A 140000-nucleotide genomic window follows, 5' to 3' on the forward strand; every position below is an offset into this window, starting at 1 on the left:
TATGTGTGTGGGGGTTGGAGATATAGTACAGCAGACAGGGCACCTACCTTGCAAGTGGAAATCCAGGGTTGATATCGCATATGGTCCCCCAGCACCGCTAGGAGTGATTCCTGAGCACAGAGCCAGGAATAGTCCCTGAACATCTCCCTATGTGTCCCCAAAACAGACAACAACAAAAGATGTATGCACACCTATGTCCATACAGTAGGATAAAAGCCAATCCACAAGAACCAGACAACAAAAACTCAGGACAGTCATGGCTGCAGTGCTCAAATGTCCCGCTAGAGGCCGCTAAAACACTGGCCTCCGCTGCTCTTTTGTCTGCTGTTCTGAAGCAGTTCCATGTCTTTCCGAGTGGGGTCGCCAGTCTCCCGAAGAAGGACCGAGCCGCCTGGATGTTGGCCAGGTGAATTCAGCATCTTAGAACTCTGATTCATTCGGATCTTCCTAAGGCAGATAGTGGATTCTGGGGTCTCAAGCTGAATGAATGAATGAATGAATGAATGAATGAATGAATGAATGAATGAATGAATGAATGAATGAATGAATGAATGAATGAATGAATGCATGCATGCATGAGTGGATGGATGGATGGATGGATGGATGGATGGATGGATGGACAGACGGACTGACAGACGGACGAACGAATGAATGAAGAGCACCATAGCTATGTTTCCGCTCAGCCTCCTGCAGTGTTTTCAAGCTTGGGTTCTGCTAAGTTGCCTCTTAAATGAGTTGTGAAAGGGGCACCTGTGGAAGGCTTTAAGGAGGGAGGCCTAGATTTTTGCAATCCTAAGAACTTTATATTTTTCTTTCGGTTTTTGGGCCATATCCAGTGGTGCTCAGGAGTTACTCCTGGCTCTGTGCTCAGAAATCACTCCTGGAGGGGCCAGAGTGGTGGCGGAAGCAGAAGGGTGTTGACCTTGCACACGCTAACCTAGGATGGACCCTGGTATTTGATTCCTCCAAGCCAGGGGCGATTTCTTTTTTTTCTTTTCTCTTTTGGCTTTTGGTTTCTGGGTCACACCTGGCAGCACTAGAGCTACTCTTGGCTCTATGCTGAGGAATCGCTTCAGGCAGGTTCCAGGGACCATATGGGATGCCCGGATTTGAACCATCATCCTGCATGCAAGACAAATGCCCTACCACTGTGCTATCTCTCCAGCCCCCAGGAGTGATTTCTGAGCACATAGCCAGGAGTAACCCCTGAGAATCACTAGGTGTGGTCCAAAAACAAAAACAAAACAAAACAAAAAAAAGGAAAAAAAATACTCCTGGAGGGCCAGAGAATAGCACAGCTGGAGGGCGCTTGCCTTGCACAAGGCCAACCCAGGACAGATGGTGGTTCAATTCCCAGCATCCCATATGATCTCCGAGTCTGCCAGGAGCGATTTCTGAGTACAGAGTCAGGAGTAACCCCTGAATACCACTGGGTATGACCCAGAAAAAAACAAACAAACAAACAGGGACCAGAGTGGTGGCGCAAGTGGTAAGGTGTCTGCCTTGCCTGCGCTAGCCTCGGACGGACCGTGGTTTGATCTCCCAGAGCCCCACATGGTCCCCCAAGCCAGGGGCTATTTCTGAGCACATAGCTAGGAGTAACCTCTGAGCATCACTGGGTTTGGCCCAAAAACCAAAGGAAGAAAAAGAAAAAAAAAACAAAAACAAGCAAACAACAACAAAAGAAATCACTCCTGGCATCCTTGGAGACTTGGGGGCAGAGACAGGAGTAACCCCTGAGCACCAAGAGATATGGCCCAAAAACCAAAAAAAAAAAAAAAAATCATTCAAACAAAAAAGAGTTAATAGGGGCCCGGAGATATAGCATGGAGGTAAGGCGTTTGCCTTTCATGCAGGAGGTCATCGGTTCGAATCCCGGTGTCCCATATGGTCCCCCGTGTCTGCCAGGAGCGATTTCTGAGCCTGGAGCCAGGAATAACCCCTGAGCACTACCGGGTGTGACCCAAAAACCACAAAAAAAAAAAAAAAAGAGTTAATAGGTAAACATGTATATGCATATTCATTGCTTAATTTACTCTTCTTTTTTCCAGAAGATAAATTCCAAGAGCACAAAGATTTTCATTTTGCTTTGTTTTGTTTTTGTTTGGGGTCACACCTGGCTGTGCTCGGGGCTTAGTCCTGACTCGGTGCTCAGGGATCACTCCAGGAAACCTGGACCATTATATGGAGTGGTAGGAATTGAACCCTACTTGGCCACATGCAAGGCTGGCATACTATATGTACCTGTTATACTATCTCTCTGGCCCATAGAACAAGGAATTTTCCTTAAATTGTGAGCTCCTGCAGCACAGTTCCCAGCACTCCTAGAAGTTCTATATGTGGATGATATAGCTCAAGGGTAGAACCTTGTATTTGTGAGGCTTAAGGTTCAACCTCCCAGTACTGCATACACATAGTTTTGTTTAATAAAAATACATATTCACAGGGCCGGCGAGGTGGCACTAGAGGTAAGGTGTCTGCCTGCCTTGCAAGCGCTAGGCAAGGAAGGACCGCGGTTCGATCCCCCGGCGTCCCATATGGTCCCCCCAAGTCAGGGGCAATTCTTTTTTTTTTTTTTTTTTTTGGTTTTTGGGCCACACACGGCGGTGCTCAGGGGTTACTCCTGGCTGTCTGCTCAGAAATAGCTCCTGGCAGGCACGGGGGACCATATGGGACACCGGGATTCGAACCAACCACCTTTGGTCCTGGATCGGCTGCTTGCAAGGCAAACACCGCTGTGCTATCTCTCCGGGCCCGTCAGGGGCAATTCTGAGTGCTTAGCCAGGAGTAACCCCTGAGCATCAAATGGGTGTGGCCCAAAAAAAATAAAAATAAAAATACATATTCGGGGCCGGCGAGGTGGCACTAGAGGTAAGGTGTCTGCCTTGCATGCGTTAACCTAGGACGAACCGCAGTTCGATTCCCCCAACGTCCCATATGGTCCCCCCAAGCCAGGGACAATTTCTGAGCGCTTAGCCAGGAGTAAGCCAGGAGTAACCCCTGAGCATCAAATGGATGTGGCCCGAAAAAACAATAAATAAATAAAATAAAAATACATGTTGGATATGGAAGATAATTCAGAGAGTTGGAGTACATGTTTTGTTTAATTCGGATACGGCACAGTCCCCTGAGCTTTTCCAAGGAGAGAAAGTGAGATTTGGGTGTTGATGACCTCTCTGTGTACTACAAATGCTCTCCCCCCTATATATATGTGTATATATATATATATATATATATGTGTGTGTGTATATATATATACATACCATACATATATATGTATGTATATATATATATATTTGTTTGCTTTGTTTTGTTTTGGGGGGGTCACACCAAAAACTCCGGAGCTCCGGGGTTACTCCTGGCTCTCAGAAACCACCCTTGAGGGGCTGGAGAGATAGCATGGAGGTAAAGCGTTTGCCTTTCATGCAGAAGGTTGGTGGTTCGAATCCCGGCATCCCATATGGTCCCCTGAGCCTGCCAGGAGCGATTTCTGAGCATAGAACCAGGAGTAACTCCTGAGCACTGCTGGGTGTGACACAAAAAAAAAAAAAAAAAAAAAAAAAAGAAAGAAATCGCCCTTGGCAGGCTCGGGGGACCATATGGGATGCCAGGATTCGAATCACCCTCCATTCTGGATTGGCTGTGTGCAAGGCAAACACCCTACCGCTGTGCTATCTCTCCGGCCCAAAATTCTATAATTTTTTGTTGAGAAACCAGTGGAACCATTTTCTGGTTAAGATGATAGCAGTAGCCTGGAGTAGATCTGGAGGAATGGACAGATAGGGTAGAGATGTCACAGGTCACAGAAAACTGCAACAGTGATGATAACACCATTTTATTTTATTTTATTTTTTTATGTTTGTTTTGTTTTTGTTTTTGTTTTTGTTTTTGGCGGGAGGGAGTCATACTCAATAGTGCTCAGAGCTTACTCCTGGCTGGCTCAGGGACTACTTGTGGTGCTGGAGCTCGAACTCGAGTTGGCCATGTGCAGAACAAACACCCTACTTGCAATACTATCACTCTGGCTCATGTAACACTCATTTTAAAGCTGAGGACGCCAAGGGCCAGGGTTCGTGAAGCAAGTGTCCAGTCAGCAGGAGTATGGACCCTGAACCTCTAGGCCACCTTCCCTTGGCCCCCATCTGCCCTCTTCCTCCCCCACTACTCCTTGCACAAGGCCCTGATGCAACCCTATACTTGCCTGGGCGCCCCTCTGGGGGGAAGTGCTGGGGGAAAGATGTTGCAAGAGTTAGGGCAGGAAGCACCAGCCAGGGCGGGTTGGGAAGATAAGGACATCCCGCCCCTCGCAAGCCTCCAGGCCTTCTGGTTTCCTCTCTTTCCTTCCCTTCCCTTTCCCGGAAAGCAGCCGGGACCAGCCTGGCTATGAATGACTCACCTCCTTTCCTTCTGCCAGCCATGCTGGAATCCCAGCCCCACCTGTCACTGAAGACCCAGCATGGGTGCTGGGGCAGCCCTCTCCAGCCAGTAGTTCCTGGAGCTCTAAGTTGTCAGGAAAAAAAAAAAAAAAAAGGCTGTGCTGTTCTCAGGAGAGTAAAACGAGGAGGCCCCCAGGGGCACCCTTCTAGTGAAATGACTCTGAGATCCTGGGTGAGTCAGCCTTGCAGGTGTAAGGGTGGAGTTCTGTGGGAAACACCCTTGAACTCCACCAAGGGGATGGTACACACAGGTCTTGGCGTTCCCTCAACCTCTGGAACAGATGCCGATATTTCCACAGTTTGCTTGGACTCTATCGGTTCATGATTTCTGCCAGGTGTGTGACCTGTCCTCTCAGAACCAGGTCACAGGCCTCAGATGTGGCTCAAAGGTAGACCGCATGCCTTGCATGCATGAGAGCTGGGTTTGCTCCCCAAACAAATGAAACAGGTCACAAAGGACCTGGCCCAGGGCCTCTGAAAGGTTCAGGAAGCCAGAGTTATTTCTATTTTTTTTTAAATGAAGAAATACTGGGCTATGAACTAGGGAGAGAATACAGCAGCTAGGACACTTGCTTTGCATGCTGCCAACCAGGATTCAATTCCTGGCGCACTGTATGGTCTCCTGAGCTGTGACGTGAGTGAATCCTGAATGCAGAACTAGGAGTAAACCCTGAACACAGCTGGGTATGCCTTGCCACCCCAAAAAGGAAAAACAGAAATACTGGGTCAGAGAGATAGGACAGGATGTTAAAGGTGCTTGCCTGACTAAATTATGTAAATGATTATAAGATGAAAAGGCTAAGTTGGATGACTTGTGTAAACATAAGAAGTCTGGTTGGGAACTGCCTGATTTCTAGAGTTTTCGGTCAATATTCCAGAGTGGGACTAAAGGGAGAGTGCAGTGGCTAAGGCCCCTGCCTTGCAAGTCACTGACCCTATGGCAAGGGATGGTCCCCCGAGTACTGCGGGATCTAGTCTAAACCCAATACCCCCCAAAAAATTCCAACGTGGCCAGGAAAGAAGGGGTTGGTACCATCTTGATCATCTCCAGGGCTCCCTTTTCTCATCTGGAAAGTCATAATAACAATGGTCTGTGCCCTGATAATTAACTGCCTAACTGAAGGCTCTGAACATTTGGCAAGGGTCTACCGTGAGTTGGTCACAGTGCTAAATTTATGAGCATTGGTCTAAAATATCCCTGAGAGTGAGACTCTGAGGCCCATTTTTCAGATGGGAAAGTAGTCTCAGCTGATAGTATGAGCTACAGGATTCTGTCAGAGGCAGTGTTCTGCCAGCTTGACTGTTAAAATGCTGGCTTACTAATAATAAAATGAAGAAACCATCAGTGCCCCGAAGAACCCAGTCCTGTGAGAGGATGAACTGAACTAATGTTTAGGGGTTTTGGGTGGGCGTGTTCAAGTGTTTCACCACTGGTGCTGGGAATTACTTCCCTGTGCTCTTGACTGTGCCTGAAAACCATATGGGGACCATGTGGTGCCAGGGATCCAAATGTGATCCCAATGGCAAAGCATGTGCTCCAGGACTTTATCTCCCAGCCCCTGAATTAATTCTAAAAAGGAATTTAAGGGACTGGAGCGATGGCGAAAGCAGCATCCCATATGGTCCTCCAAGCCAGGAGCAATTTCTGAGTGCATAGCCAGGAGTAACCCCTGAGCGTCACCAGGTGTGGCCCAAAAACCAAAAAACAAGCAAACAAATAAACAAACAAATAAAAAGGAACTTAATGGGCCTTGCACACGACCAACCTGTCCCTGGCATCCCATAAGGTCCGGAGACACTGCCAGGAATGATTCGTGCATCCAGCGTCAAGAGTAACCCTTGTGCATCGCTGGGCCAAAAGTAAAAAGAACTTAATATAATGCCTAGCACATCATAAGCACTCTACTTATTAAATTAAAAAATTGTGACCAAAAAAAGATAAAAAGGGACTGGAGAGATAGTATGGAGGTAGAGTGTTTGCCTTGCATGCAGAAGGATGGTGGTTCGAATCCCAGCATCCCACAGGGTCCCCTCCGTGCCTACCAGGAGCGATTTCTGAGGGTAGAATCAGGAGTAACCCCTGAGCACTGCCGGGTGTGACCCCCCCCCAAATTAAAAATAAATAAATTAATTAAAAATGTGGGGCAGGAACATATAGTGCAGTGGGTCACGCAAGTAATCAACTATTGGGTTCTATCCCCAGCACCCCATAAGGTCCTGAGAGTCAGCCAGGAGTCATTCCTCAGGTCCCTAAGGGGAGTGCCCTCTTCTCCCAAATAAATAAGTCTCTGGGCCCTAGGATCCATGAATTCCCCAGGGTCCAGCGCCCAAGAATCTTCCTCTGCAGGCCTCTGCCCCAGCTCTCCCAAGAGCTGCGGAGGAGGGGTTCAGGCGATAATGATTTCCCAAGCAGCTGCAGAAATGCACGCACACACACACACACACACACACACACACACGCATGCAATACACAAGCAAACTCACAAACACACACACACACACGCATGCAATACACAAGCAAACTCACAAACACACACACACACACGCATGCAATACACAAGCAAACTCACAGACACACACACACACACACACACACACACACACACACACATCGAGACACACGCACAGCCCCGGCCCGGTGCACAATCCCTGCCTCCCCGCGGGCGGCCCGGGTCCCCCTCCTCCCCCTGCGGGGCCCGGAGCCTCTTATGCAAGCCGCGGGCGCCCGCCGGTTGGTTCCCAGGCCGGGCTGCAGCTGCGGAGGGGCAGGGCGGGGGCGGCCTGTTTGTCTAGCGCGGCCGTGCCAAAGGCGGCGGGCCCCAGACAGCCAGGCGCCTTCGTACACCTGGGGATGCTCAGGTTAAATAGCTCCGCATTCCTCGGGCCCAGCTGATGGAAACGCTCCCAGGCCGCCGCCGAGCCGGCCTCCAGATGGGCTGGGCTCGGGCCAAAGGGGAAAGAGAAAGAGGGAAATGTGCGAGGCACAGCGGGCCGGGCTGGAGGGGGAGGTCACCCCTTTCCTCCCCTGGCCCAAGGCCTTGCGGGTGGGAGACCCGGGGGGAGGGAAGCCAGGCCTCCTGCCCCCCGTGGGTGGGCTCGCCAGTGGGGCTGGGGGGTCCGTACGTGGGAGGCCGTCAGCGCCCACGTGTGTTCTGGAGATAGCTGAAGGGCACCGGGACTAAGGATCCTTTCTAACTCTCAGGCCCTTAGGTGCTTGCTGAGCAGGGTCATTCTTCCTGCCAGCCTTCTGCAGCGGCGGGGTGGGGAGACATACTTTGGGTAAAGTTTGTAAAATATTAGGGAGAGAGTACCCGATTCCTTCAGGTTTAATAGTCGACAATCTTCAACTCAACGCGGTAGGTCCCTCTGACTCTCAGCTTCTTCAGTTGCAAAGCCAGGGGTCAAACTCCTACCTTTGCCCCCCCCCCCCCCATCTCCCACCCGAGGATCTATGAAATCCTTTATGTTAGTAAGATTGATGGATGCTAACTGCTATTTATTTCATTGCATTGATTGACAAAGTGCATTCATGAAAGATCTTTATCCTCACTGAGCCTTTTCTAGGATTTATTTTTTCCTTGTATTAGACTTGAGCGCTCACTTGTTGATGCCTGAGATTGCTGATGCTTGGAACGGATTGCCTAAAGGGTTAGTATTAAGCATTGTATAAGGGTTTGTTTGGACATAGCTGCCCCTTTTCCACCCAGACCACCAAGAAATGCTCACAGATCTCCGGGTACAATCAATCACCCTTGGAACAAACCCAACGTGGTTCTGCGGCTCCCAGGTACACGAACTCATCCAGCCAGCCAGACCCATGCAGAGATGCTGCCCCCCAAACAGAACACACAAGCCCAAACAGCTGGAGACTGTACATTTACCTCCTGAACACTTTTGCCCTAAGACATACACCCCCATGCGATGTCATCCATCCCCCCAGGCTTGTACACGAATAGATGACCCACCCAGCCCCACTGGGGAGTGGGGTGGGGGTGGGGGTGGGGGGGACAACCAGTTCATTCATGTCACACACGCAGGCCCAGACACTCATCTGCACTCCCCCGGTGAGTACAAACTCACATGCATGTCCAGACACATAGGGCCTTGCCAGTGACACCTTTTTCCTGCTCAAGAGCTAGGGACGGTTTCGCCCACTGCTCCCGAGCCCACACAGGAGCCCTGGGGGAGAGAGGCTGGTATGAGCGAGCTGCTGGCACTGCCAGCCCAGGATGAGGGGGCTGAATCCGGACCCAGAGCAGGTGGCCCAGCAGCTGTGCCCAGGCTGGCCCTGCCAACACGCTCACCCACTTGGACAAGATGGGAACCTTGGGGCAGCCTGCTGGCATCCAAGGTTAAGTGGCCCAGTAGGCACTTCCCTCCTACTGGGAAATGAATGGGGCCACGTTGGTGCAGCCCCAAGATCCCATCTTTAAGTGCCTCTTCTGGAAATTTCACTCAATACACTCGCTGCTGGTTTTACACCCTCTATCTGTAGGGGGGCCACAGCAGGACAATCGGCATTTTAATAACTTCCTCAGCCAACCCGGTTGGCTCAAAGACCACCCTGAGAAACTGAAGATGTCCCGAGAATTAATTTTATGGCACAGGGAAGCAGGGGAATGGCCAGGGGTGGGTTTAAGGAATTTAAGGGTCAGAGCTATAGCACATCAGGGAGGGTGTTTGCTTTGCACGTGACCCATCGGAATTCAATCCCAGCCATCTATCTCATAGGGTTCCCCAAGCCTGCCAGGAGCAATTTCTGAGCTCAGAACCTGGAGCAAATTCCCTGAGCGCCCAGGGTGTGACCCAAAAACGTTTTTTGAAAAGACACCGGAAACACCCGTTTATATCAGGTAAAAGCAACAAAGCAGATGTGGCCCTCTGGCCCCTCCTCCCAGCAGCTGTTCAAAGGTCAAGGGTCACCCCCCAGAGCCCAGACCCTTCCCGTTCGGTCCCCTCAAGCCCAATAAAGCCACCGCAACTTTTACTACTGTTCTAAAATATTTGTTTAATAACAACAACAAAAAATACACTCCACCGAACTATTGTAAAACAATATTCTCAGTTTGGTGATCATTGTAATATACAATACAAAGCAATTAATTTCCTCAGAAATCTGAGAAGCAAACCCAACGTGACCATTTTTTAAAATATCTGTTTTTCAAAAAATAGAAACACACGGAGAACGGGAAGGAGGGGTTCCGCCTGCCTACACACACACCCCTTTTCCCTCGAGTCTCAGGTAACCGGAGCTTCGGCTGGAAGGCAGGGCCACCTGCCCTAAACATTGAGTCCCCAGGCCTTGGGGGCTGGATCCTGCAGGCGCCCGGTGGTGGTGGTGTTGGGGGGCCTCCATCTGGCTTGCTCCTCTCGGGTCCAGCGAGGTGTGCTCAGGAGGACCGGCCATCCATCACCCATTCCTCTCGTCCGCGGAGGGCTTGGGGGTCCCGCAGCCTGCGTGCAGCGGCGCTTCAGCGACACAAGATGCGGTCGTCCGTGGGAACACACGCCGCCTGCGGAAAGCAGAGGGAGGAGAGGTGAGAAGGGAACGGGAAGGTGGCGATGGGACAAGCTGCAACATGCAAAGTGAGGGTCCCGTCCAGCCTAGCCCAGCCCCGCTCTGCAGGCAGGCGACTCCGAGGAGAGGAGGCCGGACGTTCCGAGACGTGCACGGTTCAGACTTGCACGCATGCATGGTCCTGGCATGCACGCGTCCATGCATGCACGGTCCAGGAGGGTTCCCTCCGTCATCGGGCCTCACTCACCTCGGCGGCCAGGGCGCTGATCTCGCCGTTGAGGGTGCTGAGCGGCGTCCGGGCGGGGAGACCCCGGCTCCCGGGGCTCCCGGCCTGCGCCTCGGACCGCAACTCGGACTCCAGGTCCCAGATGTAGTCGATGACGTGCTGCAGGATCTCCACGCGGCTCACCTTGCGGTTCTGGGGCAAGGTGGGCACCAGCTCCTTGAGGCGCGAGTAGCAGCCGTTCATGTCGTACAGCAGGACGTTCACCGGCGGGTCGTCGAGCAGGGCGGCGGGCAGGCGCGCCCCGGACCCGGAGCCGGAGCCGGAGCCGACGCCGCTGCAACGGGAGATGGCCACGCTCTGCTCCGACAGGCAGCGCACCACCTCGCCCGTGCCGCCCGCCGTCTTGCCTGCCTTGAGCGCGCAGCTGGGGCCCGCGGCGGACGCGGCGCTGCCACTGGCCACCTTCATGCTTGGGGCGTCGGGAGAAGCGAATGACAGGCGAGGAAAGACCTTCGGACGCGGTGGTAGAAATAAACCCGGAGACCCGCGGTTGTACTTTTATAAGATGCCGTGGACTCGGAGGGGCGGGCCCAGGAGTTCGAAAGCAGCCAATGAGAGGCGTGGGGCGTGACCAATGCAGCCAATGGGAGGTGTGGAGGCGTGGCCCTGTTGATCTAGGCCACGCCCCCAGTTCCACAAATGCACCCTTGCGGGCCCGGAAAGAAGTCTCGACTCTCCCTCCGGAGCTGGCGGGAGAAAGTGGAAAGGGGGTGAAAGCCAGAGGGAGGGAAGGACTCCCGTGGAGGCGAGTTTTGTCGGGGTTCCACGGGAAGGGGAGCAAGCCAGAAGGCTAAGCTAAGGCTGGTAGCGGAAAGATTTCACGAAGTCATTTTGCTAACTTTGCTGAACCTCTTTCTGTCCGTTTTCCTCTTCTTGACAGATGGGAGAAACTGAGGCCGGATGGATGGAGCAGCGGCTGGCTGGCTGGCGCTGGGTCATCCAGGTAGTCCAACCACCAGAGCTTGACTTTCTTCTGGGCCCCGTATTTGGAGATGACCTGTGGGAACTTGATGATGGGTCGAGATGTAAAGAGGACTTTCCTTTTGATTTTTATTTATTTATTTATTTATTTTTGGTTTGGGGGTCACACCCATCTGTGTTTAGGGGTTCCTCCTGGCTCTACACTCAGAAATCGCTCCTGGCAGGCTCTGGGGGGGAACCCTATGGGATGCCATATGGGATTCGAACCACCGTCCTTCTGCATGCAAGACAAACGCCCTACCTCCATGCTATCTCTCCGGCCCTAATTTTATTTTGATTTTTTAAACACTGCACCGCTAGGCTAACTTCTCTTTCCCAATTCCGGAGACAATAGTGTTGATTGGAGTTCCTGGAACCAAGGGGGAGCTCAGCCAAACTCCTCAAGGGGGTGAAAACAGTAATAAATTGGGATTTCTTCTGCTCTATAGGGAATCGAACCTTTGATTAAGGCGCCTTGGAGCGAGAGGCTCAATCTCCCGACTGGGCTGATTTTGCCATTCTCTGCCACCTTCCTAACCCCATCTGCATCAAGTCGAGATTTTCGCATTTTTCTCCCATTTTTGGCCTTTCCTTCCCACCCACCCCCCACTCCCCCCACTCACACACACAGGCCCTTGCGCCTGGGATCAGGGTCTCCCTCCCACGGCGCTGCAGCTGCGGGGCTCCCGCCTCCCCCTCCTTCCCGGGCGGGCCGCGTCCGCGTCTCAACAAGCGGCTCAGACCGTTAGACGCCAGGCCCGTGACGTCACCCATTCATAAAAACCGGGGCTGGCTGTCAGGCTGGCGCCGCGCGGGCGGTCGCCATGGACACGGCCGACCCGGCTGGCGCGCCGCCCCGCCGCCCCCCGCCCGCCGGTCACCTGCGGGAGGCCTGGGAAGGCGCCCCTCCCGCCCTCCAGGTCGCCTTACCTCCCTGCCCCGCACCTGGAAATCGCTCTCCACCCCCCAGGCCCCACAACTTGGGGGCCCCATCCCGCGCCCCCCAGCGCCCCTCCCTCTCCCACCTGGGGACCCAGGCCCAGAGTTTCCATGCTGGGCGAATTTCATGAATTCAGACTATCTCTGAGCCTGATAGGTCTTGCCTATAAATATAATCAAAATATCTCTCCTCTCTCTCTTTTTTTTTAATGTGCGAGGATTTATTTTCCGAATCCCGACTATCCCTGAGCCTGATAGGTCTTGTCTATAAATATAATAAATATATGTGTTTTTTTTTTTATGTGCGAGGATTTATTTTGCTTCTTCGTGTCAGGCTCTGAAAAGTTCGTCTTGACCGACTTCCTAAATGCTCCAAGTGTATGTGGTTTCCTTTAAGCAAAGGAGAAAACAGGCTCAAAAATCCATGTAAGAGTCCTCGCTGTACTAATGGCTGTATTATTCGAACAAGGGCACTTATCAGTAGGCTTTTTCTTGCCTGTCAGGACTGGGGTTGTTTTAACTCCAGAACCCTAGACGAGCCACAAGCCAGAGGCTGGGGGCATTGCCCTAAAAACTGTTCCAAAGGACTGGAGTTCAGGGATTAAGGGGCTTGCCTTATTTAAGGCCAGCTCTCAATTTTGGCCCTGGGACCACATAAGTTCCCCTCAGTATAGAGCCAGGAATAAGGCCTGAGCACCACTGGGTGTATTCCAAAAATCAAAAAGGAAAAAAAAAAAAAAAAAAAAAAAAAACAAGGCCTCACAGCATTAACAGGGCCAAACTCTGGGTTCACACAGAAAAAAGGTGGTATTATGCATTCTTCTTCCCCAATAATTCATTCCCTGATGGCTACAGATTTTCCTTTCCCACAGAAATGTGGAGGAAGGGACAGAATTCCTGGCTGTACATTAGGAAGAGAGGAAAAAAACCTACCAGTGAAACCAGCTACAAAGGAAAGCCATCTATTAATAAACTGGACTCTGCCTATTGACACCCCCATTTCCCAATTTCCCTTTAGCAGTGTTCTAATGACTGGAGAGAATATTAAGTTGGATAAAAGAATTACTAAAGAATTTGAAAGATAGTAACATTAGACTATTAATAACTTTAGACTATTAATTCATTAATAAATTTCATTAATTGATTTGACAATTTTATTTGCTGCAATCAGTCCTAGACACACACACACACACACACACACACACATACACACACACATACACACACAAAGGCACAGGCACATGAGGATATTGGCTCAAGGCCAAAGAGCGGGTAAGGTACTTACTTGCCTGGCATATGATCGAGTTTTGGTCCCCAGATCCCAATTTCCCCAAGAGCCTGTGAGGATTAATCCCTTAGTGCAGAGCCAAGAGTAAACCCAGAGCACCTTGGGGTGTGGTGCAAAAACCAAACCAAAAGAAAACAAAACAAAAAGATGGCTCAGAGACATTCATTGAGGTGTTCATACACAAGAAGGGAAGTTAATTATCTAAGTATCTATCAACAGTGGCATTATATAAACTATAAATGAGACAGCACCTATAAATGGATGCACAGCAGGGAGAATTGCTTGAGAGATACTCAAATCCTATTAGTGGAGAAAGCAAAAGTTAGATTGGAAATCTCGGTAGGACCTTTCCCAGGTAAAAAAGCAAACCTGGGCAAACTGCTTTGCTTTGAATGTAGCTGTGACTGTGACTGTAATGACAGTGTTTGGAATCACGGCACCAAATATTGTCTCTGGCACTGCCATGTGTGTCCCCAGTACAGCAGCAAATGTAGCAACCCCCTGCTCTTCCCAATGTTTTGTGGGGTTGTTTTTTTTTTTGGGGGGGGGGTCACACCTGGCAGTGCTCAGGGGCTACTCCTGGATCTGCGCTCAGAAATCGCCCCTGGCAGGTATGGGGGACCATATGGGATGCCAGGATTCGAACCACTGTCCTTCTGTATGGAAGGCAAACTCCCTACCTCCATGCTATCTCTTCAGCCCCCTTTGTGGAGTTTTTATTGTTGGATTTGAGAAGGGGAGTTTTCAGGCAAACCTGGCAATGCTTAGAGGACCATACGGGATGCTGGGCATTGAACCTGGGTTAGCCACATGCAAGGCAAATATCCTACCCACTGTACTATTATTCTGGCCTCCTCCCCATTTTTTTTTCTTTTTTTTTTTTGTGGTTTTTGGGTCACACCCGGCAGTGCTCAGGGGTTATTCCTGCCTCCAGGCTCAGAAATTGCTCCTGGCAGGCACGGAGACCATACGGGATTCAAACCCATGACCTCCTGCATGAAATGCAAACGCCTTACTTCCATGCTATCTCTCCGGCCCCCATTTTTTTTCCAGACATAATAGTGAATGACTTCTTACATCAAGTGTCAGAGCAGGAACAACTAATCTCTGGTGAAAGAATCAGAATGGTGGGGTCTAGGGCAATAGTATAGCAGTAGGGCACTTACCTTGCACATGACCAACATGGGTTCAGTTTTCTTTCTTTTCTTTCTTTCTTTCTTTCTTTCTTTCTTTCTTTCTTTCTTTCTTTCTTTCTTTCTTTCTTTCTTTCTTTCTTTCTTTCTTTCTTTCTTTCTTTCTTTCTTTCTTCTTTCTTTCTTTCTTTCTTTCTTTCTTTCTTTCTTTCTTTCTTTCTTTCTTTCTTTCTTTCTTTCTTTCTTTCTTTCTTTCTTTCTTTTCTTTCCTCCTTTCTTTCTTCTTTTCTTTTCTTTCTTTCTTTCTTTCTTTCTTTCTTCTTTCTTTCTTTCTCTCTCCCGCCCTCCCTCCCTCTCTTTCTTCCTCCTTCCTTCCTTCCTCCCTCCCTTCCTTCCTTTTTCTTTCTTTCTTTCTTTCTTTCTTTCTTTCTTTTATTTCTTTCTTTCTTTTCTTTCTCTTCTTTCTTTCTGTCTTTCTTTCTTCTTTCTTTTCTTTTTTTCTCTTTCTCTTTTTCTTTCTTTCTTTCTTTCTCCCTCCTCCTTCCTTCTTTCTTTCTTTCTTCCTTCTTTCTTCTTTTCTTTTTTCTTTTTCTCTTTTTCTTTCTTTCTCTTCTTTCTTTTCTTTTTCTCTCTCTTTTTCTTTTTTTTTTCTTTCTCTCTCTTTCTTTCTTTCTTTCTTTCTTTCTTTCTTTTTCTTTCTTTCTCTCTCTCTTTCTTTTCTTTCTTTCTTTCTTTTCTTCTTTTTCTTTCTTTCTCTTTCTTTCTTTTTCTTTCTTTCTTTCTTTCTTTTTCTTTCTTTCTTTCTTTCTTCTTCTTTCTTTTTCTTTCTTTTCTCTCTCTCCCTCCCTCCCTCCCTCTCTTCCTTCCTTCCTTCCTTCCTTCCTTCCTTCCTTCCTTCCTTCCTTCCTTCCTTCCTTCCTTCCTTCCTTCCTTTCTTCCTTCCTTCCTTCCTTTCTTTCTTTTTAGTTTTTGGGCCCCCCAGCAGCGCTCAGGGGTTACTCCTGGCTGTCTGCTCAGAAATAGCTCCTGGCAGGCACGGGGGACCATATGGGACACCAGGATTCGAACCAACCACCTTAGATCCTGGATTGGCTGCTTGCAAGGCAAACACCACTGTTCTAGCTCTCTGACCCCTGGTTTCAGTTTTCAATCTCTGGTGTCTTGTATTCTTGTGAACCATAGCCAGAGGTGCTCAGGGCTTAACTGAGCCCCAAAGCCCAATAGGATTAATCCCTGAGTACAGAACTCCTTGACTTATAAATAATATGGATATCCCTTTCTCTGATTTTGCATAACTATTGTATGACATTAAAATTAGACATGGGGTCAGAGTGATAACGCAGCCGGAGGGCATTTGTTGTGCACACAGCTGACCCAGGAGGAACCTGGTTCAATCCCCGGAGTCCCAAGCCAGGAGCGATTTCTGAGTACATAGCCAGGAGTAACCCCTGAGTGTCACCAAAAACCAAAAAATAAATAAATAAAATAAAATTAGACATCATCTGGTTTCTCGTGAAACTCAGATTTCATCAGACTTACAAGCAGTGATTTCTCTCTATGTGAATTTAATTCTATGTAGTTTTTGTTTGTTACCCAGAGTGGATCTCTGTTCCTGGAGGAACTACAATATTAAGTCAATGCAGGCAGTAACTGACCAAGCTTCTTTTTGTCTGTTTGTTTGTTTTGTTTTGTTTTGTTTTTTTGTGGGGTTTTTGGGTCACACCCAGTAGTGCTCAGGGGTTATTCCTGGCTCCAGGCTCAGAAATTGCTCCTGGCAAGCACAGGGGACCATATGGGATGCCGGGATTCGAACTGATGACCTCCTGCATGAAAGGCAAACGCCTTACCTCCATGCTATCTCTCCAGCCCCTGACCAAGCTTCTATTCCAGCTTCCTGCTGCAAAATTCCATTTAATATCTTGTTCCTGGGTAGTGAACAGATCATATAGTAAACCAATAAGAATAGATACTACTCTGAGCCAGAGCAATAGTACAGCATGGTGCTTCGATCCTGGCATCCCATATAGTTCCCTGAGCCTGCCAGGAGCAATTTCTGAGCATAGAACCAGGAGTAACCTCTGAGCACTGCCGGGTGTGATCCAAAAACAAAAGAAAAAAAAGAAAAAAAAAGAACAGAACTTTTAGGGATCACACACACACATATGTATATATTTGCTTTGCAAATATACAGATCCCAGTTTGATCCCTGGATCCCAAATGGTTTCTCAAACCTGCTAGGAGTGATTTCTGAGCATAGAGCCAGGAGTAACCCCTGAGCACCGCTGGGTGTGGCCCCCAAAGTCAAAATAAACAAACAAACAAACAAATAAATAAAATATAATGGTGGCCAGAGAGATAGTGCAGCAGTAGGGCATTTGCCTTGCATGCAGCCGATCCAGGACAGATGGTGGTTCGAATCTTGTCCCCCGAGCCTGCCAGGAGTGGTTCTGAGCACAGAGCCAGGAGTAACCCTGAGCGCCATCTCCGGATGTGACCCAATATAATAAATAAAAATAAAAATACAGGGGCCTGAGCAGTAGTACAGCAGTAGGGCACTTGCCTTGCATGCAGCTGACAGACCTTGTTCTATCCCCAGCTTCCCATAAGGCCCCGAAACCAGGAGAGATTTTTTGTTTTGTTTTGTTTTTGGGTCACACCCAGCAGCCCTCGGAGTTACTCCTGGCTCTATGCTCAAAAATCGCTCCTGGCAGGCTCTGGGGACCACATAGGATGCCAGGATTCGAAACACCATCCTTCTGCAAGCAAGGCAAATGCCCTACCTCCATGCTATCTCTCCAGCCCCTGGAGCAATTTCTGAGCGCATAGCCAAGAGCGTCGCTGGGTGTGACCCCAAAACAAAAACAAACAAACAAAAAAAAAACCCAAAAAATATTGAAGATGGGCTGAAGTGATAGCATGGGGCTGACCTAGGACAGACCGAGATACCATCCCCCAGCGTCCCATATGATCCCCCAAGCCAGGTGCGATTTCTGAGTGCAGAGCCAGGAGTAACCCCTGAAAATCACCAGTGTGGCCCAAAAACAAACAAACGAACAAATAAACAAACAAAAAATGCTGCCGACGGGATAGTGTTGCTAAGCAGAACCTTCACGGAGTTCGGGAACTTTTCACGGAGAGAGAAAAATGAGCATGAATGGACAAATATGAAATATAAAATAAATGAGACCACACAAAATACATTGTATGGGGACCCTCGCCCAAGAGACGAGAGACAAATTTACTTTTCAGCAGATGACTTTTTATAAGCACAAACTCTGGTATGCAAGGTGTTCTAAAAGAGCTGGAGAACAGTACAATGGGGAAACAGGCCTTGAATTTAAATATTAAGAGACCGTTTGGCCCGGAGAGATAGCACAGCGGCATTTGCCTGCAAACAGCCGATCCAGGACCAAAGGTGGTTGGTTCAAATCCCGGTGTCTCATATGGTCCCCCGTGCCTGCCAGGAGCTATTTCTGAGCAGACAGCCAGGAGTAACCCCTGAGGACTGCCGGGTATAGCCCAAAAACCAAAAAAAAAAAAAAAAAAAAAAAGGGCCGGGTGGTGGCGCTAAAGGTAAGGTGCCTGCCTTGCCTGCGCTAGCCTTGAACGGACCGCGGTTCGATCCCCCAGTGTCCCATATGGTCCCCCAAGCCAGGAGCAACTTCTGAGCACATAGCCAGGAGTAACCCCTGAGCGTTACAGGGTGTGGCCCAAAAACAAAAAAAAAAAAAAAAAAAGAAACCGTTCTTCAGGTGAGAAGGTACTCTGCTGGAGGGCAGTGAAATTAGAGCTGGGGATGTTTTTGGTTTAGCAAAAAGCAGGTTTTTCAAGAAACCAGGAGGAGAGAGACAGAGATATTTATGGTGATTTATATAGTAGCCAGAAAATAGATTTTAGGGGGGACGTAAATAATTGTTTACCATCATAGAGCTAGATTCAGAAAAATAAGCTGTTGGCACCAGGTTATACGAACTAGCCAGCAGGGAGCTTTTGGCGGGCTTTTGGTACTGACATTTCTTTGTCTGTAGGAGATCTGAGGCTGGATTTCTATAGTGGCCAAATAGAGAGAAAAATGTAATGTTACAGCCATGTTGGAATTACCACCAATGATCCACGCAAGGGGTCAAATGATTGACTTCGCTAAGCGGGCCTTTTGGCAAATAATTCTTTTAGAGGAAAGTACTGCACCAGGGAAGGGGAAAAACCACGTCTGGTGTGTGCTTTCCTTAAATGGGAAGTAACAAAAAAAGTCACAGCAGCAATCAAATAGTCTTAAACTAACACTCCCTATGTGACAGTGAAAGTGCGTCAACTGATTGCTCACACTATGTGGTATGTCTGCGCAATAAAGGGGCCTAACACTGCAGATGGCAAGTGATTTGTATAAGATCTCCTCCCCTGCACTCAGGCTTCAGCTGCAGGCGGCATTCGGTCCATAAGACACACAGACATTTCCTCCCATCTTTGGGGGAAGGGGAGTGCATCTTATGGTATGAACAATATGATATATACTTCCTCCTCTCTAACTGCTTGTGTAGGTGGTTGTGCTTCAAAGACTCTTGGCAAACAAGTAGAAAAGTTAAGGGATAATTAGTTTAGTCCACTAAGTGTCCACTACTTGTCCATGCATATTCATATCTTGCCAGGTCCTATCTAGCCACAGGACAACAGAAATAAATTACTCTCACTGCAAGACTATTATAGTATCTCTATTATATATCCCTATTATAGTATCCAGGGAGATGGAGCAAGAGGGGTGTGTGTGTGTGTGTATGTGTGTGTGTGTGTGTGTGTGTGTGTGTGTGTGTGTGCATACATGCTTAGCTTTGAGGTCTCTCCTCCAGCATCACTGGGTAGAATCCTGCTCCCCACAAACCACTCTCTTACCAGGTGTGGCTCTTATTTAAAAAACAAATACACCCGACAACAGATGAGTGGCTAAAAAACTGTGGTACATTTACACAATGAAATACTATGCACTGGAGCTGACGAGGTGGCGCTAGAGGTAAGGTGTCTGCCTTGCAAGCGCTAGTCAAGGAAGGACTGCGGTTCAATCCCCCAGTGTCCCATATGGTCCCCCCAAGCCAGGGGCAATTTCTGAGCGCTTAGCCAGAAGTAATCCCTGAGCATCAAACGGGTGTGTCCCAAAAAACCAAAGAAAGAAAGAAAGAAAGAAAGAAAGAAGGAAGGAAGGAAGGAAGGAAGGGAAGGAAGGAGAAGGAAGGAAGGAAGGAAGGAAGAAGGAAGGAAGGAAGGAAGGAAGGAAGGAAGAAGGAAAGGAAGGAAGAAGGAAGAAAGAAAGAAAGAAAGAAAGAAAGAAAGAAAGAAAGAAAGAAGGAAGGAAGGAAGGAAGGAAAGAGAAAGAAAGAAAGAGAAAGAAAGAAAGAAAGAAAGAAAGAAAGAAAGAAAGAAAGAAAGAAAGAAAGAAAGAAAGAGAAAAAAGAAAGAAAGAAAGAAGGAAGGAAGGAAGGAAGGAAAGAAAGAAAGAGAAAGAAAGAGAAAGAAAGAAAGAGAAAGAAAGAAAGAGAAAGAAAGAAAGAAAGAAAGAAAGAAAGAAAGAAAGAAAGAAAGAAAGAAAGAAAGAAAGAAAGAAAGAAAGAAAGAAAGAAAGAAAGAAAGAAAGAAATACTATGCAACTATCAGGAGAAATTAAGTCATGAAATTTTCCTATACATGGATCGACATGGAAACTATTATGCTGAGTGAAATAAGTCAGAGGCAGAGAGATAGATACAGAATAGTCTCACTCATTTATGGGGTTTTTGTTTGTTAGTTTATTTGGTTGTTTGGTTGGTTTTTGGTTTTGGGGTCACACTGGTGACGCTCAGGGGTTACTCCTGACTATGCGCTCTGAAACTGCTCCTCGCTTGGGAGACCATATGGGACTCCAGGGATGGAACAGCGGTTTGTCCTAGGTCAGCCATGTGCAAGGCAAACACCGTACAACTGCGCTATCGCTCTGGTCCCTCAATTGTGGGTTTTAAGAAAAATAAAAGACATTATTGTAATAATGACCAGAGACAATAGAGATGAGGGCCAGGAGGACTGGCTCACAATATGAAGCTCAGCACAAAGAGTAGTGAGGGCTGTTAGAGAAATAACTACACTAACATCTACCGTGACAATGTTAATGAGTGAGAGAAGTAGAATGCTTGTCTGGAATACAGGAGGGTGGGAAGGAGATGGGAGATAGGGGGACATTGGTGGTAGGTGGGAAGGTTGCACTGGTGAAAGGGAATATTCTTTTCTATAACTGAAACTCAACTACAAGCATGTTTGTAATCATGGTGCTTAAATAAATATATTATGAAAAGTCACAAAAATAAAGAGGTGAGGCAACAATAAAAAGAATACATATTATGAAAATGTCCTGAGGACTGGTAAGGAGTTTGTCTTGGATGTACCCAACAACCCCTGCTTGATCCCTGGATCCCTCAGCACTGACAAAATGATTATTCCTGAATGCAAAGCCAGGAATAACCCCTTAGCATTGCTGTGAGTTATCCCCAAAAGAAGTACTGCGTGGAAGCTGAAGTGATAGCACAATGGGGAGGGTGCTTGCTTGCAGGACATGGTCCTGAGTTCAATCCTTGGCATCCTATATGGTCTTCCAAGCCTGCCGGGGCAGTAGTAACCCCTGAGCCTCTCTGGGTGTAGCACAAACACACACACACACACACACACACAGAGTCCTGCTAGCTAGAGCAATAGTACCTACCACAGATAGGGCACCTGCATTGTGTGAAGCTGACCCAGATGAATTCCAGCACCTTATCTGGTCTCCTAAACCTCACCTGGAGTAAGCCCTGAGCACTGCCAGGTGTGAGTCAAAAACCAAACAAACAAACTAGTTCTGAAGTGTAGATGCCCAGGGACTAGGAGCCTGGCTATCCAGACAAAAGCACAAGATAGGCAACTTGATGGTCCATTAGCTCAGGACTCCAGTGCTCCTTACACTATAACCTGTGCAAGTCCCTGAATCACTCTGAGCCTGGCTTCCTCTCTGGTAGGAGAGATGTCCCTATCTCCTCAGTTACTGCAAGGACTGTCAGGCCCACCAAGTGCCCACTGTAGCCTTTGTTTATAATAGCTGCTCATAAAACAGGATGAACTAAGCATCGGTTCAGTGCCAGGCCAACCTTTCATCACAGTTTTGCCTCCAGGGGTTCTTTAGGGTGCAGTGAGATAAGCTGACAGATGTTCCCTCCTCCTCTCTTCCCCTGCCTTCACTGTGCTCTCCTCAGATGTGAGGCCCCACACCCATCCCAGACCTGTAAGGAAAGGGGGATTGGCTTCATTGGGGCTGGAATAGTACAACCAGTTGCTTTGCATACAACTGACCCAGGTTCAATCTCCGGTGACCCTGGTGATCCCCAAACATCACCATGAGTAATTCCTGAGTGCAGAGCCAGTGGTAAGCCCTGAGTATCACTGTGTATGACCAAACAAGCAAATAAACAAAAATCCAAAAAAGACACACACAAAACAACAAAAAGAAAAGAAAAGGGGGCTTCATTTCATTCCAGACATTTTTCAGTGCTTCCAGACTATTTTTGTCTGTTTTGGCGTCAGACCTGAAGGTATTCAGAATTTACCCCTGGCTCTGCACTCAGGGATCACTCCTGAAGGGGCTCGAGGGCCTATATGAGATGTCAGGCTTTGGACCCGTATCAGTTTCATACAAGGTTTGGTCCATACTTATCTCTATTCTAACTCTCTGGACCCCAGACTTGTTTTGATCTCACACATATTTTAGACAAGATAAGGAGAGTAAATAAAGACTGCCTAATTATCTCGTTGCTAACTGGACATTATTGTGGCCTTTACTTTTGTTGTGAGAATTGAGTATTTTTTCCCCCAACCTTCCTTTCTAGGATACTCTGACAATGAACCCTTACAGTCCCAGATCAGGGGTCATTTAATAGGCGTCTCTTAGAAAGCCCTTTTCATATACTGACACCCTCGTTTTTTTGTTTGTTTGTTTTGTTTTTGGGGTCACACCCGGCATTGCTCAGGGGTTACTCCTGGCTCTACACTCAGAAATTTCTCCTGGCAGGCTCAGAGGACCATAAGGGATACCAGGATTTGAACCACCGTCCTTCTGCGTGCAGGGCAAATGCTTTACCTCATGCCATCTCTCCGGCCCCTTTTATTTTATTTTGTTTTCGGACTATACCCGGAAGTGTTCAGGGGTTACTCTTTGCTCTGCATTCAGAAATTACTCTTAGTGGGCTCAGGGGATCATCTGGGATGTCAGAGATCAAACCTGGGTCAGCTGTGTGTGCAAGGCAAACACTCTCTCCACCATCTGATTGTCACAGCTGTACCCTGAGGCTGCTGGCAGTTGTGTTCTCAGAACATACTATTTCACAGATGGGAATACTGGAACCTACTAAGGAAAAGGAACCAGCCCTGTACACTGTCAGATCGTGACCTTGGTGCTCATGGCTTCTTCATCCACCAGGGGGTATAATATGGTTGAGGTCAAATGAGGTCAGCATGCAGGAAAGTGCATGCTGCCATGCTGAATGGGAAATAGGCCTTCTCGTTTCTGGCTCTACCTCTCCTTTTCTTCCTTCCTTCCTTTCTTTTTTTTTTTTTAATGTGGGGAGGTATTTGGGATCACACCCAGTGACTCAGAGGGTAATCCTGGCAGTGCTTAGGGAGACCATATGCAGTGTTGGAATCTAATCGGGGTTGACTACATACACATGTGCTATTTATCTCTTTGACCCTTCATCTCTTCCTTTCTTCAAGATTCCTCCTCTAACCCCAGGGCCGAGGTCTGAGGATCTGACATGTTCTCTCTCTTTATTTTTTTTTCTTCCCATGTTCTTTTCATTAGGGAGGTGGGTATAAAGTCCTAGGGCTTACTCCTGGCTCCTCAGTGAGGAATCGCTTCATGTGGGGATTGGAGGACCAATGGGTGCTGAGAAACAAACTCAGGTAGGCTGTGTGCAATGCAAGGGTTCTACCTGCTGTCATTCCAGCCCTGGTTCCCATGTCCTAAGCATTTACTCTGGCAGGCCTGATTCTAAGAAGGAATCTAAATCAGTGAGACTAGAGACACAGGCTACCCTAGTCGAGGCCCTAACCTGGGACACAGACATTGCTTGGCACAGAGCGGGCACCTCAGGATCTGTCTCATGAGAAAGAAACAACTCACCTCATGACTTCATGACTCAGTTAGGAGTCTATTCCTTCCACAGCGCAGCCCACCAAGGCCCAGAGCAGTCGAGGGACTAGTTTCATCTTCCACAGCTGGGCTGGGACCCTGGGCTCTGGTGGTCTGGCTCTTGCAGCAGCAGCTGTATGGGGTTGGGGCTGGAGGACCATGTTGGTTGACGCTTGTTTGAGTCCGGCCTGTTCCCCTTGGCCCCTCCCGGGGGAGACTTGGCCTTGTAGACTTCAGGGCGGGCCTGTCCTGTGCCACGTGATCGGCTCTGGTCCAGGCCAGGCAGCTGCTCCCCAGATGTGCCCACAGCGCGGTCTTCCAGCCGCCAGGCCGGCGCCTCTGGGCTGGGACTGCGGAGCTGTGGGGGAGAGACCTTTGGCTCTTCAGTCCGGGGCCTCCCCCCTTGTAACAGGAGACCACAGGCACCCCCTCCACACTCTACCCCCAGAATTAAACTTTCATTGCCCACACTCCCTTTCTGCCCACCCCTTGGAGAAAAACAAAAATAAAAATAAAAAACCGAACCAAACTCCTCTCCAGACGGCAGCCCTCACCCCCGTGCGAAACTGCAACTCCAGCCCTCTCCCTTAATCCTGGCAGCCACTGATACTGTCTTCATGAACTATTGCTGACCTGCCACAGGGCCTTTGCCCTTCCTGATCCTTCCATCTAAAAGTTCATTCATTGTTACAAGACTTCTCATTCTTCACATTTAAGGTCACCTGTCAACTGCCTGAGGCCTTATTGGGATCTGCCTCAGCTCTGCAATTTCTTCTTCTATTTTTGTTATTCAATTCCTAAGAGTTATTGCAAATATTTTTGCTTTCTTAGGTGCTGTTCATCCTCCACTCTCCCTTCTTCAATCCTCCCCAGATTGTAAGCTCTAGGAATCACAGTATCTTTGGTCATTAGTGCTGAGTATAAGACTTGACCCAGAGGAGGTAAGTTACTATGCTAAAGTCACATAGCATAAGACTAAGAATAAAGTAATATTTAGAGTTATAATTGTTGAATGAATGAGGTTCTCTTATGATCCCCTTCCTCATGTGCAAAGTGGGATAAAATTTGAACTTACCTTACGGAGTTATGGCTCTTCAGTACCTAGCATATGACATTCAAAAAAGACAACTAGCATGGCCAGTTGTTATCTTTTCAGGGCTCTTATTTTGTATTCTTCCACCACCACCATCCATCACTAAATTGTGGACAGGCACAGGCAGGGTATAAAAACTTCACGTTCTCTGTCCTGTATAATCTATGAAACTTCTGGCTTTTGGGAGGGGCCCACACATAGTGGCTCTCAGGGATTACTCCTGGCTCTGTGCTCAGAAATTGCTCCTGGCAGGTTTCAGGGACCAGATGGGATGCCGGGAATTGAATGCAGGTCTGTCCTGGATCGACTGCATACAAGGCAAACCCCCTACCGCTGTGCTTTCTCTCTGGCCCCACTTCTGCCTTTTTATTTTTTTATTTATTTTTTTTTGGGCCACACCCGTTTGACGCTCAGGGATTACTCCTGGCTATGCACTCAGAAATCGCCCCTGGCTTGGGGGGACCATATGGGACGCCGGGGGATCGAACCGCAGTCCTATGCTAGCTCTTGCAAGGCAGACACCTTACCTCTAGCACCACCTTCCGGGCCCCACTTCTGCCTTTTTAGACTTTTGTTTCCCCACCTGCAAAATAATCTTCATCCTTGAGATGACATATGTATTCTTGGGTCACTTGGGGAGTGTACGGGTTCAAGCTTGGGTTTACTTTTTGCCTTCTTTCCTGTTTCCCAGAGCGTCAAAACAATGGTAAGAGAGGCTGAAGCCTGCCAGTCTGTACCACCCCGCCCCGGGTTCCCTGCTGAGGGAAGGCAAGGAATCTTCCTGTGGTCTGACAAAAGATCCATCACTGGGGCTCTGTGAGCCAAAGGGAAGGGCAAAGCTTGGGCTGAGGGAGCTCCCCTCTAAGGTCACTCAGCCCAGGTGGACACCTTCAGGGCTCCACAAACATGCCATTCACCCACAGAATGACACCTGCTTCCCTCTGCATCCCCAGCACAGCACATGTGTGTGAATTCCCATAAGCACCAATCTCACTGGCAACACTACAACTAACAGAGCCACCTGCCAAGACAGTGCAGCAATCCACTGTTGCATAAACTGTCACAGAGACCTTGAGACACACCACCCAAACCCTATCTCCACGACTGACATACCAACAAAAACAGACACAGACCAAGGAACAACACATTGAGACATCCAGCTGGATCCAGAGAAATAGTACAATAGAGGTCTCTTGCCTTGCATGCTGCAAACCCTGCTCTGATCCCGGGCACCACGTATGGTCCCCCAAGCCCTACCAGGGGTCAGTCCTGAGTACAGAGCCATGAATTACCCCCTAAGTACTGTAAGGTACAGCCCAAAGAGCAAAACAAAACAAAAAAGGACATCTAAAAGAACCACACTAAAATCACACAACACAGTACCCATAACAAACACACATATACACACACAAATCAGTGTTCTTTTTTTTTGGGGGGGGGGCGGCACAGCTGGTGGTGCTCAGAAGTTACTCCTGGCTCTGTGCTCAGAAATCGCTCCTGGCAGGCATGAGGGACCATATGGGATGCCGGGATTCGAACAACGCCAGTCCTGGGTAGGCCGCTTGCAAGGCAAACGCTCTATGGTTGTGCTATCTCTCCACCCCCAGATCAGTGTTCTTTTTTTTTTTTTTTTGGTTTTTTGGGCCACACCCGGTGACGCTCAGGGGTTACTCCTGGCTATGCACTCAGAAGTCGCTCCTGGCTTGGGGGACCATATGGGATGCCGGGGGATCGAACCGCGGTCCGTCCTAGGCCAGCGCAGGCAAGGCAGGCACCTTACCTCCAGCGCCACCGCCCGGCCCCAGTGTTCTTTTTTTTGGGGGGGGGGGCCACACCCGTTTGATGTTCAGGGGTAAGCGCTCAGAAATTGCCCCTGGCTTGGGGGGACCATATGGGACGCCGGGGGATAGAACCAAGGATCCTTCCTTGGCTAGAGCTTGCAAGGCATACACCTTACCTCTAGCGCCACCTCACCGGCCCCAGATCAGTGTTCTTATACACTCTGCCCACACATAACATCTCTCTCACAATCCCAAAAGGTAGACTATGCCTGAATCCACTCCTGAATCCTTTTAGATATAGACTCTACCCCTCGGAACTCATACTATTTGGAATTTTTTTCAAGAAAACACAACCACTCACTCAGACCCTCCCAGACACTAGACTCATCCCCAGGGTCATCCATGATGCAGAAGTCAGCAGCCAGGAAGCTGAGGCCACCATTTCAGGGCACCTGAAGCCAATCGGCCAGCCTTTTTAGTGGCACCTAGCAAGGACCACCACTGCTGCTCGCCCCCACAGAACACTGAGATGGATCAGGCTGGTTTGGAGGATGGGCTCAGTTACTGTCCTCAGATGTCCCCAGAGAGATGGATTGATGCCCTAAAAGTCCTCCTCCCAAAGCAGTGCTCCCTCCCCTGCCTGGTGCCCAGCCAGCTAGTCCTCAATTCACCCTTTTCCCATCCATCTGCTTCTCCTCATGCCCAAGGGCCCAAACCTGGAACCAGCTGAGAGAAGAGCTCTCAGGGCCTGCCCTGCACCCTGCCCACCCGGATGGGCCTGGAGCAGTCCCCACCCTTTCTAAAGCTCAGCCCAGTCCAGAATACTTGTCACAGGGGGTGGCCCAGCTGCACCTTGGCCTCCGGTTGTGGGTGTGGCTGTAATGCTCACGTCCTATGACTCAGACCTTCTGTTTCAAAGGAAGCTGACATCTCTGAAACACTGAAGGGAGAAAAGACTCCTTCTTGCAAGACAGTATTGGCGAGTCTCCAGGAGCCAGAGTGCTGAGCTGGCTTCTCAGCTGTGACTAGATGCCCCATCCAGGACAGCCAGATCGTATGAGTTTTTTTTTTGGTTTTTTTTTTTTTTTTTTTTTTTTTTTGGTTTTTGGGTCACACCAGGCAGTGCTCAGGGGTTATTCCTGGCTCCAGGCTCAGAAATTGCTCCTGGCAGGCACGGGGGACCATATGGGATGCCGGGATTCAAACCGATGACCTCCTGCATGAAAGGCAAACGCTTTACCTCCATGCTATCTCTCCGGCCCCTCGTATGAGTTTTTATTTCTTTCTTTGTGAGGGATGACACCACACCCAGCAGTACTCTGGGTCTATTTTTGGCTCTATTCTCCTGAGTAACCCCTGGAAATGTTTGAGGAACCATGAAGCAGGACCCATGGTACAGAGCATAGGGCACTTGCCTTGAATGTGGCCAATCTGGGATGCATCCCCAGCACTCTATATAGTCCCTTATTCCTGAGCTCAGATTCAGGAGTAAGCCCTGAATACTACAGGATGTGGACTCAAACTCAAAATGGAAAAGAATGTTTGGAAGCCATTGGCAATGCTAGGGATTGAACTAGAGTTGGTTGAATACAAGGCAAGTGCTTAATTTCTGTACAATCTCTCTGGTCCAGGGTTCCCATTTCTTTCTTTCTTTCTTTCTCTTTCTTTCTTTCTTTCTTTCTTTCTTTCTTTCTTTCTTTCTTTCTTTCTTTCTTTCTTTCTTTCTTTCTTTCTTTCTTTCTTTCTTTCTTTCTTTCTTTCTTTCTTTCTTTCTTTCTTTCTTTCTTTCTTTCTTTCTTTCTTTCTTTCTCTCTCTCTCTCTCCCTTCCTTCCTTCCTTCCTTCCTTCCTTCCTTCCTTCCTTCCTTCCTTCCTTCCTTCCTTCCTTCCTTCCTTCCTTCCTTCCTTCCTTCCTTCCTTCCTTCCTTCCTTCCTTCCTTCCTTTCTTTCTTTCTTTCTTTCTTTCTTTCTTTCTTTTTTGGGCCACACCCAGCGGTACTCAGGGGTTACTCTTGGCTGTCTGCTCAGAAATAGCTCCTGGCAGGCACGGGGGGGGGGGGGGGGGGGGACCATATGGGACACCGGGATTCGAACCAGAACCAACCACCTTTGGTCCTGGATTGGCTGCTTGCAAGGCAAACACCGTTGTGCTATCTCTCCGGGCCCTCTTCTGATTTTTTCTTATTTTTTGTTTGTTCGCTTTTGGGTCATACCCAGTAGTACTCAAGAGTTGTTTCTGTTTCTGCATTCCTGGTGGGTTTGGGGAACCACATGGAATTGAGATGCCGATGATTGAACTTATGGTGGCACATGCAAGGCAAGTGACTTACTTGCTGTTCTATTGCTTTGCTCCAGACTTCCTATTTCTATGAAGTTTAGGAGCCATAGAAATAGTCTAGTCACTAGTGGGTAAGGTGCTTGCTTTACACTGGGTTGATTCAGGTCCAATCCCTAACACCCCATATGGTCCTCAAGCCCTGCCAGGAGTGATCCTTGTGTGCAGTGCCAGGAGTAAACCCTGAATAACACTGGGTATGCCTTCCCCCAAGAAAATGTACCCCCTTTATTTTTGGTTTTTGGATCATACCTAGCAATGCTCAAGGGTTATTGCTGACTCTACATTCAAGAATCACTCCTGGAGGTATTTGGGGGACCATGTAGGATACCAGGGATCTAACCTGGGTTGGCTGCATGCAAGGCAAACACTTTACCCACTAAACTATCTCTCTGACCCCCAAACACCCATTTCTATGAGGGCTAAATGACATAAATAATGTAAAGGGCTTAGAACAAAGTCAGCCTGGAAGACACTAGAAATGGTGAGGTTTTACCTTTCCTAAGATAAACTCCATTAAAGGCACAGGTATATGTCCCACTCCTGAGTTATGGAATTTTGGAATCTTTAAATGCCAATAACTAATTTCCTTCTCTAAGCTACACACAACAGTGAAAGAACAAGACACGAGGCTGTGATGTGAAGAGTTTTGTCTGCTAGGGAGTAACCAAATGGGAAGAAACACTGGCCACATGGTCAGTGTTCCTGGCCAGATGCTAGGCACAAATGTGTCAGGTGCTGGAGGTACAGATGCTCCATGTTCTACAGATGCACTGTTAACTTCTACCCAAAGGGGCCACATGATTGGCCTTAGAAAGGGGAGCCTCTTGAGTTGAGGGAGTTTCTTGGGGTGCCTTTGCACCTCTGCAAACATGATCTGGTTGCTGGAAGCAGTTCCCTTCCAAGTTCCCAGAGCTAATGGGGGAGGCAAAGGGGTGTAGCCCAGGAGGGGCCCCCTGGGGAAGAGAGATCAGGGAAGCCTCCCCTAGGAAGAGGAAGCACCCCACTGAGATGAACAAAGGTAGGGAAAGGGTGGTGTGGCAGCTGTTCAGAGCGCTGGCATTGGCACATCTGGGACAGACACGGGAGACAATTGCCACATCAAACTGCCTGAACTTCAAAGTCTGATCGCAGACTATGTTGGTGCGGATGTGGGAAAGCGAAGATTCTCATCCTCCATGTGTAAACTGGTAGGATGACTTGGGAGTCCCATTTGGCAATATCGAGTACAACTAGCGTTGGAGCCTGGTGGGACCCAGCAATCCACTACCGCTCATGTGGCTTTAAAGTCCCGCAGAGGAAGGGCAGGAAGGTGGCTGCCGGCTAGCCAAGGGAAAGTGGTCCCACACTCCCACAGCAAGAAAAGCAGCAGTAAAAGGCACCGGCGGGGGCGGCAGCAGTGAGCAGCAATGCTGCTTTGAAGTTCTTGTGCTCCAGAGGACACAGCCTATCACATAGCTGGGCAGGGGAAACTTACCCAGGTCTGTCCTTGTGGCTGTCCTTGTAGTTGTGGGATTTGGGTCCCCTAGGGGAGCGTGGACGGAGAAAGACAGAGCAATATCTGACAATAAAATGTCTGTTCTATATTTTTTTGGGGGGAGGGGGCACACCATGTCACACCAGGCAGTGCTCGATATTTACTTTTGGGTCTATACTCAGAGATCATTCTAGTGGGGCCAGGGATCAAATCCCATTCAGCCACATGAGTGAGGCAAGTGCCTGAACATCTGTTCTTTAAAGACAGGAACCGAACAGCTAGATCAAATGCTCACAGTTCAGTGGAGTGGAGCACGGGCTATGGGCGTCAGTAATGCACAAAGCCCATTTGAGGTCACTTGCAGTTTTACAAAATAAAAAGGCAGGCAAGGCAAGGCAAGGGGAGCCGGAGAGCTAGCACACAGTTGTAGGGCGTTTGCTTTGCACGCAGCCCACCCAGGATGGATGGTGGTTCGAATCCTGGCATCCCATATGGTGCCCAAGCCTGCCAGGAGCGATTTCTGAGTGCAGAGCCAGGAGTAACCCCTGAGCGTCGCAGGGTGTGACCCAAAAACCAATAAACAAACAAACAAACAAATAAAAAAGGCAAGCAAGGAGGAAAAGGAGCCTTTGCAGGCAGAAGGACCCCTTCGCAGTAAAGGCTGGGGGCTAGAGATCAGGGTGTGCCGGAGATGCTGGAGGCCTGGGACACGGGCGTGGATCTGTAGCCATTGGCCTGAGCCTGGAGGGACCCCCTCGCCCTTTGCCCCAGTGGCCGTGGCAGGCGGTGACTTGGGGGCCAGGCAGGCGGGAGAGGTCTGGCCGCCTTGAGCCTTTGTTCGGGCGCGCACCCCCTGAAAGGCATTCCTGGGCGCTGCAACCCGCCCCTCGGGGCCGTGGGAACCGCCCGGAGCGGGGTGCAGCTCGGGCGCCAGGACCCGCCCCCGGGGAGCCCCGCGCAGATGGGCGGCGGCAGATGGGTGCGAGGCTGGCCGGGCCGGCCCGGGACAAAGGCCGGGGCAGATGTTCGCGGCCAGATATTCTCGGGAGGGGGCGAGCCTGGGAAAACCCCTCTGGCTTTCCCGCCACTGACCGACCCCCTGCCGCTGTTGCGGGGGAAGGTGCGGCTGGGGTGGTCTCCAAGGGCCGCCCCCCGAAAAGTGGGAGAGCCCAGGACGGGCCCTACTAGCTTGTCACCTCCTGCCACCCTCTTCCCCTGCCCGCTTTCTCGGATCTTCCCTTGTAGGCACATCTGGAGTGTTGGAGATACCTACAGAGAGGGGGTGAAGACTTTTGGGCCTAGGGGTCCGAGTGATAGAGCACAGCTGGTAGGGCCTTTGCCTTGCACTTGGCCCACCTAGGTTCAATCCCTGGCATCCCATGTGGTCCCCAGAGACTGCCAGGAGTAAGTTCTGAACGCAAAGCCAGGAGAAACCCCTGAATGCCGCAGGGTGTGGTTCCCCCTGCAAAAGAAGACCTTTGAGCCTGGAGGGCCAAAGTGACTGTTCAGTGGGTAGGGTGTTTCCTTGCAAGTAGTCCATCGGGTCATGTGGAGCCTGCCAGGAGTCCTAAGCACTGCTGATTGGGTGTGGCAATAAAAAAAGAAGAAAAAAATATTTGAGCCTGGGGCTTGAGAGATGTGGCAGAGAGGGTAAGGCATTTTACCTTGTATGATGCCAACCAAGGTTCAATTGTCAGCGTCTCATAAAGCCCCCTGGACACCGCAGGGAGTAATTCCTGAGTACAGAGACAGGAGTAACCTCTGAGCATTGCCAGATGTGCCTCCTCACACACACAAACAAAAAGACATTTGAGGCATCCCAGTTTTGATCTCCAGCACCCCATATACCAAGCCCCAAGCCCCCCAAGGAGTGATCCTTGAGCACAGAGCCAGGAGTAAGTCCAAGCACCAGGTGTGACCCAAACAGCTTCCATCTCCAAGACATCAGGAATATGGTTTGTGGCCCCCTCCTTTGCCTTCTCACCTTTTGTGAGGGTTTTGCATGTGAAGGTGGCAGCTCACCCCTCTCCCACATCACCGGTATCATCATGGCTGGAGCAAGGATGCCTGACACTCATCAAGCACTGAGAGCGGTTTTAAATCACTATATCATGATCTTTAATTTCCAGAGCCGCTCAGTGTAGAAGGTGCTGGAAATAAGAACAGAGTCTTGGGACCAGAGCGATACTACAGCAGGTGGGGTGTTTGACTTAAATGCAGCTGACCCAGATTTGATCCCCAATGTTCCATATGGTCCCTGAGTTCGCCAGGAGTGATTCCTGAGTGCAGAGCCAGGAGTAACATCTGAGCATCACAGGGTGTGGCCCAATAAAAAAAGATCATGGAGTCTTCAATGATAAGGGACTTGGCTAAGGTCATAGCAGGGCAAGGCTAGGATTGGAGTGGAGCTCCTCAGAGCCGTGGGTTGGGATTACCACACCTCCTTCAGCTTCTTGCGGTCTCTCTGCATTGCCACTCCTCTACATCAACAGCGTGCGGCACCTAAGGCCCACCTGGCTCTGGGCCAGCGCTGGGAAAGGGGCCCCAACAGAGCAGGCAGGAGTCCCAATTGTGGGGTTTATATTTGGCGCAGGGAAGATCATAAGGAACTGGGTAAGTACAATATACACAGTTTCTTCTGGTGACAAATGCTGTGGGCAAAAGACCTCAGGGATTAGAGAGCTGGTACAGTGGGTAGAGCGCTTGCCTTGTAGGTGGTCATCACAATCCCCAGTACTGCATCTGGCGCCTAGCACACCACTATGATGATTATTGAATAAATGTAATCAAGGGCCGGCGAGGTGGCGATAGAGGTAAGGTGTCTGCCTTGCAAGCGCTAACCAAGGAAGGACCCCGGTTCGATCCCCCACGTCCCATATGGTCCCTCCAAGCCAGGGACAATTTCTGAGCGCTTAGCCAGAAGTGACCCCTGAGCATCAAACGGGTGTGACCTGAAAAACCAAAAAAAGAAAAAAAAGAATAAATGTAATCAGGAAATGAAGGAAGAAGGAAGGCTGAAGTAGTTGAGGTGAGTTTGTTTGTTTATTTGGGGCCATACCTGGTAGTACTCAGGGGCTACTCTTATATCAGGGTCTGGGAGTCACTGCTACCGGTACTCGGGACCATGGAGTGCCAGGTCAAACCTAGACCTCTCACCTGCCAATCACGTACTTGGGCCCCTTGAGCTATTATCACCTTGGCCCTGGGTTGTGTTCTGTTTGATTTTGGGCCGCATCCAGCAGTGATCAGGTCTTATCCCGGTTCTGTGTTCTGCTAGGGGTACCTGGCAGAGTTTGGGGTCCACATGGCATGCCGAATTGAACCCAGGGCAACTGCATGCATGGCAAATTCTTATCCCTGTGCTATTTCTCAGGCCTTACTTGGACTGTATTTTTTTGGTTTTTGGTTTTTGGGCCACACCTGGTGGCACTCAGGTGTTACTCCTGGTTCTGCACTCAGAAATTGTTCCTGGCAGGCTTGGAGGACCATATGGAAAGCAGAACCTGGGTCCATCTTGGGTCAGCAGCAAGGCAAACACCTTTCTGCTGTGCTATCACTCTGGCCCCAGGTGGTCTGTATTCCTAAATGGGGTGGGAGAAGTAGGGAGATTAGTTGAGATCTCTGTGGGAGGATACATCCATAAAGAAGTTTCAGAAGGGGCCAGAGAGATAGCATGGAAGTAAGGCATTTGCCTTTCATGCACAAGGTCAGTGGTTTGAGTCCCGGCATCCCATATGGTCCCCTGTGCCTGCCAGGGGGCAATTTCTGAGCATAGAGCCAGAAGCTGCTGGGTGTGACCCAAAAAACAAACAAACAAAAGTTTCAGAAGGGGCTGGAGCAATAGTACAGCCTTGTACCCAGGGTTGATTCTTGGCATCCCATGGGGTCTCCCGAGGCTGCCAGGAGTGATTCCTGAATGTAGAGCCAGGAATAATCCCTGAGCACTGCCAGATTTGGTCCAAAAATAAAACAAAAAGTTTCATGAAGACTTTCATAAAGTTGCTCTGAGGAGTGGAGCATATGCTTTACATGCTAGACTTTGGGTTAGATTCCTTCTTCCCATCGCTTGTCAGCCTTTTAGCTAAGATCAAGTGTAGATTCCTTCTTCCCTCCACCTTCAAATAAAGAACTTGTTCCTTTGCTTTCGCCAGCTGAATGGGCTAGAGCAGGGGTCTTCAAACTTTTTAAAGTGGGGGCCGGATTACGGTCCCTTAGAGAGCTGGAGGGCCGGACTATATGAGCTACTAATTCCTACTCACACTGCACATATCTTATATAAATAAAATGAAACCATTTATAAATAAACAGATCACGCACCAGTATTTCAATGGGAACTGTGGGCCTGCTTTTGGCTAAAGAGATGGTCAATGTCCGGTTCCATATTTGTCACTGCCAGCTGTAACTAGTGATGCAAGTGGGCATCAGTTAATCTTGATCTGGTTGGAGATTTCAGATGTTTCATTCTTGAAAAAGTCTGTTCATAGGCATAAGTGCTACCAAAGATGGTTACCATTTTGAGTGCATGGTCCCTGATATTTGGATATACAGAGTGTATATGCTGGCAGGTATCTTGGTAACCAAACAGCGCTCACTGCTAGCAGGCTGGATCAGACTCCTCTTCGGGCCGCATGTGGCCCGAGAGCGGTAGTTTGAAGACCCCTGGGCTAGAGGGTGGGAAGGAAAGAAATCATGACCCATGCAAAGGTCCTGAGGTAGAAATGTTCCTAGGATATGTAAGAAGCTTATAGTAGCATTAGATGAGTGAACAGGAAGGAGGTGCTAGGTGCTAAGTCTGGGTGGCATTGTTGGATCACATAGGCCCTGATAGATCACTCTGAGGACTTTGACTTTGATTCTGGGTGACATAGGAGCTCAGGGGATTTCTGGAGGATGATTGGGGTGATTGGAATGAATCTCAACAGTGCTGATCTGCTATCAGCGAGGCTTGACCATGCACATCTTGGCTGGTGTTTCTTCACTCTCACAAAGACAGCAGTGATCTAGTCAGAATTTCATATCTCTGAAGTTCCAGGAGGGTTCAATGATGGATGAATTTGAGGTTGAAGACATGGTAAGCATACCTCTTTGCATGCAGGAGGTCCAGATTTGGCTCCCAGCATAGCATATGGTTCCCTGGCTCCCAGGAGGCACCCCTGATTAAACTGTTGAGTGTGATCCTAAAACAACAAAATTTTCCATTAAAATCAAGCCTAGACACCAAAGTTGGATGAATTGAGGGAAAGGATTCATTATTTCTAACACAGTGCCAAAGCAGAGAGGAACATATAGTGTTGTAGTTGTCTTTTTTTTTTTTTTTTTGCCTTTTGGGCCACACCCAGTTGTGCTCAGGGGTTTCTTCCTGGCTTTGTGCTTAGGAATTACTCCTGGCAGGCTTGGGGAACCATATGGGATGCCAGGGTTCGAACTTGAGTTGGCTGTATACAAGGCAAGCACCCTACCCACTGTACTTCTGCCCTGTAGTTATCTTGTTAATCAGAGAATCTGGGGCCAGAGTAATAAGAACAGCAGATAGGAAATTTACCTTGTACACAGCTAACCAGCACCCCATTTGGTCCCCAAGTCTGCCAGGAGTGATCCCTGAGCTCAGAGCTAAGAGTAAGTCCTGGGTACAACTAGGTGTGCCCCCCACCATTAAAAAAAAGAGAATCAACTGTAAAGAACCTAAATGTCCATTAAAAAGAAAATTATTGAACTGGAGAAAAATATAGCAAGTAGGAAGCTTGCCTTGCATGTAACCAACCAGGGTTCCATCCTCAACATTACAAATAGTCCCTGAGTATAGAGCCAGGAGTAACCCATGAGCATCATTGGGTATGGCCCCCAAAAACAAAACAAACCAAACAAAAAAGGAAAACTGCTAAAAAACTAAGGGGACAGTATGTGACCCTGGGATATCATGAGACAGTACTTGCATTTTTAGGTATTTACATTAAAGGTTTACTCCACTATTCACAAAGATGGAGGGACAGAAAGAACAGCCAGTTGCAAGCAATTCTATGGCCATCACTAGGACTGATGGAAAGGACATTTATCCTCTATGAAAGGATCTAAGGGAAATAAATGCCTTTATCCTTTATCTTAACAAAGGATTTTCTTTTTCTTTTTTGGGGGGGTTCACACCGGAGTGCTCAGGGGTTACTCCTGGCTCTATGCTCAGAAATCACTCCTGGCAGGCTCAGGGACCATATGGGATGCCGGGATTCGAACCACCGTCCTTCTGCATGCAAGGCAACTGCTCTACGTCCATGCTATCTCTCCAGCCTCAATAAAGGATTTTCAAAATATAGCAGTTGCTGCCAAGGGTCCCACTCAGTTAGGTTAGGGGGTTGGTGGGGGTATGCAGGTGATAGAACTCAGGGCCTCATACATGCAAGACATGTGTTCTGTCACTGAAACCTATCCTGTGCTTCCAGCGTACATTATTAAGAGAAGGAAAAGGCCAAAACAAGTGGCAGAATGGGTATGTATAGACTGCTAATACTAATTTTCAAAAATAAAAGAATTGGGGCTGGAGAGATAGTTCTACTATCTAGATAGTACTAGATAGTGCTAGTAAGGCACTTGCCTTGCACTCAGTGGACCTGGGTTTAATCCCCAGCACCCCATATCACCCTGAGTGACCTGAGCATAGCCACTGTGCCCCTCAAACCGAAATAAATAAAACAAAAAGAAATTCAGGGGTTGGAGAGATAGCATGGAGGTATGGCATTTTTGTCTTTCATGCAGAAGGTCATCCCATATGGTCCCCTGAGCCTGCCAGGAGCGATTTCTGAGCATAGAGCCAGGAGTAACCCCTGAGCGCTGCCGGGTGTGACCCAAAACCAAAAAATAAAATAAATAAATAAATAAATTAATTAATTAACTAAAAAACAAAACAAAACAAAAAGAAATTCAAATGTAAAGGATAGACATTTGGATCTAGAGATAAAAGCTGAAAGCAATGTTCTTAAGATTTTACCTGGCCCTGAAATGGGGACATATTGGGAGAAACATACCTTGACCTGAGTGGCATGAGAATTGCTGTATTAGTATCTGTACTTAATCTGGGGGCTGCTGGGTGTTTGCCTGTCACAGGTCTGGTGAACACTTTTAGAATTCATTTTCTTGGGGCCAAAGCGACAGCAGTAAGGCATTTGTCTTGCATGTGGCCAACACAGAACAGATCCTGATTTGAATCCTGGCATCCATATTGTCCCATGAGCCTGCCAAGAGCGACTTCTGAGTGCAGAGCCAGGAGTAAACCCTGAACATCGCTGGGTATGACCCTCCCTCCAAAAAAAAAACAACCCAAAAAACAAAAAAAAATAATTCATTTTCTTTTTTTTTTTTTTTTTTTTGGTTTTTGGGCCACACCCGGCAGTGCTCAGGGGTTACTTCTGGCTGTCTGCTCAGAAATAGCTCCTAGCAGGCACGGGGGACCATATGGGACACCGGGATTCGAACCAACCACCTTTGGTCCTGGATCGGCTGCTTGCAAGGCAAACACCGCTGTGCTATCTCTCCGGGCCCAAATAATTCATTTTCTTTTCCACACCTGGCACTGCTCATGGGGTTACCCCTGGCTCTGCACTCAGGAATCACCCCTGCAACTCAGGGGATCATATGGGAGCCTGGGATTGAACCAGGTCAGTTACATTAAGGTAAGGCCTTACCTACTATACTATTGCTTGGGCCCCTGGAATAAACTATTTTGTTTGGTTGGGTTTTTGGACTACATGGAGCATTTTCCAGGGTCTATTCCTGGCTCTGTGTTCAGGATCAACTTAGATGCTCGGGGGGGGGGGGGGGGCCATAGTGAATGCCAGAGATTCAAACCAGCTCCATCTAGGGCAGATATTTTACCTCCTACACTATCTTTATTTTTTTTTTTTTTTTGGTTTTTGGGCCACACCCGTTTGACGCTCAGGGGTTACTCTTGGCTATGAGCTCAGAAATCGCCCCTGGCTTGGGGGGACCATATGGGACGCCGGAGGATCGAACTGTGGTCTGTCCTACACTAGCGCTTGCAAGGTAGACACCTTACCTCTAGCGCCACCTTCCCGGCCCCCCTCCTACACTATCTTTCTGGCCCCATGCCTGTTGTTTTTCCCCCAAATGGGGAATCCTACCTAGAGGTCCTGGAGAGGTGGTACTAGGGCCACACCTGATGGGTCCTGATAGGACTGCATGAGGAACATATTCAATGCTGGGGATCTAACTTAGAACCTTGCTGGTCAAACCCGACTGTACTGGGGTCAGAGAAATAGTAGTAGGTAGGGCTTTTGTATGCAACTGACCTGGGTTTTGTTGTTGTTGTTATTTTTGGTTCACACTCGGTGGCATTCAGGGGTTACTCTTGGCTCTGCACTCAGAAATCACTCCTGGCAGGCTCAGGAGACCACATGGGATGCTGGGGATTGAACCCGGGTCTGTCCCAGGTTGGCCAATTGTAAGGCAAATGCCTTACCACTGTGCTATCACTCTAGCCCCAGGAAATAAATGTTTAAATACCCATAGGCCCTATTAAGCTGTAGCAGTGATTATCTCTTGGAGTTTGAGATGTGATTCAGATCAGAGATGGATCTTTATCCCCCTCTTTTTAGTTTTTAGGTTATACCTAGCTGTGCTCAGGGTTTACTCCTAGCTCTACACTCAGGGATTACTCATGAAGGATATTTTAGCTTGTATTAGGTGCCAGAGATCTAACCTGGGTCAAGCATCATGTAAAGCAAATGCCCTACCAAATGTACTATTTCTTCAGCTCCACCTCAGTCTTTGTATGCACTTCTATATTTTAAAAATAATGTGTTTTGGGGCCGGAGAGATAGCACAGTGGTAGGGCTTTATCCTTGCACACAGCTGATCCAGGACAGATGGTAGTTCAAATCCCGACATCCCATATGCTTCCCCGTGCCTGCCAGGAATGATTTCTGAGCTCAGAGCCAGGATTAACTTCTGAGCACCGCTGGGTGTGACCCAAAATCCCCCCCCCCAAAAAAAAAGTGTTTCTTGTATAAAAACTGATTAAAGGGGGACAGAGAGATAGCATGGAGGTAAGACTTTTGCCTTGCATGCAGAAGGAAGGTGGTTCGAATCCTGGCATCCCATGTGGTTCCTGAGCCTGCCAGGAGTGATTTCTGAGCGTAGAGCCAGGAGTAACCCCTGAGTGCTGCTGGGTGTGACCCCCAACCAAAACCCCCCCAAAAAACTCCACCAACTGATTAAAGGAGCCAGAGAGATAGCAGAGCGGTAGGGCATTTGTCTTGCACGCAGCCGACCCAGGATAGACGGTGGTTCAAATCCTGGCATTCCATATGGTCACCCCGAGCCAGCCAGGAGCTATTTCTGAACGCAGAGTCAGGAGTAACTCCTGAGTGCTGCCAAGAGTGACCCAAACAAAGAAATAAACAAAACTGATGAAAGGATATATCCTAGATCATTTGGAAATAAAAATTACTTATAAGGGCCCAGAGAGATAGCACAGCGGCGTTTGCCTTGCAAGCAGCCAATCCAGGACCAAAGGTGGTTGGTTCTGGTTCGAATCCCGGTGTCCCATATGGTCCCCCCCCCCACCCCCCCTCCCCACCCCCCGTGCCTGCCAGGAGCTATTTCTGAGCAGACAGCCAGGAGTAACCCCTGAGTACCACTGGGTATGGCCCAAAAAAACAAAAAAGAAAACCAAAAATTAGTTATAAGCAAAAATAAAATCATAATTTTTTTTTGTTTGTTTCTGTTTCTTGGCCATACTGTACTCAGGAATCACTCCTGGCAGTGCTTGGGGACTCACATGGAGTCCCATTGATTAGACCTGGGTCAGTGGCATGCAAGGAAAGTACCCTATACTTTCTGTACTATTGCTCTGGTCCAAAATGATTGTTTAATGGTCCCCCAAGCCAGGAGCGATTTCTGAGTGCATAGCCAGGAGTAATCCCTGAACGTCATCGGGTGTGGTCCCAAAACAAAAAATAAAAAACCAAAACCAAAATCACTGTTTGTCTTCTTATTCCCATACGTGCATACAGTTGGCCTCAGAAGGGCTGGGCAGATAGCTCTGTGGGCTATCTACGTGTTGGAGCTCTAGATCCGACTGCAGGTATCACATCCCCCCTCTCCCCCCAGTTCTGCCTGAGCACTGCTGGCTTTGGCCTCCAAACCAAAACCAAAACCCACCTGATAAAAACCGATGGCAATAAGAACCTCAACTAGACAGAAGTCAAGCTTTTCGGTTCTGGAGGTGAAACCGGATGCCGATCATGGCTTTGCTGCTTTGGGACTGTGGTGCATCTTCCCTCAGCATCAGTCTACTTTCCTGCAACTGTGTGATGCAGTACAGTGACACCCCGTGACACCCTGTTCTACCCAGTTCAGGTCAGGGTGGGGACTCTTGAGGGCCTGTCACCCAGCCTGCTCTTTATGCACACAGTGAGTCTCTCCTTGTCCTTCTCATCAGGATGCTCAGGTCACAGCGGAGACAGTGAGCAGACTAACAATGGGGACTTGGGAACATGTGCTGTCTCCCTCTGACCCCAGAAACAGGGGAAACTGGCGAGGGGGCTTTTTTCCTTCTCTCCCTTCCCTGGGAAATCCAACAGGTGGTGGGGCCTTTGTGCGGGGTGGAAGGGTGGGTCTGGGGGGCCGGGGTCTCAGAGGGCCAGAGGGGGCCAAGTGTTTCCTGGGAAGATAGATGACTTCATTACCATGTGAATCCTGGGAAAAAGCTGCTGGCTGGGTGGTGGGTGGGCGTGGGATGAACTGGGGGGCTTGGCATTCTCAGGCCTGGACCACACAGGGGTTGGAAAGGGGTCCCTATGGCATCCTGAGGGACCCATTAAAAAAATACAGCAATAGAAAATGGGATTTCTCCTCTTGTTTAATTTCTTATTTTAGGACATATCCATCCTGCAGGGATTAAAAGAGCACAGATTGAAAACAAAGAGATTTCTTTCAAGGAGGAGAAAAACTTTTTTTCCCTCTCTCAGGCAACTTTCCCACCGAGGGCTGCACATTTGGGGCCTGAATGGATCCAGCAGAGCCTTTCACAGCAGGCCCGCAAATCAGCATCTCTGTGGGAGCATTTCCAGGCCAGGCTGATCCTGAATGCCCCTTTCATTCATGTAAAATATGTCAGAGGTAAATCCAGGATGATTAGCAAATAGCTGCAGAGCAAATTAGGAGAAGCCAGTTTTAGGCTTATATAAAAGCAAAAAAATAAACCAAGGTGCCATCGATTTGGCCGCAGTGGAAAGGAGAGGCTGGAAAGCAGACTGGTGGTGCAGGGAGGGTCCCAAGAATCAGAATAACAAGAACTCTATGAGTAACTGTGTTGTGTCCATTTTGCAGATGAGAAAATGGAAACTTCTTGTTTCTTAGCTGTACAGTGAGAGAGTAAAGGTCAGGCTTTTACATGCTCGTTTCTTTTTTTCTTTCTGGTTTTTGGGCCACACCCAGTGGTTACTTCAGTGGTTACTTCTGGCTATGTGCTCAGAAATCGCTCCTGGCTTGGGGGACCCTATGGGACACTAGGAGATTGAACCGGTGAGCGTGAGCAAGGCGAATGCCCTACCAATTGCGCCACCACTCTGGCTCCTACATGCTCATTTTTCTTCTTTTTTTCCTTTTTTCTTTTTTTGGTTTTTGGGTCACACCCAGAAGTTCAGGGATTACTCCTGGCTCCATGCTCAGAAATCGCTCCTGGCAGGCTCAGAGGACCATATGGTATGCCGGGATTTGAACCACCACCCTTCTGCATGCAAGGCAAATGCCTTACCTCCATGCTACCTCTCTGGTCCGAAAATAAATAAATTTCTAACCATCACCACTACCACCACCAATGACGAATAAAGATCCTTTTACAATTCAAACACTCCCAGTCACACAAGACCTTTCTCTTTCCCATCACGTGGGCATCTGCTCACAAATGCACTTAACAACTCCAAGATAGACCACTGTAGACCAGAGCATGATCCAACACAAACACAAACACAAAGAAACACCTCTCCAACACTGACCCACAGATTTCCACGTCCCTACTCTGTACAAAAGCAGACAATCAAAACACATATACACGCTCACACCTTCACACAAGAAGCAGAAAGGTCTGGGAAAGGAAGGGCCCAGGGTAGTCCACCTCTACCCCTCATTTCACATCTTTCCCTTGGGTTTCCTCTGCACCCCACCATGTGTGTTCTATGCTTCTACCTCATTTCCTCCACTCTGCAGCCCCAACTGGGCCCTGGGGTACCTGAGAAGGGTTGGACACTAGCTCTGAGCAGTAAGGGCACAAGGAGTACTTAAATGGAACACCCAGATGTCAATTTTTCTCTTCCTGGGCTGGTACAAGAACCTGGGTTGATACAGAATATCCCATAGCTATGTGAAGCTATAACAAAGAGGAGGAAAAGCCAGTCAGTGACCTCCTAGGGTCTCTACTGTTAAATGCAGATAGTTTCTTTGTCTCACCTGTGAGACCCTAAAAAGATCAAGAAGTTCCTTGCTGCCTAGTATTGTATGAAAAGACAAGGGACCAAAATGGCAAGAGGGGGTCCTGAATGGTCGCACAATGGGTAGGCTGTTTGCTTTGCACATGGTCAACGGTCAACCCAGGATCCCGGCATCCCAAACGGTCACTGGAACCTGCTATGAGTAATTTCTGAATGCAGAGCCAGGAGTTACCTGAGTGCTGCTGGGTGTGGTCCAAAACCCAAACCAAGTCAAAACAAACAAACAAACAAAAAATAAATAAAAACCAAAAAGCCAACAAACAAAAGCCAATTGGAAGGTTATTAATGGCAGACATGAAATAAAAGTAGCATGTGGCTCTGAGTTAAAAAAAAAGTTTAGGGGCCGGAGAGGGCTGGTGGTTCAAGTTTTTTTTTTTTTGTCACACCTAGCAGCACTCAGGGGTTACTCCTGGCTCTCTGCTCAGAAATTGTTCCTGGCAGGCTCAGGGGACCATATGGGGTGCTGGGATTCAAACCACTGACCTTCTGCATGCAAGGCAAACGCCTTACCTCCATGCTATCTCTCTGGCCCATGGACAGTGGTTCAAATTCCAGCATCCCATGTGGTCCCCTGAGCCTGAGGGCCAGAGCAATAGTACAGCAGGTAGGGCATTTGACTTGCATGTGGCAGATGTGGGTTTCAATTCCCAGCACCCCATGTGTTCCCCAGCCCACTAGGAGTAATTGCTGTGTGCAATCAGGAGTAGTAACCCCTGAGCATCACTGGGTGTGGTCTTCCAAACTTAAACAACAACAATAACACCCCCCCAAGAAGAATTGGGGGGAAAATCTGAAGTTCCCAAGTCTTTATGAAGGTATTGATAGTAATAATCTATGGCTGGCAGGAGGAAGGAATATGCTGTTTTCCTTCACACATATTGTAGTTTTCTTTTTGGAGGGATTAGCCTTATCAGGGGATATTCCTGGCATAGAGCTGGTTAAGGATCAGGAAGCGTTGTGGATTAAAATCAGAGGTACCACATGCAAAGAATGTATTCTGAAAAATCACCCCAAACATTTATATATATACACACACACACACACACACACACATATATATATATTGGTTTCTGGGTCACACCCGGTGACACTCAGGGGTACCCTGGCTCTGTGCTCAGAAATCACTCCTGGCATTGGGGAACCATAGGGATGACGGGGATTGAACCCGTCGGTCCTGGGTTGGCTGCATGCAAGGCAAACACCCTACCTCTGTGTTATCGCTCCAGATCCCTTAATTCACTTTTTTCTGAGGGTGGTGATGGTTTGAGCCACACCTAAGCTCAAAGTGCTCAGGGCTTTCTCTTGGTGTGTAGTCAGGGATCTCCTCGCAGGCTCAGGACTATATAGGGTGCTGAGGGTTGAATCTGGATCAGCTGTATGCATGGTAAATACCCTGCCCACTGTACTATCATCCTGACCCCACATGCTAATTTTCTTTTCTTTTTTTTTTTTTTTTTTGAGGCAGGGGTCGCACCCGGCGGTGGTCAGAAGTTACTCCTGGCTCTCTGCTCAGAAATACCTTCTGGGGGCCCAGAAAGATAGCACAGCGGTGTTTGCCTTGCAAGCAGCCGATCCAGGACCAAAGGTGGTTGGTTCGAATCCCGGTGTCCCATATGGTCCCCCGTGCCTGCTAGGAGCCATTTCTGAGCAGACAGCCAGGAGTAACCCCTGAGCACCGCCGGGTGTGGCCCAAAAACCAAAAAAAAAAAGAAAAAAAAAAAAAAGAAAAAGAAATACCTTCTGGGGGGCCGGCGAGGTGGCGCTAGAGGTAAGGTGTCTGCCTTGCAAGCGCTAGCCAAGGAAGGACCGTGTTTCGATCCCTCGGTGTCCCATATGGTCCTCCCAAGCCAGGGGCAATTTCTGAGCGCTTAGCCAGGAGTAACCCCTGAGCATCAAACGGGTGTGGCCCGAAAAACAAAATAAAACAAAACAAAACAAACAAAAAAGAAATACATTCTGGCAGGTACGGGGACCATATGGGATGCTGGTATTCGAACCAACCACCTTAGGTCCTGGATCGGCTGCTTGCAAGGCAAACACCGCTGTGCTCTCTCTCCGGCCCCACATGCTAATTTTCTACAGAATAAAACAAGTTCTTTTTGGCATTTGGTTGTTTTTTGGGGTCACACCTGCTTGTGCTCAGGGCATATTCCATTTTCTGTTCAGGGATTATTCCTGGCAGTGCTTGGGAGACCATATATGGTGCCAGGGATCAAACTGGGTTGGCTGTGTGCAAGGCAAGTCCTTACCCCTGTACTATATATTAAGCCTTACTAATATAAATAAAAAGAATTATGGGGTTGAAGACATACAAGTAGGGTGCTTACCTTGCATGTGGCCTACCTGCATTTAATCCCTGTTATCCCAGATGGTCCCTTGAGCTTACCAGGAGTAAATCCTGAGGGCAGAGCCAGGAATAACCCGAGTACCAACAGGTATGGTTTCCCTCACTGCCCCCCAAATTTTAATAGCACAAAAATGACAAGGGGGTAATGGCTTCTTGTGAGCCCAGTTTGGGAAGTCTTCTTATTACTGATGGGCAGAATCCTTCTCTGTTGCTATTGCTTCCTATAGATAGGAGACACTTGACAGGTGGGTAGTGACAGGTATGCGCAGGTGATTGTAGTAAACTACCTACTGGGTGCTAAGAGTGGCTGCTGCTGTGGTCTTTTAGGAAGGGCCACGCTGCCCGGTAGTGGGGTACATATGGAACATCTCACTGGGTGCTTGCAGTGAGTTCCTATACTTGGAAGAAGTCTGTGTGAGGGCATTATGCATGTACGCATGCCACAGCCCCCTCACTCAGGGACACCCTGGGTGGGATCTGCTGTTTCTATCTCACAGCTCAAAGCTGTATGGGAGGAAATTATATCTTCTTCTGACACCTGGAGATCCTAGGGAACTTGAAGGGCCTTTGGGTATTATTGCTTTTTTGTGTCTGTTGGTTTTGGTACAGGAAGCTCTTCCCAGCTGACTTGGTGTTGCAGGAGAAGGGGGCATTCTAGGTGGTGCTTGGGAAACTAAGAGGTACCAGGAATCAAGGTATGTCCAGGTGATGTCCTCTGCGCCTCCAGGAATTGTCCTCTGTTCCCTTAGGCGCAGTGGTCCTCAAACTATGGCCCGCGGGCCACATATTGTATTTGTATTTGTTTTGTTTCTTCATTGCAAAATAAGATATATGCAGTGTGCATAAGAATTCATTCATAAGTTTTGTTTTTACTATAGTCAGACCCTCCAATGGTCTGAGGGACAGTGAACTGGCCCCCTGTTTAAAAAGTTTGAGGACCCCTGCAGGCTCAGGGTATTGTTTTGTTTTTGGGCCACACTCAGTGATGCTCAGTGGTTAGTCCTGGTTCTGTGCTTAGGAATCACTCCTGGCTGGCTCAGGGGATCATATAGGATGCCAGGGACCAAATCTAAGTCAGTAGCATGTAAGGTAAACTCCGTATGTGATGTGCTATCACTCTGGCCCCGCCCTTATTGTGTTTTTAAGCTCTGGGTGGAATAGCTCCAAAGAGGAAATTGGAAAACAGTTGTAATGCCAAGACTTGGGCTCTTCAAAGTGGCTGAGAACAGCTGAATGAGGTTGGTCTATCACCTGGGATACTTTGATTATTTTTTCCCCGCCTCCCTACTTTGATATATATATATATATTTTTTCAGACCACGCCCATTTGATGCTCAGGGATTACTCCTGGCTAAGCGCTCAGAAATTGCCCCTGGTTTGTGGGGGGACCATATGGGATGCCGGGGGATCGAACCGAGGTCCTTCCTTGGCTAGCGCTTGCAAAGCAGACACCTTACCTCTAGTGCCACCATGCTGGCCCCCCTACTTTTGATATTTTTAAGCAATTTTGGTTTGTTAGTTTTTGTCTGCTCCTGGCTTTGCACTCAGGAGTCACTTCTGGTGGTGTTCAGGGAACCATATGAGATACCTGGATTTGGAACTGGGTTGGCTGCATACAGGGCAAGCACCTTAACTGCTGTAATTCTCTGGCTTCTGGTTTGCTTTGGAGAATTCAATCTCAAGGCCTTTGAGGTTTTTTTCCTCTTGACACATTACCATCATCGTTAGCCAGAGCCGCTTCCCTGGCTTCTGACCCTCTTTCTCCTGCCTAGGAAGAACTCTGAATCCCAGCCCTGAACCCTCTCTTGGCTTGACATTGTTTCCAGAATGTGCAGATCTTTTGCCTAAACTAGGGGCTTCTGCTCACCTTTCCTAGTCTTTGACTCTGACATTTTCCTTCTCCTCAGTCTGGGCTCTTCCTCCTTGGAGAGCCAGGATGTGTGAGAAAGGCAAGTTCCTTGTCCTTATTCCTATTTGTACTTAACTTTGTACTTTGTCATTCACAGGCAGGCTTGTGATTCTGGGGTAAGTTTAAGATGCCTCCTTTGCCTGATAGAGTTCATAATCAATATTTCTCTCTTTTTTTTAAAGGCTGAATTTGTCCTTATTTGCACTTGTGTTTTTTGGAAAATGTGGCCATATGACAGAAATATTAAGAATACAAAATATTGGGGCTGGAGAGATAGCATGGAGGTAAGGCGTTTGCCTTTCATGCAGAAGGTCATCGATTCGAATTCTGGTGCCCCATATGGTCCCCCGTGCCTGCCAGGAGCAATTTCTGAGCCTGGAGCCAGGAATAACCCCTGAGCACTGCTGGGTGTGACCCAAAAACCACACACACACACACACACACACACACACACACACACACACACACACACACACACACACACACACACTCTCTACAAAATATTATAAAGACCACATTGATAGCTGAGATTTCCTTCCAGGTCACCCTATTCCTGTCCTTGACCTCAAATTTATCCCAACAAGAACATTTTACACTTTTTTTTGTTTGTTTTTTGGGTCACACCCGGCAGCGCTCAGGGGTTATTCCTGGCTCCATGCTCAGGAATCGCTTCTGGCAGGCACGGGGGACCATATGGGACGCCGGGATTGGAACCACCGACCTTCTGCATGCAAGGCAAACACTTTACCACGGTGCGGGCCACGGTGACAGTGGACAACGTTCGGAGCCGAAAAAGCCAAGGGCCCCAGGAACTGCCCCAGCGATAGCCATAGCCAGGGACCGAGCGGGACCGAGGGACTCGGCCTCGCCCCGCCCACGGGGTGGAGCTCCAGGCCAGCCCGGCCCGGAGCCGCCGCTTCCTGCCTGCGCCGCTGCCGCTGGGCGGGCGTCCGGCCCATCTGGCAGCCCCTCGGGGCGGCCCAGACTCGCTGGAGCCAGGCGCCGGCCGGGCGGGGAGCCCTGCCCCTCTCCGCGGAGCCCAGGTGTGGCCGGCGGGGGCGGGCGGGTGGCGCTTTCCTTCCCGCTCGCTCCCTCGCTCGCTCGGCCCTTCCTGACGCCCCCGGGCAGGATGCAGCCTCCCCGGCCGGGAGGGGGCCGAGGGCACCGGCGCACCAGGGAACTTGACCCGAGCATCGCACGCACCCCCAGGGTCCCCCGACAAGACCCGGGGAGGGGAGCTGGAGGCCGCCCTTCGTGCGTGTGACCCCGCAGGACATGGGTGATCCGGAGGGGAGGGACCCCTCTGGGCTTCCCCCCACCAAACTAGGCTCTTAGCCCTACCTACTGTTGGTCAGATGCCATGACACCACACCACATCCCCTGCCCAAGAGAGGCACCCCAGAAACCGGGTTCAGATCCTCCCATTCGACTAGTCTCTACTTGTTTCCTTTGTAAGTAAAAAAGAAAAGAAAAAAAAAAACACGACGAAAAACGGAGGTTTCCTGCCTCACAGGGCTGTTACAACTATTAAATGTTTCTAAAATACATAGCATAATGCTAGACACATGTTAAATACAAATGAAATATGTTTTGGGGCTCTCTGCCCGAATGGTCTTGTCTTGCCTTGCCCCAGGGGCTCCCTCCCACCTACTGCAACCCTGGAAGCCTGCGGGGGGCGGGTGGGTAGTGGTGGTCTGAAAGGACCCCAAATAAATCAGAGGCAGAACTTGGGGGTTTGGAGGCAGCTGTCCAGGAATCCACCCCCACTCCGGGGCGAGACTGGCACCAGGCCCACCCAGGGCCTGGCCCGTCCGCCCACCCCCGCCTCCCTGGCGTGCAGGCCCAATCCGTGCCCGGCCTGGTGCCATTTTTCCGTGGGACTCTGGTGGTGGCGGCTCACATCTGGAGTCTAGACTCGGAGGCTCTGCGGGCCGGGCCTACCGCCTGGGCGGGCCACCGCTGCCCGCTGTTTGCTCAGCTGAAGCTGGTTAATTGGAATTAGAGTGGCCTCTGTGGTGCCGGCCCTGGAAGGCCGCTGCCGAGGTCTGTGGAACATCTGGCCAAGCCAGGATGGTCATTAGGTGGCAGGCGCCCGGCGCCACTGCCACCTCAGGCTCCACTGGGGGCCGGCGGTGACTCAATGAGGTCTTTGTGGGCCCTGGGCCGCCTGCCCCATCTGCCGCCCTCAGAGGGGCCTTTTTCCAGGACCACACGGCCTCCCCTCTAGAGGTGGGGCCCCGCGAAGCTCCTGTGCAGGAGAAGCGTGCAGAGTTCCTCCCCTTGCTTGCCTCTGTGGAATCCCACGCAGGTCCAGAGAAGGCAGGCTTCATGTGCCCTAGCTCAAAGGCGTCCTGCACCAGTCAGTGAGCGGCTCTGGCCTAGGGGTTGGGGAGAAGCTGCACAGCCACAAGGAACTGAGGTTCTCTTGAAGTCCACGTTTGCTGGCAAGCTGCCTCAACAGTTTGCACAACAGGATTGATGCTAGCACCTTTGCAGCCCCAACACAGAATCCAATGGAACCCTACAAGTTAGTCCAGGGGACAACTCAATATCTAGAGAAAATATTCCGGTGACATTTGGTTCTCTGCTCTTACTTGTCCTTCAGCCAATCCAAACTTGGAAGCGTTCAGCCTCCAAGCCTGGGTCTTAGGTAGGGGAGGGCTGGAGTTTGGAGACTTGAACCTGAGGCCATGCCCTCTCACCTGTTTCTTAACCTAATGACCCTGTGCCAGGAAGGTTGGTAAGGACTGTTCTTGCTCCTGGTCCTTGGGGAAGAGTGGGTTCTCCTGCAGGCCAGGGGTTCTGTCTGCCCTGGGGAAAGTCTGACCGTGGCATGGCCAGAGCTGAGACTTGATTGGCTACTCATATATAGGGGGCCCCTGTAGACGCCCCCTGGTCCCTGCAGGGATGGGTGACCCCCACATCAAGATCCTCCAGGCCTTGCAGGAGTCGTATTAGGGAGGTCCCTGGCAACGGGCAGAATGGAAGCGACAGGGCTTTAGTCTGCAGGAAATCTCTAATCCAGCAAGTTCCTGCCGATGTGAGACCACAGAAGTTGTTCCTACCAGCCTGGGAATAAATCGAAGCTTCTTGGGGCGATGAGGCCCTATCTGTCTTTTTGGCTGTATAGTGTCCATCCCGTGGAGCCAGGTCAGTGTCCCATTGCTCCCACTCCATGTCTCTGGCGGGGGCAAAGTCTGGCCCCTTTTGGCACCAGTCCACCATGCTTGTTGCCCCTTGCAGTCGGGATGCAGGTGAGAAGGCTGGACAGTGTGGGGGGAGGGCCAGAGGATGTCCTTTGGCTGCTGAGTTGACTGACTGGTACATGCTGGGTTCAGAACCTTGGAGGGTAGATGGACCCAGAGGTCACCGCCTCACCCCCAGACAGTATGAGTCCAGAGTCCTCAGGAAGGAGCTGACAGAAAAGTTTCTGGGGAAAGGGAAGATCCAGAAATCCAACACAAAATGCTGGGTGCAGTAAAGCCCTCCAGGAGCACAGTGGCCCGTGGGGAGGAGGGAAGGGAATGAGTTTTTAATGGGAGGCAAAGTTCAGTCTGCAATACAAAACCCTTAAAAAGCACACCCACTTTCCCCACCTGGCACCTGGGGTGTGGGGACCGAAGGAGGCTTCCTTTGCTTGCAGGGTGCGTGGAGAGGCAAGGGCAGGCCAGAGAAGGGCAGGCTTGCCCCATGCATCGGCTCCTGCACCTGCAGGCTCTGCTCAAGCGCTGCAGTCCAGCCAGGCTGCCCGGGCTGCAGAGGGTCCCATGCCACCATGTCACTTCTCCTTCTTCTCCAGCCTCTGTGATGATGATGTCTCGATGCCCTCTTTGGATTCTGTCATTGCTGCTGAATCCTTAGGATTTGACTCCTCATAGCTGACCGAAAAGCAAAACAATAGCACATTAGGTTCAGAGGAGGTGTGGCTGCCTGTTGCCAGGCTGGTTTACCCTCCCAGGAACCCCTATTGGCTCCCCAGGAATGCCGGCGCAAGGTTCACTGCCTGCCTTACAGGAGGCTCCAACTTCTGAGTTTGATGCTGCCAAAGGGCAGCCAGGGCAACGGCGAGGGGAGGAGAGGGCGGGCTTAGGTTGCCACAGAGCAACTCTAAATTTCCTGAACCTTCCACTAGAAGGCGTGGCAGGGGTGGCAGTCAAAGTGTTCCAGGCAGGGGAAGGGGGTGGCTCTTCCAGCAAGTGGCAAGGTACCACTCTCAAAGGTGGACACCCTGTCTTACCTCTTACTAGGGACTCCACTTATTGAGCAACTGAGTTCAAGCCAAGGCCAACAGCACATTTCCTCACCAGATCACCCCCCTGAGGCAAGAATGTACCCACTTAGGGATGAAGAAAGAGAACTGGGGAGAGGAAAGTGACGTGCCCAAGGTTATATATAAGCAGCGAGCAACAGCATGTGAATCCGCTCTTGTGAGCCCCATGAACCCAGTGGCGTCCCAAGCTGGACAATGAAGGCCTGGTGGTGGTGGTGGTGGTGGTGGTGGAGAGGGTTGTGCTGCCCGCCCCTGGCAACGCTCCCTTGCCCATTCCTGGATCTGGGAGGCGGGAGGGTCTGCCCTACCTTGGGCTTCTGGGCAGTGGGGGGAAGTGGGCAGTCGGACACCCGCTGGGCACTACATGGCGCTGGGGCTGTGCGGGCGCCGGCGGTATGGGCCGGCCAGCTTCTGCTGCATGGAGTCGGCCAGGCTGGCTGGGGAGCCCGAGACTGTGGGGAAGTGGGTGAGCCTCGGGGTATGAGGCAGGATTTCCGCCGAGGACTCGTAGCTGTGTGAGAGACAGACAGAGACAGAACAAAGAGATGGAGAGGAGCCTGGAAAGGGCAGAGAAGGGGCAGAGTTGTGCCTTGGGGTGGGGAGGAGACACCATCCACAGGGACCCCATGCAGCTGTGCAGAGTGGGGTGCTCTGGGTATGGATGTGGCCACGTGACTCCCCAGACCAACACAGACATCCACATTGGCTGTGGATGCACAGATGTCGGGGGTGGGTGGGTGAGTGATAGGCCGCCCTGGATAGTGGTTGCCGGTTGAAAGCAATGCCCTTGAAGTCAGGAGATTCTGGGAAGGTGAGCCCATGAGGGAATGAAGGACTGAAGAAATGAAGAAGAAAGCAGAACAGCCAGAGGAGGAGAAGGCGAGTGGCGGAAGAAAAAGAGAAGAAATCTGTGTATCTGCCACCCCCTTGGGCAGACAAGCAGGGCAAGCGCAGGCGCGATAGAGGGCAGGCAGGGGAAAGGGGGCCCACAGCCCTGCCAAGGGTACTCAAAGCCAGAGCTGATAAGGGGCCAGAGGCGGGGGCAGGTGCTGTTCTCTGGGAAAGGTCACACCCTGCCCCAAAGTTCACCCCAACCTTGCCTCTGAGTCTGCGGGAATTGGGGCTCAGGGCCAGACTAGGAGTTGCAGGCAGGCTGGGCAGGGCAGAGGCAGGTGGGGGGGGGGGGGAGATGAGTCATGGGTTCCCCTGCAGGCAGCCAGGTGCACTGAAAACCTTGGCAGGCCCTTGAAGGGACAACTGGGGGCCAGACAGGTGGAGCTGGGTGGCAGGCCCCGGAGTGGGCAGCTTCCACTGCAGCTGGCAGCTATTTCTGGGCCCCTGGCAGGCGAGGCTGGGGGTGTTGGGGCGCAGGCACCTGTCAGAGTCACGCAGGCTCAGGGACAGGGGCGAGGCTGTGCACGGGGCGTGGCAGGTGTGCATGCGGTGGCAGGGAAGGCAGATGTGTGGAGGGAATTGCAGATGGGTCTACGTGTGACCTAAAATCTGGGTGCTTTCTGTCACTCTGGGGTCCCGCCTCTTCCTCTTACTCACACGGAGGACCTGACATCACCAGTGGCAGAATAGGGTGAGGACCTGGGGCAGCTGGGATCCTGAGTAGTCAGCCGCCCCATTTCAGGTCCTGCTGGATCCGGGACCACAGGCGGCAGGCACAGAGGCCCCCGAAGCTTGGCCTGCTTGGGGCTCCCAGCCCAGAGATCGTTCTAGCTGCTGCCCCAAAGCCAGGCAACCCCATGCAGTGTGACGGACAGAAAGGGGTCCTGTCCTGCCTTACCTGAACATCTCCGTCACTTCCCCCTTGGCCAGTGCCACCAGGACGGGAAAGCCGATGCAGGCCGGGACCAGGTAGAGCAGAGCTGGCTGTGGAAGAAAGGACAGGGTGAGTGAGGGAGGGTGAGCAGGTCACTTACCTCAGGCTGGCTCCCTGCATCCTGCTCCTCATACCCTCTCAGGAATACAGAGCCCCCCTGTCCTTTCAGGGTGCCCAGGAACCTGCCCAGTAGCATTCTAGCCACCTGAAACATGGAGGTGGGTAATAATCACATAAGTCACTCCCCGCCTGAGTGGAGCTTTGCTCAAGAGACTCCTGGTCCCTATGTGGGAGCCAGAAGTCTGCTCCAGGGGCGCTACGGCCGCAGCGCTGACATGGACCTCGGGGAGCCCATGGTGGGGCCTGTCCTGGGGTTGGCTCTGCCAGGATTCGCTGTCTGATGCAGGCCGAGCCTATGCTGGGATCGAAGCAGAGCACTGGGGACGAATATCATTTATTACCTCCAAGGAAGATTTCAGTGAGTCCCTGCCCCCCTCAGCCAGTCCGAGCAAAGGTGGAAACTGGGCCTTAGGGAAACTATGGGGAGGGGACAGGTATTCTAGCCCTCAAGGGACACAAGGAAACCTGATGGCCTGAGCTCAGGCGCAGTTACTGGAAAGCGACTTCTCCTACGGGGGCACCAGGCCGGGGCACCCAGGATTCCTGGGATCCCCTGTGTTTCCATGGCCTGCAGTGCCCTGGGTCTTTCTCCAAATCACCCAACCAATCCTTCTCTGTCACCTTGTCATCTACCACAGGCGCCTAGCCATGGTGCTTGAACCCTTCACTGGCTTTCTCTTCTCGTACCCTCAGCTCAGGCCCTGCATGTTAGGTGCCCCTAAGCTGTGGCCATGCCAGGCTATGAGTACCACCTCTGCTGTCTCAGGCTGATGTTCCCAACCAATTCTGAGCAAATGGCTTCATTGTTGGGGCTCACAAAGGCTATCTTGGAGAGGACACTGCATGCCTGCCTAGAGAGCTGGACTCCAACACTACCACCTCTGCCGGCCTCAGATGGATTACAGTCCTGAGGTTTGGAACCCAATTTCTCAGAGGCGATGGAGGCTCCTAGAGGAGGAAATGAGCTGCCCAAGGTCACAGAGCATGGGAAAGTGGTTCATAGTTGGGTAGCCGAGCCCCTCACATCGCTTTAGGCTTTCTCTAGGAGCTAGGCTCTGGGGCAAGAGTCACATCATTCACAATGACACAGATCCACACCAAAACTGGGCAGAAGCAGCTGAAGCAGGACTCAGAGCAAAATGTACAACCTTTAGAGCATCTACTAGAAAAGAGCAAAGCAAGCAGTCTAAGCTTCCAAGTCAAGATTAAGCCAGAAAAAGTTTAGAAACCAAAAATAAAACCAATCAACCAAAAAAAAAAAAAACCAAAAACCAAAAAACCAAACAAAAACAAAAACTCAAGAAAAAGAAACAAATGAAGGCAGAAGCAGATATTAATGAAGTAGAAAATGGAACAAACACAAACGTAGTAAGCGATATTTCTTTAAAGTAGATCTCCTCATACCCATTTCATAGATGAAGAGACTGAGGACCAGAGGAGGGAAAGTTTCTGCCCTAAGTCACACAGCCGGCCAGGATGTGCGTGCAGGCTCCTTGATCGCTAAGTCCAGCATGTTTTCTTCACTGCGGCCATGCTGGCAAAAGAGAGGGCTTTCCAGGGGGAGGGGGGCAAGGGTTAGCCCCCCTCAGGGCAGCCTCACCGGCCACCCAGGGGGCTCCTTCAGGAGTCCACTATTGTCACAGGATAAAGCCTGGTCTTTGTGGGTTTTTTCTTTCCTTTATTAGTGTAGCAAAACTTTGGTCTGTTGGGCCACACCTGGCAGTGCTCAAGGGTCATCCCGATTCTGTGCTCAGGGGTCACTCCTGGTGGTGCTGGGGGGCCATACCATGTGAGGTAAGTGCCCTGGCCGTACTGTACTATCTCTAGCCCTGAAGTAAAATCATTTTATTTAGATGTTGAGAGACAGAGAGACGAGAGAGGAGGGAGGAGAGAGGAGAGAGGAGAGAGGAGAGAGAGAAAACATTCAAGAGAGACCATGAGGCGTCTCCATAGGGAAGCACCTGATTAGACATCGCAGGTAGAGATGTGGGCTAACCCCAGAATGGGGAGGAGCCAAGCCTGTAATTCTCTTTGCTCTCAAGGTATTAGCAAAGGTCTCCCCAAAAGAAGGGGGCCAGGGACCCCCAGGTTGCATCTGCCCGGCTCTGTGTGACCTTGGATAAAGCACTTCCGTCTCTCCCTGTACCATGATGAACTCAATCTTCTCTAAGTCCACTTGTAGGTGGGGCTTTCCATAGAGGCTGAGGACCACATGGGGAGAGGTGATCCCTACCAGGCAACTGCTGGCACTGGGAGAGGGAAAAGGAAACAATGGAACAATTCTCAGGAACTGTCTATGCTGAAGACTGGGAAGAGCTTCAGAGAAGGACACATACCTCAGGAGTTGGGGGCTCCAGCCAGTGCTCAGCTGGATGGCTGTTGTGTCCTGGAGGAGTCGGTCCTATCTGGGCTAGTTTCCCCAGCAAGAAGGGACCATCTCTCTCCTCAGCCTCCTGGAGTCTAGCTTGGGACCAAGGCAAGTCTGCCACCTGGTGGTAACCAGGGGAATGACTCTTGGCTCGGACAAAGGGATGAGGCTTTTGGACTGGCCCCCATTCCAAGTCAGAGATCCTACTCTACTCCAGGCTAAAAGCAGGACACTATCAGGTACAAAAACCCTCTGACTTCTGGAAGCAGGTTAAAGGCAAGGCGACTTCCCACTGGCTGCTGTTCTTTTCCGTTTACAGGCAAATGGACCTTGGATCTTCTATTAAAAAGTACTAGTTCGAGGGAGGGTTCAATGTGCTGGACAGGGTACTTGACATGCAGGAGTCATTGGTTTAATCCCTGGTACCACGTGGCCCTCTGAGATCCACTAGAAGCAAAACCCAAGCTGGGAGAAGCCCCCATGCACCACTGGGGCTGGCCCCAAAACTCAATATCCCCAACCCTCCTCCCCTTCTTAAATACCCATTTTGTAGATACTATGGATGTATACATATTCTAAGGACTGAATGAGTTGATGAGCAAAAGCATTTAGCAGAGTGCCTGGCACACAGCAAGCTGTTCAGCAAGCAGCCCCAGTGATGAACTGAAAGGAATCCCAGGGGAAGGTGTGAGGAGGGGGGAAAAGGGTACTTGAATACTACCACCAGGGCCATGCATGGTCCTGAGCACATCAATGCAAGTCCAGTGTTTACTGTTTCTTTTTTTGTTTTTGGGTCAGGCCCATCGGTGCTCAAGGGCTACTCCTGGCTCTGTGCTCAGAAATCGCTCCTGGCAGGCTCAGGGGACCATATGGGATCCCGGGATTCGAATCACCATCCATCCTTGATCGGCTGCATGCAAGGCAAACGCCCTACTGCTGTGCTATCTCTGGGCCCCAGTGATTACTACTTCTTGTTCTCTGGTTTTTGGGTCACACCCAGCAGACCTCAGGGGCTGTTGTTGGTCTGTGCTCAGGAGCAACCCCTGGTGTTGCTCAGGAAATGTAGTGTATGCAGTGTCTGGGATTATTTGAACCAGAATTAGTGGAAATGACTGTAAGGTAAACACTTGGCTTACCCCTGGTTTCCTTCTCTCTCTGGACCCGCCCCCCCTCCATTTTTTTGCTGATTAGTGAGGAATGCCGATACAACTTTTTCCACAGCCCAGTGAGCAGAGGGTAGACTCTGGACTCCCATCAGGACTCCTGCCTCTTTCCCTATCCCCTCCCTTCCACACTGCCTTCCCAAGAGCCAACGGGTCCAGACTGTGGGCATGGTTTTTACATGATGAAGGCACAGGCCCTGGTCCCACCACACACTTGCACGTGGCACCTGAACTCAAAAGCCATTTCCTCACAAGGCCCCTCTAAAGGACTGAGCAGAGCCTGACCCTGGGAAAGACTATCTTTTATCAATTTCTTTGAGGGAGGGGCATATCTGTGATGCTCAGGGGTTACTCACAACTCTGCATTCAGGAATCACTTCTAGTAGACTTGGGGGACCATTCGAAAAGCTTGGATCAAACTCTGATCAGCAGGGGGCCGGAGAGATAGCATGGAGGTAAGGCTTTTGCCTTTCATGCAGAAGGTCATCAATTCAAATCCCGGCACCCCATATAGTCCCCCGTGCCTGCCAGGAGCAATTTCTGAGCCTGGAGCCAGGAATAACCCCTGAGCACTGCCGGGTGTACCCAAAAACTACACACACACACACACACACACACAAAACAAACAAACAAAAAAAAACTCTGGTCAGCAGCGTGCAAGGCTATTCTCTCTCAGGTCCCAATACTGTGCCTTTTTTTCTTTTACTGTTCCATTTTGTTTGTTTGTTTGTTTTGGATCACGTCCATTAGCACTCAGAAATTAGTCCTGGCAGGCTCACATGGGATTAATGGGATAGAACCTGGTTCGACCTTGTGCAAGGCAAATGCCCTATCTGCTGTTCTATCGCTTCAGCCATACTCTTGCATTTTTGAGGGAGTTGGCACTCTTGGTGGAGCTGGGAACTGAATCAGGGGTTCCTGCATGTAGAATCTGTGCTCCAGTCCAGTCCCATGGATTCTATTATTTCCAGTAAAGCCAGCTCTGCCTTTGTTGTCCCAGTTTCCCCTCTCCAGGCCATGTTGGCAGCTCCCAAGGCTGACCCCACTATGGTTCACTGTGTCAGTCTAGAACTCCATGTGGGAGGAAGGTGACAGAGCATGGCCAATTGTGGGGGAAGGGGTAGTGGACCATAATACTCTCACTCATCTGGCGAAGACAGGTTGGCATGGGTTGAAAAATCCAACTCCCACTCAAAACCCTTTCTTCATTGTCCTTCCCAGACCCATTGCCTCTATGGCCAGGAGACACTAATCTGGCCCATGAGGTGTAGGCAAAAATCTGCTATAGGTTCTAGAAAAGGTCTTATGCTCATGATAAAGCAGCAATAAACATAGCCAATGTCCCCTCCCCTCCCATGTACATGTGCTACCCAATGCAGTGGCAGTCACCTGTAACAAAAAGGAAATTCCAAGACATCATGGATGTGCTTACTCTGACCCAGCTTTTCTTGTGGATGTGACAGGTAAGTGCTCTGCAAGTTCCTGTCACCTGCAGTGAACCTCCGCACCTCTACCCCCCACACCTCAGTGAGTTCCACCATGCTCACCTGGGCATGCTTGAAGATGTGCATGATGAAGATGGTAAGGCCCAGGCCAAAGATGTAGGCAGCAAAGCTGGTGTAGAAGTAGGTGTGGGTGTTCTTCTTTAAGCTTGGGGTGGGGGAGGAGAGAGAGGAAGGGTGCAAGTCAGTACTGGAGCAGCAACAACCTGGAGTGCAGCAAGGACTCCAGAAGTCTGGAGGTAGGTTGGGCGGTCCTGGGGTAGCCCCCAATTGTCTTTAGATCTATCATGTCTCACTTCCTCCCTGTTTACTTATGGGCAAAATGGAAAAACCATGAACTATCTCACTGGTGGTTGTGAATATCAAACAGCTTAAAACACAAACAACAAGCCCCCTGACCAAGAGTGCTCATGAAAAATCACCAAGAAGGCATTAGAGAAAAGAAAAAGAAATTCTGGGTTCTAGGGACTCTAACAGATCTAGAGCAAGGTCCAAGAAATCTGCATTTTGAAAACGTCAGGTGAGGATGATATTGGTGGGTCAGGCTCTGAGACCTGAAACAGCTACACTCAGAAGTGGATGACTGCAAGGTGTGAATCCAGGACACATCGGAGGCCTCCAGGGGCGCTGCTTCATCACAGTACAACAACACTGGTCTGGCCCTAAAACCATTTTCCTCTGCCTCGCCAGCACCAGGAAGCCCTCTAAAGTGGACCTCTCCTCTCCTTGCCCAGGCTATGTCTGAGAAGCCTTTGGGATCCAGATTCCTTTGGGAAGCCACAGGGATCCAGAAACAGCTCTGCTAGGCAGAGCTACCCAAGAGGCAAGCACATGCCAGAACCTGCCTAACCAGCAAGACTCGGGACCTGTGATAGTCCCTTCGTCTCACCTCTGTACAAGTGGGGGAAAAGAGGGTCTGGGTGACTGAAGTCCCCAAGTGACTCCATGAGTAAGGGTGGGGTTCGAGTGGGCAGAGCTGAGCTGCCAGGCATGCTGGAGCTCAGTCTGGCAGACGATCTGGTTTCTTCTTCTTTTTTTTTGGGTCACACCTGGCAGCACTCAGGGGCTACTCCTGTCTCTATGATCAGAAATTGCTCCTGACAGGCTCGGGGGACCGTATGGGATGCTGAGATTCAAACTACTGTCCTTTTGCATGCAAGGCAAACACCCTACCTCCATGCTATCCCTCTGGCCCTGGTTTCACAAGGAGACTAAGCAAGCATCTCCCCCCGCCCAATTAAAAACACTGGGACACTTTCCCTATGTCCAAATTGCAGGTCTGAGCTGGATGGCTCCCTTTTCTCCCTTGTGGTGCTCACTTTCTATGGTGAGACAAAGAAGTGGGCCAAGACAGTGGGGCTAGGAAACAGGCAAACTGGGGGTCTGGCTGCCTCTAGATCTCTCCCTACCACAACAGGACCTTCAACCAAGCACACAATCCAGCTTTTCTTGGTGGGTGGAGCTAGGAGCTCTGGAGAAGCAATGCAATAATGCTCCCGAGCTCAGAAAGGTCAGGTTTGCAAGGGAGAGAACACCACTGGGCCCTTCTTGTGGGCTTAAAGAGCCTAGTCTCTCCCCGGAACACTCTGAACCTCCAAGAGCAACATGCAGATAAAATCAACATTATTCTGGCTGCTGTGGGAGTGGAGGTCTGGGAGGGCAGGTCTGGAGCCCTTGCCTGGGGCTTGGGGCTTCTCGTGTGTGTGTGTGTGTGTGTGTGTGTGTGTGTGTGTGTGTGTGTGTGTGTGTGTGTGTGTGTGTGTGTGTGTGTGTGTGTGTGTGTGTGTGTGTAGCTAAGGGTCAGAGTTCTGAGGCTGTGTGTGTGTGTGTGTGTGTGTGTGTGTGTGTGAGGGGAGCTGAGGGTCAGAGTTCTGAGCCTGCTTACCTGATGTCAAAACGCAGCAACAAGGCGATAAAGATTCCTGCAGGGAGAGAGTGCGCATGAGAGGATAGCAGAAAGCCAGGGCCTTGGGTGGGCTGGGAGGAACAAGAGGGAACCAGTAGGTAGGTAACTGGGTCCCTAGCCAGTATGCCGAGTCAGAAGTGTCAAGAGACACTGCTGATCTGAGTTCAATTTCTGGTACTGTGGATGGTTCCCCAAGGCCAACCAGAAGTGACCCCTGAGTGCAAAAGCAGGAATAAGCCTTGAGCACCGCCAAGTATGACCTAACTACCTCAAATGTATATGTCCAGTTGTGGAATCATGGTCACAGGCTAAAGGGGCGACTGATGCTGCCAAGTACCTGCAGAAATCCCATCTCTCTACTCTCAGGTCACCTGAGACCAGGTTTGGGTCCTCTGGATCCTTTGAGGCTTACACAGCATTGGGATGTGCATCCCTGGCCTGTCTACACACAGCTACTGTCCTGGAGCCCAGCCAAAAGGGAAGGGGCATGGTGGCTGATTGCACAGAGGCATGATCACTGTGAGGGCACAGAGCTTCCTGCACCATGGACTTCTCAGGAAACCACAAGGGCAGGGCTGGGGGAAGTGGGCAGAGGAGGAAGGAGGAGCCGTTCCTCAGAGGGTGGGGAGAATTCTCAGCAGAAGCATTCCGGAAAAAGTTTTATTCTGTTTTGGACCTTTTACTTTTGGGTCACACCTATTTGTGCTCAGGGCTTACTCCTGGTTAGGACTCAAGGATTCATGTGAAATGCCAGGGATAAACACAGACTGGTCACGTCCAAGAAAAGTGTCCTACCTACTGTATTAATTCCTGATCTCTAGATTTTTTTTTTCAGGGTGGAGAGGTCACACAGGCAATGCTCAGGAGTTACTCCTGGCTTTCAGGAATTACTCCGGGCAATGCTTGGGGGAACCATATGGGACGTCTCGGGGGTTGAATCCAGGTTGGTTGTGGTAAGCAAGCACCCTACTGACACAATTCCCCAGAGTCTCCAAGATACCACCACTATCTGCCTAATCTAGGGCTAGACAGAGAGAAGGCTAATTAATTCTCATTTAGTGGAAAACCTACTACTTCAAAAATATAAAAATTCAAAACAGCTGGCGTGGCAACACCTGATTAGTTGCAGCCACTGTGCTGCGAAGGCTGGGAATGATGGGAATGAATGGTAGGTGGAGGGTGGAAGCTCTGCCTTTCTGGAAAGAAACCAGTGGTGGTGGCCCTGGTGGCTGGATTCTCCAACCAACCAGGGAGCAGGGTTCTGACCAGTTCCATGGAGCATGTGGTCCTGCACACAAAGCCCACACCCCAGTCACCTTACATCTGCTACAGCTGCGAAGAGGCCGAGATTTTTGAGGTATGGAGGGAGACATGTTCCATGCTGCCTAAAGCCCAGACTACAATTCACAAGGACACTGGGCAAGCCTGTGTGGAGAGGGCCAAAGGCTTTCTGGAACTCAAAATTTTTTCTTCTTTTTTTGGTCATACCAGGTGCTACTCTGGGACTTACTTCTGGAGGAACTTGAGGGACTCCTGAGCACAGAGCTGGCAGAGGCCCTGAGTAGGCTGATATGGGTCCAATCCATAAAGAACCCCCTGTGCCCTGTCTCCCACTCTCAGATACCTTCACAGGGTTGCCAGTGCTATAGACAGAACTCTTCCTGCACAGACCCAATCTGGCTCACCCGTGTGCAAGTTCACCTGAGTCCTTGCACTTTTGTTTCTCTGAGAGAAAGTTAGCTTCATTCCCCCCCCCCCCTTTTTTTTTTTTTTTTTTGGTTTTTGGACCACACCCGGCGATGCTCAGGGGTTACTCCTGGCTGTCTGCTCAGAAATAGCTCCTGGCAGGCACGGGGGACCATATGGGATACCGGGATTCGAACCAACCACCTTTGGTCCTGGATCGGCTTTTTTTGCAAGGCAAACGCCGCTGTGCTATCTCTCCAGGCCCAGCTTCATCCCTATACACAGAACACTAGTGCCTATTCTCTCTCTCTGGTCACGAGCAAGACTGCCCTGACTTCGCACATTGGAAAATAAGTCACTTTAAATTTGTTTTGTTCTTTTTCTCTTTGTGGTCCTCATGGTTACTTCTGGCTCCACTCATGTGGCTTTCAGGGAACCATAATGGGGTGTGGGGGATCAAATGAGAAAGAATGGGAGCAAGGCAAGCACCTAAACTCATATACTATCTCTACGCCTCTGAACGTTCTTTAAAGCAGGCCCCAAGGGGAGCTTCCAGCCTGATTCTGAGTCTCTGGGACCAGGAGACTAGATGGGCCTCTGTAGGGTTGCTGGCTTGACACCAAACCCACATCTGCAGACACAGTGCCTTGAAGTCTCAGCCACCTGGGTGGGCTACAATGTTGGCCTACAATGTTGACTGGTGGGTCAGGCTGCTGGTGCTCCAGGAAGAGGCAAGGCCTCAGCCTCCCAGGATGTATTCCAAATGACTGGGCTCAACCCAAAGGTCCCTGACTTAGTCAAACATCCGAGTGCCACATGGAGATAAAGGTTGCAAGGTGGGATGTGGTGAGGAGTCGGGGAGTGCCATGGTCCCTCTGCCCATACCGCCACCTGGAGCCCACACACAGGCCTGTGCTCTGGGGTCCACCTGGTAGGGGGGCTTCGGTGCTCATGGCTCTAGCACTTGCTTGAACAGACTGGGAGGGCCGGTGTGTGAGTGTGGCTCAGGTGTGCTCAAGACTGCCACAGAACATGCTTTTCAGTCCTTCTGGTGGATTATACAGCTGCAACCTACATTCAAAGACATCAGAATCTTGGGGACTGTTGGCCTTAACATTGTCCCTCCAGTGTCCAGCTGAGGGGGCCCATCACTTGCCTAGGACTTTGTCACCAAACTCTGTGGGGAGCCAACGGTCTGGAATCACCCAGCTTAATCTTTTCCTATTTCCCTTCTGCACAGGGACGGCAGCATTTCCAGCAAGGAATAACATGACCCAAAACCCCTTTCTTCTCAAGCCCAGCCCAGCCCAGGCCAGTCACCTGGAATGACGATGTCTCCGAGTCCCAGCATAGCAAAGTTATCAGCATCCAGGCCCTTCTCCAAAAGGTCCTGGGGAAACACCACTGCACAGGAAGGAAAGGGTGTGAGAAGTTGACCCAGCCTGCCCCACTGTTGGATGCATCGACCACACCTCTATTTCTAGATGGGGGATGGGGAGGCAAGGAGAGGTGGATAGGCTCTGGGGCAGAGCCTACACCTGAAGTATAGACGGTTAGAAGGATCCAGGATTGCGGTCACAGCTGAGTGCCACTATCAAGCTGTAATTTTTATCACTGCACCTTCTAGCAATGGACATGTTTGCTAGGACCAAACATAATGCTTGGAGTAAATGAGAAAGCGGCCTTGTAACACTGATTCTTCATCTCACCAGAATGGGGTTCAGATAGAGAATGGCCTCTCTCCCGGGTCTGAGGGGAGCCTAGCTTCTTTCTGGACCCACCATGGAAGAAAAGGTCACATGCAAATTCCTTATTTAAAATCCTCCCTCAGAAGCCCTACTGGTGGACATGTTTGGGTTTGCTGATGGAGAGAAATGTCTCTGAATCTACTTACTGTATTTGCCAGTGTATAAGACGATCCCCTAATTTTGCAGTTAAAACATAGGTATAGGCCTATATTTGCTGTATCAGACAGAATGTTCCTGTGCTGCAACTGTATGTACCACAGTGAGCCAATCACAAGCAAAGGTCCAAAGGTTAACTGGAATAGACTTCCTCTCTGACTCTGGCCAAACTGAGCAGGCTTTTTACAGTGTAGATTCGGGTCCAGAACATTGTCTAATTTGCATGCATTAAAAGCCTGCTTGGATTGGCTGAGTTAGAGAGGCAGTCCAAGCAGCCTTGCAGTGATTGGTGCAGGATCGAGTTGGAAAATTCGTTTTGTGGCAATATTCAGACAATTTTCGTTTAGCGGCATATTGAAACATTTTTCGGGATATACTCGGCGTATAAGACAACCCCCAATTTTTGGTTGACTTTTGTTTCAAAAGTCGTCTTATATGCTGGAAAATATGGTAGTTTCATGTATAAGACCTTGGGAGCAGAGGAGTGAAGGTTTCGCTCAAGGGTTTCAGGCTTTCTGTGGCTCTGCACAGGTTTTTTTGTTTTTGTTTTTGTTTTTTTTTTTTGGTTTTTGGGTTACACCTGGCATCGCTCAGGGGTTACTCCTGGTTCTGAGCTTAGAAATCGCTCCTGGCAGGACATATGGGACGCCGGGATTCGAACCACCGGCCTGCATGCAAGGCAAACGCCTTACCTCCATGCTATCTCTCTGGCCCTATCTGCACAGGTTCTTTACTCTGTGCCTTAGGTTGTTCACCTGTCAAACTGAGTACAACAGCCTCAATCCTGATCCTGGGGGAGCTTTAACGATTCTACATGCTTGTTAGTGGTTTACTTCCTGCCTTCTTTCCCACTCTAATCATAGGTGTGGGCAGGGCAGCTCCTCAGAGGTAGAAAGTTGAGCTGCAAGCACACTCTGGAGGGGCTGTGGCCCTGAGTCCTTCTGCAGGGCTCTAAGGTCCTGCCTGTGCAGTGCAAGACTAGCCACACCTGAGTCTGTGCTCCCCTTGGTGATCCCTTCCTGGACATCCCATTCCTGACATCAAACTCCCATGATTCTGCCCATCACCAGGTATCAGGTTCAAGATCTGCATGAATCTCAGAGTTCTCTACTAAGACCATAGCGTAAACTCCATTGCCCAACGACAGGGTAGGGTCTGGCAGGGGCTTTGGTGGGGAGAAACTTCCTCCTCTGATCAAAGACCAGATTCTCCCTTTCTGCCTCCTGATGGGGTTATGAGTGTGTGGACACCTGGGCTCCTGGTGACACTGGGTTCATGCTGAGATACCCCAGTTGGTGTGTGCTGTGAGGATTGGGATTTCTGATTCCTGGAAATAGTGGCCACAGGAAGACCCAGAGCAGGGCAGCGGGGGAGCTAGGTGCTCCTGGTATGAAGAGGGGAATTTCTAGTTACTACCTCCTGCCTGCCAGGTGAAGGGCCAGACGCCCCCTCTGGAAAGGATGGCTCCTTTCTAGCTCGCCCCATGACAGGCTGCACTGGGACCACTTCACAGTGCTGGTTGGGGCCTGAGTGGAGTGGCTGCCTATGGACACAGGGACCACTGAGGAGGAAGCAGGCTGGCCATGCAGGCTAGCTTAAAGCAGAAGAGTTAAGGGAGAGCTTTGAGCAAGATGGAGACCTGGAGGCCAAGCATGGTGAAGTGGTCACTCACATTTTATAGGTGCCTCAAAGGACTTGGCGACTGTCACCATCACGTTGGTCCCAAACACCTGGAAGTGGAAGAGAACGTGTTAGGCCAGGGCAGGGTGGGCACTGGGCTTCTTCTTGTACCACCTCTGGGACCTCAGGGAGACGGAGGGCTTGTCAGGGTGAGTGAGCTCCGGGGAAGAGATGATGTGGAGATTCTGGGCCACCCATACTGTTCAGGTGATTCTGGATCCTGGGGAGCAGAGAAGGGCACTCTACAGGTCTGAGAGGAGACTATGTGTCTGTTGAGGGTTCAGTTCTGCCTCAGAGAGACTTACTCAACTCAAGAGTGCTCTCACCCCAGACAGAAGACAGGGAGGGTGAACCTCTGCTCCCTGCCCCACACTTCACTCCACCCCGGGACTGCTGCCTCATGGCTCACACCTGCCACCTGCTCTAGGTCTGGTGTGGAGATACAGGATGTAGGGAAACTCCTGCTGGGAGCCCCCCGTAGGATTGAGGGCAGAGATCAAGGGACCTGGTTTGAGGACCCACCCTGGGACCACCAAGGAGGAAGTGGGGAGCACCCAGACTCACCCAGAACACATCGTAGATGAAGAGGCCGCCGAGGAGGATGCAGCCGGTGCTGACGTTGTTGAGATGCAGGAGTTCCACCCCATTGAGGGAGAAGGCCAGTCCAAAGAGGTTGTTGGCAATCCAATGCTAGGGAAGACGGCAGTGAGACTGTCATCTGCGCCCATCCCAGTCCGCTCTCACCTGGGCCCCGGCCCACTCCTCACCTTTCTCAGCAGGTACCAGATGCCCACGATGCTGCTCAGGCCCAGGCACACCAGGTCCTTGGTGTCGAACTCGTAATTGATGATCTCTGGGCAGAGAGGCTGGGTAAGTTCACTCCCCGGCGGGGCCATCCCTCCCTTCCACCCATCAGCCCCGGGATGGAGGAGGGCCTGGCATGGGTACTGCTGGAGGCCACTAGCTGAAGTGCTCATGGAGCAAGCTCAGCCCCTATCCTATCACAGAGGATGTGCCCAAATCAGGGCTGACTCAGTGACCAGGGGAGGCAGTTTCTTCATCTGTGAAGGCGAAACTAGGGGGAAACCTGAATTGCCTGATGCAGTCAGAATCCAGTGCGGCACCTCTGGAGTCTGTATGCACCAGGAGGGGAGCAGAGGAGGGAGGGTGCCAAGTGCTGAGAAAGAGGAGGTGTGGAAGAGAGGAGGGCACCACGGCTGCTCCTGAGGGAGTTTTGAGGGGGGCACGCTCAGCTCTTGGCTGCTTCCCAGTGTCCCGGGAAGGAGCCAGGTGAGGAGGCCGTGGGCCGGGCCTGAAGCCAGGTACTTCTCTGATTCTGGGACATTGAGGTTGCTGCCTGGCAGCACTTTTGCTTTTGTTGGCCACACCTGGCTGCGCTCTAGGCTTACTCCTGGATGTGTTTAGGGGTCACTCCTGGAGGTGATCAGGGGACAGCATGGGGTGCTGGGGATCAAACCCTGGCTAGCCATGTACAAACAAACGCACTACTTGCTGTGCTATCTCTTGAGCCCTTGGCACCAGTCTGGTCTCTCCTTTGGGCAAACAGAACGCTAATGATTTCTGAAGGGGACACAAGTTAGTTCAGGACCACAGTTTCTGCATTTCCTTGGGGCCAAGTGGACCTACAATACACCTGCACCACCATTCGGTTGGCTGGACTGCCAGTGAGGGCTCTCGAAGACCTGTGTGTGGCAGAACGCCAGACAGAGGGAATGGGGACCCCAAAGACTCTGTTCAAGTGTAGTCATCATACAAAATTGCAGAACCCAGCTGGCACCCAAAGAAAGAGCCAAAAAAAAAAAAAATCACAGGTTTTTTTTTAGTAAAAAGCAAAACACACACACACAAAAAAAACAAAAAATAAAAACAAGCCTATTTAATCAAATGCTTATTGATGCTTACCAGAAATACATTTCAAACTTATTGCCAAAGGCATATACTTTTGACACTGTGATTTTCCCCCATTAAAATAGAAAATATTATTTAGCAACATGAGTTGTGCATGGGAGGTGCCATTTGACATCTGGACAACGAGGGGCTGGAGTGACAGTACAGTGGGCAGTGGGTAGGCTTGCCTTGCCGTCAGCCTGGGTTTAATCTCTGTCTGGCATTCCACAGCATGTGGACTATGGAGCCCATGGAGCTGTCTTTCTGGCCCTATGCTAGCTCCCTTTCCTTGACTGCTGATGAGCCAAGTTGCAAGCTGTCTGTTTTCCATGTCTCACACACAGTCCTAAAAAGATGTCTCTGAAGGAGGAATTAGGTCACTATTTCATTTTACAGATGAAAAATTCTTCCCAACCAAAGACCACCAAAATTTGGAAATGGAAAGGTAGTAGACTAGTATTGGGGGTTCTAAGTGGAGGTGGGAATCAGGTGTGAACCAGGGAATGATTTTAGAACTCACTCCTTCCCCACATCAAGGGCATCAAGAGAGGCAGCACTGACCTTCTTTGTTCTCCCCAGAGCCTTGTGTGAAGAGCAGCTGATACTGCCGGTTTGGGAAGCTGGCTGGAAAAAACTTATTCATGAAGGGGCTGGAAGGAAAGACAAAGCATGTCAGCAAATAGATCTGGGGAACAAGCCACCACCCCAACACCATCCTATGCAGGCACTGACACCCCACAGGATAAAAGTTATGACCCCGTTTTGGGGGGCCACACCCAGTGGCGCTCAAGGGTTACTCCTGGCTCTGCTTTCAGAAATCAGTCCTGGCAGCCTTGGGGGACCATATGGGATGCCAGAAATCGAACCCAGGTCCATCCAGGGTCGGCCATGTGCAAGGCAAACACCCTACCGCTGTGCTATCTCTCTGGCCCCACATGACCCACAATTTACAGGTAAGGAAACAGACTCTCCAGCTGGTTGGTCACAGCTCGGGCTCAAACTGAGTATCAGGATGCAAGCTGAGACTCAAGCCCAGGACTTTCTGTGCTGCCTCTCAGATACCACCCAAGGCACACAGAGGTGATGCAGATAAACTCTCAGACACACACAGACAAACATGGGCCCTCAGGCAGTCGCAATCCTGAAGTATGGTCCCTGTGTTGCCCAAGGGCACCTTCTCTACCAGGAATGCAGTTCCTAAACTATGACTGGGCCTCTCGAGTCAGATGACCTAATCCCCACCCTTGACCACGTTCCAAGACTCACAGGGAAGGACTGGATTGGCAGATGAATCACTCTCCTTGGATGTGGGTGCCCTCAACGTTCCCTCTTCCCACCTGGCCTCTTTGATACGGGCAGAATTTTCTCTGATGACTCAGAATACCGCCTCTCGACCAGTCAAAGAATAGGCTTTGCTTCCTGGACTACCTTTCCAGTTAAATCTAGTGTCTTGAGGTGCCAGGGCAGCAGGTTTGGGGAGTGACTGATTCTTAGCCAGGGTGATTCTGCCCTGAAGCCTGCTCAGCCCTGTAGCTCTGCAGTGTCCTCAGTTGTATCTGACAGAGGCCACCACCTGCTGTGGAGAGAGGAGAGGCATGGGCAAAACTTAGGCCAGCCCTGGACAACACGTGGAACGTGAACAGTGAGTTTCCGTCACTGCTGACATCCTCCTGGGGGCATACAGCCATGACAGAGGGCAGCAAGCTCAGAGCGGTTCAAGAACTGGCTCTGCAGCTCAGATTCTCTACTTTTTTTTTTTTTTTTTTTTTTTGGTTTTTGGGCCACACCCGGCGATGCTCAGGGGTTACTCCTGGCTGTCTGCTCAGAAATAGCTCCTGGCAGGCACGGGGGACCATATGGGACACCGGGATTCGAACCAACCACCTTTGGTCCTGGATCGGCTGCTTGCAAGGCAAACACTGCTGTGCTATCTCTCCGGGTCCAGATTCTCTACTTGTTACAAGAACCAATTGGATCCATGAAGGAGATGAAGTGTGCTCTGGAATCAGAGATACAGTGGGCACAAGGACAACAGTAGGGCTCAGTCAAGAGGTAGAGACTGGAACTGATGAAGCTGGGAATCACTTATTTTCTGGGTGTCGCAGTTTATCAGCTGTCCTCTGAGGACCATATGCTGAGGACTGAACTCTTGGCAGGTTCAGGGAACCATATGTGATATTGGGGATTGATCTAGGTTTCTGGATGCCAGAAATCACTTTCACTGCAGTCACTCTGGGAGGGTGAAGGCAGTGGGTGCTGAGCAGAGGCAGCCTCTTCCGCAGGAGTTCGGGCTTTGCTTCCCAACCAACTGGGCAAGCTGTGTAGTCCTCGATTGCTGGCAATTGTTCCCTTATACAAAAAGCGGCCTTGGTCGTCTCTTAAAAGCTTCAGAGGAGCATATCAAGGTTTGCTCATCCCTGTACTGGCCAGGGCAGTTTCTGCTTCAGTCAGGAAGTTTCTGAGCTGATGTCTCTGTTATCCTGGGATTCTGACCTTGCTGGCCGAAGCCCCATTTCAGCCCCTTGGGCCTTCAAGTAGGGAATTCCTGGTCCTCGTTATTCGCTGGCTGCCTCTGGAGGAGGTGACTCCTGTGGCAGGCAGTCTTCCTGGGACCTGATGGCTCATGTAGGAACTAAGGTCACTACTCCCTGAAACACATCCCTTCTCCCCTAGCTGTGGTGGAGGCAAGACCAGTGAAAACTGGCGACATAGATCCACTTTCTCTAAAGTTCAGTAAGATGGGAGGGGGTAACTTGCTAAAGGGCATAACTTGCTAAACACTGAGGTTTGTCTGACAGCAAGGATTCTGGCTGGGGCTTGAGTCTTGGTGTGTGGGGCAAGGTAATGGTAGCCATGTGGCCCTGGTGGCATATTCCAGTGGGATGGAGAGCACTTAAGCCTGCGGTTTGATCTTCATTTGTTTTTGGGCCATCCCCAGTGGTGCTCAGGGCTTACTCCTTGCTGTATACTTCAGAGATCATTTCTGGTAAGGTTCAAAGGTCTATATGGGGTACCAGGGATTGAACCTGGCTTAGCTATGTGCAAAGCAAAAGTCTCACCTGCTGTCCCATCTCTTCATTCCCTCTGGCTAAGCTCTAGCATCTGACTTGACTCTGCTGCACAAGCCATGGTGGGAGCAGCTGATCCTGCCCAGCTCTGCTGCCTTGTGCTTTTGCCAAAGCTGGAAAGAATATGGGCTGTGTCCAAGAGACCAGGGCCCTACTCCTCACTTGCTTCTACCTGCTGATACATCCCTACCCTATGACTCGAGTCCCATTTCTTTTCTTTCCTTTTTTTGGGTCACACCCGGCAGCGCTCAGGGTTACTCCTGGCTCTACACTCAGAAATTACTCCTACCAGGCTTGGGGGACCATATGGAATACCGGGATTCAAACCATTCATGCACGGCAAATGCCCTACATCCAAGGTATCTCTCTGGCCCTGTGAGCCCTATTTCTTTTCCTGTTTTTTTTTTTTTTTTTGGGTTACACCAGGCGGTGTTCAGGGGTTACTCTTGGCTATCTGCTAAGAAATAGCTCCTGGCAGGCACAGGGGACCATATGGGACGCTGGGATTTGAACCAACCATCTTAGGTCCTGGATCGGCTGCTTGCAAGGCAAACGATGCTGTGCTATCTCTCCGGCCCTGTGAGCCCCATTCTAATCCCTTGGGGATCATGTTGGTTCTGGAGGAAGATCTAACTCTAGGTTTATGAGTTAGACACAGCTCACCAACATTTGCAACAATACAGCATTCTTCCTTTTCTTTTCTTTTCCTTCCTTCCTTCCTTCCTTCCTTCCTTCCTTCCTTCCTTCCTTCCTTCCTTCCTTCCTTCCTTCCTTCCTTCCTTCCTCCCTCCCTCCCTCCCTCCCTCCCTCCCTTCCTTCCTTCCTTCCTGGTTTTTGGGTTATACCCAGAAGTGCTCAGGGATCACAGAGTACCTGGCAGTATTCAGGGGACCATAAGGAATTCTGGGGTTCAAACCTGGTTGGCCACAAGTAAGTCATGTGTCCTATCCACCATACTATCTTGACCAATAGTATCTTATGTACAGTTTTTGCTGCTACTGGTCATTCGACAATTTCTACCGAAATTGTGAACTGTCTAAAAGGTGGTTGCTTTCTAGCTTAAAATGAGGAATTTGAGGGTCGGAGCAATGGTGCAGCGGTAGGGTGTTCGCCTTGCACGTGATTGACCCAGGACAAACCGCGGTTCGATCCCCGTAGTCCCATAAGGTCCCCTGAGCCAGGAGCAATTTTTGAGCACATAGCCAGGAGTACGTAACCCCTGAGTGTTACCGGATGTGGCCCAAAATTAAAAAATGATAATAAAAATAAAAAAGAGAGGAATTTAGGACAAAGTTTCTTAGTCACTGTTACTAAAAGAAAAAAAAAGGGGGAGCCGAAAATATAGTACAGTGGGGTAGGATGTTTGTTTTGCAAGCTGCTGACTGACTGGATCTCAGAATCATCAGCCCCAGCAAGAGTGATCTGGTCACAGAGCCAGGAGTAAGCACCTAAGCATTGTCCAGTGTGGTTCCCAAACCAAAAAAAAAAAAAAAAAAAAAAATACACCCTCAAAATGCAACAAAAGATATAAATTCAAAATCCTGAGAAGGGACAACCAGATGGAGATCTCTCTTGCAAAGTTGAGTTAAACAAACAAACCAGTCCCCAGCAAAAAGTGAGAGGTGTGGATGGGCTGCGGAGAGGATGGGGTCCCAGGTCTCTGTGGATACAGGATAGGTGAACTAGTATTTGGGGGGTGGGGGGAGTCTAATCTCACTATGGAAAGAATCGGCCCTGTCTGGAAGTAATGGTCCTGATTTAATGGGAGCCTGAGGGAAGGAGTTAGTACCGCTTAACCGCCTGAGCTGCCCAGTCCTTGGAGTTCACAGTTCACGGGACGGAAGACAGGCCAGGACCTACCCGCTGTGACCAGAACAAGATTTAGTGGGTGAGGTGTAGGTGAAGATGACCATGAAGATGTCCAACAAGCAGAGCTCCAAGTCCAGCCATACAGTGGCCTCGTCTCTCTTTGGTGTCTGGGCTTGTTTTTCAGCCCAGTCATGTGGTGCTGGCTCCTACGATGTGCTTGTCCCTTTGAGCTCTCTCCCTGACCTGGTCCCTCCACTTATTTACAGCTAAAGAAATGGTTGTCAGCATTTGGAGCGACTTACAAATTAGAGTACTGGTGGAGCCAGGCTGTGCGTGTGTGCATGCAATCTGAGTATAAGTTCTTGATCAACACACAGACCTGCTAGCCAGCATGTGTAAGTAAGGCCACACTCATCCTATGTTCAAATGCTCTTTTGTGTTTGTTCTCTCACTGTTCTGGGGAGCTGCCGGTGTCCTGGACTTACAACTCCCATGCCAGACTCAGGATCTGCTCCACCAAACTGCTCAGGTACCTCTGACCTTCAAAGCTGACTTTGAGCTGCAGTTGCTCCTCGTGGGAGCTTCCCTAGCTCTGCAGGTTGCCTTGGGGCTCCATCCTTGGTTCTCAGCCATAGGGTCAACAAGCCTAAACGTGTTAAGACATTCTTGGTCAATAGTGAGGAACAGGGCTGAGCACACAACCCAACATGGAAAGTACAGCGAGGGATGCCAGATACTGACCACGCAGAGAACTGGCCTAGAGGGTCAAGAGTGGCCGCAATGCCTGGCCCAGACTGTTTACCCCTCTACTGAACTCATACCAGTCTGCATAAGAGCAGGATGGCCAGGAGGAGAGGATGGGCACTAAGGCCACTAAGGCCTGGGTTTGAATCTTGGCTCTGCCATCTTATCACAGCTGTGTGACCCTAGCAAATTTCATAACCTCTCTGAGCCCCAGTTTCAAATGTAACAATGGATTCAAAGCAAAATCTAAGCACACAAGGTTATTGGCAGGTGAACGTAGTGAACAACTGCATTTAAATTATTCAACACATGAAACACCAGGCTCTGGACTCAGTTTTCTATGTGGTCCTCAAGGAAGACATCATTCAATCCCTTCCACCTTCAGGTGAAGAGGTAGAGGCCAGAGAGATTAAGCAACTTGCCCAAGTCCTGGGACTATCTGGGAGCAGTCTGGACTCCAAGTCAGATCCTCAATTTTCCAGAGCCCTGCACTCCCAACTTCTCACTTTACAGCCTCACTCCCGCTGTGAAGGAAGTACTTGTGCGAGGAGCCCTGCTTACAGCCCTGAGTGGGTGACACACCACAGCAGGTAGCAGTGTCATTCGTCTCAGTGATGACTGACCTCATCGCCTGCACTTGACGGCTCATGTGGTGCTGATACCCCTGGCTACTCTCATCCCTGCTCCTACAGAAACTGTGGCCCAGAGAGGTTACAGATCTCACTCCAGTGGAGCCAAGAACCCCTTGGTTTCTGACAGCCAGGATTCAAACCTGGCTCTGAATGGCGCCAGAGATCATGTTCTTATCCAAGACCCTTTCCTGGCTCCTGAGAAAGTGGCTTCAAATGCTGTAGAGATGCCTTCTGACCTGATGGTGTGGGACAGGGCCAGGATTCCCAGCACGAAGAAATACATGGACAGCAAAAGGTTGATGTACTCCTGGGAGAATATCTGAGGTGGAAATATAAAGAGAAACAGGAAGTCAGGGTACAAGGAAATCAGAGTGGCCCCTCTTTTGTTGTTTTTATCTTTTGAGCAGGGATAGTTTGGGACAGTTTGGGCCACACCCTGTGGTACTCAGTGAGTATTCCTGGTTTTGTGCTCAGGAGTGAGCCCTTGAAAGAAACCAAGGAATGAAACCAGAATTGGCCGAAGTGGCTGCATGCAGCAGGTGCCTCACACCCAGAACTGCTTCTCTGGCCCCTCTTCTGGGTGAGTGGAAAATGGTGTTTTGTGTGTGTGTTTGTGTGTGTGTGCGTGTGTGTGTGCGTGTATGTGTGTGTGTGTGTGTGTGTGTGTGTGGTACACGCCTATAGGAATGTCAGGGGAATCCCATATACAGTATTAGGGGACTTCTGATTTCTGTGGCTATAGGGGAAATGGGGAAGGAGCCTTAAGATTCCAGATGCATTTCTCCAAAGAGTCTCACACTTGCTCTTGGTAGCTTCAGCATGTGGGGACAGGCATTGATGTATCTGTGCTTAGAGTTCTGTGTGATGACTGCCTTGAGGAGAAGCTGCATTTCTGAGTCTCAGGAGAGTCTTCTGAACCCCAGGAAACACTCTTCCAAGGAGAAACAGTCTCATCATTGCTCAACACCCAGAGAGAGCCTAGAAGTGGCCATGGGAGCTCCAAGCACCCTAAGATACAAGTTCTCTGAACCCACTCCTTTTCTTCAACCTGCTTTTCTGGGCAGTCACATGAACCCATTGTCACAGCTGGAGGTCATTTCATCTGCTTCTGGTTCTGTGTGCTGATAGGCTGCACTAGAGAGATGTTTTCATACTGTTCCAGAGCCATCCATCAACAGCAGTCAGCCCTGAGCTTTGGGAATACTACACTGCCTATTCGACTGTACCTCTACTACACCATATTTGCTGCATCATCTTCTGACGCCGCCATCACTACAGTCTCTCACTGGGAGGGCAGGTGTGCTGTGGTGGGGAACGCAGGGAGATGCTCATTTCACTAAAGCCAAGCAGGAGGGGAGCTATGTGGTCCCTCTACTTATGTACTCTGCAGGCCCCATCACTTGCCACAGTCTGCAGCTCACTAAGGTCATGTCTACATGCCAGGATCCTCTTAAAGCAGGGCTCACCTGAGCCATCATCTTGCATAACTGCTCTCTGTGGCCTGGGACACCCCCTTCTCAGCACCAAGTGGAACCACTCATTCTCTCCAGGTCTCTGACCTTGATAATTCACATGCTAATTTCTGATCCACTCCTTTTTGCCTACCACTGGTGAAGGCAAAGGGAAGAACACAGAAGAGTTCATGGCCTCATGAAGTTTGAGTACCAGGAGGAAGAAAGAACACCATAGGGCCTTCAGCTGCTACAGACCACCCAGGAGGTCATGGAGACAAGAAAGATAAAATGGGGCAGGAAGAGGACAGTGCGGTGAATGGTAACTTAGCCAGGGGGCCTGCTGGAGGACATTCATTGCCTTCTGGAGCAGAACCCTAAATATAACAGTTGTACAGCTGTTGGGGAATATTTGAGATGGAGGGAAGGGAGCATGTATGGGTCTTGAGGTAAACAAGAGTGGATGTGTATATGGAAGGAGGAGGATGAAGGAGATGAGATAGAGACCCTGGGGAGGAAAGTGGGGTTGAAAAGGGACTGGGGTGAGATAGGCCAGAAAGAGAGGGACTGTGTGGAGAGGAGGCTGTGATGTGATATGATGCCTTGAAAGACATCTGCTGCTGTGGGGAAGCAGATGGCCCCCTTGAGGGTTGAGGGGCTCTTTACTACCTAGCAAAGTCACCATGAGCTGGGGACAGAGGGTTCTGAGGAGCAGCAGTGGCCAGAGTCCAGATCTGTCCCAGAAGTGGGAGTTGCAGGCAGTGTTCAGTGGCAGTAGAGCTGAAAAATGCAGAGAGGAAGAGGATTCTGGACTTCTGGGCTAGAGGAGGTGCTGCTGACAGGGGTGGGTCCATTCCAGGCAGCCTGTCTGCTTTCCAGGACCTGCAGACTGGCTCATTTTCCATCTGTCCTCGGTATGATCTGCATGGTGTCTATCCTCAAAACATAACAGGGGTCTCAAACTCAATTTACCTGGTGGCCGTAGGAGGCAAAGTCGGGGTGAGGCAGGGCCACATAAGAAATTTCACTTACCAAATATTAGCAATAAAAAAATTGCATTAGTAAGAAAAAAAATCGCATTAAACATTTGCATACCCCAAACGAAACTGCTCGGGGTATGCGAATGCTTAATGTGATTTTTTTCTTACTAATGTGATTTTTATTGTGATTATTCGGTAAGTGAATAATCGCGTATACAGCGATATTTGAAGGCCGGCCTCGGGCCACAAAATGTACGGAGGGCCTCAAATGGCCCGCGGGCCGCAAGTTTGAGACCCCTGTCCTAAAGGGTGGGGAAGAGCCAGGAGCTCTTGCTGCAGCATCCTAGGCTCATTGGACAGAACAAACAACAGAGTGGTCCATTCCATAGGTTCTTGGTCGGGTTTTGTTGATGAGGAAGTGGCATACCTCTCACAGCGTGCCTTTTAAACACTTCTCTCTGGTTGTACCTCTGAGTTCTGGATCTGCCTGTGTGGAGGGCACAGCTGAGCCCCAGGTGCCTATTTTTTAGTGCTTTGGGAGCTAAGAAGGTAGAGCTGTGGGCATGAGAGAAGCACTTGTGAGCAGGAGCACAGATCTTCGGAGCATGGGGTCAGGGGGTGGGCCTCACCCAAGGCTTCTTGGTTTGATTTTATTCTAATCATCCATTTTCCATTTTCTCTAATTTCTTTCTTTTATGCTTCTTAAGCTGTGGGACTAAAGTTTTATAAGTTGCCCTAAAGCAACCACAGTAGGAGGTTCTTTTTCCCCGTGGCTCTTGGGGGACTATGCAGTGGCAGGGATAGAACCTGGATGGTCACCTGCAAGGCAAAACACCAGAGCCCCGTCCTATGTCTCTGATACAGGTGATCTGTCTAACACCACCAATTTCAGCACCCTGTTCAGGATAGGAAGGGGCTACTGCTAAGCAAATTGCCCCTTTTGCAGCCAGTCAGGCCTTTAGGAAAATGCTGGTGGCCGTGCTGTGCAGGTCTTTCAGAAAGCTGAGTGTGGACAGAGAGGGGGCAGAGGGTGCTATTTTCTCTCCAGAATGGGCTGAGGTGTGTGTCCCTCCCAGGGGAAAGGATAGGTGGAATGAGAGGCTACTGGTGCCTCAGAGACATGTGTAGACCAGTTGCTAGAAAATTTATTTTTTTTAGGGGGTGACCACACTTGGCAATGCTCAAGGGTTACTCTTGGCTCAACACTTAGAAATTACTCCTTGAGACATATGGGATATTGGGAATCAAATCTGGGTTAGCCTCATGCAAGACAAGTGCCCTTCCTGCTGTTCTACTGCTCTGACCCAATTGCCGGAAGTCCTTTTGGAGAACCTTGCTGCAAAAAACCCCGAAGTTCTGAAAATGTGAGAAGGTTGTGAGGCAAGGGCTCAGGTGTAGATCAGAAGTACAGTGGAGACTTGAGAAGAACCTGCTGAGAGGCAAATCAGAGGCAAGGGGCCTGGTGGCCAGAGCAGGACAAAACACACAAGTACTGGGGCAAGGAAAGGGGAACAGCAGACATGGCCCGGCACACACGGACACACCAACACCACCGATCTAATTAAGAGACACAGAGCGGAGGACACCATCAAAGGCAGTTGAGCGGGGTCTCTGGTGGAGAAGGAAATGAAGCTTGGGAAGGAGACAGGCTTCAAATGGGGAAGAAAAAGCAGGGAATCCAGCAGGGACTGATGATGGAGTGCAATGATTCAAAAATAAGATAAATTCAACTCTTTACACAGGAAAAAAATCAGTGACTACCTAAAATAATTTGATGCAGTGACATGTGGCACTGCATAGGATGCTACTCCCAGATCAGTGCTCAGGGGTTGTTCCCAATGGTTCCTGGGGGACTAAGCAATTCCAGGGATCAAATCTAGGCCTCCTGCATGAAAAGGCTGTACTCAACCCACTGAACTAACTCTTTGGTCCCTGATGTACTCTTGTTTTTTTGTTGTTTTGTTTTGTTTTGTTTTGTTTTATTTTTGGGTCACACCCGGCAGCGTTCAGGTGTTACTCCTGGCTCTGTGCTCAGAAATCGATCCAGGCAGGCTTGGGGGATCATATGGGATGCCGGGATTTGAACCATCATCTGTCCTAGATGGACTGTGTGCAAGGCAAACGCCCTATCTCTGTGCTATCTCTCCAGCCCCTACTCTTGTTTGTTTGTGGGCCACACCTGGTGATACTCAGCACTTATTCCTGGCTCTGAACTCAGGGGACCATAGGGTGCTTGGGGATTGAACCCAGGTTGGAACTTGAAGTAGAGTTTTGATTCAGCAATGAAGGTGTTGATGAAATAGGAAACAGGTGTTAAAAATCTGAAATAGGTGAGAGTTCGGGGAAGCCAGCAGATTTATAAGGGCTAGAAGCGTCAACTGGTAAATCTTTTTGAAGGGATGTAGCACCATTTGTGCAAATAACAAGTGGGGATATCATTTTGTCTGCTAACTCTATCGCAAATATACTAAAACTATGTGCACGAGACATGTACACGTGCATGTGGCTGTTCAGGGTATCCTGGCAGAGTGATTTTCCAGAACCTCGCAGGGTGGTATTTCTCAAACAGAGCCACGAGGAGCTCCAAAATGAGGCAGATTTAACCATGTAGATAAAAATATCTCCATGGCAGTGATTTCTGAGAGCATAGCCAGGAGTAACCCCTGAGCGACACCAGATGTGGCTCAAAAAGTTTAAAAAAAAAAAAATCCGAAGAAATATCAGCACTCCATGGTGAGAATAAACATATGCTTGATACGTATATTTAAATTCTCATATAATATTTAGATCTATGCAAAAACAGATTAGAAAAAAATTTATTGAGAATTGTCCCTTTTTTACCTTTTAAAAGGTTGAAAACCTTTTTTTGGGGGTTGGGGAGAATGTTTAGGCCATACCTGGTGGTGCTTGAGGTCATTTCTTCTTTTGTTTGTTTTTTTGTTTTTGGGACATACCCGGTGATGCTCAGGGGTTACTCCTGGTTATGCGCTCAGAAATCGCTCCTGGCTTGGAGGACCATATGGGACACTGGGGGACTGAACCATGGTCTGTCCCAGGCTAGCACCGGCAAGCCTTACCGCTTGCACCACCACTCCGGCCCTGCTTGAGGTCATTTCTGACAGTGCTTGGGGGAAACCATGTGGTTCTGGGAATTGTACAGGGGTCAAATCCATGTACAGAAAAGCACCTTAACCCCTGTATCCTCTCCCGAACTTATATAGAAAAACTTATAAACCACGAACATAGGTGCCCAATTTTTGGTTGTTGTTGTTCGTTGTTCTGTTTGCTTTGGATGACACCTGGCAATGCTCAAGGGTCACCCCTGGTTCTATAGTGAGCAATTATCTCTGGCAGTGTTCAGGGGAACCATTTGGGATGCTGGGGATCAAACCTATGTCAGCTGCATGTAAGACAAGCACTCTATCTGAGGCACTATTGCTCCAGCCATATTTGTTTGTTAAGGCCCCAAAGCAGGAGGCCTAGGAACCTCATTGGCAATTCTTGGCCAACTGAGCCAGCAATTCAACACGGAGCCTAGGGATGCAACACTGCTCAAGCTATGGTTCCAGAAATATCAGGGCACCCGAGGTGCTGGAGGACTCCAGAGCCATCCAAGGTACTCAGGAGGCTTTCAGGGCTGCACCCAGGATTGCTTGGGGACTGTGAGTTACCAGGAATTGAATATGGGTTGGGTTCATTCTAAGCCTGTGCTATAGCCACTGTACTATCTCCTGACCCATTGACATATATCTTTGGCAGGCTCGGGGAACTATATGGGATGCCAAGATTTGAACCACCATCCTTCTGCATGCAAGGCAAATGCCTTACCTCCATGCTATCTCTCTGGCCCCAACATATATCTTTTAGTTATTATTAAAATGTTTTTTTGGGGGGCCAGAGCAGTGGTGCAAGTGGGAGGGCATGCCTTGCACGCAGCTAACCTAGGACAAACCGCAGTTCAATCTCTCGATGTCCCATATGGTCCCCCAAGCAGGAGCGATTTCTAAGCACCTAGCCAGGAATAAATGGAACATCACTGGGTGTGGCCCAATGTATTTTTTGTTTTGGGGCCACATTCGGCTGTGCTCAGGACATACTCCTGGCTCTGCCTTCAGGAATCACTCCTGGCAGAACTCTGAGGACCAAATGTAGTACTGGGGATTGAACCCAGGTTGGTGGCATGTGCAAGGCAAGGGGTCTTCTACCTGCTACACTATTGCTCTGGCTCCACGAACATATATTTCTTTTTATGGGGGGTTTGGGCCATACCCGGTGGTGCTCAGGGGTTACTCCTAGCTCTGTACTCAGAAATCACCCCTGGTAGGCTCAAGGGACCACGTGGGATGCTGGGGATTGAGCAAGGGTCTGTCCCAGGTCAGCCATGTGCAAGATAAATGCTACCACTGTGCTACTGCTCCGGCCCCAGACATGTTATTTCCTTTTTTTTTTGGTTTTTGGTTTTTGGACCACACCTGGCGGTGCTCAGGGGTTACCCCTGGCTATCTGCTCAGAAATAGTTCCTGGTAGGCACGGGGGACCATATGGGACACTGGGATTCGAACCAACCACCTTTGGTGCTGGGACGGCTACTTGCAAGGCAAACGCTGCTGTGCTATCTCTCCGCCCCCCCCCCTTTTTAATATGGAACGCTTCATGAATTTGCGTGTCATCCTTGCACAGGGGCATGCTAATCTTCTCTGTATCATTCCAATTTTAGTATATGTGCTGCCAAAGCGAGCACATGTTATTTCTAAAATGTAAATTAAAGGATATCTTTGAGGGGCCTGGGAGATGGATCAAAAAGCTGAGTACAAGGTATGCAAGTATGAGGCCCAGGCTTGGTCCCTGGCACTACAAGTCTCTCAAGCACTGCCAGGAGTGCTTCTGAGCAACAAACTTGGTGTGGCCTAAAAACAAAACAAAAACAAACAAAAAAGATCTTTGACATATTATTAGTGACCAGATAAAGTACTTGGAATGTACTAGTAAAAAATCAAACAAACAAACAAAAAAACACCAGTAAGATGGGCCCGGAGAGATAGCACAGCGGTGTTTGCCTTGCAAGCAGCCAATCCAGGACCTAAGGTGGTTGGTTCAAATCCCGGTGTCCCATATGGTCCCCCGTGCCTGCCAGGAGCTATTTCTGAGCAGACAGCCAGGAGTAACCCCTGAGCATCATCAGGTGTGGTCCAAAAAAAAGCAAAAAAAAAAACAAAAAACAAAACAAAACACCAGTAAGATATAATACTTTAGTTATAATATGATTATAATCAGGCTTATTAAAAGCCTGAAAAAGCTACCATGTTTCCTGTGAATATCTGTGTACCCTCCTCCCCCAAATTTTTCCCCCCTCTTTTTAAGTTTTGGGCAGATATCACTTTTTTGTTTTGGGGCCACACCCATTGACGCTCAGGGATTATTCCTGGGTATGGGCTCAGAAATTGCTCCAGGCTTGGGGGGACCATATGGGATGTCGGGGGATTGAAACGCGGTCAGTCTTAGGCTAGCCCCTGCAACGCAGACGCTTTACCTCTAGTGCCACCGCTCCAGCCCCAGATATCACTTTCTTAGTCAGAGAATAATGCCTGGAATGTTATCAAAAAAAGGTTAAGGCAATTTTGCAGTAACATGAGAAAATGCTCATGATGTTTTTAATGTGCAGTGGGAAAAGCAACTACAAAACCAAACACACCATGTAGTCACAGCTACGGAGAAATCGTGCACGGGAGAAGGACACACCTCGGAAGGGAGCCTGTGACTGTCTCTGGTAGTGGGGTTTTGGAGGACTGCTGTTTTCCCCTTTTTATTTTTCTGTGTTTTCCAGGTTTTCAACACTGAGCCTGTATAACTTTTATTGGGAAAATAAACCTCGATAAATTAGGGGAAAAAAAGGCAATTAGTATGGTAGAGGTATGCTGGAGACCACGCTAAATTCCCCATCCCAACACACACGGTACAATGATAAAACCAAACTGCAAAACCAAACCAAACAAAACAAAACCCCCCAAAAACCAAAACCAAAATAAAATGCTACTCAGGAAGAAAAAAAAACATAAAGACTGGTGAGAAAAAGCCTCAACACCAACACTCCTGTCTCTTAGGTGGTGGGTGGTGGTGAGGCTATCTTTTTCCGCTCTTTAAGAGATTTTTCTTTAAAGGAATAAACATGCATAACCCTTGTGATGGAATAAATAAAATGAAGTTATTTTTGAAGTGAAGGGCACACAGTTATCAAAGGACTTACTTTGAAAAAGAGGTAGAGGCCCAAGAGTGTGCAGCTGGCGATGATGGGGAAGCGGGCGGCGTCCCGGCTGGTGATGGTTTCAGGCATATCTGAAGGATTCTGAAGAAGAGAAGAGAGTGACCCCTGAGCAGTGGGTGGGGGGCTGTGCACTGGTTCGAGCCTGACGCCCTAACAGTCCACGCAACCAAGGCAGTTCCAGGGACATTTCCCAAACTTTCCAGCCTCAAAGGTTCTGCCAGTATTTGGTGGCCCAGGGCTCTCAGTTACCCTGGGGCAAGATGTTCTAACCTTGACACTGAGAGATGGGCTCTGGCAGGGACTGGACAAAAATCCAAGACTATGGGAGAAGTATGTCCAAGTTCCTTATTGATTAGCAAAGTTAGAATCAAGGTACACTTTATCCAGCAAGGGTGAGTGTTTATGAATGGCAACAAATTAGACAGGGGAGATACCAACTACCAGAAAGGACTCTTTCTTTGTGTGTGTGTGTGGGGCCACACCCAGCAATGATTAGGGATTACTCCTGGCTGAACACTCAAAAATTACTTTTGGCAGTGCTTGGAGGACTATGAGATGCTGGGAATCCAGGATGGCTGTATGAAAGGTAAGTGTACTATTGCTATATATACTCACATCACTGTACTATTACGTTAGCCCTACAGAAGCAATGCTTGACAAATCTCAGACTTAAAAAAAGAAAAAAAGTAACTAGAAAAATGAATCTGGTAAAAGTAAAAATCACAGGGATGGAGGCAGTATAGCTCAGCAATTGAGTGCTTCCTTGCAACTCTGGGTGAAGCTCTGGTTCAATCCTTGGCACTCTAAAATGTTTTATTTTCTGAAATAAAACAGTGTAGGACTTACTGTGGGCAAGGTACTTGCCTTGCACATGGCCTACCCAGTTCAATCTCTGGCATCACATATAGTCCCCTGAGCATTGTCAGAAGTGATCCTGAGCACAGAGCCATTAGTAAGCCCTGAACACTATAGGTGTGACCCAAATTGCCAGCAAAATCCCTTTCCTCTACCCACTACAAGTGGTCTTTTTAGTTTTTTTTTTTTTTTTTTGATTTGTCTTTCTTTGTTTACGACCATATCCAGCAATGTTCAGGGATTACTTCCGGCTCTACTCTCAAGAATTACTCCTGGCAGTGCTCGGGATGTTGGGGATCAAATCCAGGGCAGCTGCATTCAAATAATATGCTCTACCTACTGCACTACTGCTCTGGTCCCAGAACCCAAGAATTTTTAATAGCAGATGCTGTAGTTGACAAGTATGTGATCAAGTATGTTGGATTAACCAGGTTCCATCCTATTTAGGATATGCTTGTTACTCACTGGTCAGAAAGCACCTTTGGATGGAAGCATCCTTTGGATCGGCAACTTAGGCCACCTGTTCTCCACCCCAGGGTGTGGTGTGGTGTTTCCTAATCAAGTCTCGGGAAAATAGCATGTGGTTTTGGTTTTCCACCACTGAGCTTTCAGCTTCTTAGGAGCGGAAAGCCTGTGTGTGGGAGTTTCTGAACCTGATTTATCCTCTTAACTGTGCGTGGATTATTTCCTGCGTTGGCGTTTGCTTCCAGACCCGCATCTATCCAATGCCCTGGATTTGGGGCATGAGGCTTCCGCTTCAACCAGGGTAAAGAGAAGATAAAGGATGTTTACATGAGCAAGAATAATTTGCTGGGCTGGTAGAGTTAAAGGCACTAAGGCCATGCTTTGTATGTGGAAGGCCTGGCACTGCATATCCCCACAAGCACCACTCATCTCAGTACTGGGCTGGAGCCTGGCATGTGGCCAATCCTAGTCTGAATCCCTAGCACTTTATATATGGTTTACCAGGCACTGCCTGAGTGGTCCCTGAACATCACTAGGTGGAAGGCAAACAAATAAGGGGTAGGCTGGCACTTACACTCGGCGGACCTGAGTTCAACCCCCAGCATCCCATAATGTCCTCCAAGCCTACCAGAAGTGATTTCTGAGCAGAGCCAGGAAGTAAATCCTGAGCAGTACCGGGATTGGTCCAAAATGAACCACCAAGAGAAGAGCAATAGTACAGCAGGTTTGGTGCTTGCACATGGTGGACATGGTTTGTTTAAACCCCAGCACCTCAACACTGCCAAGAGTAATCCAGACTGCAATCAGGAGTAAACCCTGAGCATTGCTAGGTTTGGTCTCAAAATAAACAAAAGCCACAGCCCCAAAACAAAAACAACTAAGCAAACCCAAATAATTTAAGTTTATAAATGGGAATTGGTGTATTTGTAACAAAGGAATTAAATGAGTTTCAGAGAATACCTAGAGACTTTCTAATGAAAAGCAACCTCTAATAGTCTAATTCTGATTTAAGCTATACAAAGACACAGTCAAAGCTGTCAGGATGATTTCAGTATTGTCTCCAGGACCACTCAGGCAAAATCCTCCAGGCATTCTGGGACCCAACAAATGCTTGTTGCCACGGAAGTCTTCTCAGGCTTCCTCACTACTTCCCAGCTGCAATTCCCAGGCCACTTCACATGTCCAATTCCATTTGACATCAGTTAGCAGAGTCCCTTTGATGCTGTTTCGGAAGTCTGCTCATGCTAATGTGAAGTTCTCTCCCTAATAGCCCCAGGCTCGTTACAGTACCCAGGATCCCAGTCACATTTGTTCTATGACTGTCTTTGGCCTTGGTGTCCCTGCGATGAGAACTATCAAGTTCAACACCAGAGTCTGATAATTAGGATCAGAACCACCTCAAACCAACTGGATGACACAATCACTACAAGGTCCTTGGTATGGGGAGGCAATCTTGGCCCAAGGTGGAAGGCTGCAGCAGGGGAAGATGAGGGCACAGGACAGCAAGCCCAGGCAAGGTGCCTGGGAAACAGGGATGTGGGGAACAGACAAACGGGTTTGTAACCGACAGGCTCAGCCACTGGGAGAGGGTAACTTGCAAGTGCATCCAACTGGACAATGGACATGACAGAAACCCAGATAAGAGTCAGAGAACTGCTGATGACTTCAAACCACAAGGGAATTGTTTATTCTCATTCTAAATAAGAGAATGAAATGAAATGAAATGGTGTGGCTTTATGGTTTTCTCATCAGGATGGCAGAACTGAATATTTGGTGACAATGCGAGCAGGTGACGCAATAAGGTATATCCTCCGACAGCTGCAAGGAGTAAAAGTGTGTCCTTATAAAAATGCACCTGACAGTATGTATCAGAGTTAGAACTGCATGTACAGTTTGAGCCAGCAGTTCCAGTTCTGGAGTTTTCCGACAGAAAGAATTCATGTATATAAAGAAAAAAGAGACAGTTAGTACACTATTCATGGTTTGCAATGGGACCTCAGACAAAACATTTGTTCTCTGTGTCTCAGTATCCTGGATCATCTCTGGTTCTACTGACCTCAGAAGAGGTTGAGATGGGGGGCCGAGCTGGCCGAGGGTCGGGGTAAATAAAAAAAAAAAAAGAAGAGGTTGAGAGGCTTAACCCAGGGGAGATAAAGAAGTAAAAGCACCCGGAAATGAACTGCACCAGTGATGACCCAGGAGACCTCCGCTGAGCAGCTGGGCAGGCAACTTTTAAGTGCCTCCAAGATACAAGGCTGAAGTGGATGGCACAGTACAGGTCTGGCAGACAGACCCTCCTGCCTCCTGAGGCCCTTTATGGCAGCTGTGGGGAAGCAGTGGAGAGCACCCTGGGGCAATCAGCCTCTCCTTATCCCTAGACCCTGGTGCACTGCAGGGCACAGGAAATGCCTCATTCTCTGGTACCATCACAAGCCCCACCTGCTTCCTGTGCAGCAATGGCTCAGCATAAAGCAAGCCAGACAGTTCTTGACCTGGAGGGACTCACAGGCCAGCGAGAAAAGACTCCGATGAGCAAGGAAACAGCTCACCAGAGAGACAGAGGGGTGTGGGACAGAACAAGACTTATACCCAGGGCTCCTGGCCCTACTTCTTCCCAGTAGGGGAACCTGGACACACTATCTCTTCTTCCAGGGACTCTCATCCCCTCAGTCTGAAAGTACAAACTACTGGGGTCCTCCTATGTGGGATACGGACACATCACTCCAGCTGGACCAGTAACCTGCAGTCTCAGTGTTATGTAGGGGACTTGGGAGAAAGCAGGCAATGACTGCCAGCACCAGGTTGCTGGGACAGAGACTCTGGGTTTGTCTGTAGAGCTGGTAAGTGTCATTTGCTTACAATGGAAGGGAAGCACAGTCGAAGGGACGTGGGGGATGGAGCACAGGGGAGAAAGGCTCCACTGGGCTCCTGCTTCCTTGAGACCAGCAGGAAGTCCTTGGCCACATGTTCCCTTCAATTCAGTCCAGTTCTGGGTGGTAAGAGGCTTAGTACTATTTGATGACAAACCAAGGCTGGGCAGACGCTCCACCTTCAGAGTGGTGGGTGATGGTTATAAATGTGCCCAGCTACAGCATTGAATCACTGGGGAGAAATGGGCCAAGCAGGAACAGTGATACAAATGACTTTACAAAAAAACTTTCTGGGTGCTCTAAGTGCTTCACAGGATTTTATCTCATTTATCTATATGTTGAGGCCACAATCAGTGGTGCACAGGGAACCATGAAGAGCTGAGAACTGAACCCAGGCCTCCTACATGAGTTCCAGCTGTTTGCATTCTCTCAAACACTCCCCATTTGTCCCACAAAGCAGGTACTTGGGGACGGAGTGATAGCCCAGTGGTAGTGGCTGACCCAGGACTAACCTTGGTTTGATCCCTGACATCCCATATGGTCACTCAAGTCAGGAGCGATTTCTGAGCACATAGCCAGGAGTCACCACTCAGGTTTTTGGGTGTGGCCCAAAAAACAAAAAGGGGGGGGGGAAGCAGTATGTTATGTATGTAAATATTTTAGGGGATTATTATGTTACTGACCCTAACCTGATTAGTGATTGTGCCCTACCCTAGGGTGTGACCTGGCATTCTGACCCCACCCTATGGTAGTACCTGATTCTGCTTCCACCATTGGGTGGTACCTGATTCTGGGGGATAAAAACAAGGGTCTGTGGAAGGCGAGAGGCTTTTGGCAGGAACTGATGCTGAGTCTTTGGACTTCAGTCTTGTCCACCAAAAAAAGCTAATATTTCCACAAGCCTGACTGTCTACGAGTGTTTACCCGCCGTTTCACCTCAGAACCGTTGGCTAGACAAGGTGGCAGACGTGTGCTTCAAGCTGAAGGGGAAAGACCTCATCCTCCATCCCTCCATCGGTCAACCTCTTCGGGGCTGACTTGCAACAGCAGTACTTGTATAACACCTTTATTTTATAGACAGGAGACTGAGGCTCAGAGAGATGAAGTTACCTGGACAGGTCACAGAGCTAGCAAGTGGCAGAGCAAAGATTCAAATGGAGGAAGTCTGGGCTCTAGAACCCTGCTCTAGATGACCACAGCTCATCTACACGGAAATTTCTTCAAAAAAGCTGAGACAAGATGCTCAGGAGCAGGTGACCCTTCTGAAGAGCAGAATCCTAAATGCAATAAAACTTAGGTGGGGCTGCAGAGATAGTACAGTGAATAGGACATGTGCTTTGCATGCAATTGACCCCAGGCACTGTATGCCTTCCTCACCCCAATAAACAATATTTTGCAGTTACAAAAATAATACAAGTTGTTAGGATTTTCTTCCAATTCAATTTGGAATTTGGGAGGGGGGGGAGTGTCACACCCAGTGGTGCGAAGGAAATATGGGATGCTGGGATTTGAACCACAGTTTGTCTTACATCAGCTGCATACAAGGCAAACGCCCTACCACTGTGCTGTCTCTCTGGCTCCTCAATCAGGAATTTTAAAGCAGATACATATTCAAATGCAGGAGCTCATACATAAACACAAACATAATGACACATGGTGAGAAGAGGGAGAGAGAGAGAAAAGGAAAGGTGGGGGGAGAGAGCGAGAATGAGAGAGAGAGAGAGTGTGCACGCAAACACAAGCACATGCAGGGGCAGGGACAGATACAAATAGGAGAAATAAAATAATTCAGCTTTTAGTGACACTCTGGGCGGCAGTGAAGGCGGAGAGGTGCCCAGCTTCAGCCATAGACTCACTGTGGATCCCTGCCTCGAAGTCAGGCCCTAGAAACCCTCTGGAACCCACGAATCATTCCGCTAGTCTGTGGCTCCAGCAGGGCAGGGCAGGGCAGGGCAGGGCAGGGCAGCCCGGGTCGCCTAATCCTACTTCCTAAGCATTTCTGACTTGTCCCTGCCTCCAGACCTTCAGCTTCAGCCTCCATAGCCGGGCAAGTGCACTACTTAAACTCCACCCTCACATCTATTAGGGGCCAGCTAGTTATTCTTTCTAGACCAGATTACATTATGCATCTCACAAATTTCTGGAAACAGACTATTCATTGGAATTGAGGTCACCAGGGCCACCTCTGTGGTAGGCTAATTTGGTAATATTTATCTCAAACAAATATACAGACTCTTGACTCAGAAAGTCAAGGTCGAGGGGCTGATCAGTGGGGCAAGCGGTAGGGTGGTTGCCTTGCGTGTGACTGCCCAGGACGGACCTGGGTTCGATCCCTGGCATTCCATATGGTCCCCTGAGCCAGAAGCGATTTCTAAGTGCATACCCAGGAGTAACCCCTGAGCATTGCAGGGTGTGGCCCAGAAACAAAAAAACAAAAAACAAAAGAAGTCAATGTTGAGGAATTTTGCTAATATAGCCAAGGACCAGAGATAGCAGGGTGGGTAGAAACGTTACATGGCACCTTAATGTGGCCAACCTGGATCCCATCCCTGGGGTCACATGGGGCCTTCTGAGTCTCACTAGAGTAGCCCTTGAGTGCTGCAGGGTAGGCCCCCAAACCGAAACTAAAGCAAATCCTCAGAGTATGGACTGCAGGCCACATTAAAACAAACAAAACCCACTAATACACAGATGCCTGGCATGCACAGTACAGATTTTTTTTTTTTTTTTTTTTTTTTTTTTTTTTTTTTTTTTTTTTTTGGTTTTTTGGGTCACACCCGGCGTGCTCAGGGGTTACTCCTGGCTGTCTGCTCAGAAATAGCTCCTGGCAGGCACGGGGGACCATATGGGACACCGGGATTCGAACCAACCACCTTTGGTCCTGGATTGGCTGCTTGTAAGGCAAACGCCGCTGTGCTATCTCTCCGGGCCCGCACAGTACAGATTTGACCGCTGGCACTGCAGGGCCTCTTGAGTACTGCTGGTGTCGTCTGGTGGGCCCCAGCAAATAACCAATGTACAAGATTACATTCAATGATCCAACAATAGCCAAAGACTGGCATGGCCTCATGAATGGGCAGAGAACTGAAATTGGGAGATCTCAAACTTAACAGATGTAGCAGAAGCATCCAGCTCATGAAAAAGCTGGAGGTCCACCTTCATTTTTTTTTTTTTTTTTTTTTTGGTTTTTGGGCCACACCCGGCGGTGCTCAGGGGCTACTCCTGGCTGTCTGCTCAGAAATAGCTCCTGGCAGGCACGGGGGACCATATGGGACACCGGGATTCGAACCAACCACCTTTGGTCCTGGATCGGCTGCTTGCAAGGCAAACGCCGCTGTGCTATCTCTCCGGGCCCCCACCTTCATTTTTTTTGGAGAGTTGTTACCTTTTCTGAGCTCCCAAGTGACGTGGATGCTAGCGGTCCTGAGGTATTTACTTTTTTTGGTTTTGGGGCTACACCCAGCAGTGCTCAGGTCTTATTCTTGGCTCTTCACACAGGAATGACTCCTGGCAGGGTTTTGGGGAACATATGGTTTGTTGGGAATTGAACCCAGGATGTTCACATGCAAAGAACATGCCCTCTACCAACTGTAGTATCATTCTAGCCACCACAGGTTGTTTTAGAATCTGAACAAGTGTGGCCTTGGAGTAGGCTACTGAGTAGTGGTCAGGGAATATAACTGTCACAGCATTTTGATACAATTTTTTTGTGTGTGTGCTTTTAGACTATCTCTGGCAGTGGCCAAGGATCACTCCTGGAGCAGCCTGGGGGATCATACGGAGTATCACAGACTCAAACCAGGTAAGCATAAGGTAAACACATAAGGTAAGCATCCTGTACTATCTAACTGGCACCTGTACTGACATATTTGCTCTCAAAACTTATTTAGTGAGAGAAATATGCAAGAGTGTTGACACAGGAAGATATGTCATTTAGCACAACAGAGGAAACTACATGCTACTTAATGGTAAAGGTCAAGAATTCTTATTAGATGTCATTTAGCACAACGGAGGAAACTACAAGCTACTTATTGGTAAAGGCCAAGAATTAGTGTGTGTGTTTGTGTGTATGTGTCTACCTTCCGGATATACACTGTACAACTATCTCTCTGGCCCTAACAAATCACTGTGGATGAAGGTCTAAAACAGGTAGAGAAACAGATAGGTGGGAGAGAAAAGGTCCATCCCATAGGCACGAATTACTTACTCTCCATGAAATAAGGCAGATCTCAATGGTCTAAATAGGAAAATGACTAAGACATACTGAAAGGGGGAAGAGAAAAAGCAAACTGCACAATTGTATGCCCTATGTGATTCCATACAAAGTGAATATACATAGGCACATAACATCAAATAGATCACTGAGTTACTTCTAGGGTCTGGTACTCACAATTTTCATCGAGGAGAATTTCCTTACACTTCTGCCTTGCTTGAGCATCCCTCTGTATGTGTTAGTTGTGGGGATGGTAACTGGCAGTACCGTGCCCTGTCTATCAGGGTTACTCCCAAGGATGCTGGGAGGGGGCATTTGACTGAGGCCTGGGCCTTGCATGTGCCTTGCCTGTGCTTTACTGCTTGAGCCACATCCCCGGTGTGAGACTTCTAAAAGTAAAGTGACACTTTTCTTCTAAAAGTAAAGTGATACATCACTTTGTCATGATAGAGACAACCTATGGGACTGCCTTCAGAGTTCTTCCCTCAGAATGGACTCCAGATTTGCAGGGCGCCATCCCCATACTCACATCTAAGCCAAGCCATGGGACTAAGTTCACATCACACTACTCACTGCCTCCCGGAACATACCTTCTGGTGCCACGGCTTCCTGTTCTGCCAGCAGGACAAAGGCAATCTCTGCTGCCCATAGGAGAGAGCAGGAATTCAGCTCAGGCAGCTGGCCACAAGCTATTTCCCCTGGGTGACATGTGCTGCAAGGGTACGGCTTGGTTTTCTCTGTCCCAGCACTCCCGGAACCCAGCTCAGGCCCTGGCACAGGGCAGGAGTCCTGAGAAGCTGGCTGAGAGCCTCCGAGGAAATAGGAAGGGCAGCAAGAGCCACTGTCTGACTCTCTTTTGATGGGGGAACAGAGCTCAGGGTCTGCTCTTTCTGGGCCTCCTTCCCCAGACACTTCTGGGTGTTCCACCTTCTCTTTCTGTGGGCTTCACTTGGTCCTGCTGGCTCTCAAGAGCTAAGCACCAGGAAGAAGTCTACACACAGCTTCTCTCAGGTGGCTGTGAAGTGGGAAACTGAAGGAACTCTAAACAAAAACTCCTCAACTGGGCCCGGAGAGATAGCACAGCAGTGTTTGCCTTGCAAGCAGCCGATACAGGACCAAAGGTGGTTGGTTCGAATCCCGGTGTCCCATAGGGTCCCCCGTGCCTGCCAGGAGCTATTTCTGAGCAGACAGCCAGGAGTAACCCCTGAGCACTGCTGGGTGTGACCCAAAAACTAAAAAAAAAAAACAAACAAAAAAAAAAACCTCCTCAACTGCCACCAATCTCTCTCTCTCCTTGCTAACACATCACTTGAGTGGGGCTTTAGGGACACCTGGTTGGGGAAGTAGTCCCAGACTAAAACTGGGGTCACCTGTTCAAAATAGTATGAAAAACTCTGGGTTTGTTGTTGTTTTTGAATCAAACCCAGCACCTTCTTCTGGCTCTGAACTCAGGGGTCATTTCTGACGGGGCACGGGGACCAATTGGGGTGCTGGGGATAGAATCCAGGTCATCTGTGTACAAGGCAAGTCTCCTACCCACTGTATTATCACTCTGGCCTGGTACAGCCACTCTGAGACTCATTGTTCCAATCCTCTTGGTTACTGGTGGATGTAAGGGCTCCAGATCAGATCATCTTCTCCTTGGCTGGGCAGCAGGTGATGCCTGGGAGCAATTCCAGGCTATCGAAGATCTCTTTCCCCTCCCCTCCCTCTCTCTCTCCCTTCTTTCTCTCCTTTTTTTGGTGCCATACCTGGTGGTACTCAGGGATCCCTCCTGGCAGGCTCGGGGGACCCTGCAAGATGCCAGGAAACAAACCCAGGTCAGTGTGTGCAAGGCACACACCTTACCTGCTTTACTATTGCTCTGATCCCTCTAAGGCTCTCTTCTGTCCATGCCCTTTATGCCAGCCATGCCGGATCCACCACCTTCTCCTGAGTCAGTTCATCCTTGGCTTACCTGGTCTCCTCTGCCTAAAACAGTGATGGCTAACCTTTTTGAGCCCGAGTGCCCAAACTGCTGCACAAAACCAAAGAATTTCCTCAAAGTGCCAGCACATCAATTAAACCTTAATAACAAGATTTTAGTATCTAAAAACTCTTTATAAATTTTATAAATTTATTAATTGCAGACCTTCCCGCGTGCCAGCTGCAAGGCCTTCGCGTGTCACAGGTTCGCCATCGTGGGCCCAGAACATCTTCTGGGTGACACAGTCCCTCTCCATCAAGCCCATCCCTGGCACTCAGTCCCCTTGGGGTGTGCTCCCTTCTCCCAAGCTGCCATAGCACTACCTACACAGTGAACACTGAGCTGATTATTCCTCCTTCAACCTGACCCCTATATTCTGATCCACTCACCTTCATGGCATGCCACCATTCATGACAATAGCAAAAAAAAGTTGAGGACATTATGGGGCCTGAAGAAATTAGGTACCAGAGGTGGATCATTCAATTTAGGGGGCCCCTCTGACCACACTGCCTTTGCATCCTTGGTCCTGATCTCTTTCAGGATTCTCCCCCCACACCAAGGGTCTGCCAGACAGGCAGGGGAGGGAGGCAAAGGCCACTTTGAACTCTGTTGAGAAGTGGCAAAATAGAAAGGCCAAGAAGGTCACCTAGGCCCAGCCTGACATCTCCTTTTTCCATCTGACTACAGTGCTATCTAGCAGTGAGCTTGCTGTTTTCGGGGAACTAAGATGGCAGGCCCCAGCAGTTGGGCAACTGAACTCAGGCCCAAAAGGTTTCAAAAATGGCAGCTATTCGGCTGCCCTCTGATTAAAGGTAGTTTCTGCTAAGAGTTTGACTTTAGGTCTGGGACAGGGAGAAACTGTTCCGGGAGCTATGGCATCCAAGATGGGGAGAGGAGGGTATCAAAGCAGAGACATAGTCTACAATAGGTTTCACAGGATTTAGGATTGAGGAAAAGGCTGAGGTGGAGGAGAGGAAATTTAGAAAGGAGGAAGGAAGGAGCTAGAATCCTCTAGTATCTGACAGAGCAGACATTGAAGAAGCCCAAGGATGTCTGCCCAGTCTAGACAAAGAGCCAACAGCAGCAGTCTAGCAGGCAGGATTGCTTTGGTGGGAGACAGTGCTTGGAGGGGCGGCAAGAGACTTTGAAGGGGATCAAGGTCCTGGCTCAGGCAATGGCAAGGCGGAGGAAGAGGAAAGCCACAAAAGCAGGGGTCAAATAGTTATTTTTTATATATACCGGGAGAAAAGAACGGTCATGAAGGGGTTCTCTATTTTCATTTTGGGCCATATGCAACAATGCTCAGGATTGCAGAATACTACTCCTGGTCCTGCACTCAGGAATCATTCCTGGCAGTGCTCAGGGGAGAGGACCATATGGGATGCTGGAGTTGGAACCTGGGTTGGGCCCATCCAAGGCAAGCACCTTACCAGCTGTACTACGTATGCTCCAGCCACCAGGCTGCCTGGAAGTGCTTTCAGAAGGCCACGCAAACCAAAAAACCAAACCTGAACAACAACAAAAGATCAAATCCCCAAAGTGCCAAAGCAAAACAGAGACTGGGTGTGGAGAGATAGCTATGACCGCAGATGTTTCCTTGCAGGGGCAAAGAGCCTGGTGTGGATTTTTAAGAGGAGCACAGGCCCTGCCTTGGAATCAGTCAGTAGGGGACCAACCTGGGGCATTCTGGCGGAATGTTCCCTCCCGTTAGGCGTGGATCCTCAGCCAACCAGGGGTGGAAAAAAAAAAAAGAGACCAGCTCGAAAAGAACCACTCAGGCGGAAGGGTCTCAAGGAAGGCCAGCCCCATCAGGGAGACAGGGGAGCTGGGATGGCACTGAGCACTGGAGGGGGTGAGGTGTCAACTGCAGATGGGCTAATAAGCAGCTAATAAGCGGGGATGGGGCTGGCCCTGGGGGAGAGATCCTGCAGGCTCGTCAGAGCATCAGGAATTGAGGAAAGACTTGAGACAGAAGACAGACAGATGGACAGACGGACAGATGGATAGACAATAGACAGATGGACAGACGGACAGATCGATACAGACAGCTGGACAGACGGACGGACAGACTGACAGATGGACAGACAGCTAGACAGACGGACAGATGGATAGACAGACAGATGGACAGACGGACGGACTGACAGATAGATGGACAGATGGACGGACAGACCCGGCAGGATGCTGCCTGGAGTGTGACAGCGCCTGGGGACTGGCGGGTGGAGCCAGCAGCAGTCCCAGCTCGAGGAAGATGCGGGTCCCCTCGTGTGGGTGGACACCCCGGCTTGGGGACCCCCGAGGGCCGATCCCGGGGTCGTGGGCTGGATGCCCGCTGCGCCCCCCTGACCCTCCCTTACCTTGCCGCGGGCGCAGCGCACCGAGCGCAGGGCCCCGAAGAAGATGGGCAGCAGCGCCATGAGGAGCAGGCTGCCGTAGGCCAGCGCGATGCCCTCGGGCGTGGACGGGGCCCGGGCGGTGCCGTTGGCGGGGACGCCCGCTTCGGCGCTGCTGCTGTTTTTGGGGTCGCTGAGGGTCGCGTCCATGGCGGCGGGGTCGGCGCTGGCGGCGGCGGCGGCGGCGAGGCGGAAGGGGAGCCGGACACTGCGGGGAAAAGCCACGTTCCCCTCCAACAACCGGAAGTGACGTCCGCGCGCGCACGCGCACTGCCCGCTCCCCGCCCGCGCGCCCCCTAGCGGCGGTGGAGGGCGGGCCATGGGTTGCTAAGCAACGGCTAGCGGTCGTCCGAGGAAGGCGTCGCGAGGACCACTCCCGCCCTCCATCCCTCCCTCCCAAGGACGTCCCTCCATCCCCAGGGGCAGAGCCCTGGAGCCTTCTGGTCCTGATGCTCTTGCAATCCTAAATTCTGGCCCACTCCCCCTCAGACCCTTATCTTGAGAGCTCAGGCCTCATCTAGACAGGCATTCATAATTTTTCTTCAGTCGTTGCTTTGCTCCTTAATGATCTGTGTATTCCATTATATTATTATCATCATCATCATCATCATCATCATCTTGACTTTTTGATCTCCCAAGGACGTCTGTCCATCCCAAGGGGGAGAATCCTAGAGCCCTCTGGTCCAGATGCTTTTTCAATCCTATATTCTGGCCCACTCCCCCACAGACCCTCATTCTGACAGCTCAGGCCTCATCCAGGCAGGCATTCGTCATTCTTCAGTCGTTGCTTTACTTCCATCATCATCATCATCATCATCATCATCATCATCACCATCATTAATTAACCATCATCTTGACTTTTTGATCTCCAAAGCACTACTCTCAGATTCTCAACTTGGCCGAAGGTTTATTGCAAGGATTTAAGGATGAGTTGTTCTTAGTGCCCTGATGTATATCAGGGGTTACCTTGTCACACGGGTGGTGCTGGGGGCCTTCAGGGACAAGGGAATAGAGTTGGGGTCAGCTGCATACAAGGTATGAGCTTAACCACCTATCTCAGCAGCTCTTGAGTATCCCATTAGATTCAAAGCATCTAGTCTCTAAGGATATAGGCAAAACATTTATCCTTGATCTCATGAGCCTTACATTTTTAGCGCCTTTCAGGAGGGAGGGTGCTGGGAAGACAAAGAGAATAAAAAGAAAAGTTTATACCCTTCAGTAATAATATTGCAAACTAAAGTGCATGAACAGGAAAGAGGGCACCATGGACGGGTGGAGGGAGGGATACATATACATATACATATACATATATATGAAGAGAGAGACACGTCAGAGAAGAAAAATGTCTGCTATAGAAGCAAGTGTGGGGGTGAGGAGCGAAACTTGAGATATTGGTGGTAAAAGTGTGCACTGGTGAAAGGATGGATGTTAGAACATATTATGACTGAAATTCAATCATGAACAACTTTGTAATTGTATCTCATGGTGATTCAATTAAAGTTAATTATAAAATAGAAAAGTTTATGGGATGTTAGAGTATACTTTGGTGCTACATAACATACTAATAGAAAAATATATTTTTTTAGTTCTTGGGTCATACCTGGTGGTGCTCAGGGGTTACTTCTGGCTCTACACTCAGAAATTATTCCTGGCAAGCTCAGGGGACCATATGGGAGGCCAGAATCAAACCTGAACCTGGGTTGGCCACATGCAAAGCAAATGTCCCACCTATTGTACGAACACCCTGGCCCCAAAACTAATAATTTACAGAAAACTCCATTTCTATATTATGACTTGGGCAAGAAAGAGTGTTCCAGAAAGCTCCAGAGGATGTCAATGGTCAGCCTATAGGGCTCCACATGTCAAGCACTGTCTGGACTTCTGGAGTCTGTTATTGCTGTCCTCGTTAAGAGCTGCTAGAGACAGTATGTGGGTAACAAGCTGGAGACAGCTACACCTTGAAGTGCTTCTAACTCTGTTTTTTTTGTTTTTGGTTTTTTTTTTTTTTTTGTTTTTGTTTTTTGGGCCACACCCGGCGGTGCTCAGGGGTTACTCCTGGCTGTCTGCTCAGAAATAGCTCCTGGCAGGTACGGGGGACCATATGGGACACCGGGATTCAAACCAACCACCTTTGGTCCTGGATCGGCTGCTTGCAAGGCAAATGCCGCTGAGCTATCTCTCCGGGCCCCAAACTCTGGAAGAAACTTTGGATCAAATACTTGGAACTAGGCAGGGAAGATTCACTCTTCTCTACTGTCCTTCTAGGACCATTCTTGAGACCGAAATTTGTCAGCTAAGCAAAAAAAAAAATAACAACAACAACAACAACAAAACCCCAAAACTAAGAAGGCCCATTTCCATGATCAAGGCCCATTTCCATGAGCAGGTAAAAAAGGGCTGATCTCAAGTTGAGAGGCAGTAGGTAGATAAAATGCACAAATGGGTGTCAAGTCATATTGCCTGGTACAAGTCTGATCAGTGGCGAGGTGGAGTTGTAGCATACAGTTAGTTTATGGTGAGTAGACACCAAGTTAGGGAACTATTCTACAAAATTTGAATAATAGGGCTGCATTTCTCAGATACTTGTTTGCACTGGTAACTTTATGTGTTTTCTTTGATCCCAATAATTCTAGGGAGGGATGAGTGAATTTCACATTTAGAGATGTGGAAACTCACAAGTTCCAAGGCCAGGTTTTACATTCAGCAATGAAAGACAACCTTGAACTCAGGTTCATAGGTTTCCTAAGCCTCTGCTCTTTTCAACATCCTGACTACCAAGCTTTGGCTAAGGAGTTTGGGCTTTTAATAGCTTAGAGCCGAAAAGATGGTATAAAGTTTCAGGCTCTAAATTTCAGTAAACTGTACATGACCTGGATGGATGGGAGAAGACAGTGTGTCTGATGATTTCCTCCATCAATAATGCAGGCCATAGGATTTTCCCAGCAACTGGGACAGTTGTGTCAGAGCCTCCTCAACTGAGAGCAAACAGTTGGAAATTGGAGATGCTCCAACTTCTTGAGAGGCTGAGCCCTGGAGTTAGTTTGTCTTCAGGCATCTCCCATTACCCTTCAGAGTGGGAGGTGGTAATGATAACCCAGGAATTGAGGGGTTGACTCAAGTTCAGAAAACTCCTGTCAAGGTTTCTACGGAATTAGATTTCTGACTTGGAAATTGATATTCTCTGCATGGGGAAAGCCTGAGGGCAGGGACCCTCTTTACTAGTTAAAGTTGCCTGCATGGAGTTACTTTCCCATAGGAGATGGGAGCTGAGGGCAAGAATAGTCTGTGGAAGCAGAGTGATAGTACAATGGGTAGAGTGTTTGCTTTGCTTAAGGCCAACCCATCGATCCTTATTCCTGGGATCCCATGTAGTTCACCGAGCCCACCAGGAATAATTTCCTAGTGCAGTGCCAGGTGTAACCTCTCAACATTATTGATTGTGGGTCCAAAATAAACAATGATAGTCTTTATTTTGTTTGTTTTTGGGTCACACCTGGCATCACTCAGGGGTTACTCCTGGCAGGCTTGGGGGACCATATGAGATGGGAACCTGGGGTCCGTCCCTGATCAGCCACGTGCAAGGCAAACGTCCTACTGCTGCGCTATCACTCCAGTTCCAAGAATAGAGTCTATTTAGTTAAATTAGCAATTATTCATTTCAATGAATATCTTGGGGCCAGAGTGATGGCACAGCTGTTCAGCTGTTAGAGGGTTTGTTTGCCTTCATGCCACTGAATCAGATTTTATCTCATGAGCACCGTCAAATGTGGCCCAAAACAAAACAAAACAAAACTAAAAAGAAAGAGCCATCTCTCCCTATCACTTATTACTGAATTTGGTTACTGTGAATGAATTTTAGGGTATTCTATGTTCATTTTATATATGCGCACACACATAAACACACTATTAAATATTAAGTAGTTCTAAAAGATAATAGACAAAAAACATCAATGGATGCTAAAACTCAGGAGAATAAGGTATTCATGGTCTTAAAAGGATTAACCCCACAGATTAGTCATTAATTATAAATGTAATTTTCTTTTACACTGGGGTGATCTGGTGGGGACTTTCTAACTGACTAATCAAACTATGGCAGCTCCCATTGGCAGGGGAAAATGACAAGAGGTGATGCAATTTTAGGACACCCACAATCATGCTATCTTGTTTTGATTTTCATTCCCCTCATGCAGAGTGTTTTTCCCTTTATAATTATTGGCCATCTATATGTCTTCTTTAAGAAAGTTTCTGTTTATTCTCCCTATTTTTTGATAGGGTGCTTGTTTTTTAATGACAATTTTTATAACTTTTTTTTTTTTGTTTTTGGGCCACACCTATTTGACGCTCAGGGGTTACTCCTGGCTATGTGCTCAGAAATCGCCCCTGGCTTGGGGGGACCATATGGGACGCCGGGGGATCGAACCGCGATCCTTCCTTGGCTAGCGCTTGCAAGGCAGGAACCTTACCTCCAGCGCCACCTACCCGGCCCCCAATTTTTATAACTTTTAAAAGTATCTTGAATACCATCCCTTCAGCTGAACGGGGCGGAGGGCAAATATTTTCTCCCAGCCGGGGTGTGTGCAGTGGAAAGCCTTCTTTTTTTTGGTATATACCTGGTGAGATTCAGGGATTATTACTAATTATGTATTCAGGGATAACTCCTGGTGGTGTTCAGAGGACCACATGGGGTCCTGGGGCTCCAAATTAGGTTGTGTTCTAGACAAGTACCCTCTGTACTATCTCTTCATCCCTATGCAGAAACTTTTTTTTTTTTGTCTTTTGGGCCACACCTAACCGCACTCAGGGTTACTCCTGGCTCTGTGATTAGAAATCGCTCCTGGCAGTCTCTGGGGACCATATGGGATACCAGGAATTGAATCTAGGTTCATCCCGGGTCGGCTGCATGCAAGGCAAACGCTCTGCCGCTGTGCTCTCTGGCCCCATGCAGAAACTTTTTAATTTGATGTAGTCCAATTTGTTTAGCTTTGCTTCTGTTTGCTTGTTCACCCACCAGTCATATTTAAAATGCATCTACTCATGAGAAAACATCAGAAAAAAAAAAGGAAAGAAACCTAGACTATGACATAGTCTAGACAACCAGTTGGAATTCAAAAATGTCAGCACCATGAACAATAAATAAAAACAAACACCATGAAGATCTTGTATGTCAAGAGACAGAACAGGGATGAGAAGCATGTGAAAAAATACTATCCTTGGTTAATTCTGTCATCCCAACATTTTTAAAAGTTTATAAAGAAATTCTATAGAGAAATATTTCAAGTAAGCCAGGAAATCTGGATATGGTATGTATGTGTGTGATCACAGCATCCTTTATGTAGGAACATGATAGTCGATTTGAGGTCCCCAGACTCCCCAGATGTTGGCATCAACTAGTGAGAAATGCAGATTTTCAGTTTCCATTTTAGATCTACTAGGGGCTTCCCAAGCACCTATTGTTGGGATAGTGCCCTGTTACAGATCCTCTTTATTTGTAGAATACGAGCTCCTGCTTCAGGAAGGCAGATGATCCTGTTCTTGATCCTTGGAGCCAATGAGCAGAGAAGCAATGAGCAGGAAAGCAATGGGCAGTCAAAACTCAATATTTGCTTTTGTCATCTGCCAAGGCCACAGGGCTTTGAATCAATATTTGGATATGCACATATTGCTATATTGTTCCAACTAGCCACTCTTTGTTTTTTACCCCCTCACACCACATACCTGATTAACCCAATTTCTGGGCCATTCCTCTGTGTATCCCAGGAATCTCCAGTGTGTCTAACCTGGTAGGATGCATAGCCAGTACCATAGGGTTTTACTGAGATTAAAAAAGAGAGAGACACTTTCTGTGACCCCATAACTCTTTGTAATAGAGCTGGAGTAATTTTTTTGGTTACCCCTGACTATGTTCACTGTCCAGGGGTCATACCAGGGAACAATACAGCGTATTTTGAGCCACCTCTAGTCCTTTGAGCCACCCTCTTCTGAGCCCTAGGGCTGGAATTGTTTTAATTTCCCCTCTGTCTTTTTGTCTCTGTCTCTGTCTCTTTCTCTTTTGCTCTCTGTGTTGCTACAAATAGAAACCTGGCCTCACAGATATGTGCAGGATAAGCACTCTATTGCTGAGCCATATCCCTGGCACCCTTAGGGAAAAGTTTTGACAGCTCAATTTGTTTTTGTGAATTATGTTTCCACATCCACAATTCTAAAAAAATTATCAGAAAACTTTATTAGGGATAATTCTACAAAATTTCCAACAGTTTCCCCCCTATTACTGCCCCTTTCACTTTATAAGAGCAGCAAGCTTTGTGTCACTGGGATCAAACAGGCTGAATCTGCTGGAAGAGTGCCCTGAAGTATTAGAAGCCACAGCTCTGAGCATGCTCAGTAAGGGTGACATTACATTTTGCGTTTCGTTGGGAACACATGGCTTCTGTCCTCTGTCCCAGCCCAATTATTAGTAGAGCCTCTTACACTCTTGAAAGTGCCACTTTGGCAGGGGTGAGAGTAAAAGATGACTCAGTGGCCAAAGTTCCTCCTGCCTTATAAGCACAAGCTTAAGAGAACAATCCCTGGTGTTGCCCATACATGCTGAGTATGGCCCTGGCTCCTTTGCTCTCTTAGATCCTCAGACCTGCAAGTAGTTTCCAGTCACACCACAGGTGTATGTGTGTGTGCGCGAGTGTTGTTTGTGTGCGTGCACCAGGGTCTTATGTGTGACTTTTGGCAAGTGCAACAACCAGGATGTGTCTGAACACCACAGCACAGGAATATGAGTGCCAGTAAGCAGTGTGCAAACACCACTGTCGGATTAGTGCAACTGTAGTGGGGGAAATTAGAGGCAGAAGTGGGACACTAGAAGAGTGACTGATTCTAGGAACTGGGTCAATGATGAATTGGCCATAACCCACAAAGTTTCAGCAAGGACAGAGCAGGAAGAGCCAGTTTGGTCATGTTGCTTGAGTGAGACTGGAATTGGGCCATAGTAAATGTCTATGTGGAACTTAAATTGTATTAATCACTGGTTGTATTAATTATGCAATCCTGAGCCACACCAGGACTGATTCATGAACACAGAGTACTCAGTACCCTGAATAATGCAGGAATGCTCAGTGCTTGGGGGACCATATGGGATATGGGGGAATGAACCCGGGTCGCACATTGCATGGCAAGCACCCCTGCTGTGTTATCCTTCTGGCCCCTGCTCTGGATTTTCTAAGTAAAGTCACTGGATGATGGAGACAGGGATGGAAGACTGCTGTGAGGAGCAGAGTAGGTAAAGGCTGTTCTTCCTCTTCCATCCTGGAATTGTTTCTTTGGAAGACTGTTGCTCCCCTTGGTGTTGGGTCCTTTTCTGCCAGCAGAGAGCAGCCTAGGACAGTTAATGACCAGAAGGGCATAAGTCATTATTGGACTATGGAGAAGCAACTGGGAGCTCTGAGGCTCCAGACGGATCAACAAAGTAATCTGGGATTGTCCACCTTCAAGGCTTCTTGTTGACCCAGGCACAGCATTGCTCCAGGGCTGTTTCAAAAGCTTGCTAACTAATTCTTGCTTGAAAGCCTTTACTGTCCACCCATTACCTTTTGGATGGTTTCAGGTGTCTCACTGCCTTTGAGGCTCTACACATGCTATTCTTCTTGTCTAGATGTCCTGCATTTGCACCATTGAGCCCCCCCTCCCCCTTATCACCCTTTTCTGCACAGTACTTTGCAAAGGCTATTCCTCCTGTCTGGTCTTCTTCCTCCCTGATGTTTTGCCAAGCTAGCATCTTCTCTGGATAGTTCTGTAAATGTCACCTTCCTTGAATTTTCCCTTGCCCTTTCTGTCAGTTACTTGAGAAGAAAAAAAATCCTTTTGACCCTTTATTCTATGATGTACAATATTGTGTTGTCTCCATTTCCTTCTCTTCTTTCTCTATTACTTGCCTTGTGGAGGTTTGGTGAGAGGCTTCAAAGAGAAGACACTTTATGACTTCTGTTTTCCATAAATTGAGGTGTTATACAGCAGATATTTCAGTTTTCCAGGCCCAATACAGCTTGGAGATGTCTTAAAAATGTTTTTTTTTCTTTTTTAGTTAAAAATTTTGGAGGGCACTTTGAAGTGCTCAGAGAATACTCTTAGCTTTATACTTTGGGATCACTCCTGGAGGTGCTCAGGGAATCATATGGAATGCTGAGGATGAAACCTGGGTTGGCTGCATGTAAACAAGTATTCTACCCACTGTACTATTGTTCCCATTTGATGTCTTTTAAGAAGAAGTAAATAACTTTCAACACTGTTATTTTTAAGTTTTTTTTAATTTTTAATTTTTGGGTCACACCCAGTAGTGCTCAGGGGCCACTCCTGACTCCATGCTCAGAAATCGCTCCTGGCAGGCTCGGGGGACCATATGGGATGCCAGGATTCGAACCAATGACCTTCTGCATAAAAGGCAAACACCTCACCTCCATGATATTTCTCCGGCTCCTGTTATTTTTAATTTTAAAATTTAAAAATATTTTGGTGGGGGAAATTATTTTGATATGGTGGGTGGGCATATCTGGCACTGCTTGGGATCTACTCCTACTTCTGCTCAGAAGTCACTCCTAGAAGTATTTGGAAGTACATAGGATACCAGGGATGAAACCTATGCTCTCACATGCAAAACATGTACTCCAGCCTTGACTCGTTTTTCTGAGATCTGTTTTGAGTGACCTTCACCAGAGTTTAACCCCAGCTTTCACTCATTTGCTGAAGTTAAGATACATTTTTTTTCTTCTTCTTTTGGGGGCCACATCTGGCAATACTCAAAGACTGATCCCCAGTATGTTGTTTGGGAGTTGATCCCAGAGCAGTTGGGAAGGGGAACATGTGGTGCTGGGGGGAATAGAACCAGGGTCACCTCATGCAAAACAAGCATTCTAACCCTTTGAGCCATTAAAACAAACAGACATTTTTTTTCCCCAATTGGATGTATTTTTATTTTATTTATTATATATATATTTATTTAAGTAGCATGATTATAGTTGGATTACAGTCACAAACAGAACACCCCTCTTCACCGGTGTAACATTCCCCCCCCCCCCCATCCCCTGCCAGTATTCAAGACAGGCATTCTACTACAGTTATTTGTTTTTAAGTTTAGTAAATTGTTTTTTTTTTTCTTAAAGGATTAGGGTTAAAGAAAAAATAGTAAAGGTTTGACAATGGCAATCATCATTGTTTGCATAGGCCCCCAAAATATGGGGAAAATGGAAAAAGATTCTTGGCCTGATTACAAGAAGGCCTCACCCCCAAGGTTTATTGGTACAAGACCGACTCTGGGCTTCAGGCATATCAGTCTGTCCAACCCGAGTCATTCTCTGTGGTCCCGGTGGAACTTTTTTACACTTTAGCTGTTGTTGGTATCAAGTTCTTTTTTTTTTTTTTTTTTTGGTTTTTGGTTTTTGGGCCACACCCGGCGATGCTCAGGGGTTACTCCTGGCTGTCTGCTCAGAAATAGCTCCTGGCAGGCACGGGGGACCATATGGGACACCGGGACTCGAACCAACCACCTTTGGTCTTGGATCCGCTGCTTGCAAGGCAAACACCGCTGTGCTATCTCTACGGGCCCCAGGTTCTTATATTTAATGATTCTGGATTCTATGCATTTCTTTCATCGATGCCAGGCTGATGTGGAGCATCCTCTAGTTTCAGCATACCATTAGATGTGGAGCAATCTGCCCTGCAAGCAGGCTGTTGCTGAGTCATCTGGGTGTTGGGAGCACTCTTTGGAGTAAATCAATGGCAGAGCAGTCTTCCCTGGTAGAGGTTTGGATCCTGGTAATGTTAAAGACAATTGTGGTTGTTTCCATAGATGGTATCCATTGTTCAGGTGTGTGTGGGTGATGCCCATTCTTCTGAGGCCTAAGCCAAGTCATTATGCCAATGTTCAGGGTATAAGGCCTAACTACATTACAAAATTTGTGTTCCCATCTCTATTAGATAAGAACTTGACAAACAGACATTTTTAAAATAATATCAACAGAAAATTGACCTCTCCTAACTGTTTAAGAAGGTCTGAAAGTGGGGCCGGAGAGATAGCATGGAGGTAAGGTGTTTGCCTTGCATGCAGGTCTGTGGTTCGAACCCCAGCATTCCATGTAGTCCCCCGAACCTGCCAGGGGTGATTTCTGAGTGAGGACCAGGAGTAACCCCTGAGCGCTCCGGGTGCAACCCAAAAACCAAAAAAAAAAAAAAAAAAGAAGGTCTGGAAGTCTGAATCCTGCATGTTTTAGTGGTGAGTATGGCTATTTACTGAGTCCTAGTAGTGTCTGATTACAGGCCTTTCTCATAAGAAGCCTTGCAAGTATGAGTGTTATTCTTTTTGTATTAGGACAAGTGCTAGGACAGCAGTACTTGTGTTTTGAACTCAGGCTCATGAGTGACTCTATGGTGTGTTCTCCTAACCAACAGGCCACTCTGCTACTGGCAGTTTGGTGAGCTGGGCCCTCCCACCGCCTTAGGTGAGGCCTGGGGTCTTGAGACTTCAAATCTCTCTCTCTCTCTCTCTCTCTCTCTCTCTCTCTCTCTCTCTCTCTCTCTCTCTCTCTCTCCCTCCCTCCCTCCAATTTGGGAAAATACTTGGCAATGCTCAGGGCTTACTCCAGGCTGAAGAGATAGTACAGTAAATAGGGTACTTACCTTGCATGCACTGGACTGGGGTTTAATTCCCTGCCAGAACCCCAAGCCTGCCAGATAATCCCTGAATGCAGAACCAGAAGTAAGCCCTGAGTTCCTTTAAGTATGGCCCAAAAATGAAAACAAGAGAAGAAAAATGTGAGGACTTAAGATTTATATCCAGTGTAAAAATGTGTAATAGTATGATTTCTATTTTGATTATACTTTCTACTGCTACCCTCCCCATCGAGGTGGATGAATGGACTGAGCTGAGTTCTCACTGTGCTCTGCTGCTGTGACTGAGAATGGCGGGAACTTGTGGATGTGCAGCAGTCATCAGGCTAATTTTAACACACATTCATGGATGACCTACTTCCCATGCACAGCACTTAGCAGAGATGTGTGCTAACTTACCCATTTCATCTGCACATCCTCCCTAAGGGAAAGGCAACGTCATTTGTTCTTTTATAGCCTCTGAGGAATCTGAAGCATGGAGATGCTAGTCCCCCATAAGTCCCTCTGCTTGAGTTATGTCTAATCAATATTCATGGACTGAATGGGATGAGTGCATGGATTCCAGGCATGATGAGCCCCCTCTTCTCTGCCGCCATGCTGTCCCTCATCCTGACTGGCTCTATGCCACAGTGTTGGAATTATGAGGCAAGGGTCTGTCTCTGCCATGCTAAGCTCTTCAGGCCTAAAAGCAACATTCTGACCCTGCATCTGGTGACAGGACTCGGATGGATCCTTCTCAGTCTCTTCTGGCCTCTTCTTTAACCACTAACATTATATTCTTCATTTCAACACACAAACTAGCTGCTGATAATTTGGGGCTTTGGCCTCAAAAGGTTATTTTTATTGGGGAGGGGCACAGCTTTTGGAGATCAGGGCTTACTCCTGGCTCTCTGCTCAAAGATCACTCCTGGTAAGGTATGGGAGACCATATGGGATGTCAGGGATCAAACCCAGGTTGGATGCATGTAAGCGAAGAGCTCAAGCCCATGTTTTCTCTCTCTGGCCCATATAAAGCTAGATTTTAGGGACAGAGAGCTTGTATAGGGATTATGGTACATACCTTGCATGCAATTGACTTGGATGGGTTCCCAGTATAACATGGTTCTCTGAACATTGCTGGGAGCAGTCCTGGAGAAGCCCAATCTCCTAGCACCACAGGGGGTTCCTATGGAAATGCCTGCATACTGCAGTCTTGGTGGGCTCATATTAACCCACATGCTAGGATGGCAAAGAAGTGTTCGAGGGGACCCCTGCACATTGCATGGGAGGTGGGAAAAAGAAACAAAGAAAAGGAAGAAAAAAAGAAAAAGTAATGAGCATGCCCACCCTTGATGAATAAGACTAGAAGGGGAGATTGCATCTAGTCTCCAGCAGCTTTATGACAAGGAGGTGAAGGAGATGATAGAATAGTTCTCAACCCCATCTCTAGTGGAGGGACCAAATGAACTCTGAGTATGAGGTAGAATGTGAGAAAGACCAAATGGAAGACAGGATTTGGGCTTCAGAGTGGGATTGAAACTCAGGCCCTGGGCCCAGGGCTTATTCCAGGGCAGTGGAGCTTGGATAGGTGTGTGGAATATAGGGTTGGCCCCTCTTGAGCTGAGAGCCCAGCCTGCTGAAATGCTGAAATCCCCCTGTTGGGCAGGAAGGGGAAGGGTGAGTGAACGGACTTTCCCTGGAGGAGCCTCTCCCTTAGGGAGACAAGGGTGGCACACAATGAAAAGCCCGTTATGAGTCTTCCAGTCAGCTGGTGGGCTCGTGTCAGCCTGTTCCCAGAAGGCCGAGCTGGCTGACGGACAGCCAGGGGTGAGATGCCGTGGGAAGGATCTCCTGATGAGGGCTGCAGAAATGTGGGAAGCACCAAGGCAGGCAAAAGGGTGAGATATCAGCTACAGGAAGGCGGGGCAGCTAGTATTCTCCACCACTTGCTGCCTGCTCTGGGGGTGCTTTCTTACTGGGGACTCTGATCTGGGTCAACTCTATGGAACAGACTTGCTTCTGGTTTATCTTAACGCGTTTGGTGTCAGGAAGTTGATGCCTCAGGGTGGCAGTTGCCATGACAACTATCTTTTCCTTTGCTTTTTCTTTTCCCACACTGGAGATGCTCTAGGTTTATTTACTCTCCTGGCTCTGTGCTCAGGGATTACTCCAGGCAGTGCTTGGGGTGACCATATGGGGTACCAGTGATCAAACGGGGTTGACTGCTTGCAAAGCAAGTAACAACTTTTTTTTTCCTTCCTGTATGTATTTTGTTTGGGGGACACATTGCAGGTGCTCAAGGGAGATTCTGTGCTTTGGGGTTGCTTCCAGAGGTGCTCAGGGACCAGGTTGCATCTGGGATTCAAACCTCATCCTCCTGCTTGCAAAAATCATATGTATGATCAGTTCACTGATCTCTCTCTCTCTCTCTCTCTCTCTCTCTCTCTCTCTCTCTCTCTCTCCATCTCTCCTCTCTCTCCTCTCTCTCTCTCTCTCTCTCTCTCTCTCTCTCTCTCTCTCTCTCTCTCTCTCTCTCTCTCCTCTCTCTTTCTCTCCTCCCATGACAACTATCTTTGTGGAGATAGTGACCAAGGAGACTGTTACCAAGACTATGACTAGGCAGAAAAGAGAATTGATTGGCTCTCAGTTTTGTATGGAGATAGGTTTCTCATCAACTCAAGTCTAGTGTTTGTGAAGCAAGAGAATTTGACACCCAGGAGTTTGGGACCCTTAATCTAGTGCCTTCTCTCACTCTGGCAGACCTTGGGCAAGTCCCTGCTTTCCTCTGAGCCTTAGTTGCCTCATCTGAAAAGCCAAACAGCTGCACAAGGTCCTTTCCCCTCTAAATTTCTAACAATTTACCTTTATTGACTTATGTACTTTTTTTCCTTGGTTTCTGGGACACACTTAGTGGTGCACAGGGCTTACTCCTGGCTCTGTGACCAGGGATCACTCCTGGTGGGTTCAGGGAAGCATATGAGTTGCCAGGGATGGAGCCTTGGTCAGCCATGTGCTAGGCAAGCATTTTACCCTCTGTACTATACGGCCAATCCTAGCAATTTACCTTTAAATGTGTGTGTTTTTTGTTTTTGTTTTTGTTTTGTTTTGTTTTTGTTTTTGTTTTTTTTGGGTCACACCAGCAGTGCTCAGGGGTTACTCCTGGCTCTATGTTCAGAAATTGCCCCTGGCAGGCACAGGGGATCATATGGGATGCCGGGATTTGAACCACCGTCCTGCATGAAAGGCAAATACCTTACCTCCATGCTATCTCTCAAGTCCCGTGTTATTTTTTTTTTAAGGTGGTGACACACCTGGCTGTGCTGTGAGCTGCTCTTGGTGTTGGTCAGAGGACCATATGGTGCTGGAAATTAATCTGGATTGCAGCTTGTAAAGCAAGTGCTTTAACCCTGTACTATTTTTTTGGCCTCAGGAACAAAGTTTGAAGCCCACTGGCTGTTTCCAGCAAGATACTACAGCAAGCACTAAAACTGTTATGACTCTTGCTATGGTCACACAGGCCTGGAGGGCTCCCCTATGGTAGGGGCTCAACCCTAAGCAGGGAGATCTGGGTGGTTCCAGGGCAGGGTCCTGAGTCACTGAGAGCGTGTGACCCTCTTCTATCCTCTTCTATGCACCAAGTTCTTCTCAATTGCATCTGTGCTGGAATTGTAGGCACTGTCCATAGGAATGGGACATTTTCTGGGTAGAGGAGGGGAATACTATGATGTCACAGGGATCAGACCACTTCACCATTGGTGAAGCCAATGGCTCTTGAGCCCAGCGCTGGGCAAGATCTCTGAGAAGAGAATCATTCTTCCCGGCCCCCCCCCCCCCCAGGCCTTAGCGGGTGGTGCAAAATTTCCAGAGAGTCCCTGGCGAGCAACTTGATTCCAGGAGTAGCTGGTGCCCGGACAAATGGGCAGGGTGTAGAGGGAGCTGGCAGAGGAAGCAGGGAGCTCTGGGGACGCCTGCTTCTCCTCTCCCAGGAGACCAGGCTCTGGGCCCTAGCCAGACCCTCGACCTCTGGATCTGCTGCCCCTCCTCCAGCACGGCCCACCCCTCTCCCAGCAGGACTTTGCAAACAGCTTCTCCGGATGGACGCTTGCCGCCTCCTCCCTGCACACTTTCCATTCCCAGTCCTGAGCCTCAGCCAGGGCTCCTCAGGGAAATTGGCTGAAAGAGACATTTTCCATGCTCTTGTCTCTTCTGCTGGTGGCTGTCCCTTCCTCCACTCGCTTGGTCTCTTCTCCAGCTGGTCACTTAGATCCAGAGGAGGGAAGATGTTTGGGCAACTGGTGCTGCTCTTTTTTCTTTTAGTTTGATGTGCCCTTGACTGTCCCGGGCCCCCGTTTCCACAGCATGGAAAGGAGCTTGACACCCAGGGAAGCAGGGCTGGCAGTCCGATCATATTTTGTTTGTTTGCTTGTTTTGTTTTTTGGGCCACATTCGGTGACGCTCAGGAGTTAGTACTGGCTATGTGCTCAGAAATTGCTCCTGGCTTGGGGGACCATATGGGACATCGGGGATCGAACTCAGGTCCGTCCTGGATCAGCTGCGTGAAAGGCAAATGCCCTACCACAGGCTGCTCTATTGCTCTGGCCCCCCATTATCTTGATTTAATTCCTGGTTTTGCTGATCATTCGCTGTGGGGTTTTGAACCTCAGTTTTTCTAGTCTTTAAGGTGGGGCTATCTCTTCCTGTTGAGAAGATTAATGAGAAGAATAATTGATCAAAGGGCTTGCTTCAGTGCTTTGTACATAGAAAATGACCAAGGGAAAATCTCTCCCCTTTAAAAAAAATTTTTTTTTTTAAATTTAGGTTATACCTGGTTGTGCTCAGATGCCATATCTGCCTTAGTGCTCAGGGGTCTTCCTGATGGTGCTCAGGAGACCGTACAATGCCAGGGACCAAACATTGGTCTCCTTCATGCAAAGCATGAGTTAGATTGACTGAGTACTTTCCAACTTCAAAATCCCTATTTTATTTCTTTTTTGGTTGTTCTTTTATTCTTTTTGGTTTTGCTTTTTGGGTCATACTTGGCAGTGCTCAAGGCTTACTCCTGGCTCTACTTGCAAGGATTACTCCTGGTGGTGCTCAGAGAGCCCTGTGAAATGCCCAGGATCAAACCAAGGTTAACCATGTGCAAGGAAAGTGGCTTACTATCTAACACCATGCACAAAGGTCAAATCAAAATAGAAAGTGCCCTACCTACTGTACCATCTTTCTAGCCCCTGAATCTCTATAAAAATTGTGATTAGTTCCTACTAGATACCTGGTGTTTTGTTAGTTGCTTGTCATTCCCTTTGTAAAGCTAATAGTCCAAAGGTCCAGAGAGGCCAAATAACTTGCCCAAGATCACACAATGACAAATATTTGAGTCAAAGGAATTTCAAGTCAAATCTGGCTGATTCCACATTTCCTATTTTGATCAAAGCTCTGGTAACTAAAAGAAAAAACAACATTCCTTTACTCCAGACAGATAATGAAAAGTAGAAGGTGTAGGCTAAGTACTTACTTATTTTTATTCCCTCTTCTCTTCCCTTTTGCTACTACTGAAGTTGCAATGACCATGGCTCTCTCTCTCTCTCTCTCTCTCTCTCTCTCTCTCTCTCTCTCTCACACACACACACACACACACACACACATACTCACGCTCTCTCTCACACACGGCTGTGGTGCTTGGGGAAGGATGTATCATATACTTTAGTTTGGTGACTATACAAGTTCTTACCAGGACCACACTTCCCCTATGGTGCTCTTTGGTGCACATCTTCAACTGCATAGCTAAGAACTTGATTCCAGATTAGGAAGCTAGCAGAGGGTTAGGGTGCATGTGTATGACCCATATTGGCTCTCTGGTACCACATGGCCTTCTAAGCTTTACCAGATGTGGCCCTAGAAGCCCTTGAGCATTTCCAGATGTGGCCAAGGACTCAGCACATACTGGGGTGGCCCTGGCAGTCTCTATCACCATATGGCCTAAGCAGCACCAAATTCTGGGGCTCTTGTAATGAACCATTATCTGTGTTGACCAGAACCCCTAGAGAAGAGGCCCTAGTACCCTGAGGATCTGTTTGGAAGCTTCAAAAACCAGAATTTATAGCATTCTTATTCTTTTTTTTTTTTTTTTTTTGGGTCACACCTGGCAGTGCTCAGGGGTTACTCCTGGCTCTATGCTCATAAATTGCTCCTGGCAGGCTCGGGGGACCATATGGGATGCCGGGATTCGAACCGCTGACCTTCTGATTGCAAGGCAAATGCTGCCTTACCTCCACGCTATCTCTCTGCCCCCCCTTTTTTTAATTTAATTTTGACAGTGTTCAAGACTTACTTCTTTCTGGCTCTGCACTCAGGGATCACTCCTGGCAAGGCTTGGGGGACTATATCTGGTGCTGAGAATTGATCCGGGTCAGCCACATGCAAGGCAAATGCCCTACTCACTGGACAATAGTACAGACCTAGTATTTATTTATTTTAGGGAGCCATATTCACTGGTGCTCAGGGACTATTCCTGTCTCTGTGTTCAGGAATAACCTCTGGCAGTGCTTGGGAGACCCTCCAGGCTTGGGTGAATGCATGCCTTAACTTCTGTCCTATCTCGTTGGTCTCTATTCCAGGAGTTAGAAGGTGTACTTTCAAAATTTTACCAGGGGTTTTGGGTGGCTAAATCATTGAGAGAAATACTGCTCAATGTTGTTAAAAGATGGGAAGAACAAAGTAAGCAGTGAGGTTTCTTCTATTATTTATTTAGGTTTTGGGGCTACATCTAGCAGTGCTCAGGAGCGATTTCTACTGAGGAACACAGGGTTCACTTTTGTGCAATACTGAGTCTCCTACTTACAAAGTGTATACACCAGTCCATCAAGCTATATCCTCAGTCCCATGGAATACCTTCTTTCCCAGACGCCTCTGCATCCATTTCCCAAGAGAATGTCAACAGCGAAAAGACTGGCAGTTTCTGGCCCTGCGGGGAACTGGTACTTAGTGTGATTCTGAATATAAATAAAAACAATCTTTTGGAATGGTAATTTAGGAGTATTTGTCAAAATATAAAAGTGTACATGTCCTTTTCCTTCCATGATGCTAAGGATAGGGTCCAGAATATTCCACATAAGAGGCAGGTGTGCTGCCACCTAGTTACAGCCCCCAGAACAGGGCATGTCTTTTGAACTAGTGATTTTGCTTGTTTGTTTTGTTTTGGGACCACAACCCAGTTGTGCTCAGGGCTTAAGTTCTCTCTGTATTCAAGGAATTCTCCTGGCACGGTTCTGGGAACCATCCGGGATATGGGGAATCAAACCATGGTGCAAAGGTAGTCCTACTTGCTGTATATCCCTCTATCCCGTTGACCTAGTAATTTTGAATCAGATACTTTCTCCTATCTTTACAAGAATCTCTACTTACATGCTGTTTTGTAAAGGACAAGCATTTATACACATCAAAATGTCTGTGCTTGGGTGAAACTGTACGGGTACCTGTATGGTGGACAATTTTGCAGATGTACAGAAATATAGTAAGAGCAACTTGGACAGGACCCAGGGAGAGCTCGGTAGGCATGAGACTGGGAATTCCATCCTGGGCACTGTGCCCAGGTCAAGTGTGATCCTTTTGGCTTTGCCACTGGGATTCCTAGAGCCATAACTAAGTGTCTAGTATACTGGACCTACTGGGTATACTGTGGTACAGTATACGACAACCAAGTGTGTGCAAATTCCAGTCATAGCTGCAACAGCAAGGGAAGGGGGAGAAAGCAAATAAAAAATTAATACCAGGCATTAAAATAAAGAAAAGGAAAAATGAGCAGAATGAAATGAGCAATAAAAACTTCAGAAGTACAAGAAGTACAGAGGGACCAGAATGAGAATGCAACATAAATGGTTATTGCCTTGCATGTGATGGGCTCACCTTTGATCCCTGGTGCCATATATGACCCCTGAGCTCTTCCAGGTGTGATCCCTGAGTGTGAAGCTAGGAGTAAGCCTTGAATATTGCTAGGTGTGGTCCTACCATTAAAAAAGAAAGAGGTTTAGTTCGATATGTCAAAACTGCATTCTCAGCAAGGATACATAAAGTGCTATGTATTTGAAAGAAATTGAACTACATTGGCAATCACTTTGATTTGAGTGACATTTTTGGGACCTGAAACCCAATATTGGCAGAAAGCATATTATTTTCTTTCTTTCTTTTTTGGGCCACACCTGAAGATGCTCAGGACTTATTCCTGGATCTGTGCTCAGAAATAATGCCTGGTGGGCTCAAGGGACCACATGGGATGCCAAGGATTGAACCAAGGTTGGCCATGTACAAGGCAAGTGCCCTACCTACATATTGGTCTATCCCGCTGGCATCAGGTATATTCTTTCCTTTTTCTTTCTTTCTTTCTTTCTTTCTTTCTTTCTTTCTTTCTTTCTTTCTTTCTTTCTTTTTCTTTCTTTTTCTTTCTTTCTTTCTTTCTTTCTTCTTTCTTTTCTTTCTTTCTTTCTTTCTTTCTTTTTCTTTCTTTCTTTCTTCTTTCTTTCTTTCTTTTCTTTCTTTCTTTCTTTTTCTTTCTTTCTTTCTTTCTTCTTTCTTTCTTTCTTTCTTTCTCTCTCTCTCTCTCTCTTCTCTCTCTCTCTCTCTCTCTCTCTCTCTTTCTTTCTTTCTTTCTTTCTTTCTTTCTTTCTTTCTTTCTTTCTTTCTTTCTTTCTTTCTTTCTTTCTTTCTTTCTTTCTTTCTTTCTTTCTTTCTTTCTTTCTTTCTTTCTTTCTTTCTTTCTTTCTTTCTTTCTTTCTTTCTTTGCCACACCTGGCGGTGCTCAGGGGTTACTCCTGGCTGTCTGCTCAGAAATAGCTCCTGGCAGGCACGGGGGACCATATGGGACACCGGGATTCGAATCAACCACCTTTGGTCCTGGATCGGCTGCTTGCAAGGCAAACGCCGCTGTGCTATCTCTCCGGGCCCTCTTTCTTTCTTTCTTTCTTTTTTTTTTAATTTTTATTTATTTTATTATTTTTGGGTTTGGGGCCATACCCGGCAATGCTCAGGGGTTACTCCTGACTCTGTGCTCAGAAATTGCTCCTGGCAGGCTTGGAGACCATATGAGATACTGGGGATTGAACCCAGGCCCGTCCCAGGTCACCAGTGTGCAAGGCAAATGCCCTACCACTGTGATATTACTTTTGCTCTCAGGTATATTATATTCAAGTGCACAAGAAACATGGATCATCATAGGCCATCTGATGAACTATAAAATAATCTCAAATTTTCTATGATATGAAATTAGAAGTAAAAGCTTTATTGGAATTCCTCCAAATATTTGCAAATTAAAGAATATGTTTGTTTTTTTCTTACCCCTGGCTGATTCTCTAATATCCAAATTGACAAAGGAATTTCTAAAAACCACTTTTATTGAAGTAATACTGGTTCATAATTTCATGTATGTTTTAGGTACATACTGATTTCTAGGTATCCATTTGGGTACTACTATGTTCATCTCTCCAAATCTAGTTTCCACTCACTGCCTGTGACTTTTTCACTTTATTCTCTATTTCTGATCCTCCTCTGTTCTCATAATCTAAGATATTTCCCCCCACTTTTTTTTTAATTTTGGGCCACACCTGGTGATGCTCAAGGGTTACTCCTGGCTCTGTGCTCAGAAATCGCTCCTGGTTTGGGGGACCATATGGAACACTGGGGATCGAACTGAGGTCTGTCCTGAATCAGCCACGTGCAAAGCAAATGCCCTACTGCTGCGCTATCACTCCAGCCCCAAGATTTTTTTTCTTTTATGGCCACATCTTGGCAGTGCTCAGGGCTTACTCCAAGCTCTGCACTCAGAAATCACTGGGATCCAGCAATCAAATCTGGGTCAACTGCATACAAGAGAAGTCCCCTACCTGTTGCACTATCACTTTGGCTCCTCATAATCTAAATTCATTGTGTTCCCCAATCCCCCCTCCTGGCAATGCTTAGGAGTTACTACTGGATTTGCACTCAGGAATTATTCCTAGCAGTGTTCAGGAGACCATATAGAATGTTGGGGATTGAACCTGGGTTGGTCAGGAGCAAGGCAAGCATCTTGTCTGTTGTACTATCTCTGGCCCCTAAGTTTGTTTGTTTTTCTTTCTTTTTTGCTTTGTTTCATTATCCTTTACATATAAGTGAAATTTCAGTTGTTTTTGATTTATTTTTCTTAGTGATTTCCTTCAGATCCATCCATGTTGTTGGAAATGTTAATATCATACCTTTTTTTTTTTGGGGGGGGTCACACCCAGTGATACTCAGGGGTTACTCCTGGCTATGCTCTCAGAAATCGCTTCTGGCTTGGAGAATTGACTATATGGGACACCAGGGATGAAACCAAGGTCCATACCAGGTCAGCTCTGTAAAAGGCAAATGCCCTACCATTGCTCTATTGTTCAGGCTCCAAGATTATACCATTTTATAATTGAATAATATCCATTCTATATATAATTCATAATACACAATTATTTTTTAAATTTATTTTGGCTATACCTGGCTGTGCACTAGACTTACTACTGGCTCTGTGCTCAGGGATAGTTTCTGGCAGTGCTTGGATCAAACCTCGGTTGACTTTATGCAAGGCAAGTATATGGCCCCAGAGCACACTTTTTTTAATCCATTTATCTGTCAATGAGCTCTTAGATTGTTTAAAAGAACATAGTTTTGAATATCCTGTGAAAAGAAGCAAGTGTGTGAGGAAATGAGAAGATCTCTAAAACTGAATAATAATGAAACCACAACATATTAAATATTGTGGGAGATATCAGAACAGAGTTCAGAGGAAAATGAAAAACTTTATATAAGTTATATTTGTTATAACTTCAAATGCTTGCTTTAGAAAAGAAAAGAAAAGGAAAAAATCACATATAAATGAATGATGTAAATTGGGGGTAGGGGTTTGGGCTCCATTAAAGTGCTCAGGGGATCCTGGTTCTGTGTTTAGAACTGAAAGTGCTTGGGGACAGTAATTGGTGCCAGGGACCAAATAGATCAGTTCCATGAAGGCAGACACCTTAATCTCTATACTACGTCTCTGTTCTTCCCAAATTATGTAATTTTTTATCTTTAGATGCTAGAAAAATGACAAAGTAAATCTCAAAATAATATGTGCTTAAACTTATAAGTAAACTTATATGTGCTGTTATGTTTTTTAAAAAAGGATAAATTGAGTGAAAAAAGAAAATGATATGAAATGTATACTATATTATTAATTCCCTACTTTTTTTGCACATAGAATAGCTGATTTTGAGCTGGCACACAGCTCTTCAGAATAAAGTATATTTACTAGGTTTCTTTGCAATTAAATGTAGCGGGGCCGGAGAGATAGCATGGAGGTAAGGCATTTGCCTTTCATGCAGAAGGTCATTGGTTTGAATCTCGGCATCCCATATGGTCCCCCTTGCCTGCCAGGAGTGATTTCTGAGCATGGAGCCAGGAATAACCCCTGAACGCTGCCAGGTGTGACCCAAAAACAAAAATCAAAACAAAACAAAACAAAAATGTAACAACTTGACTAAAAGGGGGCCCTATTAGATATAAGCAGAGAAGCTTATAATTTTTGAGATTGTGCTTTATAATTTTCCCCTGCAACTTCCTTTTGGCTGCAATGGGATGGCAGCAGTTTGAGCTTCAGAATGCATCAAGATGGTAGAACCATAAAGAGAACTATGGTCCCTGCTCGGTGGAATGCTATGCCAGCCTGCCCACACTCCTTTTTACAAGGCAGAGAAATATGCTTCAATCTTGTTGCCATCATCGCTATTTTAAATTCCATTCCTTGAAACTGCACTCAGTCCCAACATATACCACTATGATCCCACGTTTGTGGGAGGAAAAGAAAAAACAAGGCCTAGTGATATGTATCTGATGAATGATCTTGACTTTGGTAAAGACATTCCTCAGGTAATTTGTTTCAGCACTGAAAATGTATTTGCTTACTTAACAAACATCCAGAGATGGACAGCCCAGTCTCTCTGGCTTCAGTGAGTTGACTTCATCTTTATGGTCTTGGGTACTCCCCATCTTTTGCCATCTGCTGGCTAGTGCTCATATCATAACTGCAAGATGGTGACGCCAGTTCCCAGGCAGGCATCACAGTCACACGTCCTAGTGACTAGAAGAAGAAAAAGAACTGTCCGTCCCTGCTTCAGTTCTCTCTGGGTGTTTTTGTTTTTCATCTCTTCTTAGAGCAAAACATTTTTCTAGAACACTCCAGCCAACTTTCCCTCATTCCTTGTGATAGTAGCTGGGTTGCAGTCTTAATCTGTGTGTGTGTGTGTGTGTGTTGGGAGAGGGGGACCATATCCAGCACTGCTCAGGGACTAACTACTTCAGGTTCTGTGCTCCATGTGCTTTCCTAGAGGTGCAATGCTTGGAAGACCACACAGAGCTGCGGTTTAAATCAGGGTTGTAAGCATTCAAGGCAAATGCCATAACCCCTGTAATATCTCTCCAGACTGCAGTTCCACCTTTAAACTATATATATATATATATATATATTTGTTTGTTTGTTTTGTTTTTTTTTTGTTTTTTTTTGGGCCACACCCGGTGGTGCTCAGGGGTTACTCCTGGCTGTCTGCTCAGAAATAGCTCCTGGCAGGCACGGGGGACCATATGGGACACTGGGATTCGAACCTTTGGTCCTGGGACAGCTGCCTGCAAGGCAAACGCCACTGTGCTATCTCTCCAGCCCCCCACCTTTAAACTAATAGCTAGTTTGAATAAATTAAAATTTCTTCCTCCTTTCCTTCCTGGTTACACAGAGCAGTGCTTAGAAACTACTCCTCCCTTAGTACTCAGGGTTTACCCTTGATAGTGCTTAAAAGAATATTTGGTGCTGGAGATTGAACTTGAGGTTTGAACACAAGGCTCTTTAAGGCAAAGTATGTGCTTTAGTTTGTTGAGTTATCTCTCTAGCCTAGGTTTTATGCTTGTTGTTTTGTTTTTGGGCCACATTTGGTTGTACTCAGGGTTTTCTTTCTGGCTCTGCACTTAGGGATCACTCCTGGAGGGTTTAGGGGACCAAATATGGAGTGCTAGGGATTGCATTCTGGGCAGGCACATACAAAACAAGGGCCCTACCCACTATACTATCTCTCTGGCCCTAGGATTTATTCTTTGTTTTTTTTTTTTTTTTTTTGGGTCACACCTGGAAGTGATCAGGGGTTACTCCTTGTTCTGCACTCAGAAATCGCTCCTTGCAGGCTCGGGGGACCATATGGGATGCCGAGATTCGAACCACCGTCCTTCTGCATGTAAGGCAAACATCTTACCTCCATGCTATCTCTCCGGCCCAGGATTTATTCTTGAGCTGATGAGAAAGAGAAGAGCCACAGAGAAAAAGATTTTCACAATGTGGAAGAAAAGAAAAATGACTAAATGTCTACTACAATGTGTATAAAAGTGGGCTGAAATGTCTGGAAGGATGTGTTACTACCATGGCAAGTAACCCTAGGGAGAGGAGAAAGAGAAGTAGGAATAGGAGGAGGAGCAAGGTCAGAGATCTCTGTGACAATGGTCAAGTTGCCTCTCTGAAGATCTTTTACCCAACTTGTGGTTCACAAGTCATCTTGTTAGATGCCCAAGAAATAAATCATGATTGGTTCTAGTCAGTTGTGGTAGTTTTATTCTTTAATTTTCCAGTAGTTTTTTTTTTTTTTTTTTAAACTCCTTTGCAGTTAGAGGAGACTATGAGACTTGGTAGGACCAGTGAGATGTGAAAGAAAAATGTTGGGAGAACAATTTTTTTCCTTAATAAACAGAAATCTTTTTCTGGCCTTTCCCCTGCTCTTGCTATGTAGGGCAATGCTATGAGCATGTGATGTTTGAAGTTGTTGCTGCCACATTGCAACCATGAAGAACCATGCTTAGTATTATGGAAATGAAGATCTGGTTCTGGCATTTTAAGGCTAGTAAATCAGTCTTCAAGTTGCCCATTTTCGGACATTCTTATTAGAAAAAAAAATTTTCCACCACTCCTGGCAATGCTCAGGCATTACTCTGGGCTCTGCACTCAGGAGTTATTTTTGGAGGTGCTCAGGGAACCGTATGGGATACAAGGGATTGAACCCAGATCGACCGTATGAAAGGCAAGTGCCCTAGCCACTGTACTATATCTCTGGCCCCCTAGAAAATAGTCTTATAAAGTTTTCTATCTTATATAGCAGAAGACAGATTAACAGATACATACATTTTTTTATCATCTGTTTTCTGTAATTTGATTAATTTTAAGTTTTTTGTTTTTGTTTTTTTTTTTGTTTTGGATTGGGGGCCGTACATGGCAATGCACATGTGCTCTGGAACTACTCCTGGTGGGACTTTGGAGACCACATGTGGTTGCCAGGAATAGAATTCAAGTTTTGCACATGTGAGGTAAACACCCTTCCTATTGTATTATCGATTTGACTCCATTTGATTTTTTTTTAAATTGTTTTTGGGCCACATCCAGTGGTGTTCAGGTATTATTCCAAAAGGTTCAGGGGACAATATATGGTGTTGAAACTTGGATCATTTGCATGCAAGCAAGCACCTTAGTTGCTATACTATCTTTCCAGACCCCCACTTGATTTCTAATAATTAAAATGTATTATTGTAATTCAAAGTTCAATTTTTTTGTTTGTTTTGGGGCCACATCCAGTGATGCTCAGGAGTTACTTCTGGCTCTGCATTCAGAGATTGCTTCTGGCTCTAGGGACCATATGGGACACCAGGGATTGAACCGAGGTCTGTCCTGGGTCAGCCGTGTGCAAAGCAAACGCGCTACTGCTGTGCTATTGCTCCAGCCCTTCAAAGTTCAATTTAAAAACATACCACATGGCATTGCATATCCTTAAATTCCCACTAGGTCCAAAGGGGTACTCTTGAAAAGGAGATAGAGAGAAGATGAATAAAAGAAACAAGCTATATTCTTTATGATTTAGCACCAACTTCATGGTATGAGGGGTGACCTTGCAGAAGAGGTGTGGCCATGAATACATTTCTTTATCACTATTTGGGTTTAGATCAGATGACACAAACTGTCAGCCTTTGGTCATAATATGGCTGGAGGACATATCTTACTTTTCTTGTTCTTAGTCTTCAACAAAACCAATTCAGTGAAAACTACAATGGTTAGTTATTACAGGGAGAGAGAGAGAGAGAGAGAGAGAGAGAGAGAGAGAGAGAGAGAGAGAGAGAGAGAGAGAGAGAGAGCACCGAGGGCAGTTAAGAAATTTGTAGAGGGTCTTTTAAAAATTCATTTTGGGCCTGAGCACAGTGGGTAGGGCATTTTCCAAGCACGTAGTCAACCCAGGTTCAATCCCTGGCATCCCATATGGTCTCCTAAGGCTGCCATTAATAATTTCTGAGTGCAGAGCCAGGAATAACCCCTGAATGCTGCCAGGTGTGGTCCAAAACCAAAACAAAACACTATTTAATTTTATTTGTAATTATTATTATTTTTGTTGTTGTTGTTGTTGGCTACATTCAGCAGTATTCACATTTACTCCTGGCTCTACTCTCAGGGATCACTCCTGGCAGGACTTGGGGGAACATATTAAGTTTTAGGGTCATATCTGGATCAATTGTGTGCAAGGCAAGCTCCCAACCCACTGTACTCTCTCCAGTCTAAAAAAAAATTCTTTTTTTTTTCCCACACCCAGCAGTGCTCAGGAGTTACTCCTGGCTCTGCTCTCAGAAATCGCTTCTGGCAGGCTTGGGGGACTGTATGGGATGCTGGGAATATACCATAGGAACACAAAAATACAATACAAAAATTCCTTCCTTACACCTATATTCATTGCAGCACTATTTACTATAGCAAGACTCTGGAAACAAGCAAGATGCCCCTCAACAGATGAATGGCTAAAGAAACTATGGTACATATAAACAGAAGAATATTTACTATGCAGCCATCAGGAGAGATGAAGTCATGAAATTTTCCTATACATGGATGTACATGGAATCTATTATGCTGAGTGAAATTAGTCAGAGGGAGAGAGATAGACGCAGAATGGTCTCACTCATTTATGGGTTTTAAGAAAAATGAAAGACATTTTTGCAATAATTTTTAAAGACAAAAGAGAGGAGAGTCAGAAGTTCCAGCTCACCTCATGAAGCTCACCACAAAGAGTGATGAGCTTAGCTAGAGAAATAACTACATTGAGAACTATCCTAATAATGAGAATGTATGAGGGAAATAGAAAGCCTGTGTAGAGTATAGGCAGGGGTGGGGTGGGGAGGAGGGAGAACTGGGACACTGGTGATGGGAATGATGCTCTGGTGATGGGGAGGGGTGTTCTTTACACAACAGAAACCCAACCACAATCATGTTTGTAATCAAGGTGTTTAAATAAAATAAAAAACAAAACAAAACAAACAAGCAACAATTACAAAAAAATAAAAAAAAAAAACAACAAAAAACCTGGGTCTGTCCTGGGTCGGCTGCATACAACACAAACACCTTACCACTGTGCTATCACTCTGGCCCCAAGCCTAAAATTTTTAAATTTTATTTAGACACTATGATTTATGATATTATTAATGGCAGGATTTCATGCTTCAAATATTCCAGCACCACACCCTCCACAGAGTGTGTCTCCCTTCCAACTCTGTTCCAGTGTCTTTCCCCCACCCCTTTTCTTATTCCCCACAATTCCCTGTACTATAATGGTAAACTTTATATTAAAAGCCAGTTTTCAGCTTCCATTGTCTTTTTTTAAATTATCTTTATTTAAACACCATGATTACAAAGATAATTGTAGTTGTATGATTACAGTCATGTAAAGAACATCCCCCTTCACCAGTGCAGGATTCCCACCACCAATTTCCGAGATCTACCTACTCCCCACCCCACCCACACCTGTACTCGAGACAGGCTTTCTTTTTCCCTCATTCATTCACATTGTTATGATAGTTTTCAGTGTAGTTATTTCTCTAACTGCACTTATCACTCTATGTGGTGAGCTTCATGTCATTAGCTGCACCTACATGGGAAGATGGGGGGAAGTAAGGGTTGGGACTGAGGCAGTAAAATATTAGAAATGAGCTTTGTAGGGCAGTATCAAGGTCCCAATACAAGATGGATATTATGGGTCACAATACAAGATGGATATTATGGATATATAAAATATATGCATACAATACTATCAATGTGAAAACAAGGAGAAAAAATTTCCAGTGACTGTCCCAACATAAACCAGTGCTAGAACGGCCTGCCCTCCTCCCAGAGTGCATTCCAATTAGTGTAGAGAGAGGTAGGGGGAAAGCCTGTTGACCCCTATAGAGTCTACCTAGACCGGCGCCCAGGGAAGGCCTGAAGTCCAGGGGAGAAAAACCCTATACCTGGCAAGAGCTGGTCTCCAGAATCAAAGAGGAAACCGGAAGCCAGATGTCTGCCCACCCTCCTCCCGATGCACCTCCCCCCTGGAGTACGGAGGGAAGGGGAAGCCTGAGGACCACTAAGAGTCCACCTGAACCCACTTCTGGCCATCTGAGCTGGCACCCAGGGAAGGCCTGGAGTCAGGGGAAAAAGACAAGGATGGTTGGGGGCCTGCCAAGCCTCCAAGCACTCCCCAGGCTAGGGAGAAATCCATTGTCTTTATTTTTATATTATTTTATTAATTTTTGGTTTTTGGGTCACATCCGGTAGTGTTCAGGACTTACTCCTGGCTCTGTGCTCAGAAGTCGCTCCTGTCAGGCTCAGGGGACCATATGGGATGCTGAGATTCAAACCGGGGTCAGTCCTGTGTGGCTGTGTGCAAAGCAAAAATACCGCTATGCTATTGCTCTGGCCCCCTTCCATTGTCTTTAGGCATTTATTTTTTTACCATGTTTCTTTATATCCCGCATAGGAGGAACATCATGTCCCTCTCTTTCTAACTGAAGGGTCTTCTTTTGTGTGAGGAAAGGGCCACAAGCAGCAGTGCTCAGGGGTTTAGTGTTGGGGGTAAAACTGGGACAAGTATCTGTTTTTTTGTTTGTTTGTTTGTTTCTGGGTCACACCTGGCAGTGCTCAGGGGTTACTCCTGGCTCTACGTTCAGAAATTGCTCCTGGCAGGCACGGGGGACCATATGGGATGCCGGGATTCGAACCACCAACCTTCTGCATGAAAGGCAAACGCCTTACCTCCATGCTATCTCTCTGGCCCCAAGATAAGTATCTGAACCTATTGCTATCTCTCCAGCCCAAAGGGTTCTTCTAAAGAATAAGGCACCATTGGAACTGTAGGGATATAGATCTTTATCCCTGTATGCTAAATGCTGTAGCATTGCTAAATGCTATAGTATAGTAAACCAATGATAAATCAATAAGGACAAATTAGTGGATATCTTCTCCCCTCCAGATCTCTGTAATCATGCAGTGCCACTTGCATTTCTGAGAAAAAAACAGTGAAGATCCAAATCAATGGGTTTGACCATACAGGGTACTTGGTCACCAGAGCTGCTTTTAATTTTAGTAAAAATTGCAAATATATATATATGTCTTTGGGCCACACCTGGCTATAATAAGGGGCTATTTTTTGTTTTTTTTTTATTCAGGAATTACTCCTAGCAGTATGCTGGGAGACCATATGGAATGCCAGGGATTAAACTGGGGTCAGCCGTGTGCAAGGCAAACAACCCTGTAAACAGGATATTGTTGTCATCAATGACCCTTAGTTGATAATAACTACATGATCTATGTGTTCTATTATAATCTCCCCATTCCAAATTTAATGGCACTACCCAGGCTAAGAGTGAGAAGCTTTTCAGGAATGAAAAAAAAATCCATCCTTCAGGCTTGAGGTTCTGCCAACATCAAATGGGGTGGTGGTGGTGCTCAACATGTTGTAGAATCTTCTGGAGCTTTCCTAGAGGAAGGCTGGTGCTCAGTTTGAGGGTGGAGCCCACAGGTTATTATTTCTATCTCTTTTGCAGTTGATGCCCCCATCTCTGTAATGAAGAGATATGACAACTCCCTTAAAACACTCAGCAATTGGGCCAGAGCAATGGTAGAGAAGGTAGGGTGCTTGCCTTGCATGCTGACAACATGGATTTAATTCCAGGCACCCTATATGGTCCTCTGCACCCACCAAGAGTGATCCCTGAGCCTGAAGACAGAACTAGGAGTAATAATCCCTGAGCACCACCAGGTGTTACTCCCCATCAAAAAGACTCAGCAATGCCTCTTGCACCACTAATGACTTAACTCCTTGGCCAAAGTCATCCATGACAACTTTGAAATCACAGAAGAATGTTTTTATTCATGACATGTTTATTTTATTTTATTTATTTTTATCAATCACTGCCACCTAGAAGACCATGGATGGTTTCTCTGGGCACTATCCCCATTGTTATTGATTCTGCCAAGATGGTGGGCAGGCTTACATCTGAGCTGAACGAGAAGTTCGCTGGCAAGGCCCTCTAAATCCTCATGGCCAAGAAGTTAGTTGTGATTAGACCTTCAGTTTAGAGAAAGCTGCCAAATATGGTGACATCAAGAAAGTGGTGACACAGACATCAGAGGGTTTCATCAAGGGCACCATGAAAGTTAACACTGAGGACCAGGTTGTATCCTGTAAATTTATTAATCTTTTTGTAACAGTGCTTGGGACTAACTCTTGGCACTGCGCATGGGAGCCATTTCTGGCAGGCTCAAAGGACCACACAGTGCCTGGGATGTAATCTAAGCCACCTGCAGACAGAGCATATTCTCAGCCTTTTGAACTACTCTCTGGCTCAGTCTCTTGCAATCTTTTTATTGTTGTTGCTTTTGGGCTATACTGGGTGATTCTCAGGGGTTACTTACTCCTGACTCTGCACTCAGAAAAATCACTCCTTTCTTTTCTGGTTCTTTCTTTTCTTGTCTTTTCTTGTCTTTTCTTGTCTTTTCTTGTCTTTTCTTGTCTTTTCTTGTCTTTTCTTTCTTTCTTTCTTTCTTTCTTTCTTTCTTTCTTTCTTTCTTTCTTTCTTTCTTTCTTTCTTTCTTTCTTTCTTTCTTTCTTTCTTTCTTTCTTTCTTTCTTTCTTTCTTTCTTTCTTTCTTTCTTTCTTTCTTTCTTTCTTTCTTTCTTTCTTTCTTTCTTTCCTTTTTTGTTTTTGGGGCACACCCAGTGACACTCAGAGGTTATTCCTACTTATGCGCTCAGAAATCGCTTCTGGCTTGTGGGGCCATGTGGGACGCCAGGGGATCAAACCGAGGTCCATCCTTGGTCAGCCACTTGCAAGGCAAACACCCTACCACTACGTGATGGCTCCAGCCCCTGACTAGATGATTTCTATGGTCTGTTTGACCATTGAGTTTTAATGTTAGTGATTTAGTTGGGTTTAAAATTAATTTATGTGTGTAAGATCAATATCATTTTCTACATAACTGGCCATGTGAAAAGACAGTCCGTCAAGTCACACAGTGGACATGTTAAGAAAGGTTGAAGGTTATCTAATCCTAGAAAGTTTCAGGTCACCATCAGTGGTCCTATTGGAGCCTTAGAATGTCAGTTTAACCCTAAATTTAACCCAATTTAAGGCAAAAACACAACTTAGATTTCTAAAAGATGCGATACTGGGAGAGGTGGGTGGTATAAGGCAAGATGAACATTTTGTGGGTAGTACTTAAAGTTTTTCTGAAAAGTAGATGAAGATTAACCCAGGGAAGGTCTGAAGAGCATGCACTCTTGGATACAATGAACTTGAGAAAGAGAGGTAAGGTCAGACACTGGGGGTAACATCCTGGTAAGAGGGAAAGTCCTTGAATTTGGAGCCTTGTCTAATTAGAATTGTTAGAATTCTACTGTTGGAATAAGGGTGTGTGTGTGTGTGTGTGTGTGTGTGTGTGTGTGTGTGTGTGTGTGTGTGTGTGTGTGCCTTGTCTAGCTAGCATTGTTAGAATTCTACTGTTGGCTTTCATTTTTCTTAAAACCCATAGATGAGTGAGACCATTCTGCGTTTTTCTCTCTCTCTCTGAAAAATGAAAGACATTCTTGCAATAATAAATTTCAGACACAAAAGAGAAAAGAGCTGGAAGTTCCAGCTCACCTCAGGAAGCTCACCACAAAGAGTGATGAGTTTAGGTAGAGAAATAACTACATTTTGAACTGTCCTAATATTGAGAATGTATGAGGGAAATGTAGAGCCTGTTTAGGGTACAGGCGGGGGTTGGGTGGGGAGGAGGGAGATTTGGGACTTGGGTGATGGGAATGTTGCACTGGTGATGGGTGGTGTTCCTTTTATGACTGAAACCCAAACACAATCATGTATGTAATCAAGGTGTTTAAATAAAAAAAAAAAAAGAAAAAAAAAAGGCAATGCCTTGTAGAAAAAAAAAAAAAGAATTCTACTGTTGGAATAAGGGTGTGTGTGTGTGTGTGTGTGTGTGTGTGTGTGTGTGTGTGTGTGTGTGTTTACTGAAGCCCTAACCCTCTTCTCTCCCACCTTATTCTCTTTATGCTGTAATGGTAGGCAGAAAAGATAACTCAAATATTTATATACAGATCCTGGGAATCTGTAACCGTGTTACGTTTCATGGCAAAGGGAAATTATGGTTGAAGATGGAACTACATTTGCTAAACTGCTAAGTATCTTTATTGTGGATTGTCCTGGTGGGCTCATTGTGATCATGAGGATAAAAGAGACAGACAGAGAGGAGGAAGGAGAGGTGACAAAATGAGCTGAAGAGGACCCAAAATCATTAACATTGAATTTGGAGAAAAGGGTCATTAGTCAAGAAAAGTGGGGGTCCTAGAGGCTGGCCTTTAGAAGCCGGAAAAGGCAAAACTGTAAACTTTCAGGAATTAATGCAGCCTGGACGACCCCTTGATTTGAGGCCAGTTAGATTAATGTTTGATTTCTACAGAACTGTAACATAATACATTCATCACTCCCTTCCCCCTTCAAAATTAGAGCCATGCATGGCTGTGCTTGCCAGTTGGCAAATTTATGATCTGGCATATGACTTGGCATGATGGGTTCTACCACTGGAGCTATGTCATGGGTCCTCATTTATGCTGCTTTCAGATCTGAAGTGTGATCATTTGCTACAGCAGTAAGAGACCACCTAGAGATGTGATCCCAGCTAGTATCCACCTCTAGGCAAATGACATCTCCTGATGATAAAATCACTCCAGTCTTTGAGCTTCAGTGTTGAGGTGTCAGAGAAGAACTGGACTCACTTTGTCTAAATTACCATCCAGGAACTCTGAGCATTTCCATGTGCTCTATTTTACAACAGTCACAGGAACAGCACTGAACTGGAAGCAGAAGGAGCAGAGGAAACCGTCCCATAAAGTGGCACCCAAAGCTCCCATCCCAACAGTATTATTTTTAACTGAACCCTGAACCCAGAAGAGGGGAAACTGCTGACATCGAAACTGAACTTGTGTATTTTTTCAGGCTTTTGAACCAATTGAGATTCCAATACTTTTGAGACAGAGACAGGGACACTTGAGACTTGTCTCCTAGCCTCGTATATTTTGATTTGCTGAAGGTCACACGGTCCTGATAGAGCTGTGAGAGTCTGCATCTTTCAAAAACTGCCCTTTTATAGGCATGTTCAGATTTTTTCTTTAAATTTTTATTTCTTTCCTTTGAATTGTCTTTATTCTCTTTACTCTCGCTAAATTCTACATTCGTAGGATTTACCTATTTCCTATAAACTTTAAAATGTCTTAGTAAAGTATTATCCATAATAATCTTTTTTTGGGGGGTTGGGTTTTGGGTCACACCCGGCAGTGCTCAGGGGTTACTCCTGGCTCTACACTCAGAAATCGATCCTGGCAGGCTCGGGGGACCATATGGGATGCTGGGATTCGAACCACCGTCCTTCTGCATGCAAGGCTAGTGCCCTGCCTCCAAGCTATCTCTCCGGCCCCATCCATAATATTCTTTAGATTTTTAAACCTCTAAAAAGGGGAAAGATTTAGTTAAATTTTTATTTTATTTTATTAAAGCATTATAAGTAATTGACTTTTGAAAACATATGCAATATTTCCAACTCTAGTCCCACCACCAGTGCCAACTTCATTCCATCATTGTTCCCAGGTTCCCTGCTGCCCACCTTCCCCACCCCTCAGCTTGCCATCTTTTTTTTTTCTGGTTTTGGGGTCACACCCAGCAGTGATCAGGGGTTCCTCCTGGTTCTATGCTCAGAAATCGCTCCTGGCAGGCTCGGGGGACCATATGAGATGACAGGATTCGAACCACCGACCTTCTGCATGCAAGGCAAATGTCTTACCTCCATGTCATTCTCCAGCCCCAGCTTGCCATCTTTTTTTTTTTTTTTTTTTTTTTTTTTTTTTTTTTTTGTGGTTTTTGGGCCACACCCTGTGACGCTCAGGGGTTACTCCTGGCTATGCGCTCAGAAGTTGCTCCTGGCTTCTTGGGGGACCATATGGGACGCCGGGGATCGAACCGCGGTCCGTCCTAGGCTAGCGCAGGCAAGGCAGGCACCTTACCTCCAGCGCCACCGCCCGGCCCCCCAGCTTGCCATCTTAATAGACACCTTTTTACATTTTTTAAGTTTAGTTGTTAAAATTTGGTATTCATAATTTCAGTGATGCTGATTCTGTGGTTTGGGTATTTAGATCTCTCATTACTTAACACTATTGATGTACCTGAATCCCCTTGACCCCACCCACTGTTGTTTCTTATCTGTTTTTTTCTCTCATTCCCTCCATTCTATTTCTTTCCTTCTCTCCCTATTCTCTGGGGCCAAAAGCAATCTATGACCAAAGACAAAAGATTTAGTTTTTGAAAAAGAAATTTAACTTGGGCTGGAGCTATAGTGCAGTGATAGGGCGTTTGCCTTTCACACAGCTGACCCAGGATGAACCTGGTTCAATTCCTGGCATCCCATATGGTTCCCTAAAGCCAGGAGCCATTTCTGAGCATATAGCCAGGAGCAACGCCTAAGCTGGAGTAACCAGGTGTGAACCAACCCCCCCCTCCCAAAATTTTAACTTTATCAGAGCTGGAATGATAATACAGCATTAGGGTGCTTAGCTTGAACACAACTGACTAGGATTTAATCCCTCCACCCTATGGTCCCTCAAGCCTTCCAGGAATGATTCCTGAGTACAAGATCTTGAAGTTAATTCTGAGCAACACTGAGTTTGACCCCCAAACAAACAAAATTTATCAACCTATCATTGATTTATAATTTTGTGGATTCCAGGAGATTCATTTACATGTGAGCAAGTATTAACACTTACACACACAGATGAAAAAGAAGCAAAATAAAGAACAGAAGAATTTGTCTACAGAGCTGAGCCTATATGGGGAAATTGCAGTGAGATGAGCCCAACTGACACTGGTGGCAAGAAGCAGGCTCTCTGGTGGTGGGAGGGATGCTGAAATGATGTATGCATGAAAAATATGATTCATAGTATTGTAAACCCTGGTACTTTAATAAAAAAATTTTTTAAAGCTGTCAGAGACCAAGTTTCCATGATTCCTATCCGTCATCTATCTTTGTTCTTTCTTCTCAGTCAGGGCTAGATGCTCCTGAAGCTCCTGTGCCTTCCAGCTCTGCTCTTCCTACCCTTTTCACAGCCATAAACTGGGTCAGTGTTTGCTGGACCAAGGAGAGATTGAGTTAGGTCCTGGGAGATGGGAATTTCCCACCATCCAAGCAGAGGGAATTCCAGCTTGACCCTGATTCCTCGGGGGCTCTTGGGGGAAAACTGTGTGACGCTGATGGAAAACTGGAACTTTCCATCAAGGCCAGTGAATTTCAATATTCAAGCAGGCTGGCTGGGGTGTGTTGGGATCCAGGCAGCCTTCATCTAATCAGAACCAGTTTGTAGCCTTCCCCCAAAGTAAGTGGGGGTGGGTGAGGAGGGATTCTGAGAAGTGGGGCTTGCTGGGAGACATTCATCTTTTCAGCATTTTATAATTTTTTCCATCACAGCACCCTTCCTTCCAGGTGGGGAAAGCCCAGTTGGTGGCCGACGATTCTCTGAATATGGTTCTCTTCTTGGCACTACCCTCAGCTTAGGCAGCTTGATGCTGGGCATCAAAATCTTCTCTTTTTTCTGCAGTCCTGGGATCAAGCCCAGAGTCTAGTTTACAGTCTTGAAGCTGAAGCATTTGTTCATCCCTGGCTCCTGACTGTGCTCAGGAATCACTCCTGGCAGGCTCAAGGGATCATATGGGATCCCCAGGATCAAACTGCTTGCAAGACAAATGCCCTACCCACTGTGCTATGGCTCCAGCCCTTTGCCTGCTATTTATTTATTTATTTATTTATTTATTTATTTATTTATTTATTTAATTCATTTATTTTAGGAGGGGGCATGCTGGACTGGACTCTGGGCTTACTCTTGGCTCTGCACTCAGGGATCACTCCTGGCTGAGCTTGGGTGACAATATGGGGTGCCAGAGATTGAACCCCAGTGTGCTGTTTAGAAGGCAAACGCCATTCTCACTGTATTATCACTCCAGCACCTATTCATGTTGTTGTTGTTGCTGTTGTTGTTTTGTTTTGTACTTTTGGAACACATCTGTTGGTGCTGAGAGCTACTCCAGAGACTCTGTGCTTATGAGTCACCCTTGATTCTTGGAGGAGCTCACAGGATGACGGGAATCAAACCTGAGTTTTTCAGCATGCAAGCAAGTGCCTTAACCCCTCTATTATCTCTTCACAACACCTTTTCTCCAAAATCTCTTTCCTATTTTCTCCAGACTTGCTCTACAGCATGATGGGGTGACAGAGACTAGCCTCAGAATTGTGACATTAGACTTTTATGGTGTAAATTTTTGCCCTACCATTTGCTAACTATGCAACCTCTGCAGGACACTGTGCTACTGCAATGAAAACTGGCATGGTGAAAATAGAACTAGGTTTGAGGATTTAATGTTAAAAAGCACTTTCCACGGCACTTGACATACTAAAAACAATGTAACAGTATATTGTTATTATTATATGCTTTTTGGCTTTGGGGTCACACCCAGAAGTGCTCAGGGTTTACTACTGGGTTCTGCTCTCAGGAGTCACTCCTGGCAGTGCTGGGGATCAAACCCAGTTCTGCCAAGTGCAAGGCACACATCTTACCTGCTGTCCTATCTCTCAATAGGACACCCTGATTTATTATTACATGACCTTGAACAACTGCTCTTTCTGACTACGAAAACTGAACAAATTTCTTGGGTTTTCTTTGCCTTACTGTTAGTGTAAAACTATTACAGGGCTGGTTTTAGCAATGATAAAAAAGCAAGTGTGGAACTTAACACAAACAAAGAGCTAAACCAAAAGAGCTTTATTACCCATCTCCCGGTTTATTTTTATAGATGAGGAACTGGAAAGATAGTACAGGGGTTAAGGCACTTGCCTCGCCTGCTGCTGATCCTAACCCAAATTCCTGGTACCACATGTAATTCCCCAAACAAAGCCAGGGCTCACTCTTGAGCAAAGAGCTGGGAGCAAAGAGCTTTGGCAACACTGGGTGTAGCCCCCCCCAAACAAAACAAAACAAAACACAAACCTTTTTTTTTATGGGTCGGAAATAATTTTCTAAATTTTCCTAAATTTTAATGAGCTGTTCCTTAAAGAAGTGTTGGGGTTCACACATACTTTCCCAGTCATGCCTTTTTCACAGACTTCAAAATCAGAGAGGCCAGATTATAGATAACTTAATGAATGCACCCCAATATTCACTGATAACCGGTTCCAGCCAGGCAGTATGGTTAGTGTGGAGGCAGAAGCACTTGGGACCTGCTCTCCTGGTGCTTTTTCTGCCTATGGAAAAGCAGATTGTGAACATGGGAAGACAGGATTTTATGAGACACATTCAGGTTCAGACTCTTGACGCAACAGATGGGAAGGGAATCTGAGGCCCACGAAGGGCAGAGAGTCTCTGAAGCTTCTGCAATACATAGTTCTGCCTGCTATCCTGGACTCAGGCATATCCTCACCAGTTCAGAATATTTTACCTTAGCAAGGCCTGGCTGGCTTCCTCAACATCATGAGTTATGATGCAGGGGCCAAAATTTACTGAACTGCCAAACACAGAAACTGTTCTAAAGTTCTCAACAACTTTTAAGTTCTTTCATCCTTACATCAATCCCGAGGGAGTCACTTATCAGAAATAGATGGGAAGACTCAAAACCAGAGAGAGAGAAAGAGGAGCAGAGTTTGACACAGAATGTTCTCTCAACCCCCTACAACCCACTCAGGCCCAGGATTTTCAGGACTGTGTACACTGGGACCCCCATATTGTCGTGTATCCCTAGTCTGCACTTTTCCTTTTACCTTCTCCCACCCCGACACCCAAAATTGGTTTCAGGGATGTTGTGCCCACTCTGATCAGCCTGGGGTAAGCCTTTTCTCTCTTGACTCCAGCTTCCCTAGCTGTGATTCTGGATGAGGTTGAATCAGCACTGGGGCCCTCCACGAACACCTTGCTTTCTGGTCCTTTAACATCATTTTATTCAAAAAGCTGTTTTTCCCATCAGATGGTAAACTCTAGAGAGTATGGTCTGACTCCTGTTGTTCCCCATTATCTCCCTAGACCTAGTGACCTGAATTAAGTAGGCTCTCATATATGTGTGAATAAAAAGAAAAGAAAATGTGCCGGAGCGAAGCACAGCAGGTAGGGTGTTTGCCTTGTACAAAACTGACCCGGGTTCCATTCCTGGCATCCCATATAAACCTCCAAGCCTGGCAGAATAATTTCTAAGTGCAGAGTCAGGAGAAACCCTAGCATGGCTAACCGGGTGTGTCCCAAAACCCCCAAAAAACTAAAAATTAAAAGAAATAAAAGAAAAGCTGTCCACTGCCCTCAGTTCCTTCAAACTAGCTCCTGTACTCTCTGCCTGGCCCCTTCTTCCTTTCCCATCATGTGGGCCTCCTAACCCGCCCCCCCTTCCTCCCTCTTACCTCCCAGGGCCGACTCAGACCCTCCATCCGGCCTGCATTTTTCCGGGTTTGATATCATTTTTTCCACTCTCCAGGCTGCTGCTGGCTGCCTCTGCCAACTTTCCACAGCCATCACCCTCCCCCATGACCTCAGGCTGGAGACAGCTTGGGGTGGGGTTGGGGGTTGGGGAGACCCTCCTTGTCTTTCCTTCCCCAAGCTGGAGTTGGGGTATGGAAATCAATGCCTTCAATGATTGGCAGGATTGGGGGGGTCGCATCTGAAGGACACAGCCTGCCCACTCAAACTTCGCTCTTCCTTGGCACCCTGTTCCTGCCACCCTGGAAGTGATCCACAAGAGGTGCTGAAGCATCTGGGCAGGCAGCTGTTTGGGGGCAGGGATGTCAGACATCAGGGACACCACAAACAGTTGCTTCTTGTTCTGCTCTCCCTATAGACACACCCCTTCCCCTTAGGCTGGAAACTCCTGACCTGATCCCCAAGGCTCAGTCCCAGCTCCAGCTGGCTGGAAGCCTCATTTGCTATCTCCTTTCTGGCACACATAGAAGAGGAGGAGGAGGAGGAGGAGGAGGATGGGGGGGAGGAGGAGGAGGAGGAAGAAGAAGCTAAACAGAGTGACCCTGGAGTGCTCACCCTCCCCCCAAGTTATTGTATATGCTGGGAGCTTAGGACACAGTCAGCTCACTTCAACACCCCACTATCCCATGGCCAGGGGCAGTGCTGAGATTCCTTCCGGAAAACAACGAACCTGTAGGCCAAAGTTTAGATCTGTGATGATGCTCCACTGTGTTTCCCACAAACACCAGAAGCCCAGGCTGGTGTCTGGAGAAGGATGTGAACTTATAACTGGTCCAGCAATTTTACCAAACCACTCTGACACTTATGCCAGCCAGCTAAACCTGCTGATCAGGTAGTCTGAATCAGTGGGAGAGTGGGAGGCCAAGGCACTTGAAAGAATACAAAAGAAGAGATCTGGACATTCAGATGGTCTGATTTATTGGGCAGGAGATTGTACTAGGGGTTGGCCAGAGCCCAGAGACAAAAAAATTTATTTTGGTTTTGGGCCACACCCAGCAATGCTCAGTGGTGGTTACTCCTGACTCTGTACTCAGGAATCACTCCTGGTAGGGCTCAGGGGACCATACTGGATGCTGAGGATCGAATCTGGGTTGGCTGTGTACAAGGCAAACAGCACTGTGCTATTTCTCCGACCCCAGAACCAGGAAGATTTTTTTTTATAAAAGACAAGAACCTCATAAAAAAGAGAAAACACGACTGTGAAAAGCCAGGGTCTTTGGTACCATAAGCCTAACCATTGCTTCTCCAGGGCAGAAGGTAGTTCAACAAAGTTGGGGCTTTGCATCAAGGCAAGCAAGGCCCATGATGCTTTTGCTTCTTGGAGGTGCCAACACGCACCACAGTGTCCCTGCCATCCCTGCCAGGGTGGGAGGCCTCAAAGCACCGCCAGGTTGTGGCAGGACTTGGAGCGAGCCTTGAGGGCCTGGCGGCGGGCGCTGCGGGCTGTCAAACGTGCCAGGAAGCGGCGAGCGCGCTGGCCGAGACTGGCGCGTCTTCGGGGACTTGGTGGCTCCCTGGGAGAGCTGTCCGGGCGGCGCAAGCGCAGTTGGCGCACGACGCCCTCGAAGAGCTCAGACACGTTGTGCTGCAGCGTGGCCGATGTCTCGATGAACTTGCAGTCGAACACCACCGCGCACGCGCGACCCTCTGGTCTCCCCATGGAGGATCCAACAGCAGATGGCAGAACATACATGAGAAAAAGAGACAATGTTCAGTCTGAAATAAAAGCCATTTTTCTTTGCGCATCCTTCGTTGGCCCAGTCCCAGGGGACTCAAACAAAGATCAAGGAGAGATGAAGTCATGAAATGTTCCTATACATGGATGTACATGGAATCTATCATGCTGAGTGAAATAAGTCAGAGGGAGAGAGACTCAGAATAGTCTCACTCATCTATGGGTTTTAAAGAAAAATATAAGATATTCTTGCAATAATTTTCAGAGTCAAAAGAGAGGAGGGCTGGAAGTTCCAGCTCACGACATGAAGCTCACCACAAAGCATGATGAGTGCAGTTAAAGAAACAACTACATTGAGAACTATCATAAAAAGTGAATGAATGAGGGAAGTAGAAAGCCTGTCTAGAGTACAGGTGGGAGGAGGGAGATTTGGGACATTGATGATGGGAATGTGGCACTGGTGAAGGGGGGGTGTTCTTTCCATGACTGAAACCCAACCACAATCAAGTTTACAATCAAGGTGTTTAAATAAAGATATTAATTTTTTTTTAAAAAAAGGAAACCTGGCTGTGAGTAGCTAATTCACAGGTTAATTTGACTGAAGCTGGTCACAGAATGAGGCTAGAAAAACAGAATGGCTGGGTGAGATCAGATTGGGAAGGTGTCTAATGTGTACATCTGAATGATCTAGGCCGGATCTTATAAATGCAGCTCTATGAAAGAACAAAATCATGCGATTTGCAGCAACATGGATGGAACTAGAAGATATTATGCTGAGTGATATCAGAAGGAATGGATATAGAATTATCTTTCTTCTATGTGGGACTTAAAAATATACAGCAAAGAAGAAACAAAGGTCCAAAGGCAATGTAATGGGAAACAGGCCCATACAACTGAGTTGGAGGCAGTTTGGGGAAGGGTGTTGGGGTCCTTAGGAGAGAGAAGGTGTACACTGATTGTGGGTGTCATGTTGAAATTATGTGCATGAGAAACCATTATTAATAATATTGTAAACCATAGAATCAATAATATTTTGTTTTTTGCTTTATTTTATTTTATTTTGCTTTTTGGCCATATCTGGCTTTGCTTACTCCTGGCTCTGTGCTCAGGATCACTCTCAGTGGGTTCAGAGGGCCACATGAGGTGCTGGGGAACCAACCAGGGTCTGCTGCATATAAGACGAGCACCCTACCCACTTTACTATCATTCTGGCCCTCAATAAAATTTTTAAAGTGCAGATTACTGAACCCACTCAAGGAGATTTTGATTGCCAGTAAGTATGAGACGAGATGAAATTCCAAAATCTGCTTTTTGTCTGGGAGAGGGCCTATACCAGATGGTACTCAGGGCTTACTCCTTGCTCTGCATTCAGGAATTACTTCTGGCAATGCTGCAGGGACCATATGTGATGCTGGGTATCAAACCTAGGTGGGCTTCATGCAAGGCAAGCATCTTAATGCTATATTATCTCTGTAGCCCCTGAGAAACTGCATTTTTCACAAAATCTCCCAGGCAGTGAGTTGCAGAACTGTCCCAGTGGCAGAACATGTTCTTTCCTCTCCAGGATGCCACAAGGTCTAGGTTCTAATTGTCAGAAGGACTGGTGACCCCATGGAATTGGCTTCTCTTTCCTGAGATTCATTTATCTTACTTTGAAAGATTCTATTTGTGAGAAGGACTAAAGAGCATTATGGATGCCACCTATAAAGATAAATCAAAAAGCCCTTCTCATGTCACTTTAAATATAATTCATTATATAACTTGAAAAGTTTTGCTTTGCCATATTGGCTGAACAGTAGTGTCTGGTGCCCGGGATTGAACCCAGAGCCTTATATATGCAAAGCAGCCATTCTACTGCTGAACTACATTCCCAACACAGTATTAGGTTTCCTAGATGATTCACACTTTGTGACATGAGGTTTTTTTTTTTTTACTTTTTATGTGCCACGAATTGAACCAGAATCTCCAACAGGTGGAACCTATGCTAAAAGGTTTTGTGAAATTTGAATTTATATTTAGAGCAAGTGTGTCTTTCATAGGCCTCAGAGGTAAGATCTGGAAAAGCCTGATGGCACAGGGCCAATCATGACTGGTGGATAAAGTGTCTCTGACTGAGGGCTTGGGAAGCCCCAGAGGATTGTGCAAGCAAAGAAGTCACAAGGTCTACGGGGGGCTGGAGCAATAGCATAGCGGTAGGGCATTTGCCTTGCACGTGGTAGATCCAGGACCGACGGTGGTTCAATTCTCGGCATCCCATATAGTTCCCGAGCCTGCCCAGGAGTGATTTCTGAATGCAGAGCCCAGAGTAACCCTTGAACACCGCCAAAGAAGTTGCAAGGTCTGATGTGGTTCTGGAAACTCTGGTAGATGGAGAGCAGAACTGGGTGTGTGGGGCTGGCTGGCCCTGGCTGAAGAGGAACAGACAGAATAGGGCAGAGGTCATGGATGCAGAGGGAAGGGATTTGGGTTTAGAGGCAGACCTGACAGGAAGTGAAGACTGGTTTGGGAGAGTGAGAGTAGAGGCTGGAATAGAGAATAGAGCTTCGCTCTCAGGCTTGGGCAAGGACAGGGCAGTATAGGGGTGCAGGCGAGAGGAGGGTGGTCCCAGGGACGAGGAGGTGGCATGGAGCACTCACCTTCCATGGAAACTTCTCGGCAGCGTGCCAGGTCTGCCTTGTTGCCCACCAGGATGATTGGCACGTGGTCAGCCTGATGTGTGCGCCGGAGCTGAATGCGGAGCTCAGAGGCGCTCTCGAAACTGCCTCTGTCTGCAATGGAGTAGACGATGATGTATGCGCTGCCCATCTGCAGGCACGACTCTTGGTTCCAGCTTTCATCCTGTGGGGAGGGACCCAGGCCCATCCTCAGAGAGTGCCTGGGTCCTGGCTGAGGAAAGTGGGCTGGGTGATCTGATGAGTAAGGTGAGCCTGCAGCTTACACTTGGGGCAGGTTTACTGGACATAGTGGGGCGCAGGGGGTGAGAGACACTTTGCTCTTCTCGGCTGTCGTTCCTCTGCTTGAAATATTGGGTTGACCTCACTACACTCTCTCATTACTTAGACATAGAGCCCTAGAAGACACTAGACATCTGATTCTTCTTTCTGCTAAGGAGGGGTCCAGTTTTGACTGGTTGGCTCTTTAGTCTGAGGATGGCTCAGGCTGGCTAGTTAGTGCTTTTGGCTGTCTGGGGTTCCAACTTAGGAGAATGAAGGAAGAGCAGGGCGGAAAGGAGTAAGGAAGGAAGAAGGCAGACACAAGAAGCCCACCTGAAGGGTAGAAATCTGCACACATGGATTTCTCCAAGGCGCCACTCCCCACATTTCTGCTCATGGCTGACATTAACCTGCCCACTTTTGTTGTAATAGACTGTCATTGTGAGAAAAAAAAAATCCTTTCAGGTTTTTTTCACAAGTAAAGAAATAAAACTGGAGTAATCTTAATATTCCATTCTAGGTAGTGCTCCTTTGTCAGCAACAGCACTCTTAGACTGAACTATCTGAACAACATTTTTGTTTGTATTTGGGCTATACCTGGAAGTGCTCAGGGCTCACTCTGGCAGGCTCAGGCGACTACACATGGGGTGATGGGGATGGAAACGGGTCAGACACGTGCAAGCACCTTACTACTGTACTCTCTCTAGCTTCCTGAAGAAACTTTTTTTGTTTGTTTTTGTTTTAGGGCCATACTGGTGGTGCTTAGTGTTTACTCCTGACTATGTTCCCAAATCAAAGTATATGGTGGCAGGAATTGAACCAGGGTCAGCTACATGCAAAATAACTGCCTAACCCCTTGTACTACTGGCCCTGAATAATAACTTTTTAAGTGTTCCCAAGAATTCCTGACTTCCAAAAACTCATGAGATCTGGAAGAGAGGCTACAGAGATGGAGAGTTCTACTGAATAGTGTAAGCACTATTTAGAAAAGCATATACAAATGGCAGGAGAGGTAATGGAAGTGGATAGAGGAGGCCAGAAGAAAGGAGGCCTTGGAAAGTATAGGTAGGAGGGCTTCATCATGGACTGGTGAGTGGGATTTGGAAGCAAGAATAGGCAAATCAGGATAGAAGAGAGTGGGCCAGATGTGGGAACTTTCATGTGTTGTAAAGCACTATGATGAGAAAAGGAGCCAGAAAAGCTGAAAACCAAGCAAGAGATAAGTAGTAAAGCATCAATTCAGTGTTAGCACCTCTATTTTTGGCAAAATAACCATGGGACTGTGGGATCTCACCATGGGTTCTGAGACAACAATGGAATCTCATTCTGGGTTCTCACCCTTGACTATGAATAGGTTCCTGTACCCTTCTGGGTCTTAGTTTCTCTACTTGTAGAATGAGAGGATCATTCTTGATCATTAATTCACTGCAGAAATATCTAGTGGGGGGGAATTTTGCTATGTTTTAGATTCATAAAAGTAGTTTGGTGCATGGATTGGTGGTAAGTAAGAGCCTTTGGGGATGTTAAATAGAGCCGAAGAACCCCACTTGTATGGCCTTACTTCATTGGATTTTGGGGTCTGAGGGACAAGATTTTGGTGTGTGTGTATGTGTGTGTGTGTGTGTGTGTGTGTGTGTGTGTGT

At 47.9% G+C, this 140000-nt stretch overlaps 3 protein-coding genes and 1 non-coding gene across 8 annotated transcripts in view; all 4 read right to left on the bottom strand.

Moving 5' to 3' along the window:
* Positions 1 to 9813: 9813 nt before the first annotated feature.
* Positions 9814 to 10660, bottom strand: ID1 (inhibitor of DNA binding 1). The gene is made up of 2 exons (XM_049779403.1): positions 10202 to 10660; positions 9814 to 9949 (listed from the first exon to the last, which is right to left on the bottom strand). Exons 1-2 carry the CDS (start codon positions 10646 to 10648, stop codon positions 9908 to 9910), a joined length of 489 nt encoding a protein of 162 aa, XP_049635360.1. The 5' UTR covers positions 10649 to 10660; the 3' UTR covers positions 9814 to 9907.
* A 39985-nt stretch (positions 10661 to 50645) lies between these two features.
* On the bottom strand, positions 50646 to 95461 carry HM13 (histocompatibility minor 13). Of its 5 annotated transcripts, XR_007498884.1 has the most exons (14): positions 95181 to 95461; positions 92612 to 92653; positions 82440 to 82538; positions 74001 to 74083; positions 68073 to 68161; positions 66371 to 66456; positions 66168 to 66293; positions 65596 to 65653; positions 63340 to 63423; positions 60313 to 60349; positions 58473 to 58575; positions 53239 to 53324; positions 51755 to 51957; positions 50646 to 51054 (listed from the first exon to the last, which is right to left on the bottom strand). XR_007498884.1 is itself a non-coding variant. In XM_049779283.1 (13 exons), the coding sequence occupies exons 1-13, from the start codon at positions 95364 to 95366 to the stop codon at positions 50955 to 50957; spliced, it is 1284 nt and encodes a 427-aa protein (XP_049635240.1). In that variant the 5' UTR covers positions 95367 to 95461; the 3' UTR covers positions 50646 to 50954. The 5 variants fall into 5 exon arrangements, 3 of the variants coding, with proteins under 3 accessions (XP_049635240.1, XP_049635238.1, XP_049635239.1); XR_007498885.1 differs by lacking the exon at positions 92612 to 92653; XM_049779283.1 differs by lacking the exon at positions 92612 to 92653 and having other exon boundaries at positions 51811 to 51957.
* Positions 80831 to 80936, bottom strand: LOC126019828 (U6 spliceosomal RNA). Its single transcript, XR_007499449.1, has one exon. It is a non-coding gene; the product is annotated as a U6 spliceosomal RNA (small nuclear RNA).
* A 39663-nt stretch (positions 95462 to 135124) lies between the features above and the next one.
* The window catches only part of REM1 (RRAD and GEM like GTPase 1), a 9801-nt gene continuing 4925 nt past the window's right edge, over positions 135125 to 140000 (bottom strand). The window contains exons 3-4 of the mRNA XM_049779336.1: positions 138061 to 138262; positions 135125 to 135396 (exon numbers count right to left, since the gene is read on the bottom strand). Coding sequence (XP_049635293.1) covers positions 135125 to 135396; positions 138061 to 138262 — 474 coding nt within the window. The remainder of the gene's footprint in view (positions 135397 to 138060; positions 138263 to 140000) is intronic.

Source organism: Suncus etruscus, chromosome 9 (assembly GCF_024139225.1).
Source record: "Suncus etruscus isolate mSunEtr1 chromosome 9, mSunEtr1.pri.cur, whole genome shotgun sequence".
NCBI lineage: Eukaryota > Metazoa > Chordata > Mammalia > Eulipotyphla > Soricidae > Suncus > Suncus etruscus.

What these genes read in the sequence shown, in the direction of transcription:
- HM13 (XM_049779283.1), bottom strand. Translation starts at nt 95,366, where the DNA reads ATGGACGCGACCCTCAGCGACCCCAAAAACAGCAGCAGCGCCGAAGCG. An exon ending in TCTGGTACCTGCTGAGAAAG is followed by an intron (nt 66,294 to 66,370) that starts GTGAGGAGTGGG and finishes CGTCTTCCCTAG; the next exon opens with CATTGGATTGCCAACAACCT. An exon ending in ACATCTTCAAGCATGCCCAG is followed by an intron (nt 53,325 to 58,472) that starts GTGAGCATGGTG and finishes TTTCTTCCACAG; the next exon opens with CCAGCTCTGCTCTACCTGGT.
- ID1 (XM_049779403.1), bottom strand. Translation starts at nt 10,648, where the DNA reads ATGAAGGTGGCCAGTGGCAGCGCCGCGTCCGCCGCGGGCCCCAGCTGC. An exon ending in TCAGCGCCCTGGCCGCCGAG is followed by an intron (nt 9,950 to 10,201) that starts GTGAGTGAGGCC and finishes TGCTTTCCGCAG; the next exon opens with GCGGCGTGTGTTCCCACGGA.